The sequence below is a fragment of the Hemiscyllium ocellatum genome, chromosome 21 (assembly GCF_020745735.1).
Source record: "Hemiscyllium ocellatum isolate sHemOce1 chromosome 21, sHemOce1.pat.X.cur, whole genome shotgun sequence".
Classification (NCBI taxonomy): domain Eukaryota; kingdom Metazoa; phylum Chordata; class Chondrichthyes; order Orectolobiformes; family Hemiscylliidae; genus Hemiscyllium; species Hemiscyllium ocellatum.
In genome coordinates, this window is record NC_083421.1 from 40,265,902 (window position 1) to 40,410,080 (window position 144,179).

At 39.0% G+C, this 144,179-nt stretch overlaps 1 protein-coding gene across 4 annotated transcripts; it reads left to right on the forward strand.

The window, feature by feature from the left end:
* Positions 1-3,673: 3,673 nt before the first annotated feature.
* znf618 (zinc finger protein 618) lies at positions 3,674-120,564 on the forward strand. 4 transcript variants are annotated; one of them, XM_060841360.1, is made up of 14 exons: positions 3,674-4,297; positions 67,014-67,295; positions 77,702-77,788; positions 81,843-81,920; positions 82,440-82,484; positions 95,109-95,198; positions 95,770-95,850; positions 96,932-97,021; positions 101,706-101,789; positions 103,770-103,811; positions 103,932-104,015; positions 107,428-107,505; positions 111,460-111,618; positions 117,136-120,564. In XM_060841360.1, the coding sequence occupies exons 2-14, from the start codon at positions 67,082-67,084 to the stop codon at positions 118,650-118,652; spliced, it is 2,649 nt and encodes an 882-aa protein (XP_060697343.1). In that variant the 5' UTR covers positions 3,674-4,297; positions 67,014-67,081; the 3' UTR covers positions 118,653-120,564. The 4 variants fall into 4 exon arrangements, with proteins under 4 accessions (XP_060697343.1, XP_060697345.1, XP_060697344.1 ...); XM_060841362.1 differs by lacking the exon at positions 107,428-107,505; XM_060841361.1 differs by lacking the exon at positions 81,843-81,920.
* Positions 120,565-144,179: the final 23,615 nt, after the last annotated feature.

A 144,179-nucleotide genomic window follows, 5' to 3' on the forward strand; every position in this document is an offset into this window, starting at 1 on the left:
CACAATTTCTGTAAGCTCCTCTAGCATTATATTCTTTTACGTTTTAATCAAATCTAGCCTCTCATACATTGTTCATCCTTCATTTGACATCTATGACTAACTTGACCCTAATCTCCGTAACCTTAGTTTGCAACACTTGGACATTCCAGCCTTAAAAGAAGCATAAACATCACAAAAATGCCATATTTAACCAATCCACCTGCACTTCTCTTAATTTCTTCCTAAATGGTGAGGTTCACTATCTAAACGCTTTAGTTATGTAGTAGTTTTCATGTCCAAAGACACTCTACCTTAACTAATTAAAAAACATAAACGTGAATTGATAGCTGTTAGGCTGGCAAATTCTGTGCGCAAGTATCCATCAGCAGCTCTGAGATTAGGAGGTGTCAGTTGTGGTTCTGTTGAACCACTTTTCTTGGTGTCAGAACATTCTGGTTGAAGGTCCAGTAACTTGAGCACATGATTTAGTCAGTACTCACTGTTTATACAAAACGTCAAATTACATTCTATTGTCTTCAGATGAATGGTACCAGTTGAAGATGTATATAGCAAATTTCATTACGTTAGACATCTCTTGTAAGGTTAAGGTGCAGTTATTGTTATAACGTTGGAAAAGATTTGCACACAACAAATTCCCACAGAGGACAACATAGTAACAGCTGCATGGTTTTTTTTGAGATATTTATTGGGAAATTAATGTTTGTTCGAACATTGGGGAAACTACCTTACTCTTCTTTGAAATAATGCCACTGATACTTTTATATCAATCAGAAGGAAGTTGGGGCATTTGTCTAATGGTTCATTCAAAAGATGGCACCCACAACAACGCAAAACATCCTCCATCCATACTGGAGTGCCAGCCAAGATTTTTAAGTTTCAGTTGCTAGTGTATGATTTGAACCTATAATTTTCTGAATCAGGTGAGATTGTGACTATTTCAGTTGAGAGAACAGGCAGTTCTTAAATGCAAACATATGTGGTGGTGGAGGGTTGTTTTTCAGACTGGAGGCCTGTGACCAGTGAAGTGCCACAAGGATCGGTGCTGGGTCCTCCAATTTTTTGTCATTTCCATAAATTATTTGGATGCGAGCATAAGAGGTACAGTTAGTAAGTTTGCAGATGACACCAAAATTGGAGGTGTAGTGGACAGCAAAGAGGGTTATCTCAGATTACAACAGGATCTGGACCAGATGGGCCAATGGGCTGAGAAGTGGCAGATGGAGTTTAATTCAGATAAATGCAAGGTGCTGCATTTTGGGAAAGCAAATCTTAACAGGACTTATATACTTAATAGTAAGGTGCTAGGGAGTGTTGCTGAACAAAGAGACCTTGGAGTGCAGGTTCATAGCCCCTCGAAAGTGGAGTTGCAGGTAGATAGGATAGTGAAGGTGGTGTTTGGTATGCTTTCCTTCATTGGTCACAGTATTGAGTACAAGAGTTGGAAGGTCATGTTGCTGCTGTACAGGACATTGATTAGGCCACTGTTGGAATATTGTGAGCAATTCTGGTCTCCTTCCTATCAGAAAGATGTTGTGAAACTTGAAAGGGTTCAGAAAAGATTTACAAGGATCTTGGCAGGGTTGGAGAATTTGAGCTTTAAGGAGAGGCTGAACAGGCTGGGGCTGTTTTCCCTGGAGCGCAGAGGCTGAGAGGTAACCTTATAGAGGTTTAAAAAATTATGAGGGGCATGGATAGGATAAATCGACAAAGTCTCTTCCGTGGGATCGGGGAGTCCAGAATTAGAGCGCATAGGTTTAGGGTGAGAGGGGAAAGATATAAAAAGAGACCTAAGGGGCAACTTTTTCATGCAGAGGGTGGTACGTGTATGGAATGAGGTGCCAGAGGATGAGGTGGAGGCTGGTACCATTCCAACATTTAAGAGGCATTTAAATGGGTATATGAATAGGAAGGGTTTGGATGGATATGGGCCAGGTGCTGGCAGATGGGACTAGGTTGGGTTGGGATATCTGAACGGCGTGGACAGGTTGGTCCGAAAGGTCTGTTTCCATGCTGTACATCTCCATGACTCTATGTGACATAAACTTTGGAAGGCTAGGGAACTTTGTCCAGATGTATTTCTATAATGAATGGCTGTTGATAAAGTGTGGAGCTGGAAAAAGCACAGCAGGTCAGGTCGCATCTGAGGAGTAAGAGAGTCGACGTATCTGGCTTCGAGTTCTGATGAAGGGTTAAGCCCAAAAGATCAACTCTCATCCTCCTCAGATGCTGCCTGACCTGCTGTGCTTTTTCCAGCGCCACATTTTATCGACTCTGACTTCTCCAGCATCTGCCGTCCTCACTAACACCTATAATGAGTGGCTCCCTGTCCTGACAAATTACAACTTAGACTGGTTTGGACTATTTGCATTTTTTAGTCATTATACTGCTTTTGATGTGCACCACTTATTTCAGCTAGCTCTCACACTGACAAGAATTCTTCACAGATTTTCTGCAGCTATTTTGGTTCTGTTGTTTTGTGTGACCTCACTTCTTTCCCACAGCTCCTGCTGCTAATTAAGGAACAGCAACACAAACTTTGGAGCTGTGCCAGAATCATACGTATCAGATCAAGTTTTACATGCATTGGCTCAGCAAAATTATACTTGCATTTAAGGTATGTATTTTTTCAAAAAGGTATTGGTAAGCTTTTTTTAAAAAAAATCCTTATTTGCTGTGCTATTTTTCATTTTCTTTTGCACCATCATTCCTTTTCAAAAACCCCCTTCATTCCCTATTTTCTGCATTTGCTTACAAATTGTTAACTCTAACTTCTGCATGAATGAGTTCAATTCCTTTTGCAGAGATACTTCATATTTCAGCATTTTTTGTTTCTATTTCAGATTTCCAATATCTGAAATACGTTGTTTTTGAATGAGAAATCGAAGAATTATGTTGGTAGGTGCTGGAGATGATAGAAGGCTCCTGTGAAAGAGAAACGTTAGCACTGCCCCGTTGGACAGATGGGCCGAATTTGCTGCGTTAAATTCTACAAATATGATCTATATTGGGGTCTGTTCAACTAGTGAATGACAGCTGCTGTACAGGGGATACACACAAATAATTTCCCTTTTGTTGTGCACCAGGAAGACAACCGCTGTCAAACGTACCCAGTTGTTGGAACAAACAGAGGCGGCTTGAACAAATGACTGATAATTCCTACCTGAAGTTATCCTACCCTCACTTGCACTCAATTTCTCCCCCGCCCCCACAAACCCTTCAATGGAATAAAATGAATTCACTTTAACGAAGCCAATACACTGACTGCTTCCAGTAGTTTTGTTTCAGATTTGCCCAACTCCTATGGTCTTGTTGTACAACGCGATGGTGACCAAGAGAAAATAAATGCCAATGTGGAGTCGGCGGGGACCTCTCGCTTCCCCTTTGCATTACACGAAACCTATAATTTTGGTTACTTTTGCGGAGCGGGTGAAGGTAAGTCGATTTCAATCTCCACGTAAATGGAGAGGAAAACCTTAAGCTAACATTTACCATTAAGAACGGGACAAAGAACTCGAGGACGAAACGGTTTTTTAAAAAAACCGTTACTGGGACTCATTTCCAAGACCGCACAGCGCGAGCTACCCGAATACCCGCCGGCCGGTTCTCGAGATCATGTAGCACTGCCCGCGGATTGGTCAGATCCGTGCGTGACGCTCATAGCCGGCGGCGGGCGGTTGTGGCGGCCATTTTCCGTTTCCGGAGTGGGTTCGCCACCAAACTGTTTGTGTCGGCCATTTTCCCCTGAATGGTCAGCCTTCAACCTCGGGACCGTAAGAGCATGTCTAATTTCTGCAGTTGCCGCTGTTGTTTGTTGGGACATTTATATCTGACCAAGGAGCGTTCTCCGCTTTCGTGAGAGCGGTGTCTGCCACTTTGCTAATAGGGGCATTTGATTTGGAATCTCTGCGGTCTCATGGTTGGCCAGCGCCCCCCATGTCTCTGTATACCGTCTCCTCCTCATCCGCGCCATCCCCACCTTTGGTGGTGTAATTCTGGGATCGTTGCTAATTGAAGCAGCCCCCCAAATCTGGGACGACGATATACGTAGGGTAGGATGAAGGGAGCCAGCGCTTTTCCTGTACAGACTTTCACATAGCTGGACTCCGTGTCTTTATTTATCTGCACGGGAGGGTTCGTGAACTCGATGCAAGTATTGTCGATCTCGGGGAGAAAACCTGTGGCTCACTGTAATTCTACTACCACACCAGCTTCATCCTCAATACCCGGGAACATTGATTGCGTTCCAGCTGCCAAGAGTTCAAAGCCACAAGAACTACATCGCCTGCGTGCAGATGAGGTAATACGAGGGCTCACACTTATTTGCATTGTTTACTACAACAAAGGATCGGTATGTTGCATTCAATGTGCAGTATGATGTTGAGAACGTGGCCTAATTGCTACACATGCTACTCCGGGCTGTATGCATGTGATCTAATTTTGATATTCCCTAGAATGAATGTATGCTGATTATAAATGTATACCTGGATCGTTATGCTAAATATGAATTTATATGGTTAAATCTCATGAATAATTTTTAGAATGGTTAGTTAAGATGCCTTTTTGAATGGTTGGAAACCCAGACGTGAAGAGTAAGACCTTTTAATGGATCATTGTTTAGTATTTTATGTGTAATTGTCATGGACATTATCGTGTGGAGTATTGCAGGAATTGCCGAGTAGGAATTAGATCCAGTTACGTTTTTGGGAAGAGACTAAATATGAATTTGCTGTGTGTTCACTCTTATTGATATTTGTTTGGTTTTGAGGCTCCAGTCATTCGGTTTTACTAAATGCCTTGAAGGAAATATTTTCCTGTTTTTAATTAATAAGACATTGCAACATTAAAAAAACAAAACATTTGCCTTGATGCAGTATTGTAATAGTTGGTGCAAGTTTCAAATAGTAACCTTTTGCTCTGTTAATCTAGTTTGGTTTTCCCACAAATATACAAATAGTGATGAAAGTAATTTTTATATGACTTATTTATCTGTTGATTTTACTTTTACTTTCCTGCGGACTGTGGGTATTAGTAAACCCACTTCATACTGGTAATAATGAACCTTTCCAACTGCAGATGGCATCACTGTCAGCCCAAGTTTTGTGTGTGTAATTTCAGCATGAATCTTTAGGAAATGAACCAAAAAACCTAATGATTTATTCTATATTCTTCAGTTCAGGGACATTGAAGCCAATTATAGCACCAAAATTTGGATAGGTTGATTTCCATGGCCTCAGGATTTAACATGAAACCTTCTATTAGTGTGGCTGTGTTACATTTGACTAAATTTAGCTTAGTGAGTCAGAACATTACAATGATTGTATTGTAATACTGTTTTATTATACCTATATTGATTTGAATGACTGAATATCTGAAATTAGATATAATAGATAAAACTACAGAATTCTCAAATTACAAAATATTCACCAAACTACTAACAAAAATGGTAATAAATATCTGGTGAATTTGAAAATTATCGAGCAACTGTTTTGGAATGTTGGATATGTCATTTGTTCAGCTGGCATAACTGCAAAAGTTAGTCTGGTGAAGTAATAAAGAACAAGACTATTGGAATGGTCTTCATAGGTTCCAGTTTTCATGAGAAATCTGTGAAATTATGGAATATGATTTTTACTGACTTAAATAGCTTTTAATAAATGAGATTTTGACAGAAATTCAATGGCTCTCGTTGCAAATAGATTACACAAATTATTCCCTCTATCAATCTAACAGTGTGGGTACATCAGTCTGAATAATTGAAGTTGGAAACAGAAGGTGCTGGAAATACTCATTGGAGTTTGCAAGAATGAAGGGTGATTTCATTGAAACATGTAGGATTCTTAAGGGACTTAACAGGATAAAAGCTGAAGGGATGTTCCCCCTCATGGGAGAGTGTGGGACAAGAGTGCATAGTCTCAGAATAAAGAGGTGCCAATTTAAGAGAGAGATGAGGAATTTCTGATGTGGGTTGAGTGTTTTTAGAACTCCTTGCCGCTGAAAGTTGTAGGGGCACAGTCCTTTTGTATATTACTTTGACGTAGATTCTTCTTGCTCAGTAGGGGAATCAAGGGTGATGAGAAGAGGGCAGGAATATAGACATCAGAAATGGTGGAACAACCATGATGCTATTGAATGGCATGGTGGCTCAGTGGTTAGTGCTGCTGCCTCAGTGCCAGGTACCTACATTCGTTTCCAGTCTCAGGTCATTGTCTGCCTGGAGTATGCACATTATCCCCATGTCTGCATAGGTTTCCTCTGGATGCTCCACTTTCCTCCCACAGACCAAAGATGTGCAGTTAGGTGGATTGACCATGCTAAACTGTTTGTAGTATCTAGGGATGTGTAGATTAGCACTGGGAAATGCAGGATTTCATGGATAGGATAAGGTCTGGGTGGGATGCTCTTTGGACAGTCTGTGTAGACTTTTTGGGCTGAATGGCCTGTTTTCACACTGTGGGGATTCTGTTCTATTCACCCTATTAAAATTCCTCTGATTTAGATGATACAAATGCAGAGAAATATAGGGTAAGCTATCCATGAGAAGATTATTTCAGAAGATGGCTACATGTATGGTGTACAGCATCACAAGGAAAATCTGGCTTGATCTAAATATTAGAGAGGATACATGCTGCACAGTACTTATAAAATAATTTACATGTGACTCTACTGTTGTGGAATAAGTCATTTCTGATTTGCTTAGCATACAGTACATAAATTAACTGTTTGTAAAATAATGCTGGGCATTTACTAAAAGGTAATTTGAGAGTGAAAACATTTCAATGTTTCTCAAATTTGTGATTACAAGTCACATAGCAGCATCCCAGTTAAGTCTTATTCATTATTCTCATAACTTTTTCATTGGTTATTTCAATATTACTTAGAGAGTGTCTCTAGCACCAGTTTGCAGGAGTTTGTTTTCCCAATTAAATTGTTATGCTTTATCTATTTGCATCTTCGGTGCTATTCATTTTGTAATTTGAATTGTTCCAGCTTCCAATGCCACTCCTAACTTTGTATAATTTTCAAATTGGTCAATTGTATTGCAGTTCTGAATCCAAGTCAAAGTTGTCCATCTCCGATCCTTGGAGTACTCCAGGCAAAACTTGAGTCTTCCAGGTAAAAGTGTATCTGAAGAGCACTGTAATAATTATATTGAGACTCAAGTGATGAAGATTAAATAACTTGGGCACTATTCTGCAGAATTTAGAATCCTTTTTGGGATTGTTTATAAAAATAGATCAGAGACACATTTGCCTAATACAAAGCAACTATTTTTAAAGCATATTTTTAGGAAAAGCCACAAGCAGGACAGCATTTTTTCAAAACATCTGTTAAGTTTACAGAATGGCTCAGTTTGGAGCAGGTATGAACTTTCAAATTTACAGTAAGTTACTGTGTTTTGTTTGATTTGGGGATTCTGATGAACACTAAAATTGTCTCAAGTTAGTAACTTGTTCAAGAGGTTGTACGTATTTGTAAATGTAAGGAGATTTCTTTTTTTTTGACTCAAGTAATAGTGTGTAATGAAGAGATTCCAGGAGCTCTGGGCATGGGTTAATGTATGTAAGTTTCTTGTGCCATCATCCCTTTAAAATGATGCGTTTAATAAGCTGTATGAATCACTAGCATCGGGGCCACAGGTTAAAGAGATGATTGGCTAATCTTAAACTTCTGGGATCTTGGAACCATGCCAAGGGGAAAGAAAATACTTTGGAATATTCTGGAGTTCGTTTGCATTTGGAACAGGGTGAAACTGTAAAATTTTCCCTTAGGTGGGTGTATTTTTAAGGTGTACTGAGACATTGAGTTGTACTTGTAACCCACTGTTTTGAAAAAAGAATCAGGCATTGCAGAAACCGGTCATACATCTTCAAGGGCATTTTCCTATTATAATCTTTTGCTGACAAATGAGATTGTGTATGAAATTTGTTGAGCAATTGCAATATTAATGAATACCTCTTAGAAAGTAAACCACCCGATGAAGTTAATAACATTTCTAATTTGACTCATTTTCTATCCACCCCTCAAAAAGTTAATTTTAGAAATAAACACGAAAAATGCTGGAGAAGCTCAGTAAGTCAAGCAGCATCTGTAGAGAGAGAAGCATAGTTAAACTTTCAAGTCCAGTGACCCTTCATTAGAACACTCAAGATCTGCACACGTACATACAGACAGACACAAAACAACATGGTATTTTAGATGGCTAAAAATACTGGAAAGCAGTCAGTGGTCCCTCTCCACAGGGTTTACTGAGGTGATGCTTTTGCTGGTCAGAACGCTGGTTGAACTATCACTGTACTAAGACTTAGAACAGATCCTAGCAATTCCAAATTAGGCCTCCATAAGGTACGGTGGATCACCAGCAGCACCAGAATTGTGTTGAACTCGTAAAAGTGGTTAAAAATGATGGAAGCGATCGGAACTGATGGAGGGTTAAAAGAATGCTTGCAGCTTTGTGTTGAGAATTGACTGCTACAATTGACAATATTCAGTGAAATTGCATGTCATTTAACTGCGTACAGGGTGAAAGAGACCTTCATCATTGCTGAAAGGTGAGAAATGTATCAAAATAGGTCAGAAGGTGAAGCTAGTCAGATTTGCAGATGTAATCGCTGAACAGAAGATGGAGATATTAATAGAATGAATAAAGCGGTGAAAATTAGTGGAATTAAAATTAATATGATGACCAGTGTTTTGAAGAATGGTAGAAATGGGTCGTGAAAATACAGAGGTCACATTTCAAATATTTGAGAAACATCTTGTCAGCACATAGTTATTGTCATAAAGGAAACCAAACTAAAATTGAAGGTGGAAGACTGCATCTCCTAAAATTTAAGAATTACTCAACTATGAATGATTAAAAATCTTAAAGAATTGCTGTGATTAAGTTTTGGAGTGCTTTGTACATGATTACGAATCTAAATGTTAGGAGAAGCAGACACAAAGACTGGAAAGTTGCCTAGTGTGTTTTTGGAGAAGGATAAAGCCAGCCTATTAGAGAGAACAATGCAAAATTGCTCTGGATAGTAGAGGAGGAAAGGTAGTTACTGAATATAATCAAGAAAAGGTAACATGATTGGATTGGCTATATTTACAGGCATGAAAGTGTACTGAATGAGGTGATTGCAGGAAAGTTAGAGGGATGTAGACAAAGTGGAGAAGAGAGAATTGAGGGACCATGATTGGATGGTTGCTTGACCACACAGAGACGTATCGACAGGAGTAGACTGAAGTCAGGAAATACATGTCCGTAATATTTCATTCTGAATGAATCCGGTACAAGTTATCTTTCTTCCAAAACTAGCTCCCAGGAGTATAATGATGGAGACCAGGTGCCAAAATAAGAGTTAAGGCAGAGGACCAGGTATGATTTTAGAAACGATGGAGGAAACTCAAGGGCTCACATCATTCCTGCTATTCTTTTAAATGTTTTTATTGTCTGTCCTTGAAGAAGGTGTTTAAAAGTTGAGTTCTACGGTTTATGTATTTGCCTGAATTGAAAAGTGTGGCACTGGAAAAATGCAGCAGGTCAGGCATCATCTGAGGAGCAGGAGAATCGGCGTTTCGGGCATAAGCCCTTCAGGAATGATTTATTCCCGAAATGTTGACTCTTCTGCTCCTTGGATGCTGCCTGACTTGCTGTGCTTTTCCAGCACCACACTTTTTGACACATCTCCAGCATCTGCGTTTCTCACTTTCTCCTTGTCTAATTTAGCTACCTTTTTTGGTGTTTGTTGTAAAAAAAAGATGTATAAAACTTGCGGTATAAGTCGTCATATTGAGAAGCAGTTGGACAAGATAGTTTTGATGTAAGATGGGGAGCAGTGGAAGAACAGGATGGAAAACAAAATTTGGCATTTTTTAATAAAAAGAATAGGTGCATTCTGGGGTTAAGTTTAAAAGAATAATCCATGCTGCAATAAAGTTCAAAGTTTTTGCGAGAAAATCTTGATCTTTTATAAAGCTAATCGGGATTGGAAAAGGACAACAGGTTACGTTTCTGCCTGTGGAAAGAAAATATGGCTGTTCTTTCTGCATATGGAAAGTCCTCACTTGAAAGTTGTTTTATTGCTGAAAATCACAACTTTAAGTGCAATGACTCCAAGTGAAGCATTAATTCCAGTGATAATTAATATTAAAACTGGAGTTAGATTTCAGAGGGGTTTCATTAGTGAGCAAAAAATAACATAAAATATTATGCCTGTACCTTGTAAATTGACACACAGTACTTTAAATAGCTAAATTCCCTCATTGAAAGTTAAATAGCTATTAAAATAAATTCAGAAGTCGAAGAAAAATGTAATTTTCTATTTCTGGCACCTGCTGATGGATCCTGGGATACTGCTTCATGATGCCTGCTGGCAGCTTTTTACGGGGACATGGTTCTCCTCCTTCATGGACACTGGTCTGCTTGCACTGTTATTTGATAGTGCTGTACCTTTGGTTGTCTATATGGTTCTTGGTCTTACTCTTACCTCCTGGATGACCAGGTTTTGGTAGTGGTTTCAGCTACAGTTGTGGCATAAAACCAGTGTGGCAATCTGGAGAAGTTACTTGGTTCGTCTGTGCTAGAGGACGAGGTGAAAGTGAGGGCTGCAGATGCTGGCGATCAGAGTCGAAAAGTGTGGCACTGGAAAAGCACAGCAGATCAGGCAGCATCTGAGGAGCAGGAGATTCGCGTTTCGGCTTGTGTTCTTTGGATGATGCCTGACCTTGTGTGCATTTCCAGTGCCACGCATTCCGGCTGTGCTGGAGGACTAACTCATTCGGTTTGGTAGGGAAACTAATGTGCCTGGCAAGGTCTTGGTTGTTATGAAGGTCTGAGATGGGATGGCGAGGCAAATATTTGAGTTATGCTGTGAGTAGTTTTGGTCCCCTTTTTTATTTACGAAACTATATTACTTCATTGGAGGCAGTTCAGAGAAGGTTCACTAGAATGATCCCCAGTAGGAAGGGACTGCCTTATGAGCAAAGACTAAACAGATGGGACACTGTTCATTGGAATTTAGAAGAACGTTAGGAGACCTTGTTGAAAAATATAGGATTGTTAAGAGGCTTGATGGGATGAATGCTGAGAAAATGTTTCCCCTTAGTGGAGTTGTCTAGGACCAGAAGGCATAGTCTCAGAATTAAGCGGCGCCAATTTAAGACTGCGATGAGGAGGAATTTAATCTCTCAGATAATTGAGAGTATTTGGTACTCCTTGGTGCTGAGAGCTGTGGATTTACAGTCCTTTTGTTTAAGGCAAGGATACATTGAATCTTGGTCAGTAGGGGATTTGAGGGTTATGAGGAAAGAACAGGAAAGAGGACCTGTGGAGTATCCAAACAGACATGATCCTGTTGAATGGTAATCAGGCTTAAGGAGCCAAATGCCTTACTCCTGTTCTATTTCTTATGGTTATTGACCAGCAGCAGGCAATAAGGTTTATAGAAGCACGACTGCAGATAGGCATTAGTGTTGGAAAATAGAAAAAAAATAAAGTTTGTAGATGGGGGGCTTCATGCTGCAGAACTCTGGCATTGGTGTGGTACAGGCAGAGGCCACAAGTTGGAAGCCAGGCCGGGGGAGTGGTCTCAAGCCAGTGAGCCAGGTTTAGCCACAGTAGGTTGGGTATAGTAAAAGACATTAAAATAAATCCTGTGATGCTCAACAACGTATACCAGCATTTATGGGAGGCAATATCAAATGAGGACTTCTCAGTGTCTGCTGTTTAAAGATATCATGTATGTTTGAGCTTGGCTGAATACAAATAAACAAATTCATTGTAAATCATAAACTAATTTCAGAAAACCTACTGCATGATATTTGCCGAATTGCTTTTTAAGACCGTAAGACATAGGAGTGGAAGGAAGTTAAGGCCATTCGGCCCATTGAGACCTCTCTGCCATTCATTCGTGGCTGATGGGCATTTCAACGCCACTTATTCGCACTCTCCCCGTATCCTTTAATTCCTTGCAAGATTAAGAATTTATCCATCTCTGCCTTGAAGACGTTTTAACATCTCGGCCTCCTGTCAGACAGCCAATCCTCAATCCATACCAGTAGCTCACCTCGAACACAATTGGCCCTCACCTTACTCAGCAGCCTCCCATGAGGCACCTTATCAAAGGCCTTTTAGAAGTCTCGGTAGATAACATCTACTGGGTTTCCCTGGTCTATCTAACTTGTTACCTATTCAAAGAATTCTAACAGGTTTGTCAGACACAACCTCCCCTTATTAAATTCATTTTGTTCTGTTTCGTTGAAATTCAGAATCCAGTGGGTTTTATTTGTTTGAAAATTCAATGTACATCTTTGCCACAGCCCAGATAATTGCTGGAGATACTCAGTCATATAGAAACAGACCCTACAGTCCAAATTGTCCACACACGGCTGAAGTTTCCTCAACTAAACTAGTCCTGTTGTCTGCATTTGGCCCTTATCCCTTTAAAGCTTTTCTATTCATGTACCTGTCCAGATTACTTTTAAATTTTGTTACTGTACCTGCATCTACCACTTCCTTTGGCAGTTCATTTTGTTTACACACCACTTGGGTATACTCAGGCTACTTTTAAATCTTTCCCCTCTCTCCTTAAACCCATATCCTCTAGTTCTGAATTTCCCTATAGAAGGGCAAACATCTTTTGCTATTCACCTTCTCTATGCCCCTCTTGATTTTATAGATCTCCTCTGGTAGTATCTATGAGAGAAAAAACAAGAGTTAACATTCCAAATCTATAAACCCTTCAGAATTCCAGCATCTACAGTTTGTTTTATTTCATTCTTCCATATATTTATTTGTCTTTATGGGCAATTGCACTTTTGAAAAGGGCTGTTCTAAATTTTATGGGCCTGCACTTTTGACTGCCATTGATTTCCAAATTTAGTTTGAGAAATGAATCCCCGTGGTAGCATCAGCTGGCAGATAATGGTGTGGTTTTGCCATTACGAGTGACAAATTTCAGCTTACTTAATATGGTTGAACTTATTATTTTAAATGTTTCCTGCAAAGCATTTGCATCAAAGCTTTGAAACCCTGGAATAATAACTTTGCTCCTGAGAAGGCCTTTCAAAACTTTACTTCAATCTTCCTTAAGCCTGGAACTGAGACCAGCAGTATTGGGAAGAAGGGGGAGAAATATGCTTGCAGATCTTAATGTATATATTGCAGCAGAATACAAAATAATGTCATTTTTATTGCTTTTGCCCTTTCTTGGAACTTGCACAACTTCAGTTTGAGTGAAGCTATCCATCAAGCAGGGCAAAGGGGGCTGAAGGTTAACCTCTTTTTCTTATCCTTTGCCATTTGTGATGTGATAGAAGTGTGCAAGATGGTGGTTGTAAATTTAAATAATTTCACTCTCTGCTCCTACACTTCCTCAGTGTATGGTCAATGCATCTATGATATGACATACCATACTATAGTACATCAGTATGCAGTATATTATATACTCTAAAATAACATCATGCACAACTTACCCCAGAGAAACTGTATGTCTGGCTGTTGTCTCATACCCCCCTCAGTTGAAGCAAAATGCTCAGAGAGACAGTCTAGTTTTACCTCCTTAATCTTTATTCCAGACCCTGGAGGGAGAGAGAACGATCGCCCATATGCACAAGGACATGAGTTCGGTCTTCTCTGGAACAGCAGTTTCTCAAAGAATTAATATAGTCATTTTACAGGAAGAAGCATCCAGATAAGGCAGCGTACATATTGATTGGGTGACCGTTACAATCAGCCGAGTATCAATAGTCAAGATTAAGTCATCTGCTAAAAGAGACCTAAGGAGTGACTTTTTCATGCAGAGGGTGGTACATGTATGGAATGAGCTGCCAGAGGATGTGGTGGAGGCTGGTTCAATTGCAACATTTAAGAGGCATTTGGATGGGAATATGAATAGGAGGAGTTTGGAGGTATATGGGCCGAGTGCTGGCAGGTGGGACTAGATTGTGTTGGGATATCTGGTCGGCATGGATGGGTTGGACCGAAGGATCTGTTTCCATGCCTAACATCTCTATGACTCTATGCTGTTACATAATGAATAACTGACTTCACATAATTAATACTTTTCACCTTGTTAAACTGACCTCACATTTTGAATGCTTGAAATATTATTAAATGGCTCTACATAATTAATGCCTTTCCACCTTGTTAACCCATTACCCCTGCCTCCAGCACCCCATTGCTAAGTGTAAGTTCTGATCTGATCTGAGTCATGCTCAGCTGAACCTCCTTGTTTCACAAAACTGAAAACTTAACACTTTCCCTGCCCTGCCAATGGCATTATCAGCTTTCCTAAGACTGACAGCCAGTATTTCAGCAAGTTATTGATACACAACATGCAGTGATTGTAACAACAAAAATTACTAGTCCGTTAAAGTAATTAAGAGTCATCTGGTGTGGGGGGAAAAAAATTCACAAGGTAAGTTCTTACACTTACAGTCCTTAGTGACTATTCCATCCCCTCCAAGTCGAGTGGAAACAAGCTAGTTCTCCAAAATCTCTTTTAGTAAATTCCAACCTAAAAACAAAATTCAGTTTGGCCTTGCACACCACTCCACGGAGTACTCTGAATTCTTGGATAAGGCTTCTTCACAAAACTGACAAGACTTTTGACCTCAGATGGAGGATATCAGCGCATCTGAGTGTGCAGTGCTGCAACTGCAGGCAAGGTGCATGCAGCATTCTTTGCTGCTTCTGTTCCTGCTCTGCTGCTAAATGTAACATAGCCAACTGGCTGTTTTGCTGTTGGCTTGATCAGTGAACCTTCATAGCCCTTAAATGATCGAAAGACAAGGTAAAGCTCGCGTGGTTTAATGTCTATAGGAAGGCCACTGACAAAAATGTGTCCTGACCTCCTCTTCACTGTTGTTAACTACTTCACTTTTCATGACTGGGGAGCCGATTTGAATCGGTTGGATCGGGTTGTGGAGGGTTGCGTGGTGGTCCAAAGGCATGCTTTACCTGTGAATGGAGAAACTCTAGAGATGATGATAGCTGCTGAAAGTATCTTTGCATTTCTCCTCATTCCTTCCTTGCCAAGGTGGTTATCAGTATGAAGACAGTCACCCATTTAACTACACAATTGTCTGCCTGTTTCAACATTCTCAGTTGTCTTGAAGTTTGTTACTCTGTTCACTATTTATGACATTATCAAGTTTTATACAATCCACAAACTTTTAAATCGTACCATCTAAACAAATCAGTTAATTATAAACAACAATCAATGGTCCTAAAATCAGACCGAGTACCCCATTTGGGTTTTGAAAAAAATTATTTTCCTTTAACAAATTGAGACTTGGCTAATGTCAAAGCTGCCAGGAAAAGTATTTTAAAAGTCTGGACCAGCAAGAAAACAACAAAATGTTTTCTGGGCCTTTGCAATTGAAGAGGCAGTTTCAGTTCAGATTTAAATCTCAAATATTCATGGAAACGACTGCTGAATATTTTAAAATATTTTCTCCCAATGAAACTTCCCAAATAAAACAGTTGAAATTACAGTGGCAATTTTGGTAGAGATCAACCTTCTTTGAATTTGCGATATGAAGGGGACCAGTGAAGTCTTAACAATAATTAACAATATTTAAACAGCTCAACCTCCAGTTCTGATAATCTCTATAATCCTTTCAAAACATCAAACTCAAAATGCGCTTTTTGTTTGTGAACACTCTACATTAAAAACACAACAGCAAAGATATTTTAATACAGTACTGTCATTTGGCTAAAGCATGACCACTGATCCAACTTTTTTTTTAAAAACAGGCATTGGAGAATTTCAAACAAATCAGGGCTCAAGGCATTCAATCAATTTGATTTAAGGTTACAAGTTTGATAATTTTAAAAAGGACATAATGTTGTACAATTTCAGTGTAAGAACAAAATTTGCACCATTACATAACCCACAAAAGACATTGTATTGAGATCCTGATTCAAATAAGGCAAAACAGTTATTATAAGGATTTTCAGAACCAGTATTTTAACAACCAAAGTTTTTAACATCAAATACTCTCAGCATAGCACAATTTACATTGAAACTTTCCTTTTTCAACCCAAGTATTAGTACAATCTTAATTTCAACATTTCTATTTTTTTGCTTCCTCTCACTGAAATTACACTTCTAAGAAGAGAGAGTCATTGCAGCGGACAACGTGGCACTGCAATCCAAACCACTTTCTTCCTCCAGAAAAAAAGACTCCCATTTTGCCACTAGGGGACTTTAACTCCTTTCTCACTTTACTCCTCACAGGGCTTGAACCCCACTTAAAGATAGAACTCAATTCCCACTTAAACACAGAAAACCTGAATCCCAAATAAACACAGAGAGCTTGAACCTCAGCGCAGTGCGGAGGGCTTGAACCTCAAATCTAACCCCAGTATCGCGCAGAGGACCCGAATCTCAATTAAACCCATCCCAGGGGACTCGAACCTTAACGCTAACCCACCCCAGGGGATTTCAACTCCAGTGTCACACAGAGGACTCGAACCACAGTTAAACCCACCCCCAGGGGACTTGAACCCCAGTACTGCGCAGAGGACTCTAACCTTATACCCTATACACATTCTCACAGCATATGAAAGATACCACTGATATTACTTGAAAAATAGTCTTGCCACCAGGATTGCTTTATGGTGTTGCACTTTTTGTGGGAACTTCTGCATGGAAGTTTCGATCATGTTCATGAAAATATCTCATTATTTCTGGATAACTTAATATGTTTGTAATTATATACCTTGTATCTCTCAGACCTTTTTTATTTTGCACCCTTTTATGATTTAAATACTCATCAGTGGTACTCTTGTTGAATGTACAGTTTGAGTTGTCTCATCCTAGTTTAATTTAGCAAGACTGAAAGGCTCTTGTCTAAATCGTATTTGAAATAGAAGGTTCCAAAACACTCATCATTACTAAGGGTAAGATTGGTGTCTAGTTGGATTTGCTGTTCTCTGACTGTATCTTTATAAGCTTAACTTTGCTCCATTTTATGAACAATGATGAGAATAATTTTATCCACTCTGGATTGGGCCTTTCAATTAGTATGTTTTGTTATTCGACCTTAAGAGTTGGAGCTGTGACTGTAATGGGGACATTGATTGCAAGTGTACAGTCATCAGGGATTTTGTGTATCCCTGCCCTTCCAAATAGTATTTATTAATGTTAAAATACAAAAATATACTATTCTTCTTGAACAGTTGATATTTGTGTCAGTTTTCTCCCCAGTTGTTCTGTAGTAAAGCTGCTAGGTCCATGGATCCTTTTAATCACATGAATTTTGATAGTGTTGCTTCACTTTAGGTGAATATTTGCATCAAGGCTCGCTGGGATCAATTGGGAGTGTGAGCTCCCAGAGGCAGCTAAGGCTGTGGTCACAGCACATATACAGACAAATCTCGATTCTCCAAACAAGATGGGCTGGCACTATTTCATTCAGATAACTGATTAATCGGTTAATTGATTTCCTCTGGGGTTTGGAGTTCTCTGTGAAGTTTGCTCCCCGTTCAGGAGATGAGGCAGCAGCACACTGCGCATGAGCCTCCAACCACTGCTCGCCCCTGCCAGTCTCCCAACCTTGCCCACCTCCCAACCCCACCAACCCAAAACCCATCCGCCCTCAACCAGCCCCTCTGGCCACCCCCCGCTTGCTCCCAACCCTGCCCTCTGCATGCCCCCAATCCTGTCCACTCCCCTGCCTGGCCCCACCCAGCCATGACAGGTTCCACCTTAGCCCTGTACAGGACAATGTTGGACAGATTATCTGGGGAAGGGGGAGGGAGGAGTTAGGGTACACCCATGTGTAGAACTCCATGGAAAGTGTTGGGGCGGAGGAGAGAGAGAGGGCAGGAGGTCAGTCATTTAGAGACGGTGTCTGGACTGTCTAGGACTGTTCTCAGCAGCATTTCAGGAAGCTGAGTTCGTTCTTAATCATTGTACCTGTAAGCAAAAGACACAATCGGATTTGAAACAGCTCTTTGACGTAATGTTTCTATCGGGACCTCGAGGTCACCTTTGGATAACCTGATATTCGGATAATAGAGGTTCCTCTGTACTTAAAAAAAAGGCTATATTGTGCTGGGACTATGATAACTGACTGAACACTGGTTTAGTGTTGAATTTTGGATCTTTCTCCCGTCAGTGATCAGCAAGCTTTCACTTATAGTTTTCCCACCTTTTTTGTTCAACTTGATTTGCTAATTTTTAGTATTAAAATATCTTTGTCTATTGTGAACAGTGTCACTTGTGGTTACCCAATTCCCGTTCAAGCTGTCAGTGTTTTTAGTTGTTTTTACAAAAGGATCAGTTTTCACTCTGTTTGGCTCTTTGTGACGAAGGCAAACTATAAATGGCTATTTTTGACAATTTAAATTTGTGCCGCAGTGTAGAGTCCATGTCATCTTGCCAAGCACAAAGGCAGTACTGCATGAATTCGCATGTTCAGTATGTCACCTGCTGAAAGATTCATAATAATCAGGTTTATGATTGGGCGATTGCTTTCTAATTAAATAATTTAACTTCCATTTTTATTGCTTGGGATTCCAGTATCTTTAGGAATATTTTCTAATCAAACATCATGCTTTGGTTCACTTTTCATAAAAAATGCAAATCGCTAGCCATGACCATATTTTTTTGTAGCTTTGCGAGAATAAGCACTACTTCAGTTTTGTCAAATCTGAAATAGATTGTCTGGATGACTGCCATTTTAGATTGTTCCAATTGGGAAGTTGTTTAGAAATTTTGGTAGATAACTGTGCAGAATGTGAATGGCTTCGTGACTTGTGTTTTAATTGCATAGACTTCAAATTTATTGATTGGCAAGAAAACTTGTAAAAATTTAAAATTCCACCTGGGTGTATTGTGAAAACAAAGATTCACAATAATGAAGAAATTCTTCAATATTTATTTAGTCAGCAATGTTGTCACGAAGATTTCAGTAAATACTGATGACAGGCATTTGAAATACTGTATGAAAAGCAGTATGTTACATTTAGTTCATGAGTTTTCCCTTCGAAATTCGTGTCTGGTGGGTTTGAGCTAGAATGAAGAACTGACGGTGATTGATGTTTTACTGTTTGGACCAATTAAGATAATAAAGGAAGACTTATTAATTGGATTTTCTAAACTTGCTTTTCTCATTCAGTTGTTCTGTCGCTGAAAGATCTGACATCTGTATCCATTGCTTCTGGTCAATACTGAACTCTGGTTGCAGTGATTTGTTTGCTGAATTTTATGTAAGGTATCCAATCTATATTGAAAGTAATCTCTAACCTCTATCCCTTACATAGTGAAATATATTCTCCCTGAGCTGTGTTGGACTCCAGTAGTATTAGTTATCTTTAATAAACCTTTATTTTAGGCGGTTGGTCTAGCTTTTTCTGGAAATGTAATTTTAGTAAAGAGCACAGATGTGATACATTACTTGGGTGATTGTTTAATGTCTTACTTGTCTTAGAAAATAATGAATAATTGGCGCCCTTTTAAATGGAAGGTAGTAAGCTGCGTTATATTAACATTTTATATCAGTAAAGTTGATTCTATTTCAGATCCTTTATCTTAACCAATTCCTGATTAATATAATCTGTTTCTACTGGTTTCTATTGATAACATCCTGTTAATAAATCTAATACATATCTATATTTATGGAAATTCGATTATTATATTTTTATTAAAGTTGGTGAGTGTAGTTCACAACATTGACCTATTATAAATGCTAAGTTATGGTGTATACAGTTAAATTTTAATTACTGCAGCATAGGGAAGGAACAGTTGGCCATGATAGTTAGCAATATTGAGAACCTATTCCTTTTGAATACAGTCGATACTGCTATAGCAAGTGTTTCTTCAACGCAAATTGGCTATAACACAATTGAAGAATTTAGGCCATTATTTGTCGAATGCAAGCTGTCCTTACCTGTGTTGGCTATAATATAATTCTGGTCCCATTGGAACTATTTCATTATTAAAGGAACTGACTGTATATTCCTGATGATCTGAATAAGCTTTTCCTATGGAATTTTTGCTGATGATGTACCATCAAATTCCAGAATGCTTTCTGTTTGTCTGTGAAATAAACTTTTACTTGTCTACTAAACTGCTGCTGGATTGGTATCTGGAGGTGACAGCAAACCGAGCCCTTCATTGGGTGAAAGCTGTACTCTAGTAATAATTTTTTTGTTTTGTCTGTGGTCTTTAAATTATTCTTTACTTACTTACTTTTCCCTCTTGAAATTAAGTGGTGATGTTTATTATCCAACTTCTAAGTGTGAACTCTAATTTCAACATAATCCCCAGCAATCTCATAAAGCTTGGAAAGAAAGCAGGATTCTCTCACTCTCTCACCACTCCTGCATCTCTCCTCTTGTTGCTCCTCCCCCTCTCCTCTCAAGAAAGAAAGGGAAAGGAAATGAGTTAGGTATAAATTCCTTAAAAATCAAAAACATTGGTATTGTTCTTGTCTTTTGTGTATTTAACATCCAATGAGTTAGTGTCCCGTGACATTTTGCTGCTAGTGTGGTAGAATTCCTTTTCGGAGAAACTTGGGTGCAGGTGAATTGCGGTTAGGTACAGCTATATCATTCTCATAGGCTGGGAAATTCACTTTTCAGGTGGAATACAGAATTCTTTCCAGAAATGAGACTTCAAACGAGGTTGAGACTACAGGGAGATTATTTAGCTGAGTTTGCAACTGTTTTTCTGTTGACTACAGACGTGAAAATCAGACTGAGAAAAGAAGTCAAAGCTGTACAATTAAAGTTATTGTTTTGTAGCAGACAGCTGTGATAATGCCATCTCAGACAGTAGGGAAAGTTATTGAAACTCATTTTTCACTTACAACTAGCTTGCATTGACATCTCTTCTGCGGTGTATTGGCTTAATTGGAATGTCTATACAGTCCAAGGAGTTTAACATTCCTGAAGGATTGTGTAAGCTTTTGTTCTCTGGTTACTGCTGATCAGAATTTTCCAGAAATTATGGTCAGTTGACATCATGTGATCAGCCATATTGTGTCCAATGGAGTGTTCATTTTTTAAAAAAAGTTAGAATGTATTTGGGAAATTGACTTAGTATTTCTTCTTCCCTTCTGAGTATAATGCTTATTACTGTATTTTGTTTTGATAAACTATTGTATTTTCCACAGTAAATATGGTGAAACATCTAAAGCATAAGTCACAATTCAAGGTTGTGATGAGGGTTGTCGTCCATGTATATTTGTGGAACCTGAAAGCTGGGAAGCAGTCTGGAAGCCTTGGGCTTAGACGCCATCATAAGGCCAGAATGATACCACAAAATAAACATCCATTCCCACCACCATATTAAGGACTCTAAATGTTTTTGTCTTGAATATACATGTGGTTATTTGATAGCCCCTTGAGTTGATCAAAGCTCAGGATTCTCCAAATTCTTCCGACACCAAATAATAATACGGGTCACTTAAAGAGAATCTTACTATGCCAATCTATTATTTTGCTTTACTGTAATTCAAAATGCACTGCGTTTACAGAGTAAATGTATTTTAAAATTCAGGTATTGATCACCTCTTTTAAAATTGTTTCATAAGCTGAACTTTTCACGAAAGTAAAATGTATGAAATGTGCAATCTTATTTAGATTTCACCAAGGACTCTTCCTTTTGTGTTCAAGTGATCAGAATTCTTCATTGAGATTTCAATTTTTGGCCACAGTATAATTCAGAAAAATAAGGCAGATTCAACTTTGCCCATTACAAAGTGCACAAAATTATTTTGGGGAGGGGCCCAATGATGAACACTGAACAACTGTGATTATGGCAAAAATTATAGCTCTTTGGAGCATTGGTGCAAATTTGATGGGATAAATGGCCTCATCCTGTACTGTGGGGATTCTATGACTATTTCTTTTGATGAAGTTGAAATCATGAAGAATCATGATTGATATTAGGAACTTTTGAATGCTCAAACTTGGAAACTACTTTGCTTGAAAGAGTAGGGAATCTTAAACAGAGCATGGAAATAAACAAATGTGAAATATTGTTCAGGAAATAGTTTTCATATGTGTCACTGATGAAAAATAATATCAAATTGTGCATTTAAGTTGAACTGCATACTTTTGCATTTTTAAATATAAATTCATTAAAAATTAACTCGCGTAGTATTTCAGTCTCATTTCTGGTTCTAAAGCAGTAAAAGGTTGTTTTATCGTTTTCTTAGAAATTCTTCTGTTTCGAATGATGTCCAAAGTTCAATGGCTTTAGACGGTAACTGGCTTAATCATGTATTTGGAGGAGGCCTTAAATTCATTTCAAGTAGATGCCTTGAGCTCAGGTGGCAATAGTTATTATACTCAGTTTTTGGGTTAAACAGGAGGATTGTTTGCAATCCAGGATATGCATGTGTAATGATATTGTTAGATTCTTTTCCTGAGGTTTCACATATGAGACGCAATTCGCATGCACCAACGTCTGCAAACAGTTAAAGTTTGTTAAAGCCTGTCCAAGCTAGGTGACCCCCTTTGACCCTCCTCGCAGGCATGCGAAATTGAGTCAAAAGAGGCTCCGAAAAAAGGAAACCTAACCTTTATACGGGTCAGTTGATAATGCTCACAGGTACTCTGGCCACTCCCCCTCCATAACCACATGTTACCCCAGGTGCAATGGTAGGATTAGGTCATCCTTGGAGATAATGTGAATGCCCTAATCCTGGAGAATCATTATACAAACAATTTCCGGACCGTGATTCCCCAAGACTGTGGGTGTGATATGTTTCACTATAGGGGGATGATCACACAAGAACTTGATTGGCTGGGGGATGGCTATGAACGCATTTCTGAATGGAAGGGACTGAATGATGGTTTAATTTGATGATAGTAGTAGAATAGTAGTAATTGGCTGACCAAACAAAGTGAGAGTCATCCATATTCCATGCATGAATGCACCTCCACCGACTTGCAAAATGTTCAGCTTCTGGAGAAAGATAGTACGATTTAACCCTTTAACATTACATTAACGTCCAGAGAGAGAGTACTATTTTAATCTTTTAACATTACAATATCTTAAAAACACAATTGGGCTATTTGTGAAATTGAGTTTGAATCGTTTGCCAGTGCATATAGGCTATCAGGTAAGAAGCTTAATCACTTGTATATGATATAGGAAATTGCTAGGTAGTGGTGTCAAAAGGTCAGTGCCTATAAGAAAATGAGAGAGTGAAAATTGGGATAAAATGAAGGGAAGCCAAAAAATATAGGAACATAATCATTTCATCTTTTGATTTAGATTAGTTTACTTACAGTGTTGAAACAAGCCCTTCGGCCCAACAAGTCCACACCGACCCTCCGAAGAGCAATCCACCCAGACCCATTCCCCTACATTTACCCCTTCAGCTAACACTACGGGCAATTTAGCATGGACAATTCACCTAACTTGCACATTTTTGGACTGTGGGAGGAAACCCGTGCAGACACTGGGAGAAAGTTGCCTGAGGTGGGAATTGAACCCAGGTCTCAGCGCTGTGAGGCAGCAGTGCTAACCACTGTGCCACCATGCCACCCACCAAACATCTTATTGAAGCCTTCACTGTTAATTTTATAAATTTGTGTACACAGACAGAGGCTGTTCATTGTACGATTGAGTATGTATAGAGAGGCATTTATTGATTCTGTGGATGGGTTGTAGGTACATTTTGATTTGTTCACACAGTGAAACATTGCTAAAACTGAGTAAAGATTGCCTTTCCTGCGTCCTACTTTTTCAACTAGCTCTCGGAGAAGAGTGAATTGAATGATTGACTTTTTTCCCCTTTTTTATTCACTTTAAACTTTTTATGTCAGGAATATGGTTGGTTCTTTTTGGTATGCCTCAGCTGAGCTAGTACTTTACTAGGTATGTTTTAACAAAATGTCCGTTGTTAAAATAATTTTCAAGCTGCTAAACACAACTAGAATGCGTGCGCAGAAAGGTTTGTGTGCTTTGCTCCAAGAACTGGTATGTTGCTTAATGTGTATGCCATGTAATGAAATATTCTATGATGAGTTAGTCATTATAAATTGTTGCCAAAGTTTTCGCTATTAGCTACAATACCAGATTTTTTAAAAAATAGAAATTGTTAATTACAGTACGAATAGCATGTGATTGCACAGCATGGTTTGACAGACACATTAAAGCATCAACAGCTTAAAGGCTTTATGTGCTACAGTAAAGCAAGATAATTTCCCTGCATATTCCAAATCTCGCAGATAATTTTGGCAGACTACAAGGCCTTTCTGTAATTAACTTAGAATTAGTCTTGAGATATTAATAATTCTTGAAAATTCAATATCCTTGTCTGATAGCACCATAATATGAAATTATGGCATTTGGTAACCTTGAGCTTAAAATTGAACTTTCCTTCACAATTAGTTCATTTTCTATAATGCTTTGAGCTGTAAAAGTGAAATCATCCTCTATTTATTACTTTGTGTTGCCTTGAGCATTAAAGTTCAATTTCCTGCTTTATAGTCAAAGGAGATTTTCTTGCGATGAAGGGAGTGGACGAAAAACTTTGAAAAATTTGAAATCTAACTTGAATTGGAGAAAATTGAATGATTGTTTTTGCTGTTACACAATTTTAATTTCTGAAAGATAGCAGATTCTCAACATTGCAAATTAAACTATAATAGACATCAAAACTACCTGGTACAATTTGGTTTATTTGCATGTGATTAAGACATTTGGAAAATGGGATCCTCGAAGGTTTATTGTGCTCTATTTTATCATCATTTACCTGGACTTGGACCAAACATTACAACCTACTTTTCACAATGTGTGTTGCGAGATTTTGTGTTTTTAGGTGATCTTTGCTAACTCATTCACCGGCTCACTATATTAATTAATACCGGGTTCCCATTCATTCATTCATTCATTCATAACCCTTTATTATCCCATTGTTCACAAGAAAGTGGTTCCATTCATTCATTTACATATTTTGTTGTATGCTTCATTATTACAATGTAGACTAAAGTTAAAACATCCCTTTCAACGTATCAGGCCTATTTTTACACTGAAAAATACCTCTGAATAGGTGTCAATATCATAAACAATACCATCCCTATCTAATCTCCATGAAAGATTATAATAAGAATTAGCCCTTATTAACCATCTCCTGGACCTGAATAGCACCACAGAGCACCAAACAGGTTCCCTGATTATTTTATACTTGTTAAATACCTTTTAATTTGGACCCTAGATGACATGAGACTGGTCTGGGGAAAATCCAACTGATAGGAAAATAAAGTCAGTATTAAACGGTCTCTTGCATTAATGGGACAGATTTTCCAGAAAAATGAAGTCCTACCCCAATTAGCCCACAATTGTGAAGTAATCCAACTTAAAGAGCAATTAAAAGCAATGAATAAACAGCTGCAGAAAGAAAGATCCAAACAGGCAAAGCTCACTTTAAAAATCAGGAGTTTGCAAAGGAAAACAAGAAACTGAAGGATGAAATAACAGTCCTGTCAGTTTCTTCCCCGGTTCCTCAGCCCACACAGAATTTTATACCTGACCACTTGAGTTATGCAGGAAGTGATTTGGGAAAAAACGAGCTATTGCCCTTGAAAAATAGAGAGGTTCTCACAGTGAAAGCAATGAGGATTGTATATCCCTGGTCTCATTTTTATGACACCTTAAAACCAAGAAAGTAAAAATAGAAAAAATAGTGAGGCAGAGCTTAGAGGATGGCACTGAGGCGGATGTCCCGGTACTTTGGACTGAAATGCACACTGCGTGGACCTGTGACCCCTGAAAACATAGGTGATCTAAAGAAATGCCTCATCCAAAGAAGGGGCCAGTGAACACATGAGGAATGTCTAAACCAGTTAAGGAGAATATATATGCTCCATCCCTGGGACAAGGTACAAATTCTGAATGTGACTGTTACCAAAAGAGAAGGACACTTCCTCCATGAGGCAGTCAAAGGTGCTCTTGGAGAGTGGGAGTAGGAGCTGCAAGCTGGCTGGATAGCCATAAAAGTGGTTACAGGAGTATAGTTTGCATAAGACCCTTTGTACACAAGTCACCGCTTGCTGTCAAAAATCAACAGAAGAAATCATAGAATATGATGAAAGGTTTAGGACCACCTGGAAAGAATATGCAGGAGTTCCAAACCTGCAGGAAGACAGGCATTTTGAAGGTTGTGATTATGGTCCGCTGAAGTATGCTTTTGTGGCCAGACTTTAACCTGTGCTCACTAAAATGTTAAAGCTAACCAAACCAGACTGGGACGAGAGGGGGACTAATTAATATGAATTGGTGGACTGAGCCCACCATCTCAAGTAAGATATGGGTTGAGATATCTTAATTGAAATGTGAGCCCTTCAGGCAGGGCAAATGAAACAGATCCTTATGAACCTGAAAAGACCAAAGACAAATGTCCAGGAAAATGTTACATCTGTGGGAAGGAAGGCCACTGAACTAAGAGGTGCTGGCAATAGGGAAAGGGGAGAAGTCGCCTAATAAGCAATGAGAAAGAAGAGACCCTAGAAACTGGGAGTAAGACCAATCTCCGAACAGTTTAAAAACCTAACCACCGAGCAGCAGCAGAAGCTGCTAAAAATGACAAAAAAAAACTGGAAGAGCCCGATCCATACCACTCTTAAGCTCCTACTGGCTTTATTTCAGCAGATGGACTGTATGTGATCATGAGGGCAGGTGACCTGGACATAAAGTGCTTTTTGAACTCAGGAGCAGAATTGACATGCCTACCGCAGAGGTATGAGACAAAACTCCCGCTGGATGAGACAATGAGGACAACTATGGAGCAGGAGCTGACAGGAATGAAATCAAACGGACCAAACCCCCACACCTTGAATCTGGCCCCCACAAAAGGAGTTGGTTGTTGGTCAGTTCTACAATACAGAATCTCTTAGGTGATAACAACCCTTAATCAGTCTCAATATAATGTTACCTAGTATTATCCAAATTTTAAGGAATAAATTACTTTTTGTTACACAAGCACAGCTTCTGTCAGATAATTCTTCACAAGAATACTAGTAAGCCCCATAAGCTAGAATTAGGAGGAGGATTGGTGGCAACAAATTACCCAAAGAAGATCCTAACAGTTACGGACTGCTGTCTTAAAATTAAGTAACCACTAACAGTATAAAGAATCCACGACAGTCTGAATAAAAATGAAGCAAAGCTTATGTATAGGATGTAAATAGGGAGCTGCAAGCCAGCCAGCCAACCAACTGCAGTAGCAAAGACAGCAGCGATGGTTCTGTCTGGAAAAGCTCTATGGCTTCTGTGAAGCTGTAAATTGGAGGAGAATTGGAGATAAAAATACAGGAAAGTGGAGTGAAAACAAAAAAATGCTGGCGATCACAGTGGGTCAGGCAGTAGCCATCGAGAGAAGGAAAGCTAATATTTCGAGTCTAGATTATTTTTCAGAGTTGACATGAAGCGTGGGAGGGGTTGGATTGCTGGGCGAGAAAGGATATTGTCATTTCAGATTAAGCAAAGAAAGCGGAGTGCCTCACGAAAACAGAATCGATCTGCGTTGCAATCGGTCAAGATTTGGAGGTGCCGATGCTGGACTTGGGTGTACAAAGTTAAAAATCACACAACACCAGGTTATAGTCCAACAATGTTTATTTGGAGCTTCCAAAGCTAGTTCTTCCACATAAACCTTTTGGACTATAATCTGGTGTTGTATGATTTTTAATTTAGCAATCTGGCATACAAGCATTAGAAATTGAGCTCTGGAGATAAGTCTGAGAAGGAAGAGTGAGAAACTAACTTATATGGTACTATTCTGGTCTGGGAAACTGAGAAAAAGCAGAATTTGAGGGGTGGATTTAGAAAATTAAGATTAGCATTGCAAACATACTATTTCAGAGCAAATCTTCAATTCAGGGCCATTGTTTAAAATTTCTTCAAACTGGCTACGTTGTTAATGAGTTAATACCTAGATGTTGAAAGCTGATGATATAACTTTTAAGTAGGGGACTTGGAGGGGAATATTTTTTATTGAAAATAAAATTATTTAAGTGTGACAAGTGCAAGATAGACTTTCTTTGGTTTCTGAAATGCCCAAAGTGGTTGAGGAAACAGGAGGATCGGTGTAAATTCTTTATCAAGCCAAAAAAGGCAAGAAATGCACCGAAACAATGGGAAATTAATCCAAAACTGCATTGTGCATCTGAAAAGCAAAAATCATTTACGAAAATTTAAAAATCTCTCACTTCAAGCTCAGTTTAAATTTTCATTAAAGAAATATTATTGCAATAGAGATTTTGAATGAAGCTTTAAAATTTTAAAACTCTTTCAAAGATGATGTGAAGGAAACCTTTTTAGAACAGTAAACAAATTACAGTTAAAGCTTAAGATTCATCTTACTTTATCAGTAATTAAAATTTAATTACAATTTGGAAGAATTTTTTTAAAGCTGGAAATTGTCCAACTTTAGCTTTTTAGCAATTAAATTCAAACTTAAATAACTGATACAGCAGAATTTAAATAACTTGAAAAAGCCTTCAGAATTTAAAGTGAGCAGTTTAATCAAAGAAATGGGGAAAATGTCCCTGAGAGTCCAAGGACCATAAGACATAGGAGTGGAAGTAAGGCCATTTGGCCCATTAAGTCCACTCCGCCATTCAATCATGGCTGATGGGCTTTTCAACTCCACTTACCAGCATTCTCCCCATAGCCCTTAGATTCTTGATGTCACAAGGAATTATCATCTCTGCCTTGAAGACATTTAGCGTCCCGGCCTCCACTGCACTCCGCGGCAATGAATTCCACAGGCCCACCACTCTCTGGCTGAAGAAATGTCTCCGCATTTCTGTTCTGAATTGACCCCCTCTAATTTTAAGGCTGTGTCCACGGGTCCTAGTCTCCTCGCCTAATGGAAACAATTTCCTAGCATCCACCCTTTCCAAGCCATGTATTATCTTGTACGTCTCTATTAAGTCTCCCCTTAATCTTCTAAACTCCAATGAATACAATCCTAGGATCCTCAGCCGTTCCTCGTATGTTAGACCAAACATTCCAGGGATCATCCGTGTGAATCTCCGCTGGACAGGTTCCAGTGCCAGTATGTCCTTCCTGAGGTGTGGGGACCAAAACTGGACACAGTACTCCAAATGGGGCCTAACCAGAGCTTTATAAAGTCTCAGTAGCACAATAGTGCTTTTATATTCCAACCCTCTTGAGATAAGTGACAACATTGCATTCGCTTTCTTAATCACGGACTCAACATGCATGTTTACTTTTGGAGAATCCTTGACTAGCACTTCCAGATCCCTTTGTACTTTGGCCTACCTGAACTTTATGCAACACTGGACCATGCCAAAGTGCAAGACCTCGCATTTGCTCACGTTGAATTCCATCAGCCATTTCCTGGACCACTCTCCCAAACTGTCTAGATTCTTCTGTAGCCTCCCCACTTCCCCAGTACTACCTGCCTGTCCACCTAACTTCGTATCATCTGCAAACTTCGCTAGAATGCCCCCAGTCCCCTCATCCAGATCATTAATATATAATGCAAGCAGCTGTGGCCCCAACACTGAACCCTGCGGGACACCGCTTGTCACCGGCTATTACTGGTTAGCCTGCCTTCATATTTGATCCTCTCCTTTCTTATTGCTCTCTTTGTTATCCTCTGTTTGTTTTTGTAGCCTTCCCAATCTTCTGATTTCCCACTGCTCTTGGCCACTTTATAGGATCTCTCTTTTTCTTTAATACATTTCCTGACTTTCTTTGTCAGCCATGGTTGTCTAATCCCTCCCCGGATAATCTTTCTTTTCTTGGGGATGAAACTTAATTATACCCACAAACTCCTGCCATTTTTGCTCTACTGTCTTCCCCTCTAGGCTCTGCTTCCAGTCTATTTTTGTCAGTTCCCCTCTCATGCCCTCATAATTACCTTTATTTAACTGTAACACTATTACATCCGATTTTGCCTTCTCTCTTTCAAACTCCAGTCTGAACTCTACCATATTATGTTCGCTGCTTCCTAAGGGTTCCCTTACTTTAAGATCTTTTATAAAGTCTGATTCATTGCAAAGCACTAGGTCCAGAATAGCCTGCTCCATTGTGGGCTCCATGACAAGCTGTTCCAAAAAGCCATCCTGTAAGCATTCCATGAATTCCCTTTCTTTGGATCCACTGGCAACATTGTTTACTCAGTCCGCCTGCATATTGAAGTGTCCCATGATCAATGTGACCTTACCTTTCTGACATGCCTTCTCTATTTCCCAGTACATGTTGCGCCCCTAGTCCTGACCACTGTTAGGAGGTCTGTACACAACTCCAATTATGGTTTTTTTGCCTTTGTGGTTCCTCAATTCCACCCACACAGACTCCACATCATCTGACGCTTTGTCATTCAGTGCCATAGATTTAATTTTGTTCTTAACTAACAAGGCAACCCTACCCTCTCTGCCGACCTCCGTCAATTCGATAAGTTGAAAATCCTTGAAGGTTTAACTGCCAGTCCTGACCCCCTGTAACCATGTCACTGTGATGCTTACCACATCATAATCATTCACCATGATCTGTGCCATTGGCCATTTCTTTTTTTTTAAGCTCCTCCTGGGGCATTTGAGCACCAGGTCAGGTTCCTCCTACGCAATGGGCAGTGTGTATTGCACAGTAGTTTACCTCTTGCATTCAGAGCATCTCGGAAGAAATGCATTCTGTTCGGGCAGCAAAGATGTCGAGGCGGAGAGAGAAAAACTATGGGTTCTGAAACAATCGGAAAGGGGCACATTTTGCTTTGGCACAGTTTGCAAGTTTGCAGCTTTCATATAGTCCGCGAGATTGTTCAGGACCGTTGCGCCTACCTGAACTTTATGCAACACTGGACCTGATCTCATGTCAACCATGCCTCTTATCCAAGCAGGGCCATTCCTACACCAAACTTCACCCTCTGAAGTAAACTCTCTCTCGCTTAGCAGAGTCATGTGTCTGGCATTGGCATTTGTGATACTATTTCACATTTTATCTAAACCAACCTCCCCACCCCAAATCGGGAAGATCAGCTTTAATCTGGTGCAGAGTCTTCTCCCCATTAGCAACTTTGTTGGAACTATCTCTGTAGCTGCACGAGGAGTGGTCCTGTAATCAGACAGGAACAACATGGTACCTAGTGAAGCTTTAAGCTGTTTCTTTAAGCCTGCCTTCAAAGTTTGGGCTGCTCTTTCTTTCTGCATAGTTGATTGTTGATATGGAGCTGTCCTTGTGTCGAAAATCATTCCACTTTAGGAAATATTCAGTTACTTGCTGGTAAACGAATACTTCTGGGAGTCTATGTATTGCAAAACGTGCACGTAACTTTTCGACCGTCATCGCTGTGTTTGATGCATGAAGTGTATGCATGTCCAGCCACTTTGAATGGGCGTCCACAATGACGAAGAACACTAAACCTGCGAAAGGACATGCGTAGTGGCATGTAACCAAGTCCAGGGTTTACCTGACCATTCTCATGAATGTAGGAAAGTTTTGTTCTTTTGACACTCTGGGCATTGTCTCACTATCGTGGCTATGTCTGCATCCAATCTGAGCCACCAAACATCTTCATTTTGGAAACCCCTGGATTACCTTTGTGGAATTCAGCCAGTATCTGGTGGCAACCTTTGCTTCAGTCAATCACTCTTTCTCCCATAATGATATGCAGTTCCTTACTGTGATTTGGTCTCACTGGGTCCAGACAGATTTCAGTTCTGGACCACCCTTTGGGTTCCCTTATCACCACCAGATGTTGTAGTTTTGCCAGTACTGGATCTTTGTGTCCAAAATCTGATACTATCACCTGGAACTAGAAGTGTCCGGAAAATTTAATACCAATTCAGAGTCTTCAAGTAGCAGTACCTGCAGTGTTGTATTTGCCAATGGGAGGTAGCTCAGTGCATCCACATTTGCCACTTGGCCTCACTTGGGTGTTCCAACATGTAGTTGTCTGCACTTAGTATTAAAGCCCACTGCTGAATTTGGCCTGAAGCGATTGGGTTATACTGTCCTGTCCTCTTTTTAGTCAACCTAACAGTGGTTTGTGGTCCATTATTATTCCAAATTTACATCACTGAGGTATTGGTGGAACTTCCTGACTCCAAATACGACTGTCAAACCTACTTTCTCTATCTGGGCTTGTTTATGCTGTGCATTAGCCAAAGTCTTAGATGCATATGCTATTGGGCATTCCTCTCCATTGGCCTGCCTATGAGCTAATACTACCTTAATGTTGTATCTGATATGTCAGTACCTGATCTCGCTTGGGGCATAGTATGTCAACACCTTAGAGAAGGATAACTTTCAGGGAAGTGAAGAAACAGCTATAGCTTGGCTACAGACCATGTCCAAGATTGATGCTATTTTAAGAGTCAATGCAAAGGTGTTAGGGCAGAGGCCGTAAATGAATTTTCCAGCATAATTCACCAGCCCAATGAAAGACCTAAACTCCAGTACAAACATGGGAGGCAGGGCAGCTTGGATTGCCCTCAGTTTATTTTCCAACTGGTGTAACTTGGTCTTGTTATCTCTGTAGCCCAAGTAGGAACATTCATTTTTCCCTTCTAAGGTGTATACCCGCATGATAGAAACTTCTAAGGCCAATGTCTAAGTTCTCTGAGTGCTCCTTATTGGTCTCCCTATTGTTAGCATGTCATTGAGATAAATGGCAACCTGAGGTAAACCTTGTAAAATGTTCTCCATCGTCCGCTGAAAAATTGCATAGGGTGGTGATACCCTAAATAACGGACTTGTATATTCACACAAATCCTTATGGGTACTAGTTGTGGCATACCTCTAAGGATTCTCATCTAACTGCAATTGCAAAAACGAATGGCTCATGTTCAGCCTGTGAAGGACAGCCCTCATGCTAGCTTTGTGTACAAATCCTCTATAGGTATTTATCCAACTGCGAAAAGCAGTTTCAAATCCTCACAAAGGCAAACTGACCCATTTGGGGCTTCACATCATTATGACTCATGCTGTCTGTTCTGCAAACTGGACTGGTTTCATGATTCCTTTGCTTTCCAGCTCTCTGATTTCTGACTATACTTTGCCTGTAAGGCAAATGATACTGGGTGGGCCTTACAGAAGCGTGGAATTACTACTTGGTGTTATGAAGTTGAAGGTATGTACTGTACCTTTTAAGAGAGAGAATGCTGTTCTGAACTGAGATTACAAGAATCAGTGTATACAACTGGATGGCAGTCCCAGAGTGTACTGGAAAATTGAAAATATGTAACATTTGGATGTAAAATAGATACCTGAGTTTTGGTTGCTCTTTTTGACGACAATTCAAATTTAAGCAGTTTAAATTATGCTCCAGGATACTAAAACCCAATCTAGTTTGGTTCGATGTTGGCAAAATGATAAATTCAATGAGGTGTTATAATGTTGGGGAGATATAAGGAAGTGGACATTTTGAAATTTGACCAGAGACCAATTGCTCTAGACCCAGAGAGCTAACTGCCAATATATTATCTTGCTTTCAAAGAAATTAGAAAACACTTTTCTCTATCAAAGGTACCTTTTTCATGTGAAACGTATTCACAGTCAAAAGATAACCCAGGGAAATCATTCGCAGAAAAATTGAAGACAGCAGAGAAGACAAAGACTATGTATTTTGAGATTAAGTTATGGTAATTTTATTAAGTGATTTATTGAAACAGCATATTTTTATAGAATTGAGGTCCGATAGTAAGTAGAGAAGAGAAAAGGGGGCTTGGATTTGTGATTTTTTTTGTTTAATTGTCACTATTCGAGTTGAAAAAAAATCAATTTATTTTTCTTTTAAATAGTAGAATTTAGGATTTCTTTGTCACTCACATTTTAACAGATTGAGGTGAGTTTTTTTGGTGTTTGGTTTAGTTAACAGAGGGGATCAACTTTCCGTGTCATAACAGTTTAGGGATTCGTCATCTGAGGTTTGGACACGTTCAGGGTATGAAAGGTCCTAGCAGATTTAAACATTTGGCAATTAATGTCCTAGATCTTTAAATAAAACTTAGGGGAGAAAATTTATTTAATTTTGGTTACTTGTGGTTGGTTAGATTAAAAGTGAGGGAAATGGCTCTTAAGATTGCTAAAGAGGTTCTCTGGTTTGAAGATGCTTCCCAAATTTGCCAAGAAAGTGTAGAAAGACTGAGGAAGGATATACTTTTAGAATTAACAAATAGGTTAGAATTGGGTTTAACCAGAGACAAAAGGAAAACTGAAATTGTAATGGAGTTGGTTAAGCACTTCAGGTGTATCAGACAAGTGCAGTAGAGTTAGAAAAACTTAAATTGCAATTGAGGCAAATGGACTTAGAAAATAAAGAAAAGCAGGCAAGAGCCGTGTTAGAAGATAAAGAAAGGGAGAGAAGGTTCTTAGCTGAACAAAAAGAGAGAGAAGAAAGAGATAGGGAGAGAGAATTTGAACTTCAGAAGTTGCGAATTAGTCAGGAAAGTCAAGTTAACAGGATGGAGATGAAGGTAGTGATGTATACAAAATGTTAAAACATTGCCACCTTTTGATGAGAAAGATGTTGAACCATTCTTTATTTCATTTGAAAAATTAGTTAGGCAGATGGAGTGGCCAGAGAATTTGTGGGTAATGCTAGTTCAGGCAGAGTTGGTGAGATATTTGCAGCGCTGTCAGATGAGGGTTCAAGAGATTATGGAGATGTCAAAAACACCATTTTGAGTCCCTGTGAATTAGTAGCAGAAGCATATAGACAGCAGTTCAGAAACTTAAAGAAGGACCCAGGTCAGACTTGTGTTGAGTTTGAAAGAATTAAACATAGCAATTTTGATGGATGGGTGCAGGCTTTCAAAATAGACCAGACATTTGAGGCAGTAAGAGAAATTATTCTGCTATAGGAGTTTTAAAAACTCACTTCCAGAGATACTAAGAACAGAAATTTCAAGAAGTAGGAAGAGCGACAGACATGGCAGATGAATCACATTGCTGCTTGTTGAAGAAAGGCATTGGGAAAAGATGTGGTAAAAGAGGCTAAACCACTGGGATTAGTGAAAGTGGCAAAGCAAACCCTAAGAAAAATTGAGGAGCTGCAGGAGAATGCACAGCCTAGGCAGGGGTTGGGTATTGAGTTAGTACCCAATTTCTATAAAGACTTCACCTTTGTGGATAACGTTTACTCAGGAAGAACAGGGGGGAGAAGGGAAACAAATTACAGTTTTGAAAGATAAGGGAGCTAATCAGTATCTAATAGTAAGAGATGACAGGTTTACACTCTTTCTGACATGTTACATGAGAGAGTGGTAATTTGTGGAAAAGATGGATAGAAATTTAGCATTTCCCTGTGTAAGATCAGGTTGGAGAGCCAAATCAAGAACCGGAGAAGTAACAGTGGGAGTGATTGACAGAGTGTCACTTCCAGGAATAGACTTTGTTCTTGGGAACGACCTAGCAGAATCCTAAGTGGCGTGACACCCTTGTTGTGGAGAAGCCAGAGGAAACTGAGGAGTTAAACGAAAAATACTCTAGAATTTTTCCAGATTGTGTAGCAACAAGATTCCACTGTCATAAGTTACAGCAAGAAGTAAAAACTAAAGAGAAAGATGAAGGAGTTGAGGTTCAGTTAGCAGGCACCTTCTTTGATGTAATGGTGCAGAAAAAAACCTGAACAGGTGAGGCAGAGGTGCTTAGTCCTGAAAGGCTCATGAACTTGCAACAAAAAGATGAGATGATAAAAGATTTGTATAATAAAGCCTAAAAGGAACAGGAATCTGTGTGTATTCCTGAGTATTATTATCTTAAGGATGGAATCTTAAGATGAAAATGGAGACCATGGTAGGTTAGTGCAGAGGAGCAATAGGCAGTAGTGCACCAGGTTGTGTTGCTGGTAGCCGATAGACAGGAAGTATTACGTGTAGCACGTGAATTATCAGTAGTGAGAATGTGTATAGGGTATAAGCAAGTAGGGAAAGAGTTAAAGTCTGAGTTTTGTGAAACAAGATTCAGCTGAGCATGACTCAGATCAGTTAAGAACTTATACTTTACCCTTGCCTCCGGCACTCCATTGTTATGGGTTAACAAGGTGGAAATGCGTGAACCATTTAACAATATTGGAAGCATTCAGTATGTAAGGTCAGTTTAGCAAGGTGAAAAGTATTCATTATGTAAAGCCAGTTAAGATTAAGAACATTCATAACACCAGATGGCTTAATCTTTGTATTGACACTTGATTATAATGGTCAACGAAGCAATTAGAGGTGGTATGGTGGCACAGTGGCTAGCACTGCTGCCTCAAAGCGCCAGAGACTCTGGTTCAGTTCCCGCCTCAGACAACTGCATGTGTGGAGTTTGCACATTCTCCCCGTGTCTGTGTGGGTTTCCTCCAGGTGCTCTGGTTTCCTCCCACAGTCAGAAAGATGTCAGGTGAATTGTCCATGCTTAATTGCCCGTAGTGTTAGGTGAAAGGGTAAATGTAGGGGAATGGGTGGGTTGCGGTCGGTGTCGACTTGTTGGGCTGAAGGGCCTAGTTCCACACTAAGTCACCTAATCTAATTTAATCTCTGCAATCTCCTGCCTTCCCAGAGAATACTAGGGTAAATCTCATCCGGCCCAGGGTCTTACCTATTTTTGTACTTTTCAGAATTGTTAACACCTCCTCCGAGTGAACCTGAATCCTGTCTGGTCTAGTACAGGTTCATTTGTCTTTTTCTAGTGTAAAAACTGTCAAAAAATATTCATTTAGCGCTTCCCCTTAGAATGAAGCAGGTGGCAGACAAACACTCAAAGATTCAGGTGTTTTCCTATTGTGATGACATATCAGTATTGTTGCCAGTAGTAGGAGATCCCTTCAAAGCAAGGTTTCGTAGTCCCCATCAAATTGAGAGAAAGTTGAGTCAGGTAAACCATCTGGTAAAGAATTCACATAGAAAAAAAACTGAATCGGGTATGTCATATGAATATGTTGAAACCTTACCATAATAGAGACAAGGAACCAGTAAAACAGGTGTTAGTTACTGCCCCGTAGATTGAGAAATCAAATCCAGATGTCATGGATTTTGATGTGCCTCAAAGTATATTAAATAATGAGGGGTGGGATAGGGTAATGAGCTACCTGTCTCCGGAACATAGAACTGAGTTGAAAGGCTTGTTACAAGTGGGCGGCACGGTGGCACAGTGGTTAGCACTGCTGCCTCACAGCGCCTGAGACCCGGGTTCAATTCCCGACTCAGGCGACTGACTGTGTGGAGTTTGCACGTTCTCCCCGTGTCTGCGTGGGTTTCCTCCGGGTGTTCCGGTTTCCTCCCACAGTCCAAAGATGTGCGGGTCAGGTGAATTGGCCATGCTAAATTGCCCGTAGTGTTAGGTAAGGGGTAAATGTAGGGGTATGAGTGTGTTGCGCTTCGGCGGGTCGGTGTGGACTTGTTGGCCCAAAGGGCCTGTTTCCACACTGTAAGTAATCTAAACAGTGAGAGGACATATGCAGGAATGGAATGGGGACCACGAGTACTATTGTGCATGAGGTGGAAGTAGGGAATGCTGTTCTGATAAAATAGTACCTGTACAGACTTAATCCTCTCAAATCCACAGAGGTTCAGAAGGAAGTGGTTGCGAGCTCAACGAAGACACCATCGAACAGAGTCCAAGTGAGTGGAGTTTGCTGATCGTGTTAGTTCCCAAACCGATGGGACTCAACAGTGTTGTACTAAATCAGACTCCTATCCGATACCAGCATTGTATAGAGAAAGTTGGTCAAGCCACTTTCAGCACCAAGTTGGATTTACTGCATGGTTATTGGCAGTACCTTTGTCAGAGAAAGACAAAGAAGTTTCTGCATTTGCAGCCTCAAATAGGCTCTATCAACTCAAAGTGATGCCCTTTGGAATAAAGGACAAACCAGCCACATTCCAAATCGGACAGAGTTGTGGCCGGATTAACAAATTGTGCGGATGAGTAGTGATCTTTAGCGAGTCCTGGAAAGATCACATGATATAGTTGGCAGAGGTCTTTGAATGATTAAGAGAAGTAAAACTGGTAATAAACTTAAAGTAAACGGAATTCACAAAGGCCGAGGTAACATTCTTGGGGCACAGCATTGAACGTGGAAGGTCGACCCCAAGGAACGTGAAGACTAAGGCCATCAAGGAATTCCCACAACCATCCCCGAAGAAAGAGGTGCTTTGGTTTATGGGACAGATTGATTCTACCGGAAGTTTTTCCAAACTTCGGCGTGGTGGCACCGCTGACGGATTTACTAAAGACGAACACAAAATTTCGGTGGACAGAACAATGCCAGGAGGCATTTGAGAATTTAAAAGCCATATTAACCATTGCTCCAGTTTTAGCTACACCAAACCTTTTGAAACCCTTCAAAGTTGCAATCAGTGCTAGCGATATGGGAGTTGGAACCATATTCATGCAGGAAGATTATGATTGAATTTAATGGCCAATTGGCAAGTTTAAAAAATACTCTACCATTGAAAGAGAATTATTGTGGGCTTATCATCCCGTTTCTCTTCTCTTTCCTCCTTTCTTTCCCCCCCCCTTAGTCGAAGCGAAACGCTAGAGACACGGTGTAGTTTTATCTCCTTCATCTTTATTCCGGTCCTGGAGGGAGAGAGAACGATCGCCCATGTGCACAGGGGCATGAGTTCACGGTCTTCTCTGGAACAGCAGTTTCTCAATTAATTATATAGTCATTTTACGGGGAGGAGCATCCAGATCAGGCAACATACATATTGATTGAGCTACCATTACAATCAGCGAGCATCAACAGTCAAGATTAAGCTATCTGCTGTTATACAATAAATAACTGGAATCACATAATGAATACTTTTCACCTTGTTAGCTGATGTTACATACTGAATGCTACCTCATCTTGTTAAATGGCTGTATATAATTACTGCTTTTCCACCTTGTTGACCCATTACCTTTGCCTCCAGCACCCCATTGTTAAATGTAAGGTCTTATCTGATCTGAATCATGCTCAGCTGAACCTCTTGTTTCACAAAACTGAGAACTTAACTCTTTCCCTGTCTGCTGATATCGTATACACATTATCATTCCCTCCGTTTATCATTTCATGATAATCGCCTAGATGGCACTACCAGCTTTTATAAGATTCTGACAGCCAGTATTTAAGCAAGTTATTGACACACAGCATACAATGATTACAACAACAAGAATTACTAATCCGTTATGGTAATTAGAATTTGAAGAATGTGGGGAAAAAGAAATTCACCAGTAAAGTTCTTAAATCCACAGTCCTTAGTGACTACTCCATCTCCTCCAAGTCGAGTAGAAACAAACCAGTTCTCCAGAATATCCTTCAGTAAAGTTCAACCTGAAAATAAAATTTCAATCTGTCTTGTGCATCACTTCACAGAGAAATCTGAATTCTTGGATAATGGCAGTTTAATACTTGTCAGTTTTGCTAAGACTTCCATCCTTCTGAGATGCTTCAGATGGAGGATACCTACACAACAGAGTATGCAGTGTAGCAGTTGCAATTGCAGGCTAGGTTAATGCAGCATTCTTTGCTGCTTCTGCTCCCGTTCTGCTGTTAAATGTAACAAAGCCAACCAGCTGTTAAGATTTTAGCTTGATCAATGAACTTTCATATCCCTTAAATGATTGAAAGATGATTGTTGAGATGACACCGAAGAGTGGCAAATTTCATTATAGTGCTATGGCAAAGGGGCCTCTTGCCTGGCCACCAGGCCCATGGCGGAGCACTTAGCAGGAAGGACTATAAGAGTTGGACACTTTTTTTCAAGTCTTTATTTTTCTGCCTTTATATTCCATGATTTGGTTTATCTTTGTGTTTCAAGATGGTGCCGGAGATTGACAACATCATAGAAGACCTTCCACTATATTCTGTAACTAAGTACTCTTGACAATAAATAAATAAATTCAAAATTGGGTTTGATGGAGAAGATTATTGCAGGGGTAGAAAATATCTCCTTTTGACTTTTTATAACACTATTTTAGATGCCTCTTTTGCTGATAAACTTTTTATCGGGTCTGAGGAACAACTACAAAGTACGTGCAGTTTGTATCCACTGCTGCATTTTCCTTTCTTTCAGTAAGGTGTTTTTCTAACACTCTTGGAATAGTTTTTTTGCTTAGTTGAGTTGCTACAAACACATTCTTCTAATGGTATCTTGGGGACCCTGAAAAGATGCAGTTTCGTAGAAGCAAGCAAACTCATGATTGTCATTAAGCAGTTGATGAGTACAATATCTAACCATAGTTGATTATTTCTGTAAAGCTCACTTGCTCTATTAGGGAAAATTTATTTCACATTTCTGCAGTTGCCTTTTCAACCCTCATCTATAAAAGTAAACTTTAGACTTTAATTGTTGAGTTGCATGTTGTAGATGCACAATTTCTGTACCTATACCTGAAGGTATAGATTGCACATTATGTTCTGTAAGTGCTATTTTCGTCACGTTTATGCAAATTCCCTTATCTTTCACAATGACATTTCAGTACAACTTGCATAGAACGAACCAACGGATTTCTAATTACTGGGTTTGAAAGCTATTTTAAGATCCTCAAAATAATTGTGTTACTGACTACTATTAATTCATGGTTATACAGAGTTGACAGCAATGAAGCAGGTAATTTGGCATAACTAACAGATGCCACTGTTTATGTTCCATGTGAGTTTTAGCAGGTGCATGCCATCTTTAAGTTGCAAGTATAAAAGATCACAAGCCCTTCCCATACATCACTGTTTTAATCTTGAAGATTTGTATGATGATGCTATCACTTTAAGAGGTTGGTTTGTCCTTTGCACTGGTCTGGCTACTGATGACGACTTGAGTAGATAAGTTGGGAGGCCTTGAGTTTTTTTTCTAACAGCTTGAATGAGTGTGGTCAGCTCTCTCAGATTCAGATTTCTGGGTTTCAGTTTTTTTCAGTAAGATCAGAAGGTATTCAGGTTTCAAAAGAAGCTTCGGTGAATGTCTCTTGGCTGTTTCTCTGTGTAATCTTGTTTTTTTTCCCTCCTGGATTGAAGAACTGCATATGAGAAAGTGTCTGAATTTTCCTTTTTGCCGAGGGGTATATTTATAGGATGTTAGAACAGTTAATTACTTACAGTTACTGTATCTATTATTCTGTTAGTTTCCAATCTGTTACGTTGTTCTAAATTCTTCCTCCTTTCATTGTATTTTAACTAGTGTTAAAGTAAATTGTTTTGCTTAACACCAAATGGTTTGACCAGTTGTATTGAACAAAGAAAATTAACAGCCCAGGAACAGGCCCTTTGGCCCTCCAAGCCTGTACCAATCTAAATCGACTATCTAAATCTATCGTCCAATTCCTAAGGATCTGTATCCCTCTGCGCGCCACCTACTCAGCATCTGTCCCGATGCACCTTAAATGAATCTCCTGCGCCTGCCACTATTACCTCTGCTGGCAACGTGTTCGAGGCATCTGCCACCCTCTGTGTAAAGTACTTTCCATGTGTATCCTCCAAACCTTCTTTCCTCTCAGCTTGAATGCGTGACCTATTGTTATTGAATCCCTTACCCTGGGAAAAAGTTTATCTCTATCTACCCTGTCGTATACCCTTCATGATTTTGTAGACTTCAATCAGGTTCCACTCTCAATCTCCTTTTTTCTAATTGAAACGATCCTAATTTACTCAATCTTTCTTCATAGCTAGCACCTTCCATGCCAGGCAACATCTTCATAAACCTTCCCTGCACCCTCTCCAAAGCGTCCACATCCTTTTGGTAATGTGGTGCCCAGAACTGTACTCAGTGTTCTAAATGCAGCCGAACCAAAGTCTTGTACAAGTTTAACATGACATGCCAGCTGTTATACTCAATACCCCGTTCAATGAAGGCAAGCAGACCATATGCCACCTTGACCATTCTATCCACCTGTGTAGCCACCTTCAGGGTACAATGGACCTAAACTCCTAGATCTGTGCTCATCAACTTTTCCCAAGGCTATTCCTTTTACAGTATAGTTCGCTCTAGAATTTGATCTTCCAAAATGCATCACCTCACATTTGCTTGAATTTAACATCATCTGGCACTTCTCTGCCCAACTCTCCAGTTTGTCTATATTCTCCTGTATTCTTTGGCAGTCCCCTATACTTTCTGCTACTCTACCAATCTTTGTGTCATCTGCAAACTTACTGATTCGACCACCAATGCCCTCTTCCAAATTCATTTATGTATATTGCAAGCAACAGTGGACCCAGCACTGATCGCTGTGGAACACCAGGAGTCACCTTTCTCCATTTCGAGAAACTCCCTTCAACTACTACTGTTTCCTGTTGCTCAACCAGTTCTTTATCTACCTAGTTAGAACACACTGCACACCATGTGACTTCACTTTCTCCATCAGTTTACCACGGGGAGCCTTATCAAACGCCTTATGAAAGTCCATGTATACGACATCTACAGCCCTTTCTTCGTCTATCAACTTCCTCAAAGAACTTTATTAAGTTGGCAAGGCACGATCCCCCTGCACAAAATCATGTTGCCTATTTACTGATAAGCCTATTCTCTTCCAAATATAAATAGATCCTATCCCTCAGTACCTTCTCCAGCATGTTTCCCCACACTGAAGTCAGGTTCACTGGTCTGTAGTTACCTGGAACATCCCTACTACCCTTGAGCAACGTGAGCAACCGTCCAGTCCTCTGGCACGTCAACTGTGTTTAAGGATGCTACAAAGATATCTGACAGGGCCCCAGCTATTTCCTACCTCACCTCCCTTAGCAACTTGGGATAGATCCTACCTTGTGCTGGGGATTTGTCTACCTTAATATCCTTTAGCCTACCAAACACATGCTCCCTCCTTATGTCAACATGATCCAGAGTAAACAAACTTCTATCTCTAATCTCAATATTCATCATGACTGTCTCCACCACCAAACAGCTACCACCCGACGCCTGGTAGAGGGACACCTCATATTCCACCTTGGGACCCTGCAACCACATGGAATAAATGTTGATTTCAACAGCTTCCTCATTCTCCTCTCTCTCTTTCCCCCCCCCCCAAACATTATCCCAGTCCCAAGCCTCCAACTTGGCCCCGCCACCAGGACCTATCACCTTCTCCCTCACCTTTATCAACCTATCGCTTCCTCATCTACCTCCTCCCATTTATCTCTCGATCCCGACCCACAAGCCTCATTTCTGATGAAGGGCTTATGCCAGAAATGTCGATTCTCTCGCTCTTCAGATGCTGCCTGACCAGTTGTGCTTTCCCAGCACCACATTCTTGACCCTCTCCTCCAAGAACACTGCAAAGTAATCATTGAGAATCTCACCCATTTTCTCAGGTTCAAAACACAACCTTCCTTTCTTATCCTTTAGTGGACCAATCCTTTCTCTAGTTACCCTCTTTCTTCTTATATAAGGCCTTGGGCTTCTCCTTAATTCTGTTCACTAAATTTATTTCATGATCCCTTTTAGCCCGCTTAATTCCTTAGGAATATCTCTCGATATTCCTTCAAAGCGTGTCCTTTTCTTAGCTGCCTGGACATTATGCATGCTTCCCTTTTTTTTCTTGGCTAGTTACACGATTTCTCCTGTTATCCGTGGTTCACAAATCTTACCTTTTCTATCCCTTGTTTTCAAAGTGACATGCCTATTGAAAGACTCCCACATATCAAATGTGGACTTCCCTTCAAATAGCTGCCCCCAATCCACATTTCCCAGCTTCTGCCAAATTTTGATATAATTGGCCTTGGCCAGTTTAGTAGTCTTCTCTTAGGACCACTCTCTTCTTTGTCTACGAGTATTCTAAAATTCACAGAATTGTGGTCACTATTCCCAAGGAAATCCCCCACTGTAACTTCTACCACCTGTCCTGGCTCATTCTCCAATACCAGGTCCAATATGGCCCCTTCCCTCCTTGGATTATTGGTATACTGCTCTAGAAAACTTTCCTAGATGTTCCTTACAAATTCTGCTCCATCCAGACCTCTGATACTGTGTTTCCCAGTCCATGTTGGGAAAATTAAAATCTCCCATCACCACTACTCTGTTGCCTCTACATTTTTCCATAATTTGTTTACGTATTTATTCTTCTATCTCATGCTTACTGTTGGAAGGCATGTGGTACAGCCCCAACAATGTAACTGCACCCTTCTTATTTCTCAGCTCTACCCATAATACCTCACTGCTCAAGCCCCCATAGTGTCTTCCTTCACCACACATGCGATATCATCCATGACCAGAAATGCAACTCCTCCCCTCATCTTTACTTCCCTTCCTATCCTGTCTGATGAATCTATATTCTGGAACATTTAGTTGCCAATCATGCCCTTCCTTCAACAAAGTTTCTGTGATCGCAATAACATCAAACTCCCAGGCACTAATCCAAGCCCTAAGTTCATCTGCCTTATCCACTATATTCTTTGCGTTAAAGCATATGCACTTCAGACCAGCAGTTCCTTTGCGTTCGACTGCTCTCTACCTACTCTTCGCCTAAGTGATGCTAACTTCATGATCCTCTTCCTTACAGCCTCCAGTTTCCACTTCACTGTCTGCTAGTCTTCTCTTCCAGTTCACAGCCCCCTGTCATATTAGTTTAAATCCTCCCCAACTGAAGTAGCAAAAACTCCCCAAAGAGATTAGTTCTAGTCTGGTTCAGATGTAGACCATCCAACTTCTAATTGTCCCACCTTGCCCAGAACCGGTCCCAGTGTCCACAAATCTGAACCTCTCCCTCCAACATGATCCCTCAAGCCACGTGTTCATCCTGCCCTATTCTTTCTTTTCTACCTGGGTTAGCATGTGGCACTGGTAGCAATCCTGAGATCACCATCTTTTGAGGTCCTCCTCTTTAACTTCTCTCCTCACTCCCTGAATTCTGCTTTCAGAACCTCCATTGTGTTTTTTACTTATATCATTGATACCTATATACACCATGACAACTGACTATTCACCCTCTCCTTTCATAATGTTCTGCACCCAATTGGTGACATACCTGACCTGAGCACCTGGGAGGCAACATATCATCCGGGAGTGTCTCGTTTTCGGCCACAGAAACGTCTACCTACTCCCCTTACAATAGAATCCCTGATGACTATGGCCCTATGAGTCTTTTTCCCACTCTTCTGTACAGCAGAGCTCACCTTGGTGCCATGATCCTGACAACTGCTGCCCCCCGCCACCGGTGAACCATCTTCCCAACAGTATCCAAAACTATATACTTATTTTGGAGTGAGATGACCGCAGGGGACACCTGCATCGCCTCCTTACTCTTTCTCTGCCTTTTGGTCACCCAATTCACTGTCTCCTCAGCAATTCTAATCTACGGTGTGACCAATTCACTAAACGTGCTATCCACGACCTCAGCATCGCGGATCCTATACAGTGAGTCCATTCGCAGCTCCAGAGTCGTCATTTTGACAAATGAACTGCAGCTGGGCACACTTCTTGCAAGCATAAGAGTCAGGGACATCAGCCACGTTCCTGAGCTCCCACATCCAGCAAGAAGCATATGCCACAAGTCTGAGCTCCCCTGCCATTGTAAGCCTTAGCTTTCACTCAATAATACCAAACAATGCACTTAAATATATAAAAGAAAAGAAAAATTCTTACTTTACAGAGTTCTTTTCTTCAGGTTAGAGGAGATGAGCAGGACGGAGCTACTATACGTGTAATATCTTGGGTTTAGCCACTGCCCAAATACTGTATATACTAAGTCCTTACCTTCCCAGCAACCTCCTGGCCCCAACGTCACATCTGCTCTGTCTGCCACTGCTCCTGGGCAGGAAAAAGGCCACGGGCTTTGAGGTACTATTGCCTTTGAGACATTTTACATTTGCCTTTAAAGTAAGAAAAAGTTAGGGTCTAGCCGATCTTAAAATATTTTTGAGGGGGTCTGATCTGGTCCATAACAATTGGAGTGAATTTAGTGCACTTCCCAATTAATGAGTATTCATTGTATGCAAGTGAATAGTAAATAGGTTTCTGTCCATTGGTGCTATGATTTTGCTGCTCTGTGCCTCTCAAACTCAAACTCCAGCATTAGTAAACTGAGATTATCTTAGAATCCCTACAGTGTGGAAACAGATCATTTGAACCATAGAGTCCACATCAATGCTCCGAATAGCATTCCACCCAGACCTATCCCCCTCCCTATTCCTATAACCCTGAATTTCCAAAGGCCAATCCATCAAGCCTGCACATCCCTGGACAGTATGGATAATTTCCCCATGTCCAATCCACCTAATCTGCACATCTTTGCACTGTGGGAGGAAATCAAAGCTCCTGGAGGAATCCACAAAGATATGGGAGAATGGATGCTTCTCTGTCTGGAGTTTGCACAAGGATGGAATTGATTAGGGCTTCTGCTCAACTACTTCCTCCTGCCTGTTATATTCTCCCACTATTAACCTATCTCTTTACAGTTTGTTTAGAAAAATATTATTACGCACCTCTGGAGCAGGTGGAACTTCAACTCCAGTCTCCCTGGTCCAGTGCAGGGATGCTACCACTGCATCGTAAGAGGCTCCCATTGTTTCAGACTCCCAATCTTACATACTCCATTAAATAAACCCCACATATAAGTGACAAATGAGAGGTTACAAAACAGGCAGTTTTAGATAATTTGTTTAATGGCCACATTACCAAAAGGATGCGGATGCTTTAGAGAGCGTGCAGAGGATGTTCACCAGGATGTTGCCTAGTATGCAGGGTGAGAGCTATGAAGAGAGGTTAAGTAGATTAGGATTATTTTCATTAGAGACAGAAGTTGAGGGGTGACCTGATCGAGGTCTACAAAATCATGAGAGCCATTGACAGGGTGGATAGCAAGAAGCTTTTTCCCCAGAATGCAGGACTCATTTACTAGGGTTTACAAGTTCAAGGTGAGAGGGGAAAGTTTAAGGGAGGTAAACATGAAAAGTTATTTATGCAGAGGGTGGTAGAGGTGGGCACAATAGTGTCATGTAAGATGTATCTAGACATATACATAAATGGGCAGGGAGCAGAGGGAAAGAGATTCTTAGAGATTAAACGACAGGTTTAGACAGAGGATCTGGATCGGCACAGGCTTGCAGGGCCGAAGGGCCTGTTCCTGTTCTGTAACTTTCTTTGTTAGCATGATAATGTAGGCATAAGCAACCTATATTTCTTTGTGTCTTTGTATGCTTCAGTAGGTTTGCTTTTCTGTGGGACTGCTTGTGGTCTCCCATCTCCCTGTACCTTCAAGTTTGTTTTACGCAAATGTTGACCATTTTATCCCTAAAGATTTAAATCAAAAATTAATTCATATTTTTTCTCAAAAACTTGATCTTCTACTCTAGAGTGTGGAATTTATTTTGCTTAAGAACGGTAAAACTGATTAAATTGGCTCAGGTCAGTAATTTAAGGGAGATAAACATGAAAAGTTGTTTATGCAGAACCTGTTGTGTTGGGGAACTTTTGGCCTGATGATCTGGCAGGGTGAGAGACAGGAACATTTTATTAAAAAGAAACAAAACAACTGTCAGGACTAACAAATGTTGCTCTGTTAATCAAGATTTTGAAGCTGAAAATTTTGAAGTAGTTGCAGTCACAAAGGCAAAGAACACTAACTATTTTGTTTATCATCATTTGTACTGTTAGATGTGATATGCTTATTATTGTATTATGCAAAGACAATGGAACCAATGGAAATGGTTGGTTCTGAATGCAATTGTTCTGTCTGTTCATTTGTTGTGAAATAAGAGTTTAATTTTTTCTGGCCTCATCTTGCTATGATCCCTTTATTCAACTTTGAAAGGATTTCAAGTAAAAATACACTGTTCTGCGTCAGAAACCAAAATCTTTGAACAGGATTCAGATGTGGAACAAAGGTTTTTTTATCGCTATCCTCGGGAACTCTTTTAAAAAGTAGTCTTCATTTGAGTATTTTTCATGAGCACAAAAACCAAGTTTTTCAATTGTTTTGCAAATTTATTTTGCTAATGTTAATACAAAACTCTGCTTTTCCCCATGAGAAAATCCTGTTTTTTTTTTAAAACTTCAAATTGCTTCTCTGTATAAATGATTAGGTTAATGAGACACCAAAATATTGGTGTGATTGCCAGGGACTGCATATTTTTTTCTACCCAATTTCTGTTTGAGCAATCTGAAGTTATCTGTTTACTCACTGGAAAATAGTACATTGCTGCAGTGTTAGTTACAATTAAAATGACATCCAGACCAACTCGCTGATCTGTGTAAAATCTGTTGTAGCAATTGGATATTTTTGTTACAAAATTGCAACAGGTGGAATTGAATGGCTTTATAATCAATTGTAATCAATATATAATGATTTTAAGATTGTAAAATCATTTGCATTGAAGAAAAGAATTTAATTTGGAAATGTGACAACAGTTTGCAAAATGAAAGTCATGCTGGAGATTATAAATGAAATACGAATTTTATCCATGCTGTTTTGAATGTGGAAGATCATAAAAAGGGGCAAGACTAATAAACTTACAAATGCAGAGACAGAAGACAAATGGAATTAACAGAGGCTGAATTAAAGCTAAGTTGAAAATGGAAAGAATTAAAGCATAGAATGGAAAAGCTAATTACAGGAATAATATTGAACCTGCAGCATAAATATCATATGGCTTTCAGTGATCCAAAGTTAAGGACTTATGGATAGAAATGATGGAAAGACTGGATGGACCATCTTATCTGCTAAGTACCACAATGATACTCCTATGTAACACACCCCAACAGTGTCAGTTATATAATCTACTGGGAGAATTCTTGTAGTGCAGTGATGATGACCCTTTCTCGATATCTGGAGGTCAAAGTTGAAATCCTACCTAATGCAGTTGAGTTATGTTATATGTTATGATATATTATAACATAACTGAACAGATTGAAAACCTCCATAATCCAAAAAGAAACGAAGCCCATTTTCAATAAGAGGAAGGAGCTCTCTGAACTCCAGGCTGATTGAAGCCATTCCAGAAGTCCACATGCTGAGTTCCTTATAAGGATACTTTACTTTCCATATGCACTACTGTTATTGAGAATTTCAAGAAGTTTCGTGTCAGAGATTACCTCGAAAATATTGTAATGGGAGCACAGGTAGAGTTGAACAGCTGTTGATGGCTGTATAGTTGAGATTTGCAGAATGTATGTTGTGTGCCAACTTTCCCTAGCGACTGATCATGCATTTAAAGAGGTAAATTTCCCAGCAATGAACAGAATTGACTGAAAGACAAAATATTATATTTTGAGGTTTTATTGTAACAAAGAATTTAAAGTTAACATTGTCTAAAGAAAAGATATATTCACGTTAACTAACCGACATAACTGCCTTCCAAGCAGTTGACCTGAGTTCGTTTCCCGGCCGTCGCATGCTGCAGCTTTTTGTTTTTTTTTGTGTGGGTGGCACGGTGGCACAGTGGTTAGCACTGCTGTCTCACAGCGCCTGAGACCCGGGTTCAGTTCCCGACTCAGGCGACTGACTGTGTGTAGCTTGTACGTTCTCCCCGTGTCTGCGTGGGTTTCCTCCGGGTGTTCCGGTTTCCTCCCACAGTCCAAAGATGTGCAGGTTAGGTGAATTGGCCATACTAAATTGCCCGTAGTGTTAGGTAAAGGGGTAAATGTAGGGGGAAATGGGTCTGGGTGGGTTGCGCTTCGGCAGGTCGGTGTGGACTTGTTGGGCCGAAGGGCCTGTTTCCACACTGTAAGTAATCTAATCTAATCAAAACACAGTTTCTGCCAGATATAAAGTGACATGGGATTAAGTGCCAATTTTTCAGTAGGCTGTCTTTTTCCCCCCTGCAGTATCAGGTTCAATTTCCAACGTCCTTTGAAAATCATTCCACTCTGCATGAGGATTCGGAATTGACTTTGACCAACAAAATTCTCTTCATGACTTCTTCAAATTTCCAAAAGCTTTAAATTTCCAAATTCATTTTGAACATCAAAGCAGCTCACACCACGATCCTGCTTGGTTGCTAATACCCAAACATTATTTTCCTTTTGCTCCTTGCAGCAGTAGCTGCTGTTTCACTCACATAGTAGTAATTCTTTTGTCTTTGTGTTTATAAAAACAGCCATCTCGTGTGTCACGATTTGAAAGCTGTCACTTGATTTTCAATAGCTTTGGATTTCTTTCCCCGTGACCAACTTGCAGGGGCTGTCTGGATTTAGCATGATCACCATTTCCCCCTCCCAAGAACATTCTCTTTCACTTGAAATCAGAGGAGATATTTGAAACCTGAAGTGCCTTGTCATGTTGAACACTTGAAACAGTGAGTTAAGTATGCTAGGTATTAATGACACCAGTGCAAATTGTTAACTGTTTTGCAGTAATAGGTTTAGGCAGGAAGTTTCTCAAACCCAATACTTTTTATGGGAGACTGAAGTAACCACCTGAAAGCATTACTGATTGTACAGTTTAATACATATTTTTAAAAAAATTGATCTTGCTGTTTTATGATGCAAAGCATTTTTTCTTTGTCATGTGTTAACTGTGTTAACATGGTTTGCTTATGTTTGAAAATTTTCCTTTTTTGTGCAGAGATTTTTCTTTTAATTCCAGACTTCTTTGTTCTATTTTATGAACAGAAAAAAAAATGCCATATGCATCGATCAGTGTATGCAATTAGTAACCCATGCCCTCTTCAGTTCCATTTTGGTGAGCTAGTTAAAATATTGCTTCTCCTTAGTGCTATAAAGTGAAAGTATTAAGTATGCTGAGTTTCAGGCCATTTAAAACTTTGGTGAGTGAACTTTGCACCCTGGAATGGAGTTCTGAGTTCTAGTCCCATTACAGGACTTCAGCAGAACAATCTATACTCATACTTTGTTCACTGCTGCAAAGTTGGTGGTGCCCCATTAGTTGAGATTTTGGCCAAGAAAAGCAGACTTGATGATTGGGAGTAGTTTAGATTTCAGCAAAGGGATTCATTATGAGGGAAACAAAAGATGATCTTGTAGGGATGATCCAAACCAGTTGTTAATGCTTATATAGGCACGTGGAGCAAAAATGATTAGTAACAATAAATGTAAATCCCTTACATTCAGAAGCAGGAGAAGTTGTAATGGGGAATGAAAATGCCAGACCAAGTAAATACATATTTGGTTTTGCCGTTATAAAGGGGGACACAAATAGTATCCCAAAAATGTGGTGGACTGAAGTAAATCAGTATCAGAAGGGAAATGACATTGGAGAAATCCTCATGGCTCGATTAAACCTACTTCTGAGTACTTAAGAATGTGGTTGTAGAAATATCAGATGCATTGGTATCTCAGAATTGGTTCCAGCAGAACTGAAAGATAACACGTACAAGCAGATGACAGTTATTGAGTGGTAACTGAGGCCTCTGAATAGATTATCAGGGCAGAACTAGAATTGAAATTGGTACTTTGAGCTTTGTTTTCTGGGGCAAAAAGTGAGCTTGGCTGCTGATAACACAGTATGAATTTCCCTGCCTAATACTAGTTTACAGAAGCCCAAAAAGTAGGGAGCTTTGCCTGAGTCAACTGAAACGGTTACCCTGATGACCAAAGAGTCCATGATTTTGTCTATAAAACAATACATTTGTATAAGCTATTTAAGTAATCTGGCAAGTTTTAATATTTTATTTATCCCTTAACTGTTTGTCTTTTGTGTGAATGAGGGCTGAAAACAAATGTTATGGGTTTAAAGCATAGTCATTAAGCAGCTTACCTTGTTTGATTTTTCCTTTTGCTAAAGTTATTGTGTATTTAATAAGTAGTTATGAATTTTGTTTGGAATACAAAATCAGTATCTGGAATTAATTAATTCATATCTGAGATTCGTTATTCAAAAGTCTGGTTAGGAATCATGAGAGTAATTATTGGTGTCTTTGGTTTAATTTTATGGTTATGAATACAGAGATAGAAAAACTGATTTGATTCCGCTGTCTGTCTCTGTGTCATAACATTATTAAAACCTAAAGCTGTGATGAATGAATTCGCAAGGACAAAGTTTGGCAGAGGTAGTCAGCAGAACTGGAGAGACAACATAAAGGAAAGAAAAGTGGATAGAACAAAGATAATTTTGGAGACTGCAGAAGAAAAGTCTAAAGAGTATACAAATGGCAAATTGTACAGAGGAAATGAATTAAAAATAACACTTGGCACAGAAGGGAAAATCATATAAAAAGCAATAGGACATGCAGACCTGGATGATTTCTTGCCACAGCACCACCTAATGTTGAGAGAATTGATCACAACAAAAATTTGCATGATATGCACATTTGCAGGGTGTACATTCAGTTGTCTTTCATAAACTGTACTGCAGATTTTATTTGATAACATTTTTGTTTTTGGCCTCAAGGACAAAGTTTGTTGCTATTTTGATTGCCAGTTGTTTATAGTACAGTTTTAAAAATGTTGAAGTAAGTACTTGTCTTTTGTTCCTCTTTGATGTTTTATTTGCTTTGATTCTATTACTTGGTGTCTTAATATGCCTCCAACTTTCTCAGATTTTATGTTCTCAAATAATTAGTGTTGTATCGTTGCTCCTGGCTGCAGTTTCAAATTTTGAAAGTCTTATGGAGTCGTATTGTTGTACACTTCTTGTGACTGTCATTTTGGGGTCCTAGTTAGTTTTCTGCTCTTGAAAAATGTTATTGTCTTGTGCTGGTTATCAAAATAGTGTAATATAAAAAGGTAATTAAAGAAAAAGCTGTTTTATATATCTGTTGTAGCTACAGCAGTATTTTTTTAAAAAAACTGCCTGGAGAATGAGTGTCAGAAAGATCTCAAGGGTCGTTGAAAGACTGAGATTATGGTAATCATAAATTCCTTCACTTATGGATATTTTTTCATCATAAATTCCTTTGTTCACTTTGTCATGATTTCTGCTGATGTGAAATTGTCAGCCTGTAATTGCATTTCCTTTCCATGTTGATATTCGTGTCTCTTAGCTTCCAGCTCCACCATTTGTGCTTCGGGAAAAAAAGCCTTTGTTCCAATCAACTCTATTTCTGAAGATTGCATTTAATTTTAATTCCTTGTTCAACGCCATTCTGTACAAGTTAATATGTATCTAAAATGTGTGCACTGAGTAGCTCCTGTCAGTCACATAGAGTCATAGAGATGTACAGCATGGAAACAGACCCTTCGGTCCAACTCGTCCATGCCAACCAGATATACCAACCCAATCTAGTCCCATCTGCCAGCACCCGGCCCATATCCCTCGAAACCCTTCCTATTCATATACCCATTCAAATGCCTCTTAAATGTTGCAATTGTACTAGCCTCCTCCACTTCCTCTGGCAGCTCATTCCATTCACATACCACCCTCTGCATGAAAAAGTTGCTCCTTAGGTCTCTTATATATTTTCCCCTCTCACCCTAAACCTATGCCCTCTAGTTCTGGGCTCCCTGATCCCAGGGCAAAGACTTTGTCTATTTATCCTATGCATGCTCCGCATAATTTTGTAAACCTCTATCAGGTCACCTCTCAACCTCCGAAGCTCCAGGGAAAACAGCCCCAGCCTGTTCAGCCTCTCCCTATTGCTCAAATCCTCCAACCCTGGCAACATCCTTGTAAATCTAAATTCAAATATCACAATCAATTGTTACATGTTAAAAATGATTTGAACCCACAAAGATTATATAAAAGAACTACAGTGAAAGAAATTACTGTATTCAATGTGTATAGCTTGTTAAATATTGTCACACCTTTTTTAAAAAAAACTTTGTTCTGAAGTGCCGTTTGATTGGAATTAAATCCAGAATGAACTTACGTAACTTTTACTTTGCAGTAGTTTTTGAGGGACACATCTTTTATTCTGCCTGAAGATAAAGATGCAACATATCTGGCATAAACATCAACCGACCTGTCCTAAACCACTGTCATAACTGCTTCCTGCTATTAACACTAAAGAAGCATATTGAAGGGCATTGGTATCATGCCTTGTTAGAATTAGATTGTCTTGCTGAACTTTGGAGGAATATGGGCCGGGTGCTGGCAGATGGAACTAGATTGGGTTGGGATATCTGGTCGGCATGGATGGATTGGACCGAAGGGTCTGTTCCATGCTGTACATCTCTCTGACTGTGTGACTGACAGTTAAATTCAGTGGCCTCAGGCTGACTTTCATGGAAGCATTTGGTCATATGTGTAGCTGTTCATTGGTAGAATATTTCATAGTAAATGACATGTTGTTTAAAGGAGGAAGTGGAACTTCATGTCACAACTGACAGGTCTGCCTGTGTGGTCAGTGAACTGTAGATTAATATAGCTCATGTAGCTCCTTTTAAAATTTGCAATGATTCAGTTAAAGCAGATCAGCAGTGAGTACGTAGTTTGGGGAATTTAGAGGCAGCATGGGAATTTAGTGCAGAAGGAAAGAGGTCTTTGTGCTTGCTGTTTCTTTTTTGGCTTGTAGCTTGTAACAGGATATTTTAAAGCTCAGGATCAGGGACCCAGCATAACAGTGCCATTGTAAGTTCATTGTTTAGGGATAACTACTAATTTGCTTATCTATTATAGGTTACTTTCAGATTGAAGGTAAGTTGGGAAAGTATTTGCAGGTTACAAACTGAAAGACCAGTAGGAAATTTGTTAAGAACTAAGTAAATAAAATAGAGATGCAGGTCCAGGCAATGTGTTATACTTGCATGATGTGAGAGCTGGTGGATCCCATTATGGTTCATAATGACCACATCTGTAGCAAGTGTTGGTTGCTTGAGGAACTCTGGCTCAGAATTGATGAGCTGAAGTCTGAGCTTTGAAAGCTATGACACATCTGAGAGTGGGACAGTTACATCAACACTATTTCAGAGGGCTGTCACCTGCTCACCTTAGATTAAGTACCTTGAATTTGGTCAGGGACAGGAGGGTGTGACTAAGAGTGAGGCAAGTAGAGAAGACTGAGCTTATCAAACGGGTTTGAGATTCTTGTTCCTTGAGTGGAAGAGAGCAGGGGTTGCAGAAAGGATGAGCAAATCTCCCATAGTACCATGCTACAAGGAGCCATTCAAAAGTGGGGGAAATAAAGAAATATGGTTTTAATGGGGAATAGTATTGTCTTGGGAATAGACATTATTCTGTATGGATAGGATCAAGAGTCCACAAGGCTTTCTTCAGGATATCTAATCTGGACTGCAAAAGAACTTGGACCGGAAGGAAAAGATTTCAGTTGTTGTCGTCCATGTGGCTAATTATGTAAGTAGAAAAAGGCTCTGCTGAGGGAATATGAGCAGCTAGGAGTCAAATTAAAAAGTGGAATCCCAAAGGTATTCTCCAGATTACAATCTGAGTCATGAGCAAATTGGCAGAGTCAACATGGCTTAAAGATTGGTGTGGGAGAAATAGACTTGAATCTGAGAGATATTGGCACCTGTACTGGGGAAGTAAGGAGTTGTTCTAATGGAGCAGGCTCCATACGAATCATGCTGGGACCAGAATCCTGTCGGAATTTCGTAACTAGGGCTCTGGATTGGGCTTTAAATTAATTAGTGTGGAAGGTGGGTTCAGTTGCATGGAAAATTATGGAAAATGTTAAAGATGGGGAGGGCTCAGCAGAGGATATTTAAGTTTGCAGAACAACTAGTAGGACAGAGACATGGAAAAGCTCGCGAATCTAACTTCAGGCACAGCAGAAAAGAGGCAGTCAATGCAGGACTGAGATGTTTATACTTAAATGCATGCATTATACGAAACAAGGTAAGTTACTTGCAGCCCAGATTGAAATTGGCATGTATAATGCTGTGGGCATCAAAGTGATGTGGATGCAAGGGATAGGGCTGGGACCTAAATATCTAAGGATATGTGTCCTATCAAAAGGACAGTCAGATTGGCAGTGTGTGTGGAGTTGCCCTTTAGTAAGAAATGAAATTTTATCAATAGCAAGAAATTAAATCAACACCAGTAGCCGGAAGGCATAGAATCTGTGGGTAGAGTTGAGCAACCACAAAGGAGAAAACTCCTATCAGGGTCCTATGTACAGGCCTCCTAGCAATAGTCAGGAAGTCATAGATTCGTAGAGATGTTCATTCGATCTAACTCTGCCATGCTGGCCAGATATCCTAAATTAATCTAGTCCCATTTGGCCCATATCTGTCCAAACCCTTCCTATTCCTATTTCCATCCAAATACCGTTTTAAATGTTATAATTGTACTAGCCTCCACTACTTTTCTGGCAGCTCATTCCATATATGCACCATCCTCTGCATGAAAACGTTGTCCCTTAGGTCCCTTTTATATCTTTCCCCTCTCATCTTCAACCTATGCTGTCTAGTTTTGGACCTTCCCCCCCCCCCCATGAGGAAAAGACCTTGCCCATTTATCCTATTTATGCCCCTCATGATTATATAAACGTTTATAAGGTCATCCCTTAGCCTCCAACTCTCCAGGGAAAATAGCCCCAGCCTATTCAGCCCCTCCCAATAGCTCAAATCTTCCAACCCTAGCAACATCCTTGTAAACCTTTTCTGAACTCTTTCAAGTTTCACCACATCCTTCCGATCGGAGGGAGACCAGAATTACACACAGTATTCCAACAGTGGTCGAACCAATGTCCTGTACAGCTGCAACATGACATCTCTCCCCTTCCAGCCCCCCCCCATATTCCATGCACTCAACAATAAAGGAAAGCATGCCAAACATCATCTTCCCAATCTTGTCTTCCTGCAACTTCACTTTCACGAAACTATGAATCTGTACTCTCAGGTCTCTTTGTTCAGCAACACTCCCCAGAACCTTACCATTTAAGTGTATAAGTTGAAAAGAGTCTTCGTCCAAGCGAGAGCCAAATAGTTGGACTCCAGAGGTGAGGTGAGAGCAAAATAGTGGGTGGAGAATAAGAAAGCATGGAACGCAGACATTAGCAAGTTTTGAGAAGACTTGTAGATTAGGTTGAGTTTCTCGATGTAAATTTGCTCACTGAGCTGGAAGGTTCATTTTTGGACGTTTTGTCACCATACTAGGTAATATCAGTGAGCCTCTGGTGAAGTGCTGGTGTTATGTCTCTCTTTCTATGTGTGTTTGGTTTCCTTGGGCTGTTGATACCATTTCCTGTTATTTTTCTCAGGTGGGTAGATGGGACCCAAGTCAGTATGTTTGTTGATAGTGTTCCAGGTGGAGTGCCATACTTCTAGTAATTCTCGTGTGTGTCTCTGTTTGGTTAGTCCTAGGATAGATGTGTTGTCCCAGTCAAAGTGGTGGCCTTCCTTATCTGTATGTAAGGATACAAGTGAGAGTGGGTCATTTCTTTTGTGGATAGTTGATGTTCATGTATCCTGGTGGCTTTTGTTTTTGCCTGTTTGTCCAATGTAGTGTTTGTTACAGTTCTTGCAAGGTATTTTGTAAGTGACATTTGTTCTGCTTGTTGTCTGCATTGGGTCTTTTCTTTAGCTGCGGTTTTAGTGTGTTGGTGGATTTGTGGGCTACCATAATGCCAAGAGGTCTGAGTAGTTTGACAGTCATTTCAGAGATGTCTTTTTCTGTAGGGGAGAGTAGATAGGGTTTCTGGGCACATTGTGTCTGCTTGGGTTTGTTCTGGAGCAATTGGTGGACTGTGTTCATTGGGTACCTGTTCTTTTGAATATGCTGTATAGGTGATTTTCCTTTGCTCTTGGTAGTTCCTCTGTGCTGCAGTGTGTGGTGGCTCATTGAAACAATGTTTTAATGCAGCTTTGTTTGTGGGTGTTGGGATGATTGCTTCTGTAGTTCAGTATTTGGTCTGTACATATTGTTTTCTTCAAACTGATTTGAAGTTTTCCATTGACTGTTTGCTCTACCATGACAAGTTGGAATGGCAGTTTCTTGTTTTCTATTCAGACAAATAGATGAGAGATGTAGAAGGTTAATGAGATTCATAAAAAGATTGTTAAACAAAGGAAGGGACTTGCCTTGAACCATGTCACAACTATCTATTTGTAAATGTGAAAAACTAGGCAACACATTGAGATGTGTGCGGCTGTATTTTCTGCTTTTGTTTCTTGCGTTAAGTGAGTGCATGCTTTATTTCTGCCCACAATTGAGCAAAATTGTCAGTTTCATTCAGCAGTTGGATGGATATCTCTTTTGTTTTCTATGATGGCATATAATAATTATGTGAAGTGCTTTCTTTGTGTCTGAGCTTTTATGTAACTATTACCATCATAAGGTAAATTATAAAGTGGGATACTATATTATTACACAATTGATAGTTTAATTCCTTGGATGTGTTTTACACAAGTGATCCAATAAAGTATAATTCAATACTTAAGAAATTGTTAATTTACCTGCACCTGAAATGTAGGTGGGTTCTGTAAACCAGCTTCTGACTCTCCTTGGATCCTTCTGCATCTTTGCATACTTAACAGAAGTAAATTGAATCTATTACAAAATCAGTCCTTGTACCATGGTGAAGTTAGATATTTATTTTTCAGTGAAGTCTAGAAAAACTAGTAATAGTACAGTAATTTATATGGTTTTTACCCATTTTACGTTTTATGTGCCTGTCAACTTGATTACATCAACAAAAATCTGTAAGACTAAGGACCACTGTTTTCCAACCTGTGGTTAATAATATGATTCTGCATTCCTAGCTACCTTGTTTAGTGAATTGGAATTTTGTGCTGTCTAACACTACTAAATATCATTTTATATCTATTTAAGGTACAACATGATAGGAAATACTTTCAGTACATTTAAGCCCAAAAATGCTTCAGAATTTTATGTGTAGAACGCATAACATGAATGAAAATACTTTCAGACTTGATTACTAAAGTCAAATATGTGACCAACGATAATTCCTATTTTCATCAATTTCATGAAGTTGAAAGGGTAGCAAAGCAGATTATCACACGAGCTGATCTGCAGTGAAGGAACACTAACTTGTATTGGGGCATGCTTGATGAACCTGATGATCACTTTCCTCTTGCTTAAGTATGAAGCTATGGTCATTAATTTATTTCTTTGAAACCTGGTGCTGAAACCGATGCTTAGAATTTTTTTAAATTTGTAAGGAGTGATATATTAGACCTGGCATTTTATTTAATTGCTTATAAAATATGAAAAATTATTTTCAAAAGCATCCACAGTTATGTGGAAATTGTTTTCTGATTATACATCAAGATTTTCTTAATATCAGGTAAATTGGATAGATTCGGATAAGCAACTTCAACACTTTTGCCACCAGTATCTAAAACATCAGCACCCTCCACATATTTTATACTTTTTTTTCAGACTATTGTACACTCATTATTTTAAACATTTTTTTTATTCTGTGCCCATTGCAGTACTAGGCAAGCAGCTTGTGCTACAAGATCTTACTGCTGCTTTCAGCTAGTGGCAGCATTCTGCCTCGTTTGACTTTTGTTTTCTGAAAAGGGCAATATTAAGCATTACCTCGTGCTGTTTAGGAGCCCTGATCTGGCATTGCAGGGTCTGCTATATTTGCTGCAGAAGTCAATAAGTTATAAAGGTGCACAATTCTCTTAGACTTTGTTTTCTCTAGGACTTCTCCTTGGCCAGCTGAACATTTTTTCACTTCTGTTCACACAGTGCAACAGCAAAACTGCAAGGTCACAGTTATCAGTGACACTTCCATAGTTTTTACTGCTAATAGCTGCCATCTTCAAATCTCACAGGTATCCTTGCAGCAGGTGTATGGATGCCTAGGAGGTCATGCCAACTTCATTCACATAGTCACAGTTGCCAAAATCAGGTTAACTGGAGTACTTCCAGTTCCAAACTGATTGGGGTTTGGGGTTCGTTTGTTCAGTAAAGACCAGGAATCTAACTAGGAGAACACTGACCTTGTTTTCCACAATACTGAGCAGTTAGCTTCATTGGAAGTTGTTGGAATCACTGCAGTCATCCTTCCAAGATCATAGTCTTAGCAACAAATGCGTCTTGAGACACTACCTAATCCCTCCTACAGAGTCGAAACGATTTATGCAGATGCTGTAAGCATGCCATTTTCACGTGCAGCCCACCACCTGAAACTTTGCATATGACAAGGGAGTTTTGGGTAGTTTGATCAGGTTCCTGTGACAGGCAGGGCTTTTCATGATGCCTGGAGCTTTCTAGGTAACAACTCATAATTGTGTTCCACTCAATTTCAGCAACTATTCATTGCATTTGGTGATTCCCTCTGTTTCCATGGACCTGTTGTGTTTTTGATCCTCTCACCCCTGCGCCTGACTTCGTCTGTCAAAGAACATCTGGATGTTCTGGCAGAGTTGTAACCAGTAGTCATAAAGTCCTAATACATGTTATCTAGGATTTATTTATTCTTAAAGCAATTTGTTTCTTGAACAAACAAACATTTTTTTTAAGTTGATGTTTCTTTCTGCATTTCATGCAAATTGGGAGGGGGGAGTTAACTCCCTTAACTCTGAGCAAAATTGAGACTGCTTATTATGTGCTATATAACGTAGTTTAACTGAATAGTGTGGATGCATATCATTTCTATTGGAAATTGTATGTTAAACTTCTCACTGTCAGATGGTGAAGAGGAGGTTAGAATCAATTAAATGCACCGTTTTAGATTTATTGACAATGTGAAACGTTACAAGTCTGCTGCTCTTAACTCTATGTCTCACTGCTGGTGTCCCTAATTGTTTCTCTAATTTTTTTTGCCTGTTTTGCTGTGTTATGAGACACTTCCATAGACATTGGTTCATTTGATGAGACTTCAGCCCATTTCTTCTGGACTCGAGGTATAGGAACATGACCACTGCACCACATGATCCTCTGCTTTTACTCTGCTATGATGAAATATCCTTTTTTAAAAAGAAGTGGAGACCGCTTCTAAAGGGCACACTACAACAAAAAATTTTTAAAGGAAACTTAGTATATTTAAATTTAAAATATTGTTTTGGGTGGTGGTGATGCATTCCATCCCCTGCAGTGCCCACTGGTCATGGAAGACCTGAAGCATTCTCTGAGGCTGCGTGCTGTCTGTAAGGATACTCTGACATGGACATAACAGTGAACTAGAGACAGATGGCTGGATGTAGTGACACCTTCCATGACTGTCTCCCTGTGGATGGCCACCATGGCTAGGCCCTGGAGCAGATCAATGAGGCCTTCTGAGTAGTCTACTGTGCTCTGCACCAGGTCAGAGCTTGAGCGGAATTGCACCCAAACATTTTAGCAACAGACTGTTCTGTAGAACTAAAATAGACTGAAGCCTCCTGCAATCAGAGTGTACTGTATATGGTCCAATGGCGACTCAAGGCTGAATGAGAACTCCTATGCTGCAAGTAAATGATTCTATGATTGTGCAGGGCTGTTGCTTGCAATATTCTTCACCCCAGATTCCAGATGGAAAAGTGCGGATTCTATGTCTGGATGTAGATGTAAGACATATCTGGATCTAGATGTAAGGAAGTGAAAGCAATCCACAAACTGGGACAAAGTGTCATAATTGAGTCAAAACAAATACATAATCAGGACACTCATTTAGGAGGGGATTCAACATAAAGGATTGTAGCAGATCTGAAGGCAAAAAAATTGATGCAGAGGCACACCAGCATCAAAGCACCATTCCTAATCGAGAGACTCAGAACTTCCACTACAGCCCAAAACTGCCTTTTATCCAAGAAGAGGTCTGTGCGTATCTTCTGTATGTTTGATCCTTCCAAAAAGTTTGTAACAAAGTGACCAACCAATGTCATAACATAGCAGTGATCATTTGGCTTACTCTTAGCATATGATTCCTGGGGGATAACACTATGAGCAGTCTTGTCCAGCAGCCAAGGCGAGAGATGACTTTGACCTGCAGCTATTGACCGATTGCCAGCTAGGATTCCTCATCAGGTATAAGATAAACTCCCAAGCCCAGGAATAGTGCTGCTTGTGAGGGATCTGAGTTGCTTTGGCAGGAAGTCTACCTGCTACTGACTGACCAGGAATCTGGAATATTTTTCACAGTTGACCACTTCAGAGGATGCTGCGGGGCTATCTCATGGCAGACTTAAATCTAAGACAAACCTGACGATCTTCTCCATTGGAGGCACGGGATTAGCTCAACCCAAATTGAATTGAGCTAAGTAAAGTACTGTAAAAGGATGTCATCAAGGACATTTTGTGACATCAGCTAGTAGCCTGATCTGGATGACAATCTGCACCCTGAAGCAGAATACTCGCAGAATCCTAATAAATATTCATGATCCATCCTGTCACTCCCACTCTTGATCAAGAGATAGGAAGGCAGTTGAAAGATGGATCAGGTCCAGGGCCATGTTGTGAAAAGTTTGCATTCTGCTATCTAAAGAATGATCCCTCCAGTCTACACACTCTCTCCCTTACCAGAATAATTTTTAGTCACCCTGTGCACATATGTTGTGAGACATTTCCAGGACAGGTAGGATTGGAGCCCACACTTTCTGGGTCAGGAATATGAACCCACTGCCTTGCTGCAAGACTGTTCAAGTGTCTGTTTACATGTGCTCAAGCAATTATAACCCAACTGTTTACATTTTGTTGTTGGCAATCATTTGTTAACGAGTATGATTCTGTCGACGAAATTCTGTGTCATTGGTCATGGTTCTGAGAGGTCTTGAGTGACTGCTGAGCCTGATTTTAGAACCACTTCTCTGCCCAGACATTTGGCGGATGGTTTTGGGAGATGGGATTGGTCTTTGGCCTTGAAATCATGGCAGTCCTTTCTCCAGTTCCTTTTCCATATTTCCTCTTACTGCCAGTTATCCCTTGGCAGTTTCCTCAATCATTTTGTTTCTGAACAAGTGTCGTCTTTTTGTTGTCATATTTATTGCATTTCTTGAGGGAAACATGATTGAGGGAGTCTTTGAAACATGATTTTTGTCCTCCTCTTGTTCAAGTGCCTTCCTAGCAAGATGAAGATGATTTGCTTTGGTAGTCAGAACTTGGGTGTTCTAAACATGTGGCCAGTGGAGTTGGTTTTGGAATATCATAGCAGCTAACACCAGCATTGAAGCTTCAAGGCTGCTGATGTTAACATGCCTGCCCTCCCAATAGATTCTCATCTCAAACAACATTTGGTATTTCTAGAGGTGGTGTTTACATATAGTCCAACTTTTGGAGCCATATCGAAGAGTCAGAAAGATGACTGCCTTATACAGAAGGATTATCTCCATATTCATTGCCACCATTCTTCATTTTGTATGTATTTGACTTTAAGTTATACAATTAACGCAAAATTTTATGCAGCATGTCTTGTAATTATGACTTGCTCATATGAGTACCCAACCCTTGCTTTCAAGACTCCAATTTTAGAGCAAAGTAAGAGAATTTGGAAGTTGATTACTCATCTATCATCTTGAATTGAAATGAGTCATAATCATACTCAGCAATTGTAAGTACTGTGAAACATGGTTACGAAAGGGCAAACTTTGTATAAATTCAAATATAGTTTTGATTCAGTTACCTAAGAATGTATAATTGCAGTTACATCAACTCATCATGAAATGATGCTGTACTGGTTGTACAGTGTCAGGAATGAGTCTTTACTGGACTATGGGATGTCACATGTCAGGGCCAGCATGGGAGTTTTTAAGTATTTAGATGGAAAACACTTATTTTTAGAGAATATTGATTTTTTTTTATAGGTTGTCAGCATAATTCCAGAAAACAAGAAGCCCTTAGGTTCTTCAGAAAACCAAGTGTGCTACAGGGATCATGGCAACAGGACATGCTAATCCACAGAATTAGAATTGGTGAATTCGAGATATAACCTGTACTTCATTTAATATATTTAGGTTGTATTTTCAATTATTAGAATTATTATTGCTATCCAGAAAGCATTCTATTCCCATAGCATCTAGAAATTATTCAACTTCAAACATTCTAATGAGCTGGATAACGTTTAGAAGCAGTTTTCAATGCTCACTGAAAAATAACCAATGTTGACGATTTTGGATCAGTAATCTTAAAGGGACATCACAAATTGACTACTAAGCATTATAGTCATGGTGTACACCTTCCACGATTTGTGAACAATGCCTTAGGGCACTTTCTTGGAGATAATTGTCAATGTTTATCTTCAGCAGCAGCCAGAATAAAAAGGAATTGTTGCCTGATATAAGACTATTCTATGGAGGAGCAATTGTCACTTTAAATCACAGCCTCGATGTTGTGAAGAAATGTATGAAATAACCCTCTCTTGGAAGCAAGTATGATAGGTCTTGTTTGTAGTTCAATATTGGCTGAAAAATTATTCTGTGACTTCAACTGATGCATTGTGAATGGTTGTGATGCCAGTAGGAATGGATCTCTTGGCAATGGGGTGTCATTTTCTTTATTCGTTCCCAAAGTATGTGTATTGTTACTTAGACCTCGAAAGTGGTAGTGATCCACTTTCATGAACTATTGAAATGGTGTAACTGTACTTGTAGTATTGGAAGGGGTTCCAGGATTTTGACCCAGTAATAGTGGAGAAACAGTGAAGGTCAGGATAGTGTGTGCCTTGAAGGGAAACTTACAGGTGATGGTATCTGCCTGACTCTGTTGCCCTTGCTCTTCTCGATGTTAGAGGTTCCAGCTTTGGGAGGTGCTATCAAAGGACTTTTGGTGAATTACCATACAACATCTTGAAAGTGGTACATAGACACTGCTGTTGCTGTGTTGGTGATGAAGGGAGTGAATGTTTATGGTGGTGCATGTGGATGACTGCAGGTTAAATTCTGTCTCATCTGTTCTAAATGATTGAAAATGGCCCAGATTTTTTGTGAAATGTTGAAACTTGGTCGTTTTCAGGTTGCAGTTAGTGGAGTTTGCAAACAACCTGTAGGTGTAGTATAAGAGGCCGGGTTTGTCATTAGTCTAAGGTAATGGATGTAATCTGTGGGGGTTTTGAAATTTCAGATAGGTGCTTGGACTTTTTTTTTAATAAAATCTTGTGTCGGTGCAAGTTAACTTTTGAGGATTGCGAGTTTTGAGAAGATTTGTAGCTCAGGTTGAGGATGTTTCCTTGCAGGCATTCAGGAGGTTCAGTGCATCTTAGCACAGAAAGTTTTGTTGATGTCATTGTTCCAAAAATGATCCTTGTGACTCTTTGGAGGAGGATATTTACCACAATTATGTTGTGCTTTGTGAATGATCAACAATCTGCTAATAAAGTCTTTTTAACTCCAAAATCCTGCAAATTAATGGTGACTAAACCCAGACCTCCAGGCACCTGGCCTAAGCAGTAAGTGATGTGTGAAAAGTTAAATAGTTTCATAAGTTTTCATGAGCTTTTATTGAGAATTTTCCCAAGAGAAATACAACTCATTTAAAGTTGGATTTGACTAATTTTACAAGAAAAAAATCATGATTAAATTTGAATTAAATGAAGACTTCAACGATAATGTGCTTTGAAGCTTTGTTCTTTCAAAAAGCGCAAACAACACCAGCCGAACGTTTACATGCTTATATGTTCATATTGAAGATATAGTTATGAAAGATTTACTATCAGGATAATTTAATTGCTATCCAACAAAAATTGCTAGTTTCATAACTGTAGGAAGGAAAGTACCATTTGTGGATCTGATGGTATGGATGTTTCATATTTTATTTGATGAGAAAATTGACCCTATTTAATGCATTGACTTTGTTAAAATAAATGGTCTGCCAAATGTGCAAAATAAACTCTCTGAAACCTCTAAATGTACCTCCAGCAGGGCTTTGTTGCTTTTCCTCCATGGACTTATGGTGTCAGCTGTGAACTTTGATTTGAAAAAATTAGAATATTTTCTTGGGAAACACATGAAAATTTGTTGTCTTGAGCAGGCAGCTCAAGCTGATGAGTGTTGTACTATTCTAAACTGCCCTCTACTGTAAGTTGAACAGCAATTTTTGTGCATTTTTTTTTTGCAGCTCAACATAGTTGTGCATTAACTGAATGGGTTACTTGCTACACCTTTGAACATATGAAAATTTGCCTACAAGCACTTTGTTTTCACTAAACCTGAATAGATCAACGAAGGCTAAAGCTCAACTAATGTTCTGTCCATGTGGATTCAAATAGATTATTTCTTCAAAATATTAATTTGCTTATAAAGGTGAGACTAATAATCAGGATATTAAAATTAAGGCACTTTGTGCCTTAAATCAGAGGTACAATTTGCATCTCCCATATTAGATGACCATGGAGTCAAACCTCTTGCCTGACACTTGGGTGAAATAATGAGACAGTGCTTTCAGAAGTATTGACTTTTGAGACACCCAGTTGAAACTCAACCTAATCTCAGATGGATATAAAACATCCCTTGGCACTTGAAGCGCAGAAGATTTCTACTGATATCCTGGCTAACATTTACCCTTATCACTAAAATTATATCATCCTTTTAATAAATAACTGTTGTAGTGCATAAACTAGCTATAGCAATGACTGCTTTGAAATATCCTGTGGAAAAACATTTCCTACTCCAGCATAGTGTAACAACATCTCAGAACAGATTGTTTAAAAAATATCTGTAAAAGTAAACCCCTTTTCCTTATGCTCTATTTATGAATACCTAGATATAATCAAATAAGCAAATGTTTGCGTCTGGTGTTTGAAGGAGTGGCGCACACAAATGAAGGTTGAAAGTAAATGCAACCTCTTTCATTAGAGACTTTTTGTTACTTCAAGCTATTCTGAAGCATTTTATATACAAAAATATTCCTTTTAAGCTGTGGTCATCCTTATCTTCCCTACATTATAACAATTACTTTGCACCTGAATGGCTAACATAAATAGTAATTGGAAGATTGCCTGATTTAGCAACGTAGACTGAGGTATAATTTAGACAAGGTATGAAGGTAAGCCTCCCAGCTTTCTTCTAATATAATGTTTGGGATTTTGCACACCTACCCAAAAGGATGGAGGGTGGCTCTTTTTAATGCCATAACCAAAAGAAGGTATCTCCCATAAGGCAGGACTGCAGTAAATTTCAGTCTACATTTTGTACTCTAGCCCCTAAAGTAGAGTATTAGGTACCTTGATGCAATTCTATTCACCTTACATGTGAGGAAAGTATACTGAAATGATTCTTAAAAAGTCATCAATGGTGGCTAGTAACTATCACTGCAATCCGTAGAACAGACAGACAACAATAATATTGCTAAAGGAAATGCACTGTTTCCCTCAAAATGAAAATGAAAAACAACCCAACTAGACCAAAACACTTCTAACAATTTTTAAAGGATTACTATAGTTATCTATTCTTCTCACTAAAACATAAAATTAGTCAGAAAGGTAAATATAGACATTAATATATATTTTTCCCCTAACAGAAATTGAACAGTACAAAGGATTGTTGCAGTGACTCCGCCTGATTGTCCAAAATTTTAAGAAGTACTGGATGAAGGCCAACACAATGAGTTCCCTTCATGCAGCAATAAAGACTGAAAATAGAAATGATGAGAGTGAAGTGCATGCTGAGTTGTGGCAAGATGAACCCAAAGATCACAAGATCAACAGTAACGCCCGTGAGGTAGCGGAAATCTGTGTTGTGATTGGTGAGGATGGGGCTCAACGGTGTTCTGAACGGGATCAACCCAATAATCAATCCAGTGGTAAATATTAACATTTTGAGTCTACCTATGTATTTATTTTAAAATAAAATTATATTGTATTCACTTCAAAACCACTAATTGGATTAAATTTGCCTTTTTATACCATAGGTTTAGTATGGGATTCCATAAAACCTATTTCCTGTGTTATATTTTATAATTGGAGACCTATTTGGCAACAATTTAAATAGAAAACTCAATGTAAATAGTTGATAATAGGAAAATCAAAATAAGTACTTTGCAGTAAATAATTTACCTGGTTAACGTTTCAAATTTTACAATGACACTACTACAAGAGTAAGGAAAAGAGATGTTGTGGTTCTGTTCGCCGAGCTGGAAGTTTTTGTTGCAAACGTTTCGTCCCCTGGCTAGACGACATCATCAGTGCTTTGGAGCCTCCTGCGAAGCGCTTCTTTGATGTTTCTTCCGGTATTTATAGTGGTCTGTCCTTGCCGTTTCCGGTTGTCAGTTTCAGCTATCCGCTGTAGTGGTTGGTATATTGGGTCCAGGTCGATGTGTTTGTTGATGGAGTTTGTGGATGAATGCCATGCCTCTAGGAATTCCCTGGCCACGAAACGACACGACCAGCTATCCCTAGTAGCCACACACGCAGACAACAAGCAACATGAATTCGATTGGGACAACACTACTATCATAGGGCAAGCCAGACAGAAAACAGCCAAGGAATTCCTAGAGGCATGGCATTCATCCACAAACTCCATCAACAAACACATCGACCTGGACCCAATATACCAACCACTACAGCGGACAGCTGAAACTGACAGCCGGAAACGGCAAGGACAGACCACTATAAATACCGGAAGAAACATCAAAGAAGCGCTTCGCAGGAGGCTCCAAAGCACTGATGATGTCGCCTAGCCAGGGGACGAAACGTTTGCAACAAAAACTTCCAGCTCGGCGAACAGAACCACAACAACGAGCACCCGAGCTACAAATCTTCGCACAAACTTTGAAGGAAAAGAGATAGTAAGATGGTGCAAATTCGTAATGCTCATCTGGAGAGCTGGTGTGGACACATGGCTAATTGACCTCTTTCTGTGCTGATTCTGAGATTCACCATTGATGCTGATTCACCATTGATGCTGATTCACCATTGTTTTTTGCCTTTGAATTCAATCTTTTACTTGGAAGTGTTAGCTTCTTCCCAAATGGATGTGCCCTGAAGTTTGTTTTTCCTCTCTCTCACCCAAGCAAGCTGGTTATTTGAATAAAAGAACCCCTCTAATTCTGGTCAAATGTTCTGTGAAAAGATTCTTGGGCATCAGTAGGATTTAAACTGGATTATATTTATAATGGAGTGCATTTTTTTAGTCATTTACGAAGACTATTCAGTTATTTGCCAAATCTGGAGAAGAATGTTTGGAATACACATTTCAAAAGCTGCATGTGTGTTTGCATTATATACCTCTTTGTAACTATCCTTTGAACTAAGTTCTGTGTTCAGTAAACATATCTCCATAAGTTGGAGCAGGTTTTCATTTGAATTTTTTAAAAATGGCTGTGTGACAGAGGGAATGAATGGGATACAGAGGTAGTGTCTTTCCTCATCTGAAGTCATTTTAATTTGAAAACAGTTAAGTGTGTTGAACTTTTGAAGATGGAATTTAAATAAAATCATGTATGTTAGTGACCCTGATGTTACAGTATAAGTATCCTTGGTATTGTAACGTGATATAACCGCCGGCTCACAAATTGCAGTACGATGATATCTGGTGCATTAACTAGAAGAGGGAGTTCATACTGGTTTCATTATGCGCAGTATGGCCATCATTGATTACAATTGGGTATGTTTGTTAGTTTATTTGGAAGCCTGTTGGACAAGAAACATTCTACACATTCCTTCCATTATTTTTCTTCCAAATAATGTACTGCTCAAGGTACTTAATCTATTGGTTGTAAGTGTTTTTAATTTTTACATAATGAGAACAATTAAATATCAAAGCATCTATTATTTCTCATGCATTTTTATAGTCCTGTTTTCAGACTTTTTTTCTTCCCATAACAAGGAAGAGAAACTAGAGTTAATTTTTTGACAACTTCTAATTAAAGAGATGATGCTGTGGTTTGACTTGCAGAGTCACTGAGGAGATCAGAGAATTTTCAATGTTGTTAGCTGAAATCAGATTGAAGTTTTACCTCCTATTCTGCTTTCTCCAAAAGTATATTCTACCTGACAATGTAACCCCCTAATTTATTTTTAATTAACATGCTCATACATGTTATGGCAGGCATGTCTTGAACCTCAACATTCTAGACTAGAGGTAGAGGCACAAACATTGAGCAAGAGTCCTAAGTTATCAACAAGGCTGGGATTTGAATCAATGCCTGCAGGGTATAACGGATTACCAGTCCATCACCATAACCTCTTCACCACTTCAGATCTAGCTCCAAAGTGGAGATCTAACAAGAACCCATTCGCACATTCATCACTTGATCTTTACATTTGCTCTGTCTAGGCATTCCTCTGTTGTGCAGAGGAAGTCAGCTGACTGTTATCCAGAGGGTGTGAACTAGCGGAGCTGTTGTTTTTAAAAAAAGTTAATTTAATTTGCTTTTTATGTTGTCATATAACAGTGCCTGCCCCTTGTGCATCCTTTGCGCTGGATGCAAGACATAATGCCGACTTCTTGGGTGCTGCAGTATTTTATTGCCGATCCTGAAACATCTTAAATTAATGGATAATACTGTTAAGAAACAAAGTTGGACTGGATCAAGTGTCAGCATTAATGTCCTCATTATTCTGAGCAAATGAATCGGGAAGTGCCATGATCAATGGTGATTGCAGATGACATTGAGCTACATAGTGAGTATGATGAGGACATGACTAAGTCTCTCTAGAAAATTGGAGACCAAACACTGGCAGATAAGGTTATGAAGATCAGTAGATCAAAGACTCAGTTTATGGACTGTTACTTTGAGCATAAGGAAGAGGATCAGAGTGAAGGTGTAAAGAATATGTGTGAAGACCTTGAGAAAATTTAGAAGTACCTTGAGAATTTGGTGCAGACTATGGAGGAATATAAACAATGGATTAGTTTCAGTTGGAGTAATTGGAAGAAATACAATATATCGTAGAATTGTGTATTTACAAGAAAGCTGTGAGACCAGATGTTTTTTAGGGTGTTTAAATTGGAGCAACATCAAAGCTAGAGGCATAACAGCTAGATACTAGAGATGGGAATGCTCAGTTGATTGTGTGGAGTACCAAGAAATGGCCATATCGGGAATCAACACATCAGGTGAAAATTGTCAAGAAAGTAGATGAGAAGCGACTGAAATTGCATAGGCGTATATTGCAGAGAGAGAACATGTGTTCAGATGAATGGTAGAGACAGCAGGAAGAAGCAGAAAGTGGCATAAAATGGAATGGAAGGGTGTAGCGGTGAGATACTTACACTCAGTGGGATTGCAAAATGGATAGGCATATGGGGGTCTTTGGAACTCCTTTCCACTGAGAGTTGTAGGGGCATAGTCCTTTTGTATATTAGACTTTGAAATAGATTCTCTTGCTCAGTAAGGTAATCAAGGGTGATGGGAAGAGGGCAGGAATGTAGACATGAGAAATGGTGGAACGGCCATGATTCCATTGAATGGCATGGTGGCTCAGTGGTTGGTATGCTGCCTCAGTGCCAGGGACCCACATTCGTTTCCAGCATCGGGCCCCTGTCTGTGTGGAGTATGCACATTACCCCTATGTCTGCATAGGTTTCCTCCGGATGCTCCGGTTTCCTCCCACAGACCAAAGTTGTGCAGGTTAGGTGGATTGACCATGCTAAATGGCCTGTAGTGTCCAGGGATGTGTAGGTTAGCAATGGGAAATGCAGCATTTCAGTGATAGGATAAGGTCTGGGTGGGATGCTCTTTGGACAGTCTATGTGGACTTGTTGGGCTGAATGGCCTGTTTTCCACACTGTAGATTCTGTTCTGTTCTAATTGATTGAAGGAGCTGAGAAGGGCGACCAACCAGTATTTTGGTGACCCCAAGCAAAATGAGAAAGGCTGGAAGTAGTATTTGTTGTGATGGAAGGTAATTTAACAGAATTAGCAGCTCCTGAAGAAAGGAGAATGTTATGCACCAGATTTTTAGTCTCGACTGTATCATAGCTTTACTTTAATATTGCTTCCATAATGTAAAACATGATTGTTTCAATTATTTGCTAAAATGTCTGTAGTTCTAACTTGTGATGATATTTAACTCTACCATTGAGGGGTGTGGGGAGAAAAGTTTTAATTTCACCTTTTTTTTAAGCTTAAACTTGCAATCTCTGGCTCACAGAAGAATCTGAATGGGAACATCGTATTAACGTATCAATTTTCCACATTACTTTGAACACTATATGCCCTTTCAATAGTACAGAGGAACCTCGATTATCTGAACAACACGAACAGGGAGTCTTTGGATAATCAAATGTCGGATATCGCAGTTTAGCCAAGCATCAGGACTTTGCAATCTTGTTCGAATAATCGAATGCTGGATAATCGAGGTTCCACTGTATTTGTAATGATAACAAATAGAATTTGATGCTTTTAAGTGTAAGTTTAAGGAGCATTGCCGTAACCATAAATTACTGTCGATTTTGAACCATATATTTTGTAGTTGGTCAGGTATGCGTTTTAATGAAAATGAATGTTTTTTGTGATATTTTGGTGTCATGGATGCAACTAATCACTCCTAGCATTTGTTAACTAGATTCTTAGCAGCTGTTGGAGAAAGCAAATCAAAAGATAGTAAAAAGAAAAATTGCGTTCCACTCCATTTATATGTGAAATTATTATTAGTGTAATGTGAGGTAACTGCAAGCCAAATCTAGGAATATTGAAGACTTCAGTTTCAAAAATCAAATACCGCCACCAGTAAATAAACAACTCATAGTCATAAAAGATATACAGCACAGAAACAGACCCCTTCATCCAACTCGTCCGTGCCGACCAGATATCCTAAATAAATCTAGACCCATTTGCTAGCATTTGGCCCATATCGTTCTAAACCCTTCCTACTCATTTATCCATTCAGATGCCTTTTAAATATTGTAAATGTACTTCCCATGGCAGCTCATTCCATACACAAACCACTCTGTGTGAAAGGGTTGTCCCTTCAGTCCCTTTTCCCCTCTCATCTTCAACTTATGGTGTCCAGTTTTGGACTCCCCACCATGGGGAAAAGATCTTGTCTATTTACCCTATCCATGCCCCTGAAGATCTTCTAAATCTCTATAAGGTCACCCCTCAGCCTCTGACACTTCAAGGAAAATAGCCCCAGTTTATGTAGCTCAAATCCTCCAAACCTGACCAACATCCTTGTAAACCTTTGCTGAACCCTTTTAAGTTTTGCAACATCCTTTCAGTAGAAGGGAGACCAGAATTGCACGCAATATTCCAAAAGTGGCCTAACCAATGTCCTGCACAGCTGCAACATGACATCCCATATTCAATGCACTGACCAATAAAGGAAAGCATACCAAACATCTCCTCCTTTACTCTCCTACCTACCTGCGACTCCACTTTCAAGGAGCTATGAATCTAGACTCCAAGGTCTCTTTTGTTCAGCAACACTCTCCAGGGCCTTACCATTAAGTGTAAAAGTCCTGCCCTGATTTATCTTTCCAAAATGTAACACCTTACAGTTGTCCAGATTAAACTCCATCTGCCACTCCTCATCCCATTGGCGTCCTGATCAAGATCCTGTTGTACTCTGAGGTCACCTTCATCGCTGTCTACGACACCTCTAATTATGGTGTCATCTGCAAACTTAGTAACTGTGACCCCTATGTTCACATCCAAATCATGTTTATAAATGATGAAAAGCAGTGAACCCAGCACCTAGCCTTGTGGCACATTGCTAATCGCATGTCTCCAGTCTGAAAAGCAACCCTCCACCACCATCCTCTGTCTCCTACCTCAAGCCAGTTCTGTATCCAAATGGTTCGTTCTCACTGCGTGTGATCTAACCTTGCTAATCAGTCTACTATGATGAACCATATCAAAATGCCTTACTGAAATCAACATCGATCATCTCCAATGCTCTGCCCTCATAAATCTTCTTTTGTGACTACTTCAAAAAATTCAATCAAGTTCAATGGTTAACACTGCTGCCTCACAGCACCAGGGTCCCAGGTTCAATTCCAGCCATGGGCGACTGTCTGTCTGTGTGGAGTTTGCACATTCTTCCAGTGTCTGCGTGGGTTTCCTCCGGGTGCTCTGGTTTCCTCCCACAGTCCAAAGGTGCGCAAGTCAGGTGAATTGGCCATGCTAAATTCCCCATAGTGTTAGATGCGTTAGGGGAAATGGGCCTGGGTGGATTACTCTTTGGAGGGTCGGTGTGGACTGGTTGGACCGAAGGGCCTGCTTCCACATTGTAGGGAATCTAATCTAATCTTAAAAAAAGTTATTGACTCACTAATTCCCATGCACAAAGCCATGTTGACAACCCTAATCGGTCCTTGCCTTTCCAAGTGCACACACATCCCGTATCATTTCAGTTCATTGTAGGTAGAAGAGAGGAAAATCAGCAAATTAAAAATTTGTTAAAAGGAAAATGTCCCACATTGAGGCTCTACAATATGATCAGAAGTGGAAATCTGTGTCATTTAATTTTCTTTTTCCAGTTTTAGCAGGGCAAGTGTTTAAATAATCTGAATTCAGCCAAAAAAAACTTTGGTGTTAGAAGTTGGAAAATGGTCAAAATTAGAGTGGTGCTGGAAAAGCACAGCATGTCAGGCAGCATCCGAGGAGCAGGAAAATCAACGTTTTGAGCAAAAGCCCTTCATCAGGAAGGTCCCTGATAAAGGGCTTTTGCTCGAAACTTCGATTTTCTTGCTTCTCGGATGCTGCCTGATATGCTGTGCTTTTCCAGCACCACTCTAATCTTGACTCTAATCTCCAGCATCTGCAGTCCTCATTTTCGCCTAGTTGGAAAATTGTCTACTGTATATTATTGATGTATTTTGTAATTGTTTGCATTGTTCTAAAGTATGAAAATATTATAAGTGGTCTCAATTCTCAAGTGCTATTTAATTTTGGTAAGTTAGTTGTATACAAAAACCACCAAGATCCTAGGTACCTAAAAAAGAAATTTGGAGAGGTGTAAATGTTTGACCAGACTTTAGAGCATGCTGTAATAGATTTTTTTCATAATTTATGTTGAACCTTGACAAACTGATTGCAAGCTTTCATATTTAGAATTTGAAGAAGGATAGGTGATGTTTATCAGAGGCATAATGTGAGATCACAAGCACCTGTACCTAGTCTCAGTCACAACTTTGTTTAGGTTATGGTGGATTTATCAGTAACTCGAATAGGAGATTTTTAGGTATGTGGGATTTTCATGTCTGTCAATTACTGGGCGACCAAAGAAACTTGGATTTTATTGCTTCAGCATAACCAGTCCCATCCTCGTGACTGACTTTCAATTATTTTGAACAAGAAGTTATCCATGAAATTACATTCTTTTCCTTTCATCAACCAAGTGATATTTTCCATGTGCTACAAAATGTTTTATTTTAAAATACATGGTATTGAGAATTTTATCATTTCTCTGTTTAAAATAAATTGTTTGTGTAATAATAATAGTTTATAATGCAGAAGGACCCAGACATCACCTACTTTGGCCACAGTTGTCCTTGTGTGATAAACATCTCATAAGAATGTAAGAACCGTTGCATAATAATAGCGATTACATGCCTTTTTTTTGAGGCATTGAACAGAAGGCAGAATACACAAATAATGTTTTAAAAAATTTGTTTCTGGTGTATCATGATTGAAGTCCATGGCTATAAAATTCAGGAGGTTTATTATGGGTGATTAATTCAATAGTCTCAACTTTCTACTATTTTTTTCCCTCTTCCATTTTATCTCCTCGTTTAAATAATTTGACACAGGTAATAAATAGCTAAGATCCCTTGTGACAGTCCACTTAAGTTATACCCAGCTGTGAGAGTGGCGTGTTTATTCCTACTATTGGTTAACTGATCCCTAATCCATAATATTTGTTTTCCAGTCCCATGAGCACAAATTGTGCACATTGTCCGTTGCGGGATATCTTAAAGCAAGCTTTCTGAAAATCTAAATGTTTTCACTGGTTCCCCTTTATACCTCAAAATTCCCAAATAGATATGTCAGATGCTAAAATCTGCATTGAATATGCCTAATCCAGGTGCAGTGGTAGCACACTGCCTCACAGTGCCACAAACCTGCGTTCAATTCCAGCCTGATGTCCTCTGGAATTTATTTGTGCAAATTCCAACAGAACCAATCTCCCTGTGTCTACATGGGTTTCCTCTGGGTGCTCCAGATTTCTTGCAAAGTCCAAAGGTGTGCAGCTTGGGTAGATTGCTGCTGGAAAAGCACAGCAGGTCAGGCAGCATTTGAGGGAGTGAATTGGCCATGCTAAATTGTCCTTAGTGCCCAGGGATGTGCAGGCTAGGTGGATTAGCCATAGGAAATGCAGGGTTACCGGCTTGAGGTGAGCGTGCACGGGATGTCTTTAGAGGGTTGGTGTGGACTCGATAGACTGAATAGCATGCTCCCACATTGTGGCGATTCTATGATTCTGTGAAGTTGATTCTTTTTATTCAACTGTTGTCACCAGCTGCTTAACAGTGGATTTTGTTTTCTCTATTTTGAATTGATTTATTATTGTCACATATACCTGTGCAGTGGAATGTTCTGTTTTGCGTTTTATTATAGGCAGGTCATACAACACACTTAATTAGGGTAAGCACAGAGCGAAGAATGCAATGTTATGGCTGCAGAAGAGGTGCACAAAGAGTAAGATTTTAACATTTGAGTATTTTTCATTTGACTGGCCTATATTCTCTCATTTGTCATGGATGTCGGTACATTCATCGAGCTAGGAAGTTGACTTGCAGATGTTTTGTCCCCTCTCTAGGCAACATCGTCAGTGCTTTGGAGCCTCCTGTGAAAGACCGCTATACTGTGTCTTCTGGAATTTATTTGGTTCAGTTTCTGTTGCATCTGGTCGCTGGTTGCAGTTATTGATTGTAGTGGCCAGTATATTGGGTCAAGGTCAGTGTGCTTGTTGATGGAGTCTGTGGCTGAGTGCCAAACTTCTAGAAATTCTCTTGGTGTCCGATGTTTAGTTGTGTTGTCCCAGTCGAATTTGTGGTTCTTGTCACCTGTGTGCATAGCTACTCGGGACAGCTGGTCATGACGTTAAATGGCTAGCTGGTGTTCGTGAATGCAGATTGGTAGTTGTCTGCCTGTTTGCCCTATATAGTGTTTCATAGAGTCTTTGCATAGAATCCTGTAAATTACATTAGTCTTGCACAAGATGGGTATTGGGGTCTTTTGTCCTGGTGAGTTGCTGGCTGAGCATGGTGGTCGATTTATGGGCTGTCATGAATCCCAGTAGTCAAGAGAAGAGTGGCAATCAGTACTAAGCCATTTTTTATGTAAGCTGGCTTGGCTAATGAGTTCGGTCGTGGCATTTTCTCATTGCATTGTTTGTTCAGCATCTGCAGATGATGTTGCGGGGATAACTTGGCGAATACAGAGGTCTTCTTCCCTTCATAAGTCGAGAGTGTTGTAGCCCTTTTGAACAGGGTCTTAAAGCAGCTGTTTTTATGTGTATTTGGATGGTTGCTTATTCCCTCATTTCTTGTACCTTCGTCACTTGAACAGTGAAATTGCACGTAGTACTTTACAATTTACAGGAACTGTTCTAGCATGTAGGGAAAGGCAAAAATAATATTTGCAGCGATAATGGAGACACTTTATTTCAACCCATGGAGTGCAGACCTCAAGGAAATATATATTTCAGGATTATGCCTTTTTATATCTTGTCATACAATCTCAAACAATCAAGCTCAACCAAGTTGGTCTTCTCTCTTTGTAATGTTAGCTTAACTTTGGAAACTTAATTTTGGACTTAGCTATATTACACTTAGAATTAACATAAAGATTTTAGCATTATTTCATTCTCTTCCAAAGGTTCCTTTACTATAAGAGTGAATTCACCGTGTCTCCTTACATACCAGATCTAAAATTTATTTCTGTTAATTCCTTCTATTTATCTTTTGGGAAATGACTTAATATGATGTGTAAATATCAAGGAGCGTGAGAATTTTAAGGACAGTTTAGAAAATGGTCACAAAGGAAAACAAAGGCAAACATATGATTTGTTTTCTCTATAGTTGCCAAGGTGGGGCTTTCCCTTCGATGAGGAAATGTTGTCCTTTGCCATCCCTGACCCCATTCCCTGGCTGTACGCATTCAGATTTTAGCAGGGATGATTATATAGTGAACAAACATAAGTCCTTGTTGATTATTTGCATTAGTTCTCTTATCATTTTAGTTTTGGAATTATTTCAGAACACACTACAATATTCAACCAAATCTCATACACTAATTTCTTTATTACTTCCCAACAGACTTTGATGGGCTGCCTGGCACACCAATCCAAATGAATGACAGAGAAGAGAATATGGAGTGGAAACCACAACAGCAGGCTTCACTAAGTGAGTGAAAATAATTACAAATTTATAATTGTTGCCAAAAGAAACATACTGCTCATTGTTTAACTTTGTTGGGATGTGTGAAAGTAAAGGAATTTGGGGGGAAAATGTCCACAGAATTCACATTGTTTAGCATTAATCTTTTTGATTTTTCCACATTTGGTGCCCAGTTTACTCTGCAATTTTAAAAACTTTATGAAGCAATCATTTTGTATTTCCTTTGGTGGGCCCCATATAACAGAGGACTGTAAGAATGGTCCTGATATTATACTGTTTTCTTGGTGAGATTTTTATTGTGTAGGGAGTAGTCTTAATTGTCAGTTCCATAGCACGTACTGAGTAACTATGTAGCCTATTGATTCTATGAATAAGTAGAAAAATGATGTAGAGCAGAAACATTGTCAAAGTATAGTAGCTGTTGCTTTTCATCACAGTATTTTACTGAAACTTATGTTTTTCAAGTATAAGCATGATAGAATTGCAGTTCGTAGCGATAATTCACATTAATAGTTCCCTTAAGTGAGTACTCTTGGCATGAATAATATTGAGCTTTGCCTCTTTTTTAAACTGACAAGGATTTGCTTTTATACATCACTTTCTTTTGCAGAGAAATGTTTCCTGTAATTGGTTAATTTTGAAGTGCATTTGATTGTAGCAAGATCCCATAACCAGCCCTAATCCAGATAACAAAACAAATCCTCCCTCCCTTCCTTCCTTCCTTTTCTTCGCAACATCCCCCGCCTCCCCACAATTTAGTGAATTGATTTCAACTGCCTGGGCCATTATTGCAATTTATGATCAATGTATTATTTTCTGATATTGGTTTCATGTGAGGGTTGCACAATACAGCCATACTTAGGAATTTATTTACTGCTTATGCTTGAAATTAAGTATGTCTCCATGTAAAGTTGTGCGTAACCTTGGGAAATAATGAATAAACTACCTGCACAAAATAGTGCATGTTCACTAAGCACAGAGCAAAATTGATTATTGAGATTTTAGAAGAGTCTGTTGCACTGTCAGTCATTCTAGACAAGGAATGCAGCTCAAAGGTGAGATCTCAAAGAGAACATATTTTAGGTATGTTTCAAAAATTAGTTGGATTGATCAATTGCTGCTTATACTGAAAGTAATACATAAGATTTTTTAAAGCCGCAAGTTGCTTCTGAACAGCATGCTTTGACGTATTCAAGCCCTGAATTATTGCAGAAATATCTTATTCATACCTACATTATGAAATATCTTTGCTGCATCTTGACTATTCCAAAGGTAACAAGCAGCATGGATCATATCATGTCATTTTGACAGTTTTTTTGTTATTCTTTTCTTTGAAAGAAATTGATAAAATAATGCAGTAACTGTGTTGTGAAGAATCATTTGAATTTTGTCTGTTTCAGGCAAAGATTTTTGGTGCTATTATTCTCCAGCACAGTATTTTGGTCTGAAAGAATTTTACTACAGTATGATGATGAATAGTTAACCCTCTGAGTACTGAGTATCCTTTGTCACTTTCTAAACATCTTTGCTCCAAAATTGTATATTTATCCAATTGCTGAAAAATCTTTATTAGAAACAATGTTGAAGCATAAAACACTTCAGAATAAAGAACTAATAATATGTTTTTATATTTGGTGCAGAAATGCTGGTATATTCCTCATAGGTCAGACATACCTATTCTTGAGAAATGAACAGCTGCAACAGGGGTTGCTTTGATCCAGTGACCACTAATTCACAATTAGGAGCACATCACAATAGAGAAATTCAAGTCCTCGCTACAGGCTTTTAATGATTTGTTTAGTAACAAGGAAGGATTGAACAATACCTGACATTTTAGGAAGGAGTTCAGTTTTAATAATTGTCACTTTGTGCACTAATTAGTTTTATAATTTATTATATTATAATTAAGGATCAGTTTGTCTGAGGCATAGCACTAAACCAAGGGTTTTAACTAAATTGTTGCAATTTGTTTATCTGATCCTATGTTCATAGTTACTGTGATAATAAAATCATCTTTGGAGAAAGTTAAGATGTGGTTTAGCGTAAAACTCATTATCCTCTTACAAAAGAAGGAAACTAACTTAAATAGATCCTAGGAGAGCAGAAGAAAGAGTAAAACCATGAGGAAAATATTATGTAATGTGCCTAAAAACAAAGCATAATGATGTGATCATTACAACAGATGATGGAATGAAGCTTATTAGGAGAAATGTAAACTAAATGAGAGAGCCCAAAGTAGGTCCATTCTGAAATAGAAGCTAGACAAACCAGGTGAGATTTAACAGCACAAATCATGGTCCAGCACCAAATATGCAAATTGCATTGTCAATAATATGCTAAGACAAAAGGTCCAAATTCTCTCTTTCCCAATCTTATTTGATCTCCCCACTGTGGAGGAACCTGCATTTGGAAATTTATGTACTACATTTGAGACCGTATTTGAATTAGAAGATATACTTTCAATCTTAGTACACTTTTCTTGCCGTTTATTGTGCAGTGACCTGCTCACTTGAGAAGACTGAGTATCAATTTAAGTAATCATTTACCAAGTGCTTCCATTTGACCTGCACATTTAATCCTGAGCTGTCAGCTCCTTGTCACTTGAATTCTCAGCCTTGCTCCTATTCTGACCTTTGTATTTTTGACCTACTGCACTGTTCAGTGCAAGCTCAAGGAACTTTATAACCCTCTGAACTTAACATCAATTTTAATAATTTCAAACATTATCCGTACCCGATATAGCTAGCTGCCTCCACATAAACTTTGTAACTTGGGTATGTTGAGGAAGATGAGAAATACTGGAGCTTGAATTCCATTTCTTCTTTTTGAGTTGTTCAATCTTGCTATTTTGACAGCTTTCCTTCCAGTCATTTTTCTTCCTCTCTAATATCTCCTATTGCTGTAGCTAGTCATATGCTATTTGTCTTTGCTACTAATTCCTTTTATTGCACTTCATGTCATTATCCATTGTGAGAACTATCTTAGGCATCCAAATGTCTGATGGTTAATCCACCTATGTTTCTCGATTTTCTTATATTTTGTCCATTTCCAGCATTTGTTTTTGCTACTGCTTTATACTGCAGTGAAGACCTATTTCTTTTTTGGTATGAGATGCCAATTTTATCCAATGCATTTTAGTGAAATTAAAAAGGGCTTTTAAAACTCTCTAATGACAGGATCATGTATAAATAGTTTTATGTTTTAAAAAACCAAATGGTTGAGGTTGAAAAAGAAACTATCTCCCCGATCCTCGTTGTGCAAAACAGCATTTGGCAGTGAATTGCACTGCTCACATCTACTGATCTGGCGTGCATTTTTACTGCAGCATTGTGCTGTGTCTGCACAATATGTAATACATATTTTGTTTTAGCGAGTTTTGAGATTTGTAGCTCAGGTTTGCTCGCTGAGCTGGGAGGTTCATTTCCAGGCGTTTCGTCACCCTACTAGGTAACATCTTCATTGGACCACAGGCAAAACCGTGTACATGATTCCTGCTTTCTGTTATATATTTGAGTTTCTTTGGGTTTGGTGATGTAATTTCCTGTTCTTCTTCTCACGGGGTGGTAGGTGTGGTGGATGACCATCTACCACCCCCTGAGAAAAAAACAGGAAATGGCATCACCACAGGAAATGACATCATCAACCCAAAGAAACCCAAACATATAAATAGAAAGCAAGAATCATGTACACTGCTTCGCCAGAGGCCCACTGAAGGTGTTACCTAGTAGGGTGACAAAACGTCTGGAAATGAACCTCCCAGCTCAGCGAGCAAACCTACATCCAGAACATATTTCGTTTTTCTCTTCTTCACTTTGGTACTGTTGAATTTGTTTATAATGGAAAAGGAAAAATTGTACTCTGAGCTCTAGAGAGCCACTGGTATGTTGTTTAAGACTCACATAAGGTAATTCATGAAATTAGTGGCTGGTATTTTTCAAATTAAATGAAAGTCTTACTACTTGGCCTTTTTTTATTAAGGGAAATATTTTAAAAATCATATCTTTCTGCACCTGAATAGTGAACAGCCACTGCATATATTCTGACTCCTTCTTTGTTTCAGGGGCCTATATATGCGGTGCCTGTGGGAAGAAGTACAAGTACTACAGCTGTTTCCGGGCACATGTGAGAGCACACCTAGGTACATGTTTATTTTTTTTCAAGCATTTATTGATTTTAACCCTTTGAGTAGTGACATGTTTCCTTACAACCTTCCAAATGTGCACATCCAGTACTTTGTCATCTAACATCTCAAGCTTTGGCATTCAAATCCTAAATGCTTTATACTAGAATTAGATGAATCTATGGAACCTGACAGCATTTCTTCATTTGCACTGTTTATTAAATAAAATTAAAATGTTAAATCTATTGCTCATTTTGAAGCAAAACTGCTCCTCTCGTACTCAAAGGGTTAACTACGGTAATAGTGTAGCTTTAATGTCCATCAGACTATGTCAACATGGCATACTGCAAGACATTTAGACATTTAGTGTTCTGTTGTAAATGTACTGTATATAAGTACCTGTTTCTCAGTACATGCATTATCTTTCACATGTTTGTGAATATTGTTTGATATAATAAATAATTGAGCATATTACTTATAGACAGTTTGAATTCTAGATTTTCAAATATTTCCTCTTCTAAAATTTCCTTTTCACAGAAAATGAAACTTCCTCTGCATCTGCTGAGAGCTCCCCACAAGCAAGTAAGTACTCAAAGAACCATATCTTCCTTGCTTATGGACTGAAGAGTCTATTTCCATGTTATATGACTCTTATGTTGATTTTTCTTGACCGTTTAAACATGAATAGCTGATTATATGGGAGGGTGGAAATAACTGTATTGTCGGCTCCAGTAGTATAGAGGAAGCTTGATTATCCGAACAAGATGGACCATTCGTATTTCGTTCGGATAATTGATTATTCAGTTAATTGAATCAAGGACTCTCCTATGGGGCTTGGTTTTCTGAAGGTTCCTTTTCCCTCACTCTGCCTGCCTTGCTCCCTCTCTCTGTCTTAGGTTTGTGAGCAGACACACACTTGTATGTACGAGATCTGCAGCATTGCTAAGGCCTCTTTTTCCCCCCCATTCCCCCTCCTCTGGGGCAGCCAGACTGGACACCAAACGCAAACCTGCTGCTGGCCTTTTGGGTGGGGATCTCAAAATAGCACACACACACACATGCAGCCGCACTCACAACTTTTTACTGCAACTTTTTGACAAGTTCCACCTTTCCCCTGTACAGACAGTGTTGGAGAAATAACTGGGGAAGCAGAGTTTAGGGTATACCCCTGTGTAGAACTCCAGGGAAAGTGTTGGGGGAGGGGGTTGTGGGTAGAGGGTCAGTCATTTTGGATTGAGTGGTTGGCCTCTCATCGATGTTCAGGACTCTTCGCAGCATTTCAGTAAGCCGAGTTCATTTTTCACCATTGTAAACAAAAGACGTAATCAGTGTTGAAAACACCTCTTTGATGTAATGTTTCTATGGGGACCTTGAGATCTTCTTCGGATAATCCAAAATTCGGATGGTTGAGGTTCCTCTGTATATAAGGTCAGCTCAGTAGGGTGTTAGGCTTAAGCATTGGATTTGAGCTTAAAATAGAACTTAATCGACCAGATATTAATATAGCTCCAGTAAGCTTTGAAGGATATCAGGAAAGTGGAAGATAGCACAAAGGACAAACCATTTCAGCAAATAACAGGAGTGAAAGCAAGGAAAAGCCATGTATTTCTCAAAAGAAATATGTACGTAAAGCAGCAGCATGTGTGAGGTCATTCAACCAAAATGGTTTGTGTTGGGTTAACCCTCCACAAACAAATAGTTCTAATTACACTTGCCAACTCTGCTCTTATATCCTTTCAGCTGTTTTTTCTCAATCCATCTATCCAATTCAATGATAAATCACATGGTTTCAAATTCAACCACTAAGGCTGGAAATGAAGTCCTCTTTCTCCTTTGAAATCTCTAATTTTAATCTTGTCAGGCCTCGTATTTTAGAGCCTTAAGTTACTGAAAACAGTCTGCTTCAGCCTACTATGTAATCCTTTAGATTTAAACACCTTTACATCACGCTAATTTAGATGTAAATTTCGGAGGTAACTTTGCAGGTGACACCAAAATAGGTGGCACAGTGGACAGCGAAGAAGGCTACCTCAGTACAAAGGGGGGCCTTGATCAGATGGGCCAATGCGCTCAGGAGCTTAATTAAGATAAATGTGAAGTGCTACATTTTGGTACGGCAAATCAGGTCAGGAATTATACACTTAATGGTAAGTTCATAGGGAATGTTGCTGAACAGAGACTTTGGAGTGTAAGTTCATTGAAAGTGGAGTTGCAGGTGGACAGGATAGTGCAGAAGGCATTTTGTATGCTTGCCTTAATTGGTCAGTGCATTGAGTGTAGGAGTTGGGATTCATGTTGCGGTTGTACAGAATATTAGTTAGGCCACTTTTGGAATAATGTTCAATTCTGGTCTCCCTGCTTGAGGAAAAATCCTGGTCTTTTTCCAGGGTAGGGGAGTCCAAAACCAGTGGGCATAGTTTTAATGTAAGAAGGGAAAGATTTAAAAGGAATTTAAGGGGGAACTTTTTCACGCAGAGGGTGGCGCGTGTATGGAATGAGCTGCCGGGGGAGGTGGTGGAAGCTGGTACAATTACAACATGTGAAATGCATCTGGATGGGTATATGAATAGGAAGGATTTAGAGGGATATGGGCCAAATGCTGACAAATGGGACTTGATTAATTTAGGATATCTGGTTGGCATAGACAAGTTGGACCAAAGGGTGTGTTTTGAGCTGTACATTTCTATGGCTTTCAATTTGCAATGTTCAAATGATTTAGTCCTAATTTTCAAAAGATTAGTTTTGAATTTGTATTTCCTCTTACCAGTCAATATCTTGGTGAATGTGTGGTGTGTCCTCAATATTTTTCTACCATGTGAATCACATGCTGCATTTAGAGCTTCTTATGACTCCATATATCTAGCTTTGGTGATGAAAGTGTTAAACTCGTGTTACTTTCTTTAAACACTTTACTAACCCTATGTGCTGCCATTATTGTCTAGTGGATCTTTATCCCCAAAGCATCAAATTTATCTTTATTTATTATTATTATTTTTCCAAAACTTATCACATGGTACTTGTACATTTGAAATGTACTCTCAGCCTCTTCACCATTTGCTCCATGCCCTCGGCTTATTATTCCTTTTCTAAAGAATGAATTATGCCTTCTATTTGCTATCATCTACAGATTTTGCCAAAACTCCCTGTACATAAAATTTGATAGCCACAGTGAACTGAACTTAATCCTGTGGGATGCTGGTTTCCACTTCAACCACAATGGAAAAACTACTTTTGAGTCCGGAATCTGTTTTCTCCCATTTTTAGCCAATTTTTAACATTGTTTACTATCTATGTCACTTCGCATATCGCAGGACGTGAAAATGGAAGGCCTGTTCGAGTAAATCAGCAGTAAAATTAAAAGAAGAAATTGGTCCTATGAAAACTCCGAGGGCATTAAAATCTGCAAGCTAAAAATAAACATTTCTTCCCCCAGTTGTTTTCTGAGCAGAAGTACGTTTGGCTGATTTCACTTCACTTAAAGATTTCTGTTTTTCTTTACACTTACTCAATCTCCAGTGAGCTTGCACACTGGGTTGGTCAGAACCGAATGGATTCTCCGAGTGAAGGAGTTTTAAGTGTTCCAGATGTTTGGATCACAATGTATCAATGTGATTTTTGTCTCTGTTTTGATATGTAACAGTTTTATCTTAAATTATAATCTATTATAAATTCCTTTCTGTTACTACACTCGCTCATTTAATGGTGACGCGGTTATAGGATGGAAGACTTACATACAGAAGACAAATTTAAATTTACTGTTTTCATTATCAACACCAACATAGGAAGTTAAAATGCAAAACACTGGCTGCAAGGGAGAGTGGACGGGAGGGGAGGGAAAGAGGCTGCTAGGTGTGTTGAGTGGGGAGAAAGAGACTGTAAAGGAGTGCTCAGACACTCCCAAACCAGGAAAACTTAAAATCATGTAGTGCATTATTCTATTGTAATGAACACTGCAATTATTAAATGTAAATCTTGGAATTAAGATCCGGGATGTAGTAAAGAGGGTAGTGACTGCTTGGTTAAAATGTTCCGACTTTGTGCATGTATGATGGCAATGCATTGTGACTGTACCAATCTATGGAAGGTACATTTAATATGTTGGCTTTTTGTACGTATGTCAGTTACCATGGGAAATACATCTTTGCTTGTTTAATCTTGCTCTTATTTAAATACTATGGTACCTAGGATATTAATGCTTTCCTTGTATGTTGTTCATTTAGGTTGATGGAGGTTTGGTAATTCCTGAGGATATTGATGAATTCTTTGAATTCTACTCCTGTATGAGTAGGAGTGGACAGGGGATAGAATTGATTTGTGCAAGGATTTTTTGAATTCACAGAATAAACTATATTCTCTGGATGTAGGTTTGCTCGCTGAGCTGGAAGATTCATTTTCACGTTTCGTCACTATATTAGGGTAACGTCTTCAGTAGCCTCTGGACGAAGCACTGCTGTGTTTCCTGCTTTCTATTTATATGTTTGGGTTTCCTTGGCTTGGTGATGTCATTTCCTGTGGTGATGTCATTGCCAGTTATTTTTCTCGGGGTGGTAAATGGGATCCAAGTCATTGTGTTTGTTGATAGGGTTCCGATTGGAATACCGTGCTTCTAGGAATTCTCATGCATGTCTCTGTTCGGCTTATCCTGGGATGGATGTGTTGTCCCAGTTGAAGTGGTGTCCTTCCTTATCTGTATGTAACGATACTAGTGAGAGAGGGTCATATCGTTTTGTGGCTAGTTGATGTTCATGTATTCTGGACATCCAGGGAAACAACACATACAGACCAAATATTGAACTATAAGACCATAAGACATAGGAGTGGAAGTAAGGCCATTCGGCCCATCGAGTCCACTCCGTCATTCAATCATGGCTGATGGGCATTTCAACTCCACTTACTCACATTCTCCCCATAGCCCTTAATTTCTTGTGACATCAAGAATTTATCAATCTCTGCCTTGAAGACATTTAGCGTCCCGGCCTCCACTACACTCTGTGGCAACGAATTCCACAGGCCCACCATTCTCTGGCTGAAGAAATGTCTCCGCATTTCCATTCTGAATTGACCCCATCTAATTCTAAGGCTGTGTCCACGGGTCCTAGTCTCCTCGCCTAACGGAAACAATTTCCAAGCCATGTATTATCTTGTAAGTTTCTATTAAATCTCCCCATAATCTTCTGAACTCCAATGAATACAATCCCAGGATTCTCAGCCGTTCCTCGTATGTTAGACCTACCATTTCAGGGATCATCCGGGTGAATCTCTGCTGGACATGCTCCAGTGCCAGTATGTTGTGGTTCTGTTCGCTGAGCTGGTAGTTTTTGTTGCAAACGTTTTGTCCCTTTTCTAGGTGACATCCTCAGTGCTTGGGAGCCTCCTGTGAAGCGCTTCTGTCATGTTTCCTTCGGCATTTATAGTGTCTTGTCTCTGCCGCTTCTGGTTGTCAGTTGCTGTCCGCTGCAGTGGCCGGTATATTGGGTCTAGGTCGATGTGTTTGTTGATAGAATCTGTGGATGAGTGCTATGCCTCTAGGAATTCCCTAGCTGTTTTCTGTTTGACTTGTGCTATAATAGTAGTGTTGTCCCAGTCGAATTCTTGTTGTTTGTCATCTGCGTGTGTGGCTACTAAGGATAGCTGGTCGTGTCGTTTCGTGGCTAGTTGGTGTTCGTGGATGCGGGTTGTTAGCTGTCTTCCTGTTTGTCCTATGTAGTGTTTTGTGCAGTCCTTGCATGGGATTTTGTACACTATGTTGGGTTTTCTCATGCTGGGTATCAGGTCCTTTGTCCTGGTGAGTTGTTGTCTGAGAGTGGCTGTTGGTTTGTGTGCTGTTATGAGTCCTAGTGGTCACAGCAGTCTGGCTGTCAGTTCGGAAATGCTCTTGATGTATGGTTGTGTGACTAGTCCTTTGGGTTGTGGCATGTCCTCGTTCCATTGTCTTTCCCTTAGGAAATTGTGTGGGTATCCGTTTTTGGTGAATACCTTGTGTAGGTGTTTTTCTTCTTTTTGCAGTTCTGGTGTACTGCAGTGTGTTGTGGCCCTTTTGAATAGTGTCCTGATGCAACTTCGTTTGTGTGTGTTGGGGTGGTTGCTTTCATAGTTCAGAACTTGGTCTGTGTGTGTGGCTTTTCCTGTATAGCTTCGTGCCGAATTCTCCGTTCGGTGTTCTCTGTACCATCACGTCTAGGAATGGGAGCTGGTTGTCCTTTTCTTCCTCTCTCGTGAATCAGATTCCTGTGAGTATGGCGGTGATGATCCGGTGTGTGTTCTCTATTTCTGTATTTTTAATTATTACAAAGGTGTCGTCCACATATCTGACCCAAAGTTTGGATTGTATTTGCGGTAAGACTGTTTGTTCTAACCTTTGCATGATTGCTTCTGCTATGAGTCCAGAGATCGGTGAGCCCATGGGTGATCCGTTGATTTGTTCGTATATCTGGTTGTTGAATGTGAAGTGTGTTGTGAGGTACAGGTCCAGTAGTTTAAGTATGCCATCTTTGTTAATCAGTTCAACGTCCTGTTGTCTGTTCTGTATGTCCAGCAGGTTGGATATTGTTTCTCTGGCTAGGGTTTTGTCAACAGAAGTGAACAGTGCCGTTACATCGAATGAGACCATGGTTTCTTCCTTGTCTATGTGTATATTTCTGATGATGTCCAAGAATTCTTGTGTTGACTGTATAGAGTGCCTGGATCCGCTGATCAAGTGTTTCAGTTTCTGCTGTAGCTCTTTAGCCAGTTTGTGTGATAGTGATACTATGGGTCTGAGTGGGATGTCTGGTTTGTGCACTTTAGGTAGCCCATAGAATCTGGGGTGTTGTTGCTTTCAGGTTTCATTCGTTGTAGGTCAGACCTGGTTATCTGTCCGTTGTTTGTAGATTCCTCAGCTATCCTTAGTAGCCACACACATAGACGACAAACAACATGAATTCGACTGGGACAATGCTACTATTATAGCGCAAGCCAAACAGAGAACAGCCAGGGAATTCCTAGAGGCATGGCACTCATCCACTGATTCTATCAACAAACGCATCGACCTGGACCCAATATGCTGGTCACTGCAGCGGACAGCAACTGACAACCGGAAGCAGCAGAGACAAGCCACTATAAATGCCGAAGGAAACGTGACAGAAGCACTTCACAGGAGGCTCCCAAGCACTGAGGATGTCACCTAGAAAGGGGACAAAACGTTTGCAACAAAAACTACCAGCTCGGCAAACAGAACCACAACAACGAGCACCCGAGCTACAAATCTTCTCCCAAACTTTGAGCCAGTATGTCCTTCCTGAGGTGTGGGGACCAAAACTGGACACAGTACTCCAAATGTGGCCTAACCAGAGCTTTATAAAGTCTCAGTAGCACAGTAGTGTTTTTATAACTCGAGAAACAATCGCCCCAACTTCCACAAACAAAGCTACATCACAACATTATTCCTACGGGCCACCACATACTGCAGCACAGAGGAACTACGCAGAGCAGAGGAAAATCACCTATACAGTATATTCAAAAAGAATGGGTACCCAATGAATACAGTCTGCCGATTTCTCAACAACAAACTCAAACGAACAGACAAAAACGTGTCCCGGAAATTCTAGCCACTCTCCCCTACATCAAAGACATTTCAGAAATGACTGCAGGCTACTCAGACCCATTGGCATTATGATAGCTAAAACCCATGAACACACTAGAACAACAGCTAATAAACTTGAAAGACCCTATACAGGCAACGAGCAAAACTGATGTCATTTACAAAATACAGTGCAGGGACTGTAACAAACACTACATTGGTCAAACAGGCAGAAAACTAACCACCAGGATATATGGACCATCAACTAACCACAAAACGACATGACCCTCTCTCTCAATAGTATCCTCACATACAGATAAGGAAGGACACCACTTCAACTGGGACAACACATCCATCCTAAGACAAGCCGAACAGAGACATGCACGAGAATTCCTAGAAGCATGGCATTCCAACCAGAACACACTGACTTGGATCCCATTTACCACCCTCAAGAAAAAGAACAGGAAATGACATCAAGCCAAGGAAACCCAAACATATAAATAGAAAGAAGGAAATACCAGCAGTGCTTCGTCCTGAGGTTCACTGAAGATGTCACCAAGTAGCTCAGCGAGCAAACCTACATCCAGAACCACAACCGAGATACAAATCTTCTCAAAACTTGCTAAAACTATATTCTGAATGGACACTGCCCAATAATCAACAGTCAGGGAACACTTCAGTGGTCCAGGATATTTTACCTTGGACCTTTGGGTGACTGTCCTCCAGGGCAGACTTTGGGACGGGCAACGACGAAAAGTTGCTGAGCAGAGGCTGATAGCCAAGTTTGGTATCCATGGGGAAGGCCTCAATCAGGACCTTGGGTTCATGTCACACTACAGGTGACCCCATTGCAACAGACACACGCGCGCACATGCACACACTCTCCTACAGACCCACACTCATGCAGACCCTCTCATATGCTCACACATAAACTCCCATACTTTCACATGCACCTTCTAACAGACTTATACCCCTTTACACTTGCACATATACACACTCTCACAGACACTCATAACCCCTGCACCCCCCCCCCACCCACACACACACACACACACACACACACACACACACACACGTGCGCGCGCGCACACAACCACATGCACACATACATACATACACACAAGTTTGTGGGGTGAATTTGTACTTGCAGAATTACATGTTGTCAAAAATTGCATGAATCCACGTAAGATTCTGTAAATCCATTTTTCAGGTTAGAATCAGTCTGACCATTGTGGCACAGACAGTCTCTCACAGGACAGCTCACACCTTAAATACATTATCTAGGTCGACATGACACCGATTGTTAAAGTTCACTTGAGATTGGAACTTTTAAATGTTGTGTGATTTACATATGAAAGAACTGAAACCAACATGTTTATTTTAAAAGATGAGAGACTTAGCAGACAATCCTGGTCTTTTTCAATATATAATTTCAGTTACATCACGCTGTAAACTTTTGTGATAAATTCTGGGTCTTACGATCTTATACTCCACAACCACCTGATGAAGGAGCAGCGCTCCGAAAGCTAGTGCTTACAAATAAACCTGTTGGACGATAACCTGTGTGATTTTTAACTTTGTACATCCTTGTCCAACATCAGCATCTCCAAGTCGTAAACTATTCGTGATATTATTGCTCTTCTCCAGTTCTATATCATGTCCTATCTGTAATAGCTCCTTGTCATATTTGTGCTTTTTTATTCCTTTTCCTGTATCTGGTTTCAAACTGTGGGGGCAGGTGGAAGAATATTGTCTTGTTTTGAAATGTACGGTCTTTCTAGCTAATTGTGATTTAATAATCCTGCATGTTGCTCACATGACATTATTAATTTAAAAATTGACAATTCTGCATTGATGTGGAAATGCTAAGCATTTGCAAATATATTGAAACTGCAGATCATCTGATTTGTGCTTTTGTGCATGTGGTGATTAAACATTCGGTCTTGGATTTATAATTGAGGGATACATGCCACATTAGTAACGTTTCTGACAGCAGTAATTAAGCACAGTATGGAAGAGAACGGAGTTTAATTCTTGAAAGGAGGACGGAGTTTACTTTCTTCTTGTTACTGAACCAGATGACAAGAAGAAAATAAACCAGATTCAGGTATCTTCATTTGAAAGCCATGATGTGGAGGTGCCGGTGCTAGATTGGGGTGTGCAAAGTTTAAAAATCTCAGAGAGCAGGGTACAGTCCAACTGGTTACCTGATGAAGGAGCAGCGCTCTGAAAGCTAGTACTTCAAAATAACCTTGTTGGGCTATAATCTGGTGTTGTGTGATTATTAACTTCACTTGAAAGAGAATAGTTTTATTAACATACTTCGGCAACAATAAACAGGTGTTATTTTAAGTCCTTGCTTGTAAACTGAGTTTCCCCAAGTAGAAAATTCTTGATAGTAAATTTAATCTCTCGTTTTTTTAAAGAAGTCAAATATATGATTTTGTAATGGAGCCGAGTGGAATTTATCCTTCTTCCCTTCTCTGCGTTATTCGCAAACAACGTATTCTGTACCATGGCAAACTTTCTATTGCGTAAGGAAAAATAAAAATGTCATCACCGAGAATTAATGCAAATGAAATCAAATGCTGAAGTGTGAATGATAACTCAAGTAATTTTGGATAAGATCTAACTCAGGAGTTCTTGTTAAATAACAGGACTGTCATGTTAGTAACATTCAAAATGCACTGTTCATTTCTTGTTCAATTAAAATGCTGCAGTTCTATTTTTTTTATAATCCTGCTGATTCATTTTGTCTATTTCTTGATGTCTATTATTGGCAATTTCTTAATCATTTATTTCACAGTTAGAAAGATTACCTTTCCATTTGGAAATCATAACAGGATTGTGCCTTTTAAGGCGCCCAGACAAGCTGTTTCATCTTTTCCAGCCCACTTTTCCATCATTTTTGAATCTCTTTTCTCCTTTCCCCTTGAAATGCTGACTCTTCAGTTGCTGCTTCTGCTCCTGTAAATTCCATCTGGAAGCAAATCTTGAACATTTTAATTTTAATATAAAAGCAAAATACTACAGAAGCTGGAAAAAAGAAGTAAAATCAGAAGAGACTGGAGACACTCGTCATCTATAAAGAGGGAAACAATGACGCAAGGTCGTCAAGCTAATATATTATGTTTGATTTGTTACTTGCAGAATTACATTTTATTTTTGCTCAAAAACAGCATGAATCCATGTAAGATTCCGTAAATCCCTCTTTTACATTAGAATCTGTCTGAACATTGGGGCACAGGCAGCCTCACACAGGGCACCCCCTCACACCTTCAATGCATTATTTAGGCCAACATGGCACCTATTGTTAAAGATCACTTGAGAATGTAAGAAAACTCTGGCATTTACATCTGAAAGAACTGAAACCAACATGCCCATTCTAAAAGATGAAAGACTTAACAAAACAGTCCAAGCCTTTTTCGATATATAATTTCAGTTGCCTCACGCTGTAAACCTTTGCTCTAAATCCTATAGTCATATACTCCTCAACTACCTGATGAAGGAACAGCACTCCGAAAGCTAGTGCTTCCAAATAAACCTGTTGGACTACAACCTGGTGTTGTGATTTTTGACTTTGTCAAAGGCCTTTGTAAGGTCAAAGATGGATAGATGATTTTCTCTGCATTTCCTCTGTATCTGTTGTGCAGTGAAAACTTAGAGAACCAGCGGGAAATTATTCAACCTCCACTGCCTTCAAGCTAAAAAGAAAGTCACCCAAACTAGTGTAATCGAGCTGCAGTATGCAGATGATGCCTGTGTATGTGCAATTTTGGAATGTACTCCAGATCATCGTCATCACCTGTTAGGGAGGCATATGAGAGTGTGGGTCTCGCACTGATCACCCACAAGATGAAGGTCCTCCACCAATCTGGCCTGGCATTGTGGATTGAACCCCTGATCATCAACGTCCACAAGAGGCCTTAGAGAACATTGACTGACTGCTTCCAAATACTTCAGGAGAGTCCTGTTGGCCAATGTAGCTATTGATAAAGAGATCTAGTGTGCCAGTGCAACCTTTGGCTGCCTGAGGGAAAGAGTGTCTGGGAACAACAACATCAGGCCCGACACCAATATCGTGGCTTACGAAGATGTGGTGGTTTCTGCCCTCCTATACAGTTCTGAGATGTGGATTATCTACATGATGGACTAGTATACCAACGTTGCCTGCGCAAAATCCTGCGAATCTGTTGGGGAGAAAGATGCACCAATATCAGCGTCCACAGCCAGGCCAACATCCCCAACATCGAGGCACTGACCACCCTTAATTGGCTACAGTGGGCTGGGCATACCCTCCCATGACCAGCACAAGATTCCCCAAGCAGGTACTGTACTACCAGCTTTGAAACAGCAGGCAAGGCCTACTGGACAGAAGAAGTGCTCCAGTGATCCCCTCAAGGCCTCACTAGCGAAGGGTAGCATTCCCAACAGACTCTTGGCAATCACTAGCCCAAAACTAATGGAAGAAGAGCATCCAGGAAGATGTTGAGCATCTTGAGACTTGTTGAGGGGAAGAAGCAGTTGCCAAGCAAAAGGAGCGCGCTGCCACACCAATGTCCCACCCACCCTTCCTGCGGCCATTGTCTGTCCCAAGTATAACAACCTGTGGAAGCTGCACCAGTCTGTACCGTCAGCTACGGACTCCCCTGAGAATGGAAGCAAATCATCCTCATCTGCAAGTGCCCGTGAGGATGATTATATCTTCTGGAATGGAAGATTAATTTTCTGTGTGCTGTCACTTGCAAACCAAGAGCTAACTACGTCATTTGCTTAGTTTTCCTTACACACACATTTTATATCGTGCGTACTAAGTTGGATTGAGTTTGCATTTTTTTTGCAGGTTACCCAGCAAACAAAATGAAATTACTCTATAGGATAAAGGTATGAAGTAGACAGGGTTTTTCGTTCAGCATGTGATTTGAACTGTGTGCATTCCAATTACTGTCTGGCTTTTTAGGCATTGATTGAAGTTCAGTTTATGCAATTTCACTTCAGATGAACTGGAAGTAACAAAATAAGTTTTCAGGCTGTTTCAGAGCTGCTTTTAGTTATTTTCACATTCTGCCATCATAAATGTTTTGTGTTTGTGAGTATAATTTCTTAAATTTGAGATCTCTGGGTAATATCAGTTGAATGAGGGATTTTCATTGTTGACTGGTTCAATAAAATTGCAAATTATGTACTGTCTGCTTCTGTATAGTCGAGCAAGTTGAATTTGGGCACTGTTGCTCATAACCGAGAAGAGAATTAGCATTCATGATTTCTATCTGAGTTCCCGTTTATGTATTTTCTTCATCTGTTAATGGATGATTTGTCAATTTTCTGCAATGACAAACACTCATTATGCATGCAACTAAGTCTACGTAATGAGGATGTAATAACATTATCAAATCTTGATTAATATGATCAGGTCTCCACCAATAATCCAATAAGATTAGTACCCCTGACCCTGTAAAGCCAAGAATAAATGTTCAAGCAAATGTAAACAGGAAAGAGACATGCAAGTATTGCAGCAGTAGTTTCAAAGCTGCTTTGTGCAGTGTATTTTGAAGTATAAGAATTCCCTAATGTTTTAGCAAAGCTTTTGGGACAGAAAATGGAAAGCAAGCCACCTTATTGACTTGTTTTCTCCTTTTGATTTACAGAGAATTTTAGATATATGTGTGACATCTGTGGCAAGAAATACAAATATTATAGCTGTTTCCAAGAACACAGGGATTTACACGCAGTAGATGGTATGTATTTGCAAAGTAGTTGTTTCACTTTGTTTTGGATTAGCACAAATGCATGTAGCTGATGGTTGATGTGAAAATAAATATCAATTTCAAATTTATAGGAGATTTGCCAATTTCTAAATGCCACTGAATGTTAATGTCAAAATATTTGACACTCAAAAGAAAAATGAAACAATACTGGAAATCATAGATAACAGCTAAAAGCTTTTCATTTATAATTACTCGCGAAGGACTTCTGTGGATGTGGAGTAGAATGAGTTATGCACAAACTATTTTTAACTCCAGGATGCAAGGGACAACAGTGTCATATCTCTTCTGATTCTTAAGATAATTCTTATGATTTGTAATGTGTATTAACCTGCAGCATGAAATGTGTTTGTAAATTTGCAGTAAGTTATGGATATTTTACTCTAATGTATATATTAGAAGGGCACATCCAGCAATGACATTCAAGCACACTTTCTCAGGAGAAACTAATTCTTATGGGGTAAGAAGGTTATTGTATGAATTCATGCTATTCAATTGGCACTGTGATGTTATAAAATTAATTAAACATCTTTCTTAATTATAGATCCTTATGATCAGGCAGTTGAGACGCCAGCAGAAGTGAAAACTGAACAGGTGGAGGAAACTGTCCGCAGCCCTGGGTCAAGTATGAATTGTTACATGGAGAAAGTATATGCATAGTGAAAACTTGCATTGTTCATGTGTCACAGTCCCTTCAATTTTACTAGTGCCACGTAATATCAGAACCAATTTGGGCAGAAAAATGTGTTTATATGTGCTGCTGGGAAAACAACAGGCTCATCAAAATACTAATGTGGCAGGAATTTTTGAAATTATTTTCCAAAACATCTGTTAAAGCATTGTTTTGGCCAATTTTTGCAACTTCACTGTCCATGTTTTAGACTTGATTATTGAACGCAGTTTTATTTTGCTGAAAGCTTAATTATAAAAGGTATTTTAAAATTTGAAACACACAAGGAATGAGCAGCTATCTAATGTTGAGCACCAAACTGGAACCTGGAGTATGATATAAGTAAAATGATTCAGTTGAAAAATTACAAGGGCATGTAAAACAAGGGAAAGTAAACTAATAAATCTCCCCAATTGTGCATGGATACAGTGAAAATGTAAAATTGAATTGAAAATTAGGCCCCAAATGTATTTTATTTGATCAGTTGTTACTTGCAAACTTTTATGGTTTTCAAAGGTTTCCAATGTTGGGAAATTGAACATTTTTAATAATTGCTGATGCATAACCAGGTGCTGTAATTGCAGCTATTATGATTATGAATGTAACATATTAAGTATGCAAATGTTTGTGCTAGAGCATTTTCATATTTGTATCAATGAATTGCAAGAGGAAAGACTGCAGTGCCATGTGCTTGCAGTCTGTCGTCCCTCTTCACCTGTTTTCAGTTCCATTATTATTTGATAAAGAAGCGCAGCATCTTTAGTCATAAATCTTTACTAAGCCCGATGTAGTTTATTAACCCAACTGCTCCAGGAAAAGTGGTTCTTAACTGTTTTTCCCCCTCCAATGAGAAAGTGATGCATTTTTAATTTGCCATCCAGAGTTGTTAAATTAAAATGTCCACTAAATCATTATTACAACTCTTGTTATAGCTGAATTGTAATATTTTTCTTTTGTTTATCATTCTTGAATTTCCTGCTAAAACGAGAACTGAGAGTTGGCTGTCAATTCTCATTTATTTTATTTAACTGTCCAGAAACAGGTAGCTACATCTGTGAATACTGTGGCAAACGATACAAGTATTACACTCCTTACCAGGAACACGTGGCTTTGCATGCATCTTCTGGTATGTATTACATTCAAAATCTAAATTTGTTCTTGCAATAAGTAACAGACTGTAGGATCATAAATCGGACTGAAGAATTCAGTGAACTAACATTAATGAATTTACATGTACATTTTATTCATTCATGCAACATGGGTATTACAAGTAAGCCCAGCATTTATTACCCAACCTTAATTGCCTTTATGAAATTGGTGATTTTTCAGTTTGGACCATGAGAGTTTGTGTGGTCAGGGTATTCTTTAAAGAGTGTATTTTTATTTTTGTGGACTGAAAGAAGAGAACTATTTCAAGATTTTTAAGGGTTTTTTTGCTACATGTTTTGAAAAGCAAATAGTCTAATTCGTGTGACAAGATCATAAAAGCCTGTTTGAGCCAGCAGTAATTAAAGTTATAAGTTGTAAGTGAAGCAGAGCTGAGAGATTCTGTATTCAGAGGCAGTCAGGTGATACCAATAAGTTGATTGGCTTCTGGACTAGTGACCAGTTAACGATGACAAAGATCTTTTTGCTTTCTGGCAAGAGATTAGTTCTCAGATTGAGTGACGTGAGCTGGAAACAAGCTGCAGAAACAGAGAAAGAAAAGAATATGCAGATCTTCTTCCAGCCTGGAAGCTGCCTGTTCTCTGCCATCAAAAGTTCTGTTCAAACCTGAAGAAAACCAGGTGTGACTTTTGAATTCATCAATTTTCCAAGTGCAAGCATCCCAAGATATCTGAGCAATAGGATGTCTGGCCAGCCAAGGAAGAATCATCTCAACATCTGAATCCAAAAGCAAAGATCACCTAAACTGACTTTCTATCTCTGCCAATAATCTATTTTCCCTATTTCTCTGTTGATGGATGTCAAGTTTTGGTTATTATTGTTATATGCCAGTAGTTTATATCTGTTTTCCTGTAGCTATAGTCTAATTACCTGTAATAAATAATTCTTGTTTAGTACAGAAACCTGGTCAGTGCTTTCTATCAACCTTGGTCTGAAAGTCAGGTATATTGGAATGCTGTGCATACTTTTATGATTTGTTACAACTCTGGGAGTGTTAAGGCTTGATTTACAGCAGACTATCTCCAGTATCAGTTCTCATAGTGATGTTAGAGAAGCCATTTTGACACCATGAAGAATGGAAAGTCTGTGTCTAAGTGGTGTTCCCACATGCCTGCTGCTCTTGCCTATCTATTTGATGGAGATGGTGGATTGGAAGATGTTATCAAGTAAATGTTTGACAGGTTGCTGCAATCTGTATTATAAATGGTGCGTAATTCACTTTGGTACTGCTGTTGTAATCATAGTACTAATGTGGCTAGTTCCATTTTAAATTTAAGGTCCGTGGAGACCCTCAGCTGTTAAGTGAAAGATTCAGTGATATTAAATGTCAAGGGGAAATGGTTAAACTCTCTTGTTGGAGATGGTAACTGCCCACTTATTACATAAATGTTACTTGCTGCTTGTTAGCCCTAGCCTGAATATTGTCCAGGCTTTACTGCATTCAGGCACAGACTGAAGCTGAACACCTCAATAATCAGGGAACAAAACTATTCTGGTCTAATGGTGGAGAGAAGATAATTTTTTAAAAAACCTGTTGGACAAGATTCACGTTTTATAACTTACTGTCATAATAAAACCAATATCATATTAATATAGTTTCTACTAAATTAAACCTGAAAGTTACATTTCAAATGGCTAATACAACAAACTGGCAATCCCCTTCATACATAGGGCAGCACATTCGACTATTAAGTCTTTGAAACGTGTGACTTCTTCAAGCAGAGCTCAGCTTCTATGAGTACAAAGACTTTAACTGCCTGACCATTTCTCCAGCAGCCACTCCCAATAACCCCTTATCCCATTGTCACAGTCTTCACCAAAATGGCTGGTCCCTTCAAAATAATTGAAACACCGGAATAACTTCACTTTTCTCATTTCTAATCCCAGATTCAGCCTTTAGGTTTCCTTATTTAAACTTCCTACAATCAAGTCTGAGCCATCTACCTATAATGAACTGTTACTGAAATGTGGACTTTAACAGTACTGTTTTCCTCTTGGTTAAAGATTGTAAACGCTTTTGTCTTTTGTATGCACATGCTGGGCTTCAGTTATGATTAAGGATGAGAGTTTTTGGAACCACCTCGGAGCATTAATTATTTAACTGTCACTGCTATTCGCAACTTGATATGGCAGAGCTTTGATCTGGTTCATTGGTAGTGGAATTGCCTAATCCTGCCTAAACTTGTTGCTTTCACTGTTTAGCAACAGGTTTCAAAATCAGTTTTGATCAATTTTGGGCAGGAAGGCTCTTTCTCCATGAGTATTACGGCAATTTATTAAGCAGCTCAACAAAAAAAGGTAGTCATGAAATCATGCAGCACGGAAACAGACCCTTTGGTCCATGTTATCTATGCTAATCAAACATCCCAATCTGACCTGATCCCATTTGCCAGCATTTGGCCCATATCTCTCTAACCCCTTCCTTTGCATACCCATGCCTTTTAAATGTTGTAATTGTACCAGCCGCTACCACTTCCTCTGGCAGTTTATTCCACACACACATCCAACTCTGCGTGTTGAAATTACCCCTCAGCTCCTTCTTAAATGTTCCTCCTCTCACCTTAAATCTATGTCCTCTAGTTTTGAACTCCTCGATCCTAGGAAAAGACCTTGACTATTAATCATTTTCCTAGAGTTTAAATGATTCATGTTTCCCACTGACTAGACCTAACTCCAGTGGTTACAAGATAGCTTCTAATGTTCTATTCCTCTTTCTTCAAATCTTTACCGTGAATCTCTTCAAGTGAGTTCCTTTTATCCTGTGTGGCCAGGAGTCTTGCTGTGTTCTGATGTTACTTTAATATTATTAATTGATTCAGCACGCAAATATCTCATGGTTACAATGCAAACAGGATATCCTTGACAGCTAAACATTGTTAACTTTTCCTTGTGCAACTGTTTGCACTTTATAAATCCTGTAATTGTTCAGTTATAACTCCAAAGTTTAGTGATCCAAGCAGTTAAAATATATTCTTTGATTACAGTTGATAACATAATTTGGACATGGTCCCAACTGATGAAGTAGTAAAAAATGAGGTCTGCAGATGCTGGAGATCACAGCTGAAAATGTGTTGCTGGTTAAAGCACAGCAGGTTAAACACTTTAACTCTCCCTCCCACTCCACCGAGGACATGCAGGTCCTTGGACTCCTCCACCGGCAGAACATAACAACACGACGGCTGGAGGAGGAGCGCCTCATCTTCCGCCTGGGAACCCTCCAACCACAAGGTATGAATTCAGATTTCTCCAGTTTCCTCATTTCCCCTCCCACCACCTTGTCTCAGTCGGTTCCCTCAACTCAGCACCGCCCTCCTAACCTGCAATCTCCTTACTGACCTCTCCGCCCCCACCCCACTCCGGCCTATCACCCTCACCTTGACCTCTGTCCACCTATCCCACCTCCATCGCCCCTCCCCCAAGTCCCTCCTCCCTACCTTTTATCTTAGCCTGCTTGGCTACTCTCTCTCATTCCTGATGAAGGGCTTATGCTCGAAACGTCGAATTCCCTATTCCTGAGATGCTGCCTAACCTGCTGTGCTTTAACCAGCAACACATTTTCAACCCAACTGATGAAGGAGCAGTGGTCTGAAAATTAGTGCTTCCAAATAAACCTGTTGGACTTTAACCTGGTGATATGTGATTTTTAATTTTATATTATTTGAGGGAGTGTTATGGATATGCATTTGATCTGTACCTATTAAGAAGTAATACTAACAGTTTGGAGAAATTTCAAATTAAACTTATGCCATGTTTTCTTGAAAATATTAGTCCTAGAACTAAGTGAAAAATCTGTTTTCCTATTTCATAATTTGATACATTTGTTTTGATTTTGTGGTGTAATTATACCACAATGGCTTGCTGTGACAAATGATAATGAGTAATGTGTGTTCAAATGGATTAAATCTAGAGGCACCTTTTTTTTCTCATCAAATTGAATTCTCATAAGTCCATTCAAAAGAGAGATCCTGTAACAGTTACTACATGACTTTAGAAGCATGTTTGATAAAATTCATCTTCAGTAAGATCCTGATGTGAATGAAGTAAATTGCTCTGACAACTGGCCAGAATGTGTTTGAATCATTAAATTGCCCACTTCTTCAGTCTTATGGAGATCTCTCATTTGAACTCCACATTTGCACTTGGGTATTATTTGATTGGCATCTATAAATTTCTTTGATGATTACACAAAGCATGTTGTGGGTCTTTCATATTGGATTGGATCAATATGTAGTCCAATTGGAAAGCATCCACCCTAGAAAACATTAGCATTGGGAACCATATTATCCATTTCCCAGATTTCTAGATCAGAATCTAGATGGTTGCCTGCTAAGGTAAAAAAATAACTTACTCCAATTCATAGAAGATTTAAAATAGCAGGAACTATGTTTTTGAAAATTGGACACGTTTTTTCCAGTGTGACCATTGAGCTTGACTGTCTTAGAAGATGTACAACATTCTTCTACCTCAGTATGTGCTTGCCAAGATTAATAAGGTATTTTGTTGCTAATATAAGAAATTAAATGTAACAAAGCATCTTCAATTTCAGCATTTAAAATCAAAGAAACGATCTGGAAATCATTTATTCAGCGCATAATGTGCTTTTTGAAAAATAAATCTTATAATATTACTTTTAAATTGGACAGATGCAGAGAGCTCTCTCGGCAAAAGAAGTGAAACTAAACTATCAAATACATGTGAAGAAAATAACAGCTCTCAGAATTCTAGTGGTATGTATGATGCATGAAGTAAATCTATAGCATAATCATTTAAATGTATTGTTTAAGGCTGGAGATCTGTACAGTAACTTAGTTATTATATTTATAACAATCTGCATTTATATCTGCCTTCTAAAAAGGTAGATGATTTTAATCTATTTTAAATGCTACTTTAAGTTTGTTTAGAAAATGGTGGATGTAAGATCATAAATTTCAGTTTATGTACATATTCATATTGGGAGAAGTGCTTGTAGAAGGTATAGTAGTATTTCCAATGGGCCAGTTAACCAGAGGCTGAAAAAGGCTGGTGAAATTTGAATCCAGCCAAAGAGTTTGGAATATAAAGCTAGTTTCTGCAAAGGTGACCATTGTAGTAAAAATCATCTGGTTCACTGATGTCCTTTAGGGGATGAAATCTGTTATTCCTGTCTGGTCGTGACTATGTGACTCCAGATCTATAGCAGTGTGGTTAACTTTTTACTGAACTTTGAAAAAGCCTACCAAAGTATGTAGTTGAAGTCCCATTAGGAATGAGATGCAAATGATGGCAAGGTCTGCTATGACCACCTCCTTTGAGAGGGTAAAGAAACAGATGTTAGAAAATCGCAACTACTTCAATACTGTCTTTTTCTTAATATCACCATCCTTGTGAATGAAATCCTGTCCCTGGTTGTCCGTTGTAAAAGGAACCAAAGATGCAAAACTGTTGCAGCAAAGTAGAAGTTTTCATCATCCAGGAATTTTGAAGCCTGAAATCCCTCCCCACGTTACAGCCAAAAAGACACCTATTTAATAAAAACTAAAATATTCAAATAGGAGTGCTCTTATGCAGTTATTAGACAAGATAGGTTGTAGTATGAGCAGGAATTCACAAATTTTACAGGTACAAATTTCTAAAGTTGCACACGCTCTCGCTGTCTTGGGCGCTCACTCTCACTATCTCGGGTGCTCACTTGTTTGCCCTCTTGCACTCTTTCTTTCACTCCCTAATCACCAATCATACCATAACTAGTAATAGAGGGATAATAAAGCAAAGAAATGCGGATACTGGACATCTGAAAGAAAAAACATATTGCTGGAGAGACTCAGCAGATTAGGCAGCATCTGTGGGACAAAAGCAGAGTTAACATTTCAAGTCAGGTGATTCTTCATCAGAAAGTTAACTCTGTTTTCTTCCCACAGATGCTACCAGACCTGCAGAGTTTCTGGTTTTGTAAGTAATGGGGGATTTAAATCAGTACTAATTTAGTGATACTTTAGTCATTTAATACTAATTTGTAACTTCCACTATGGCATGTCCAGTGTTGTTCAAGTTAAGGGTTCTCAAAGGATTAACATTGGAGATTGCTTGGAGCTTAATAAAGGCTTTGAGGGGGCTAAAGACAGAGTATTTTAGATACTCGCTCTACAAGATCCTTTATCCATATGTTGCCCAATACTCTAATTAACAATATCAAACTTCTGTAACTTTACCTGACTGCTATAAATTATACATTATTCAAGATACAGATTTCTTATTTAGACTCACTAGTGCATTTCCTCTATTGTTCTAAAGTATGTAGGCCCTTAGACCCTGTCAAAGAAACAACAAACTGATGATGGTTGGCATTGTAACACATGCAGTATCTCCAGTATGAGCACCTGCATGAAAACTGTTACACTGTTGTTCAAAGAGTATAAAATTTATAGACCCATGACTCCTTAAATGGTTCCAGTAATTTTTCTTCTATTTAGAGTTACTAGTTTGCGCTTTGTTCAGTAAGTTATTCAAGAGGAACAGTATTGCAGCAATATTCACATTTTTTTATTTTTAAATAAGTATAGAAAGTACAATATAACTGTGAAAAGAAGTTTATACTTAAAAGGAACAATCTGGATTCTTGCACATGCAGCATTACTACAAACTTAACTTGCATTTGGATTCTGTCTGCCTTTTGCATCATAAATGTCTCTCTAAAGTGATTGCACTTATCTTTATAAATTGTTTTCCAGGAGGTACCAGCGTACAGAAGTCGGGTCCATCTTCTGCCAAAAGTAAGTCAAAATTGATCTATGTCACAGGCAGTCTTTGCTTTAACTTTTGTTGCAGGCTTGTGACACTTAACACAACAAAATCTTTACTTAAATGAGATATGGTTTGTTTAATATTTACAGATGGAGCTACATGTCCGAGCTGTGGAAGTGAACATAAACATTGTACCTGTTTAAGACAGCAGGCACATAATAGCAGAGCGAGAGGTAATTTATAAAATATTGTATATGCAAATTAAAATGCTGAACATACAATTATCTAGCAGTTAAACTCTATTCTTTATGCATCAGTTCTTCTATGCGTAAATATACAATGCAAATAATGATACTAAATCATTATCTTATCGAATTGTCTTGACCCAGATATTATTTAGATGCTACAAAGCTAAACTCCAAGATGTGAAATTTATAGTTTGCTGGCATTAGTGAATTATCAGAAATTAGTATAACTCAGTGTAGTATAAAGCCAATTGTAATATGTTAATTGTTGCAATTATATCATTGCTGATTCCTTTTAAAAAAAAAAAAAAATTTTTGAGTGTGTAATTGTATCCAAGTTACTGGATGTGAAAAGATAGATTAATGTTTCAAGAGGAGATCTTTTATTCTGACAGCTTCCACCCCACCAAAAATATTTAAGCTATTTTTCACATTTATAAGGATCTACTATAATATGAACATTTTCCTATTGAAGTAAATAAGGACCTCATGGAATTTGACAAAGTGGATTCTGAGAAGGTGTTTCTCTTTATAGAAGAGACTAGAATTAGAAGACACAGTTTGAAGTTTCACTTTTAATATAAAAGTGAAGGGGTAAACAAATTGTCCGAGAGTCTTTAGTCTGTTGAAATTGCTTCCCAGAAAACAGACTGGACTTGTTTTGTGAGTTTATTCAAGGCTGTCTCTGAAACACCTTTGGTACATAAGAAAGTCAAAGGTTATGGAGGACAGAAAGGAAAATGAAGTTGAGACCACAATAAGATCAGCTATGATCTTATTGAATGGCAGAGTAGGCTTTAATAGCCAGAATGCACACTTCTGTTTGAGTTCTTACTTTATTTTTGCTTTCAACTATCTGAAGATGCAACTACATATCAAATTTTACATTCATTTATGTTTTGAAGGTATTTGCTTAGATTTTATTTCCTTCAAGTGTAAATTTAATATTCTCACACCTAGTAGCTTTCATAAAACATTTGTGAATTAGCTGCAGAAGTGCTTCTTAACCTGAAGTGAAGTTCTTAACTCATTTTGCTACATAATGCCAGAAAAGGGCAAATCCAATTTGTTTTGTAGGTATAGTTAAAATAAAAGTTTAGAATTAACAAGTCTGACTTTATTTGACCTAAGCCAGAAAATGTACTTTTTAAGTATTTTTAACATTATTTCAGCTCCAGAAACAGCTTTTGCAAGTTGGTTCATTTACAGATGCTTAGTGTGAGTATGCGGGATAACTATCTTTTAAGTGTCACTCGTGCCAAACAGAAGCAGGAAGGTGCAAGATGCTCCAAACTTCAAAGCCTTTAACCGACGTAAAATTAAACTATAAATATAGTGACCTGTCAGAGAGAGCAGCTGAGTGGTCCCATCCATTCAGTGAAGCCCCACCCAACATGAATAGATTTTGCTAGTTGTTGCCTTTCAGGTCTTCCATATTTGTGATATTCCTGCAAACCCTTTGTGGGTGGTCTTCCGGTCAGCAGTATTGCCAAAAAGGTGATTGAAGGTATTATGACATCACTCCCAGCACAATCCTTTAAGTAACAAGCAAGGCATGTTACATGGAAGTGCCATGGGGACTACACTAAATTTCCATCCTTGTACCTCGCAAGAAGAATTCAATCCAGAATTCAGTCCTTCCAGAACACTAGGCAGGACAGTTGCTTTACGCAAGTTTAAAAATAGCCAGATTGCACATATCCTCTAACTGAATTGTTCTTGTTAATCTATCCTGACCAAATCTACACCATATAACATTATGTTAATTAGAAGTTGTCATCATTTGTACTGACTCAATTACAGTTCCAACTTTTTTATTTTTAGCTCATAAAAACATTTTGTTCAAAATACAATGCTTCCAACAATGTTAAATAATCATATATATATAGCTCCAAAATAAACTTTACGCAAAGATATTTTTTAACAGGGCAAAAACAAGGACTGCAGATACTGGAAGCCAGAGACTAGATCAGAGTGGTGCTGGAAAAGCACAGCAGGTCAGGCAGTATCCAAGGAGCAGGAGAATTGACGTTTCGGGCATAAGTCCTTCAGGAATTCTTGATGAAGGGCCTATGCCCAAAACATTGAATCTCCTACTCGTTGGATGCTGCCTGACCTGCTGTGCTTTTTCAGTACCGCACACTCAAGTCATTTAATACTTCCCCTATCATCAACATAATTCTATTAAGTGCTAGTAAAACTGTAGGTGATAAGTCTCACGTAATCTTGATATTCTGTATTGAATTTATGTTAATGCCATATAATTGTGTGTCAAACAAAGCAAAACTCCACAGTACTCAATCATAGCATGATTTCTCTTTTTGTTCAGTTGTGACACAAGCTGTTGATTGCCAATCTTTTTAGATTAGACTTACAGTGTGGAAACAGGCCCTTCGGCCCAACAAGTCCACACCGACCCGCCGAAGCGCAACCCATCCATATCCCTACATTTACCCCTTACCTAACACTATGGGCAATTTAGCATGGCCAATTCACCTAACCCGCACATCTTTGTGACTGTGGGAGGAAACCGGAGCACCCGGAGGAAACCCACGCAGACACGGGGAGAACGTGCAAACTCCACACAGTCAGTCGCCTGAGTCGGGAATTGAACCCGGGTCTACAGGCGCTGTGAGGCAGCAGTGCTAACCACTGTGCCACCGTGCCGCCCACTTGCCACCGTGCCGCCCACAGACACATTAGGAAAAAGTTACAAAAATTGAATTCGATCATCTGAGCTGGATACCAATTATATTATCTGAGCCGGATACTAATTATATTAACATGTTGAATATTAGTTGAGTAATTTATAATATTTTCTTGTGAAATTGGAGAATCGTTAATTTGATTTAAATGATTGCATTTGTTTTGTGTTAAAATGTCAGCTGCAGCTTAGTATTTTAACTAATTGGTACCTATCTTTGAGAGAATCACCAACTTGCTCCAGCCAAATGGTGTAATAGTTATTGAATAATTCTATAATATGCATTGGAATGTAATTTCTCAATAGGAAATATGGTTTGTCACTGTGGGCAATTTTATTAAAGATTTTTCCCGTCTGGTTTTCATATTTCAGTTTTTAATTTTATGTTGTGTTTTTTTCTTTCCTCACCATCTATAAGAATTCCTGCATCCATGCTGCCTTTGGTTTGGGGTGGTGGAAGGGGGGCGGATTTCTCCTGGATATGCAATGTCATTATTTACAAGGGCTTATGAACATTATTTCACATTACTGCCCTGTAGAATCTACTTAAGACTGTTAAACGTTACCCCTCAGAAAAGCCAATGTGATGGTCACAATTGAAATTTGAATTTGGTATATTTTGTATTGGAGTACAGTACTCCATTGTTACATTGACTTCATCGTTTCTGATTTTTACTTTTTTCTGTTCCATTTAAGAGCAATACACCTGTGGGGCATGTGGGATTCAGTTCCAGTTTTATAACAATCTAATAGAGCACATGCATTCCCACACAGGTAAGGGCTTTTTCTTCCCCCTAATGATTGTTGGTTCATTTACATATTAAACCCACTTCATAACATGCAAGTTCCATTTATTGTACTTCTATAAGGAATCATATTATATGCTGAAATTCCAAAGCTTTGCAAAAGATTCAACCAGATCTTGAGCAAGGTTGCCCACTTTATTATAATTCCAGACTAGATACTCCAAACTGTTAAACTCCCAGGTGGGAGGAATGATTTGGTTCTCCTTTGTTCAATAGTACCTTTGGTTATTTGCAACAAGGTTGATTGGAAAAGACTCCTTTTGTGGATGCATATCTCTCAGATCCAAATGAAGTAGTGTTTTAACCAGGTTTAATATAATCAGATGCTCTTGAATGAACAAAAAGTGAGTTTAATAATTACTACACTAAAGAAGTAACACTAACACACTGCACATACAAATAGATTAGAAACGAGGTGGGTCCAAAAAGATAAAAGTTTCAAAAAAAGGTAAGCATTAATCTTTGAATTGAGCAACACAGGGTTGGATAATGAAAGGTTCTTGACTCTGACCTTCACAGTATGCCAACACTCAAATCCAGCCTTATTCCATACAAAAGCATTCAATCTCTCTAGCACACTTCAGTAGAGTTGAAACTGGCTTTTTAATCTCTGACCTTGTGAATGCTTCAAAGGGAAAAACAAAATGTTTCCAATTTGGGACATCATCCACAGGGCATGGCTTGTTGTTGAGCTAATGACCATCAGCCCACCTTTGTAGTCACAATAGATCACAGTCCAGCCTGTTTAAAGTTTCTTTGATATCTTTAAATGTTACATCCTATTGGTCCCCCACAGAATTTTTACCAGTTAGGCACTGAATTTATGCCTTCAATTATTTTGTCTCTGTAGCAGTCCTTTTTTTAAAAAAAAAAGACACGTTTTGGGCTTAAATTGTTGTATAACAAAAAAAGGTGTCTTTTTAACCTTTTTTTTACAAGCAATATAAAAAATTCTGCCTCTTTTTTTATTTGCCATATAAATGCTACGCAAAATAAAGACCTGCACTGAAATTTAGAAAGATTCTTGTTGTGGAGAGTGTATAGTTTGTTATTTTGATAATGTTTTGAAAGCAGCAGTCCTATTTCAACAATTCATAGTAGTTTACAAATGAAGTTAACAAGCATTCTGAAAACACAATCATTGTTGCTGTTGGATCTTTTCATCTTACATTTATATGGATGGATGCAACAGTTATACATTTGAAAGGGATCAACAACTTAAATTGCAGAAAAAAAGGTGCTAATTAGTTAGCAAGTCAGCTGTGATTTGTAGAGGTATTGCCATGGAGAATACACCAATAAATTACTGTCCCAAAAAAGCACAGAAAATGCTAGAGAAATGCAGCAGGTTTGGCAGCCTCTGTGGAGAGAGAAAGAGTTAATGTTTTGAGCCTGATGTGACTTGCCAGGAAAGAAGTGATGATCTTGAATTGCATATTAATAGAAAAATTAGCATACTCTCACTTGTTCTGCAAATATTCTCCAAAATTGAAAGACTTTTACTATTGAGGGTGATGTTCTGAGTTTTTCAAACACAGGCTGATTGAGTATGATCAGTAGGGTACCTACTGTGGACAGCTGGAGGAATATGTTCTTTGATACCACTATTGATCATTGAAACGTACAGCCTGCGTACTTGTGCTGCACTAATACTAATTTAAGGTTGATCAGTCAGACAACCAATATGCTAGCTGTAAGTTACATATGTTGAAAAACATGGGCCTTCGACAGCAAGAAAAAGGAACATGTATGGGCATTCTGCCAGTTTCATATTAAAGGGAAGTATGACAGATTTTGATGTTTCTCCATGGAAGTGCCTCAATTAATCAGGGTTAACTTGTCAACTGATCAGCACCCTTTTCTCGGAGTATTAATTATTGTTCCCTTCACTTTTAGCATGCTTGCATCTGTCTTTATAAACACAAGACAAAACATTTCAACATCATGTCTGTTTTCAGCAATATTCAATTCACTACCAAATAACTATTTAAGATCAAATTTTAAATTCTATCATTTGAAACACATCAAGCCTTGATGTTTATTAATTGCAGGTGAATCATATGGTATAATTAGCTATTTCCAATCATATTTAAAATATGTGGAAGTGCAACGTTTTTAAAGTTAACAGATGAATAATATTTGCTGAGCTAGTCCAGACTATATGGAGATTTAGAACAGAGACACTTGCCTGTTTTGCTACAAGAAGTGCTTCTTTTAGTCTAAATTCTTTAACATTTGTGATCAACTTCGTGGGAAGCCATAATTAGCCTTTCATTCAGAAAGTGAGGCTGGAGAGATCCGGTATGATTTGCCGATAAATTTTTCCTTCCTTGTAATTCTGATCATGTGATGCTTGTGAACATTTGGTTCCTGTTCCAAGTTCTATCCAGGAAATCATACAATATCGTTTTCCTATCTACGTCTTTAAGAATTGGGTCACCTTTAGAGCAGCAGTCTTTTTCTTAAAATGCATGATTTCTCTGCGGATCCTAGCTATTGACCAAGCCTACAACCAGTTTGACCCTGATCAATTTGGCCCTCAAAACCGAGACAAATTAGAACTAATCATACTTACATCCTCAATCGGATATCAAATTGTGTTAAGGTTAATAACATGAGAGAAATGGAGACTTTTGTGAACACTCATTTAAGCTGTGTGGTCCCTAAGGTTTAAAGCAACACATATATCCAGCATGTTGATACTTCAGCTCCAATGTATACCTAAGGGACCTGTTAAATAATGCCCAAAAAAGCAACTCCCAATAGGTCTGTTGAATATATATTAGTGTTACCATCAGGAAGTCTAAACGCTTAATGAACATTCTGAAAAAGTTGTCCATAGGGACACATGCTTTGCAGCTAGAAAGAGGCATCTTACTGATCTTCAAAAATATAGTTGCAGGTGTGTCTTATTTTCATGAAATTCCTCCCTCTACTCCTTGTGTGTCTCTCTAGAAAGAAGTTTATCCCATTTTTGGATCTGTTGGTAGGATATGAGTGTCACAACAAGACTTAACCTTGAGAACATTGTGCTTTAGTCTGACAAAAAATACAGAAGAACTGTGGATTCTGGAAATCTGAAGCTAAACAGAAATTGCAGGGAAAATCTCAGCAGATCAGATAGCACCTCAGGAGAGAAAACAGTACCGTTTTGAGTCTAGTGACACTTCTTCAGAACCTCAGTCATGGACCTGGAATGTTAACTCTGATTTCTCTCCACAGATGTTGTCAGACCTGCTGAGATTTTCCAGTGGTTGACTTTGAGGTGTCTTTGTTCTCTTAAAGCACATTTTCCACATAATTTAATTTGATTCACTACAGTGTGGAAACAGGCCCTTCGGCCCAACAAGTCTACACTGACCCTCCAAAGAGCAACCCACCCAGAGCCATTCCCCTACATTCACCCCTGACTAATGCACCTAATACTGCGGGCAATTTAACTTGGGCAATTCACCTAACCTGCATATCTTTCGACTGTGGGAGGAAACTAGAGCACCCGGAGGAAACCCATGCAGACACTGGGGGAATGTGCAAACTCCACACACAGTTGCCCAAGATGGGAATTCAACCCGGGTCCCTGGCGCTGTGAGGCAGCAGTGCTAACCACTGAACCACCTGCCACCCTAAATGCATGCAAAGACAGATTATTTAAATGAACTATGTGCAACCGGAAATACCTAGATGTGTGTTGACACCAGAGTACAGCGTGACAATATATCAAGATAAAAACTAATTCATTTGCAACTGTCTTTTTGCCTCGCCTTCTGAACCTACCACCCCTCCCACCCAACCAAAATGGCTGTTATGATCACACTCTAATGAAGTCACGAGTTTGTTCCAGACAACTTAAATTCCTACAAAGTTGTTAATCCTCTCTTTGTTCTCTGTAGCCTTGTAATCCATTTGATTTATTTTATTCTAGCTGATAATGAAAACAGCTTAGCAATTAAACAGGTGCAGCCACCTCGCACCGCTGCTGCAACTACATCTACTTCTACTGCTACTACTACCACCACAGCTGTTGCTGCTCCTTCCCCAGAAAAGAAGAATGCTCTTCCCCAGAGCAATTGTACAAATGATGGTATGTACCATAAAAGCACTGAGTAGATGGGAGGAAAAAACTGTTTTCAATGTCTAACCTGAATACATTGGTGTCACCTGAGCTTGAATCTGGATTTCATTTTCTAACTAATTCTGATCAAACCAAAATGTTAAGCATACTGAATAACACCACACTTCAGAATGGTAGAAAATGAATTTGTTGTAGAATTCAGTTTCACAAACTGACATGTTCAGGAGTGAAGCAAGTGGCAGTTTGGCAAATAATACAGCAACACAAATATTAGGAAGGTAAATAACTCTCATTTCAAGTTCACAAATGCTTGCCTCAGCATGTGAAGACTAAATGATAAATGAAGTGGGAATAGGTGGAATAATATGTCTAAGCAAAAAAGCAAATTTGAGGGCAGTTCAACCCCTTTTTTTGAAGAGTCTGCTTAATAAGTAAAGGTGCAATGAACTGGAAGTAACATAACTGTCATGTGTTTTCTATTTGTCCAAATTGGGTCCTTGATTTAACTTGTTCATTTTCTTTACATCTGGCCCAAAATAAAAGTATTCACCAAATAGGCACAGAAGAAAATTGTATTTTTAGTCAAAACATTTGAATGCATTGGAATGTCCTGCATCTGAGAATGCAAAGTGAAAAAAAAGGGTAATGCTTTACTGAAGCATACCAAACTTTCACTTTGTCAAATTTTAGTGACGACATTGATTTTCAAGAATCATGTAATGCGCCAGGTAATTTAATAGATTTAGTGATCAAGGCAGTGTGAGTGGGTTAAGAGAATAACTGGATGCATAATTACAAGTGATATGGCAAAACATTTGTATAATTTGAACACTTACTTTTTAAAAATGCAAGACCTCCATTAACTATCAGACTCTATGACTTAAATAACTTCCTAACTAGACAAGAATATACAATAATGAAGCTAATATTTTTAGCACTAGTTAAGAATGATGACTGGTACCAAAGCACAAATAAATAACCAAACACACAGAATACTACTATGATTCAGCTTTGCACAACTTCTTGTGCCTAATCCAGAGAAATTAATGTTAAGTGACTTTGGAAGGATAGCTATCTGTACTCAGCTTTTACTTCTTGAAGGCTTGAGGAATTTCATCAGGAATTAATAATTCTTGAAAGTTTTGAAATAGTCGGCCTGACTGTGTGACTTCACAGCTTTTTGTAAGATCTGTTTGATGAAATCTCAATTACTTTAAACATTAAATTGGATGCTTCAGGCTGATTCCAAATTTTGTGAGATATAAGGGACCACCTACTGATCACGGTTGCTGTTGGATCCCGTTCAATCCTTTTCAGTTTTAACTTGTGCATTTCTATTTTGCTGCTGGTATTTATGGTTAATGGAATTCTCTTCTTCAAACATTATTTGAATGTAAAGTCATTCTACCTCTCCCCATCTCTCTTGCTACACATCTCTCTCTTGCACATGCACCCCAAACCTACTGCCAGTAGACTATTAATCTGGAGACCCAGATAATGTTCTGGGGACCCAGATTCAAATCCCTGCATGACAGATGGTAGAATTTGAATTTAATTTTAAAGATTCTGGAATTGAGAATCTACTGATGATCATGAAACCATTGTCAATTGTTGGGAAAAACACATCTGGTTCACTAATGTCCTTCAGGTAAGGAAATCTCACCTGGTCTGACCTACATGTGACTCCAGACCCACAGCAATGTGGTTGACTTTCAGTTGCCCTCTGAAAGTCTCAAAGAAGTGAAACTGAATGGTTCACTCAGCACCAACCTAAGTACTGGAAAAGACAATGGCAGAAACAGCCCTGTTGACATTACAAAGTCCTCCTTACGAGCTTCTGGAGGGCTCGTGCCAAAATTGATTAGATTAGTGTGGAAACAGGCCCTTCGGCCCAACCAGTCCACACCGACCCGCCGAAGCGCAACCCACCCATTCCCCTACATTTACCCCTTTACCTAACACTACAGACAATTTAGCATGGCCAACCCACCTGACCTGCACATCTTTGGACTGTGGGAGGAAACCGGAGCACCCGGAGGAAACCCACGCAGACACGGGGAGAATGTGCAAACTCCACACAGTCAGTTGCCTGAGTCGGGAATTGAACCCAGGTCGCTGGCGCTGTGAGGCAGCAGTGCTAACCACTGTGCCACCGTGCCGCCCAGAAGAGTAGTTTCATAAACTAGTCAAGCAACAGCCTAATGTTGTCTGTCAGATATGATTGTGAATATGACTATGTCCCAGACATCACAACCACCATCCCTGGATATGTCCTGTTCCCTTCAGCAGTATAGATCCAGCAGAGGTGGCATTACAGTGATATACAGAATTGCTGTGCGAGTCCTCAACTTTGACTCCAGACACTATGAAGTTTCATGGCTTCAGATTAAACATGAACAAGGATAACGTTGCTGATTACCACGTACCATTCTCCCTCAGCTGATGAATCAGTACTCCTCCATGTTGAACAGCACTTGGAGGAAGCACTAAGGGTGGCAAGGGCACAAAATGTATTCTGGGTGCGGAATTTCAAAGTCCACCACCAAGAGTGACTTGGCAGCAGTACTACTGATCAACCTGGTCGGGTCCTAAAAGGCATAGCTGCTAGACTGGCGTCTGCTGCAGGTGGTGAGGTAACCAACAAAAGAGAAAAATATTCTTAACCTCCATCCATACCAATCTTCCAGGTGCAGACGCATTTGTCTGTAACCATATCCATAAGAGCGGCCACTGCACAGTCCTTGCAGCGATGAATTCCTGCCTTCACATTTAAGAATAATCTCCATCGTGTTGTGTGCCACTATCATTGTGCTAAGAGGCACAGAATTCGAACAGATCTAGCAATTCAAGCCTGGGCATCCCTGAGGTACTGTGGGCTATCAACAGCAGCAACATTGTACCTCAGCACAATCTGTAACGTCATGATCCAGCATATTCCCCCATTTAACCATTACCATCAACCCTGGCTCAGTGGAGAATGCAGGAGGGCATGTCAGGAGCAGCACATGGCATATCTGAAAATGACATGACAACCTGGTGAAGCCACCAAATGGGACTACATGCATGAGCAGCAAGTGATAGAGCTGAGTGATCCCACAACCAGCAGATCAGATCTAAGCTGTGCAGTCCTGCTGCATCCAGTTGTGGACAATTAACTCATTAGAGGAGAAGGCTCCACAAATATCCTCATCCTCAATGATGGAAGAGCCCAACACACCAGTGCAAAAGATAAGGCTGAAACTTTTGCAGCAATTTTCAGCTAGAAGTGCAGAGTGGATGATCTATTTTGGCCGCCTCTTGTGGTCCCCAGCATTGCAGATACCAGTCTTTAGCCGATTTGATTCATTCCACATATTATCAAGAAAAGTTTGGAGGCACTGGATACTGCAAAGGCTATAGGTCCTGACAACATTCCAGCAAGAGTCCTCATGATGTGTGTTCCAGAATTTGCTGCTCCCCTAGCCAAGTTGTTCCAGTACAGTCACAACTCCGGCATCTACCTGACAATGTGGAAAATTGCCCAAGTATGTCCTGTACATAAAAAGCAAGACCCATCCAACCTGGCCAATTAACACCCTATCAACCTATTGTCGATCAACAGTAAAGTGATGGAAGGTGTCGTCAACTATCAAGCAGCACCTGCTCAGTAATAACACGCACAGTTATAACCAGTTTGTGTTTCACCAGAGCCACTCAGCTCCTGACCTCATTACAGCCTTTGTTCAAATATGGACAAAAAGAGCTGAATTTCAGAGGTGAGTGTGACAGCCCTTGACATTAAGGCCATGTTCAACTGAGTGTGGCATCAGGGAGCCTTAGCAAAACTGGAATCCTTGGTTATCATGAGAGCAAACTTTGCAGTGGTTAGAGTCATACCAGGGACATAGAAAAATAGTTGTAGTTGTTGGTCAACCATCTCATCTCCAGGACATCTCTGCAGATGTTCCTCAGTGTAGTGTCCTAGGCCCAACCATCTTCAACTGCTTCATCAAAGACGTTCCCTCCATCATCAGGTCAAAAGTGGGGATGTTCATTGTGCAAAACTCAATGTTCACCATTCACGACGACTCAGACACTGAAGCTGCGTCCAAATGCAACAAGATCTGAACAATATCCAGGCTTGGGCTGACAAGTGGCAAGTAATATTCATGCCACACAAATGCCAGGCTATGACTATCACCAATAAGAGACGATCTAACCACCACCCCTTAAAATTTAATATCATCACTAATTCCCCCACTAACAACATCTTGGAAGTTATCATTCATCAGAAACTCAACTGGACTCACCACATAAACACAGTGGCTACAAGAGCAGTCAGATGCTAGGAATACTACAGCAAGTAACTCACCTCCTGTCTCCCCATAGCCTGTCCACCATCTACAAGGCACAAGTGAGGTGTGTGATGAAGTACTCTCTGCTTGCTTGGATGAGTGCACCCCCAAGAACATTCTTAAGCTCGACCCCATCCAGGACAAAGCAGCCCGCTTGCTTGGCACTACATCTGCAAGCATCCACTCCCTCCACCACTACTGCTACTCAGTAGCAGTAGTGTGTATTATCTACAAGATGCACTGCAAGAATTCATCAAAAATCCTTAGAAAGCATCTTCCAAAGCCATTACCATCTCCATCTAGAAGTACCACCACCTTCAAGTTCCCCTGCATGCCTCTCACCATCCTGACTTAGAAATATATATTGCTGTTCCTTCACTGTCATTGGGTCAAAATCCTGGAATTTCCTCCCTAATGGCATTGTGGGTCAACCCACAGCAGATAGACAGCAGTGGTTCAAGAAAGCAGCTCACCACCAGCTTTTCAAGGACAATTAGGATCAGGTAATAAATGCTGGCCAGCCAGCGACACCCACATCCCACAAAGTGAATACATTTTAAAACATAAATAACTGAGTATGTTATATCCAAGTAAGCATAATAACAATTTTGTTAACCTGATGAAATTACTACGGTCAACAATTAAACAATCTCTGATTGTAAGTATAGGGGCCTCGTGTAGCTATCAGAAAGTTCAAAGAGTTGAAAAGGCATCTAGAGCAGCTGTGAAATAAGAACAAAACCGATCTGATCTGAAGGAAGTTCTGGAGTATTTACCATAAATTGCACTAGATGTTTTTATTTATAAAATCTGTAGGCCTAATCGGTATCCACTTCAATACGATTCCTGAATCAGTACTAATATTGTCTTGCAACTGTATAATTCAGTGTCGTTTTATTTCACCCTCAGAATGAACTTGATCAGAGTCTGAGGTTTTGTAGCTGTTGTTGGCGATGGCTGTTAAAGTATACAGTACAATGCACATGGAAAGTATTTTGCCACAGCATCTGGCTTCTGCACGCTAAACTTTTGAGAGTGGGTCTTTTCAGTTGATAATGGAAATTCACCCATTCAGATGGTGAAACTTACAAATGAGACTGTTACAGCAGTAATTTCCAGTTTGTAAAGTTTGATGGGAAAATTTCTATCAATTCGAATTTCTGTTTGTGTAATGATTTATTTTCATTTGCAGTGAATAGCTCAGTCCTTGAAAAAGAACGCCAACTCATTGCTGAGAAGTTGCTCAAAGTAATGTGTTCTGATCTGAACGCACTGACTGTGGTAAACGGAAAAGACTTTGTCAAACTTGCTCAGACACTTGTTGATGTTGGTGCACGTTATGGATCCTTTCCTGTGGCTGATATCCTTGGGGATATGAATACACTTGCTCTGAAACATCTGCCCAGAATGTACAACCAGGTGAAAGTAAAAGTCACATGTGCACTTGGAAGCAATGCGTGCTGGGGAATAGGTGTCACCTGTCATTGTCAGAATGTTGGCCCGGAGTCGTACTACATTCTGACAGCACATCAAGTAGAGGGATTGCAAATGAAAAGATACGTGCTTGGCATTAAAGAAGTGGATGGCAAAGAAACTGGTGAGCAGGTTCACCAATGGGTATTAAATGTACTTTCAGAATTTGTCATGTCAGAGATGCGGATAATTTACGTCACGGATAGCAAAGTCAGTTCAGCTACACTCTTGAAAGCTGGAATGTGCCTGCGATGTTCAGCTTGTGCATTAAACTCAACAGTAAGGAGTGTGCTTAATGAAAGGACATTACAAGCACAAAACATGCCAGAAGTTACTGAACTTGTGAGCAACTGCATACAGTTAATGAGCTCACTTGAACAAGATACAGTCAGTCCAGAGTTATCCAGCCTTCTTGAAGGGCAACAGGTTCCCTGTTGCTGGAATTCTGTTGCAGATTCTCTCCTCCTTGTACACGAGAAGTACGAACAGCTACGAGAATTAATCAGTGGAAGGAAAGAACTCAAGCACCTCCAAAATTGTAATAAGGGTTTGTTGAGCAACCTCACAGCCATTTTGGCTCCAGTAAAGCAGGCTGTAATTGAGCTGAGTTGTGAAAATAGACCAACATTACAGCTTGTGCTCCCAACCTATATAAAATTAGAGAAACTTTTCACTTCCAAAGCTAATGATGCTGGCACTGTAAGTAAACTCTGTCATCTTTTTCTGGAGTCTTTAAAAGAGAACTTTAAAGTGGAAACTGCTCATAAAGTTGCAATGGTCCTTGACCCACATCTGAAGCATTTACGGTCCGTGCCACATTACCAACAAGAGGAAGTAATCAATCGAGTTTGTGAAATGATTTCAGATATTGGACAGTCATGTGAAGATGCCATTGAATTTCAACCTGCAAGAAAAAAAGTGTGTGGAATTAATGAAAACCTGAAAACACCACCAAAGAAAGAGGTGAGCCAAGATGAGCGAAAAGATGAAGTCTTTCAATATTTAAAGGAACCTGTGCCCAATAAAACTGTGGATCTGTTCAGTTACTGGTCAAATGCCACTCAAAAGCATCCTAAGTTAGCCAAACTTGCCTTTTGGCTTTTGGCTGTGCCAGCTGTTGGTGCAAGAAGTGACTGTATGCAGAATTTTGGTGAGACATTTTCAGGAAAGCAAAGAGGGCAGCTGACACCTGAGGTTGTGAACAAACTAATGTTTTTGAGATCAAACTTGCAGTAGCTGCCTCTCTGACCTATTGGTGCTCTCAAGCAGAACTAAACCCAGGTGGTGAAGTCAGTTTTATTACATAACTTTTTCTTACTGTGATAATTTTTGTCTTCTTTCTGTGGTTGGGCCACTCTGTATTTGTTAAAATGTTCTGGATGAGCTGCCCTAATGACTTGCTGAGTTTATTCAGTGAGTGGCTGGACCATGCAGACCAGGAATGGCCCAGATTTGATCCCTTGTCTGTGCTGAGATAATGAGAGAAGAGCTGCAACTGCTTTTTTGGCCATGTTACTATTAATCTAAATAAGTAGTTAGAAGCATACTGATCATAGAACATGTGTTCCTGAACTAAGGATTTAAGTTGTATTGGTTGCACAGTTTGCAACAAATTGATTAATCTTACATTTTAATTGAAGCCATCCTGCCAAGATTGGAGCATGCATTAAGCTACAGGAAAGCTGTGGCTTGTCCATTTTGTGCTTCCAGCAACCACCAGGGTCAAATCTGTGTGATCTCTGTCTTTGTTACTGTTGTCTCTGGCTATACCATATTTATGTGTACCAAATGCACAAAGAAGAAAATAGTTCTTAATTGTTAAAAATAGTTTGGTTAATGAGAAATGAAAAAATTGATTTTCAGCCAAAGCTAGAATCCTTCATGGTACTACACTCAGCCTGTGCTCTCCCGGTTTGTTTTGATGGCCATCTTTAATATAGGCAATTGTCTAAAACTACAATGTAAACAGATGGTGCTGTTGTATATTACTTGTCAAAATCAATGGAGCAGTTATCTTCTACATTGAGATATGTCTATTGTTTCAGAAGTGGTTATCTGACAGTCATTTATATAGTTAAAATGTTATGTTCTCTGAATAGGAAGTTCCCAGGCTATAAAATTTGATGTCCAAGTTAGTGGAACTTGAGAATTGAATATTAAATATTTATCTAGCTGAAAATCTGACTTTCAGATATCTGCTGAATGTATTGAAGAAAAGGATTTCACCAAAGTAGCTCCTTTTGAAATATACGAGGGACATTGGAAAATACTGAACACTTGTTTGATTTTAACTGGTCTTATCTTCAACTCGCAAAGCCATATACTAAAAACCAAATATTAACATACAACAATCCAAAAATACATAGCGTGACAGTACTGTAACAAAAGTGACTTAAGACCTTAAACATGAAATACAACAAACGACCAAAAACAAAACACTGTATAAGCAGCTCCCTTTCCCAGAACTATTTTTGTGCAATGTAATTAACTCTTGATCCTCGGTAGAAGGTAGTATCAAAACAAATGGAAACTCATAGAAGGGCCACTATACATAAAGTATTTATTGGTATTTCCCTGCAAAATTCTACATGAAAGAAACAAAGTGCACTTGCGTTTACAAGGTGGTTATCTGCTCCCAGGAGCTACTTGTTATTCCAAGGCTTTTCATCCTGTGCAAGTTAATGCTTTTCTTAAAAAAAGGTTCTTTCAATATTACCCAGCAGGAGTATGTCATTGCACATAGAAGTATCCATTTAACAATGTCTGTATTATTCAAGCATACTTACTAAAATATTTTGAACCTCAGACATCCTACCAAATACAGGAGAGTACCCATGGGCTAATTGCATTCATGATTAAAGTATTAGGTCATTGAACCAGGTGTTCAAAGTCTGAATGGTGTCCAATAGATTCTGAGAGTAATTTTGAATGGTTTTCTTAATATATGGATTTTTTTCCAACACAGAAATATACAGTCTGCCATTTAATGTATTCCTCAGATGAAAGTTGTACAACAAAATTCTTTTTTCCAAGTTGTTCCATGACCTTTTGCTGTTGTGCAGATTGTGTCAAACTTTTTGAAAGCAAAGAAAGACACAAATACTATACTATTTGATAATGTTTCAAGCTAGAAGATATGTAAAATTTTGATTTTAATACAAGGACACTGTAGTTGTATTAGAACTCTATGAATAGGAAGTTATATTTAAAATTGATTTGTTCAAAAGAGTACCAATTACTAAAGTAAATTGTTATTAATCCTGTGCAGCCAATCTTTAAAACAATCAAGCTGCTGTTCATCTGTATATACGAATTAAACTAAAATGACAACATGTTGAACTGAAATTAATTGTGTTGTTTAAGTGTGTTTACAAAATGAGAGATTTTCCACTTTTCCCTTAGAATTAAATCCACTAGATGTTATGTCAAAGAATATGCCCATTTGGCCTGTTGAGGTCATACAGATTCCATGTAGAGTATAGAGCCATAGTTACATTCTCTTATTATCTTCATGGTGCTCTGCATGTTTGTTTTTCTACAGTGTGTATCTAGTTTATTTTTAAGATTATTGATCATCTCACCTACCACTTTCATCAGCAGTCAGCTCCAGATCAATAGCACTCACTGCATAAAATAATTCTTCATCACTCCCTCCTGCTCTTGTTCAAATCCTTAAATCTGTCATACCTCATTATTGTACAAAAAGCTAGTGGAAGCTGCTTTTCCTACCTTATCCAAATCTGTTGTCATTTTGCCCATCTCTGTTGAGTCTCCCTTCAGTCTCCTGTGTTCCAAAAAGAGCTGCAGCTTTTCAAAGGCAGCCTAATCCCTCATCTCTGAATTACCTCTACTTTCAGGTTAAGTATAGAGTGCAGTTTCAAAATTTCAAACAAATTCTATTTAATTAAGACCTTTCAGGAAATTAATTGGAGACACAAACCATCTACTTCAGGGGAAATAATATATTCAAACCTGCAACCTTCTGCCACCACATACAAAGTCTCTGGATAATACAATTTTCATACTTAAGCAGAATCCACCTGTCTACATGTCTATACATTCTAAAAATTAAAAAAACAGAGTTGATGAAAATTTAAAAGATATATCAACGTAGTAACTTAAGCAGTTTAAATGCTTTCTACTCCACCTCTATCATATTAAAATTACAAAATATTTGTGTTAAGAATCCAGAGTAGGTATTCCAAATAGCCTTCATTTTCTTGACCATTGACATTTGTCTAGCTGTGGTGCTGTCCAGAAACCTGGCTAGTGTTTCCTCTGCTGTTCAAATGTATTTTTTTTCTTTAAAATGGAACAATCTATTTCGACAGTAGCTTGCGGAGGTATTATATGAAATGAATAGCATACATTATGACCATTTAAATAATCTTACTTCAATAAAAGTCCTCTGATTAAAAGTAAATTGCCCCAGAGCTTGACATATGTGGAGAGCCACTTTTATTGTAATGGGTGAATATTGTGTAAGCTCAAAAGTTTGGTCAGCAACTTTCATTCTGACTTGGATTGATCTAGTGGGTCTAGCACTAATGCAGAGAGACCCTACATGTGCTTGCGGTATTGGTTTATCAGAATTGTGGCTCTCACAACTGGGTCTTTTTCAGTTCCAGCCCTAAACTGCTCTTAATCCCTAGCTTCATGCCTGTTATAGAGTCATAGAGGTGCACAGCACGGAATATTTTATTTCCTTTATTAGTGAATATAGTAGGAGAATTTACCAGTTGCTGAATTAAAACCCATTTTTATTCTGCTTATTAATACAATTTTAGCAACTATAGTTCTACAGCCCTTAGCCCTCCAGAATATGTTGCAAAAGCTAGCAATTCCGCTAAGTATTTAGCTAGTCCTTATGCAAACTTCAACAGCTAAAACAACATCTTTCTCCTTCAGGAATCATCAGATATTCAGTGTTGTGATGGATAAATCCATTTATTTTCACTGAACACTTCTTCATTCAGGACTCTTGCCAATATGAAAAAAAAGTCACCAACAACGTTTCTAGTTTCTAAAGTTCATCGTCACATGGTATCCATACAAATACTCCCTCTCTCGGCTTTCATTTCTGGGTATATTCCGTATTCTGTACATCGTAATGACAACCACAGCTACTTTGACTGCACTTTCCCACGTTATGTTCCTTGTCTGGACTTTCCTCCATTTTCCACTTTCTTTCATTCTCCTATGATCTCCATCTTTACTGCATCTATTCTGACAATGCAACCTTACATAATAATTAATATGCCTTTGTTCTGCCTCAACTGAGAATCCCACCCACTTTTATGATGCTCAACTGTATCTGTTTCATTTCATGCACCATTTCTAATGACAAAACCCTACAATGTGGAAACAGGCCTTTCTGCCCAACAAGTCCACACCATCCCTCCAAAGAGTAACCCACCCAGACCCATTCCCTTAACCTTGACCTGTATTTACCCTTGACCAATGGGCAATTTAGCACATCTTTTGTGTGAGGAAGCAGGAACACCTGGAGGAAATCCACGCAGACACTGGGTGAATGTGCAAACTCCACACAGGCAATCGACCGAGGCTGGAATCAAACCCCAGGTCCCTGGAGCTGTGAGGCAGCATTGCTAAACACTAAGCCACTGTGTCTGTTCCATTCCACTGTCCCCCAGTACTATGACAGGGTTGGCCTTGTTGTTGTCTTTCCACCCACAACAGCCTCTATTCAGTGGATCATACTTTGGCATTTTTGTCATGACCAGGATGGTGCTACTGCCAAGCACCATTCCCCTTTTATCACCTTCATCCACTCCTTATTCCCTCCCTTTCCCACAGTATTTTCCATTTAAATTTTGAAGTTACAGCATCTGTTCTTTCACCATTTATGTTTCTCAGTATTCAAGGTCCTGAGCACTTCATCCAGATTAAAAGTGAATTAGTTGAATTTTTAATCTAGTCTACTGTATTCACTGCTGTCAGTGCAGCCTTCTCTACATGGGGGAGTCAAAAGGTAGATTGGTAACTACTTTGTGGAGCACTTGCTTAGTCCATAGGTGTGGCCACAAAAATTTGAGTTAACGATCTTTTAATTATTGACCTTGCCCCTATTCTGAGCTCTTTGTCTTTGGCCTCCAGAGTGTACTGTTGAAACATATGGTAAGCTTGAGGACTGGCATTGTTACAGTCTCCCAAACAAAGAATGAAGCTGAACAGTTCCAGATCATCCCATGCCCTGATTTTTGTTTTCTTTTTCTCTGCTGGTTTTGTTTTTTTCTCTCTGTGAAGAGAAATCAAATACTTGAGTCTGTGGTTACCCTTCCTTAGAACCAGAGTTCTGAGAACAGGTCATCGGAACTGAAACATTAACTTTGAGTTCTCGTCACAGATGCTGCCAGACTTGCTGAGTTTTTCCAGCAACTTCTGTTTTTGTCTCCTTACTATTGTATTCCCTCCTCCTCACGATAAACAATGATATTTTAACTTGATACGTTAATTAGCTGCACACTAGTCTTTACAATTAACGTCTGAGAATGTCGAGAACCAACTGCATCTTAGCTCTGCATTTAATGTGCTTTTACATCCTTTCATCTAAGTAGTTTATACAATTTATAAACAGTTGAGGTCCCATCACTGATCACTATGGCACACCCAAAAAAGACTCATTTCTGCCTACTTTGTTATTCCAGATGGCCAATCTTCTATCCATATCAATATTTTACTCCCCAAACCATGAGCTTTTATTTTCTATGATGTATTTTTGTTCATGTTCAAATGACAATTGTGACAAGTAGCTGAGGGTCAGACTGTCTGCTGTGCTCATGTCCCTGAGAATGCAACAGGTATCTTCTCTAGTGAAGATAGTGTAAAATACCTGCAATTCATATGTTTTTTTGGTTTTCATGATGACTTCTCCAAACCCAAATCTATTTAGCAGTGTTCTCTTTATTAACTCAAAATTTTCAGGTTTTTCTAGAAATTCTCACTAACTTTCTTTTGTATTCCTCACTATTTTTAGTATTCTGTCCAATCTTCTAGCATGCCACCTGTCTTTGTGTCATTATATAAATTTTTCTTTTAGGTGGATACGATAACCTTTCTAGTTAATCACAGGTGGTGAGTTTGTCCCTTAGAATTTTCTTATTTTTTGAAATGTATCAAATATGTATTCTACATTATCCCTTCAAATATATACTGATGCATCTTTATTCACCCATCCTTTTAAGCTAACTTGACAGTTCACTCATGTCCTCATTATTGCCCTTATTTAAGTTTTAGAAAATGATCTTGAACCCATTCCTCCCCCTCTCAAATTGAATATAAAATTTGATCATATTATGGTCACTGGTGACTTAGTGACAACTTTACGATGAGGTCATTCATTAATCTTGTCTCGTTGCACAATGCCATGTCTATTATAGCCTGCTGTCTATTCCAGGGTATTCTGTTCTATGAAATAATCTTAAAAACATTCTATGCCTTCCTCATGTAGGCTATCTTTTCCCATCTGACTTTTCTGGTCTAAATGTAAATTAAGATCTCCATGATTATCTCTGTGCCTTTCTGGCAAGCTCCCATTATTTCTTCATTTATTCTTCACCTAACCTGTGGTTAATGTTGGGAAGTCTGTATTCTCCTCCCACAAATGACTTCTTGCCTCCTTCAATGCTCATCTCCACCCAAACTGTTTCCACAGCCTGGTTTTGTGAATTTGGGAAATCCCTCTCTATCATACTAATATTGTCATTAACTACTGGGGCTACCCTTTACCTTTTTCTGTCATCTTAAATATCCTGTGTCCTTTAATTCAAGTACCAATCCATACCATCCTGCAGCCATATGTTTCGAATGGTGACCAGACTGTATTTCTTAAAATTTCCATTTCCACTGTTTGTCTGTTTTGTTTCAAATACTTTGTGTTCAAGTACCATGTCTTTATTTTGATAATGTTATTGTTTTTAATTTCTATTGTTTTCTATGGATTTTAATTCCAGATCTGTACCCTTTCTCCCTTCCTGTCGCAGTCTGTTGATCATTTCCAATAATAAAACCTTTCCCTTCAGTCATTACTTTACTCTTTGATCTAATTCACTTGCAAAAATTTGGTCCCTTGCCCAATTTAATTTAAAATCTTCTGTACTTTCTTAGTTAAGTGACTTAGACGTACATGAGCCCCAGCATGGCTCCAGTGAAGTATTACAGATTCTGCTTTACCCAGTATTGATCTTTGACCTTGCTTATTGAGCATCTTTATTATTTAACCACTCCTGCTTCTCTTCTGTCACCTTTTCTTTGGTTCTTCCTCCTCACTTTGCATTTGTTTCATTTGCTTAAAACTATCATATCTCTTCTCAGTTCTGAATAAAACTATCATGACTTGATATGTTAACTCTGAGTTTCTCGAGGGCAACAGATAGATACAATCTATCTATGTAACTAAAGTCCCTCATCCCTGAAACCATTCCTCTATCTTTTCTGCACTTTTTTGACGAGAGTTGAGACCATTCATTCAAGCGTATCAATAGAATGCTTTATAAGACCATAAGACATAGGAGTGGAATTAAGGCCCATTGAGTCCACTCCGCCATTCAATCATGGCTGATGGGCATTTCAACTCCACTTACCAGCGTTCTCCCCGTAGCCCTTAATTCCTCGAGACAACAAGAATCTATCAATCTCGGCCTTGAAGAAATTTAGCGTCCCGGCCTCCACTGCACTCCGTGGCAATGAATTCCACAGGCCCACCACCCTCTGGCTGAAGAAATGTCTCCGCATTTCTGTTCTGAATTGACCCCCTCTAATTCTAAGGCTGTGTCCACAGGTCCTAGTCTCCTCGCCTAATGGAAACAATTTCCTAGCATCCACCCTTTCCAAGCCATGTATTATCTTGTACATCTCTATTAAGTCTCCCCTTAATCTTCTAAACTCCAATGAATACAATCCCAGGATCCTCAGCCGTTCCTCATATGTTAGACCTGCCATTCCAGGGATCATCCGTGTGAATCTCCGCTGGACACGTTCCAGTGCCAGTATGTCCTTCCTGAGGTGTGGGGACCTAAACTGGACACAGTACTCCAAATGGGGCCTAACCAGAGCTTTATAGGGTCTCAGTAGCCCATCGCTGCTTTTATATTCCAACCCTCTTGAGATAAGTGACAACATTGCATTCGCTTTCTTAATCACGGACTCAACCTGCATGTTTACCTTTAGAGAATCCTCAACTAGCACTCCCAGATCCCCTGGTACTTTGGCTTTACTAATTTTCTCACCATTTAGAAAGTAGTCTATGCTTTTATTCTTTTTGCCAAGTGCAAGACCTCGCACTTCCTCACGTTAAATTCTATCAGCTATTTCCTGGACCACTCTCCTAACCAGTCTAGATCCTTCTGTAGCCTCCCCACTTCCTCAGTACTACCTGCCTGTCCACCTAACTTCGTATCATCGGCAAACTTCGCTAGAATGCCCTCAGTCCCCTCATCCAAATCATTAATATATAATGCGAATAGCAGTGGCCCCAACACTGAACCCTGTGGGACACCGCTTGTCACCGGCTGCCATTCTGAAAGAGAACCTTTTTTTCCCAACTCTCTGCCTTCTGTTAGACAGCCAATCCTCAATCCATCCCAGCAGCTCACCTCGAACACCATGGGCCCTCACCTTGCTCAGCAGCCTCCTGTATGGCACCTTTCTCAAAGGCCTTTTGAAAGTCTAGATAGACCACATCCACTGGGTTTCCCTGGTCTAACCTACTTGTCACCTCTTCAAAGAATTCCAACAGGTTTGTCAGGCATGACCTCCCCTTACTAAATCCATGTTGACGTGTTCTAATCAGACTCTGCTCTTCCAAGAATTTAGAAACCTCATCCTTAATGATGGATTCTAGAATTTTACCAACAACCGAGGTTAAGCTAATTGGCCTATAATTTTCCATCTTTTGTCTTGATCCTTTCTTGAACAAGGGGATTACAACAGCCATCTTCCAATCATCCGGGACCTTCACTGACTCCAGTGACTCTCGAAAGATCTCAACCAATGCTTCCGCTATTTCCTCAGCCACCTCTCTCAGAACTCTAGGGTGTATCCCATTGGGGCCAGGAAATTTATCAATTTTAAGACTTTTTAACTTTTCTAGCACTATCTCTTTCGTAACGGCAACCATACTCAACTCAACCCCGTGACTCCCTTTAATTGTTGGGATATTACTCCTGTCTTCCACTGTGAAAACTGCCGCAAAGTACTTGTTAAGTTCTCCTCTATTTCCTTATCTCCCATCACTAGGCTTCCTGCATCAGTTTGAAGTGGCCCAAGGTCTACTTTTGCCTGTCGTTTGTTTCTTATGTACTGAAAGAAACTTTTACTATCATTTCTAATATTACTGGCTAGCCTACCTTCATATTTGATCCTCTCATTTCTTATTTCTCTCTTTGTTATCCTCTGTTTGTTTTTGTATCCTTCCCAATCTTCTGATTTCCCACTGTTCTTAGCCACTTTATAGGATATCTCTTTTTCTTTAATATATTTCCTGACTTCCTTTGTCAGCCATGGTTGTCTAATCCCTCCCCGGATAATCTTTCTTTTCTTGGGGATGAACCTCTGTACAGTGTCCTCAATTATACCCACAAACTCCTGCCATTTTTGCTCTACTGTCTTCCTGGTTAGCCTCTGCTTCCACTCTATTTTTGTCAGTTCATGGAATGGATTACACAACTAATTCCTTTAGTTCCTGTCCTCAACACTAACTGCAAAGATTATGATTACTTTGAGGTGAAGGAGAATATTTAGAGTTATTCACTCCTGAAGACTATAAGATACAGAAGCAGATTTAGGCCACTCTGCCCATTGGGTCCATTTGATCGTGGCTGATGTATTTCTCAGCCCTGTTCTGCCTTCTCCAATAAGTCTTGATCCCCCTACTATTCAAGAATCTCTCTAGTTCTGTCTTAAAGACACTCAATAACTTGGCTTCTTTGGCCATCAGTAATGAGTTTCACAAGTTTTGCATGGCACGGTGGCTCAGTAGTTAGCACTCCTGCCTCACAGTGCCAGAGAAACAGGTTAGATTCTGGCTTTGAGCAACTGCATGTGGAGTTTGCATGTTCTCCCCAAGGCTGTGTGGGTTTCCTCCCACAGTCTAGAAATATGCAAGTAAGGTGGATTAGTCATACTAAATTGTCCAAAGCATCCAGACATGTGCAGGCTGGGTAGATTAGCCATGGGGAAATGTGGGGTTAGGGAGTTCTTACAGGGCTTGGTCCTGGGTAGGATGCTCTTTGGAAGGTTGTTATGGACTTGATGGGCCAAATGGCCTGCTACTACACTGTAGGGGTTCTGTGATCTAAATTCACCACCCTTTGAAGAAATTCCTCCTCCATTCTAAAGGATTATCCCTTCATTCTGAGACACTCTGTCCTCTGGTCCTGATCTCTCCTATTAGTGGAAGCACCATCTCAGTCTTCTCTAAGTTTCAATGAGATGTCCACCTCAGTGAGTAATCTGCCTTTCCTCTCTTTCAGTTCTCATGTAAAAAATCATTTTATTTAAAATGCGCTTGTTAAGAAACAGGAGAGAATAAGTTATCGACTTCACTGATTTGAGTACTGTTATTGAGGGAGAATCGTTTAGCCAAATTATGGATTTCCAGTGAAGAATTGGCCAATGTAATGCTTAGTGAATATCTAAACAATTCAAAGTATTTGGAACTAAAGGTGACTGATGAAGTCTATTTAAGTTAAACGCTTACACGTCCTGTTACATTTCAGCATTAAACTTAGTTAAGGATCCATATTTAAGTCAGACTCCAGTTGAAGGCTATCAGCTTTCAGTTATTACACACGATGCTGAATTAAACTTTTCATGCACTTTGCCCTGGCCTTTAATTTGGATTCAGAATCAAATGGAAAACCCCAGAAATTCCATGCATTAAATGTGTAATTCATTATCCCTTCCCTTCCGATTTTTGGAAATCAGAAGTTTTTATACAACAAAAGTGAGCAGCCCTAAGCTTTTTAAATTTACCTATTATAGCCAATCTCATTAGAAGAACATTTTTTCCTCTGACAAAGATGCCAGTTGAAGTAATATCTTCACAGATAATCTAATTTCCCTTCTCAGCAGCAAAGAGGAAACAAAATGCCTCAGCCTTCTCTTCAGTTACAGTGTGAACCTTCACAGTCCTACATCAGCAAGAGTATTCCACTATTTCTGATTTCATATATCTGAATGTACAATATCTGTTTAGATGATTTAATTCCTCCTCCTGTTGGAGAGCATCTATGAATTGTTGGAGGGTTTTGATGTATTTACATTTCTATTTACGTATTCTATTTCTGTCTTTTTTTGACGTCAGTCCTGCAAATGACATTATATTTTTGCAAATGATTGGGTTATAAACCAACCTCTTACGAGGTTTTTTTTCATGTGTACTTTTTCATGATTTTCATGTCTGTTTGGCATGGACTGCTGCAGTTCAAGACGTAGGTCTCCACTATGTTCTCAAGGGCAATTAGAGATAGCCAGTGGAGATAAGCCCTGCAGACGCTTTTTCTTTAAAGCCTCAATTGTATCTGCCTCTACCACAATTTCCAGCAGCATTTGCTGGATTCTAACCACTCTTCTTTCTCCAAATGAGTCTTCCTATTACTGCATTATTCACCTAGGTTATTTATGGCCTTTTTGTGGATTCCTAGGCGTTTGAAGCGGAAGTGATTGGTTCATTGGGTGATGCTGGTTCTGCTTTCGACTGTTTACAGTCAGTTTTCCCTGATCTTTTTAGTTTTATGTATTTAAAGTTGAAACTGATTGCTTGTGATAATACGCATTACAATATCATGCAGGAAAATATGTAAAAAGCTTTATTTGTAGAAGCTTGTATATTAAATACCTTAAGGCATTTATCATGCTAGATGTATGTCAGTGAGTCTTCAAACCGTGTATTTTAAATGAATCACATAACACTTCAGTTCAAAGTATTTCACCAGTGGTTATGCTTTTAAAGTAGCCATAAAATCAGTCTATTCAAACAGGGTCAGTATAATGCCACTATTTCTTGAAATATTCAAGACTCCACAACCTTAAATTCTTCATGAGCTGGAAGCCTTTCTGATATCATAAGGATGAGAGTTCCTGGAGCAACAGCTCATATTACGTTTTGGTTAGATGGCTGCTGATTTTATTCAGCCTTTTTTAAAAAAGTTTGGCAGCAACCAGAGTAGCACCCCACTCAACAAAGGAAATTTACTCAGCCCTGTTAAGGGGTCGCCTAAGGAGGATCATGTCTTTAATGGTCAAATATTGTGGGATCCTTTTGGAGAAAGATATGCTGTTGATTTGAAGTCTTGGTGTCAGTTGCAATCTTGTACAGTAGTAATGTCTCAAAATAATCAAATACTTAATATGATAAATATGGATATGCAAAAACTGAGTTGATTTCTGCGCTGTGACCCTGTTAAAGAACATGTTCGTGCATGTGTGTGTTATTGCACATACTTATTACACACAGGAGGCAACAGTTAATTGAAAGGAATGACAAGAGCTGTCCTTCTTTAAAATTTTCCTTATTACAATGTTATCACAGTAAATCAGTTCAGAAAGATGCATTTTGGTCAAGAAAGTATTTTTCGGTACATGTCTGTAAATATTGCCCGTACGCTGAAAATTGATTTTTGGGAGTCTTGAACTGTAAACTATTCATTAGCATCTGCTTTGTGCATTTGCTGTGTATTAAAAATTAACTGAGTTGAAGTGGTAGAATAAATTCTGGAAATGCAGCAGTGAGAGTCGAGGAACAGAGCTCTGCCATTACAATGATGTATATACAAGTTTCTCCATTACAAGTTAAAAATAAAAATAATTTTGAGGTTATTCCAAGATAAATTCTTAAAGATATGTGTGAAAATTGTTCCATTATAATACTGAATGAGTTATATTAGCAGAGACCTGAAATGGTAGTTACTATAGTAAACAACAGATAGAAACTTTCTGGTGATACAGTACATGAAAGCCTGCTGAATATTAATTTTTTTAAGCACTAACGTTCCAGAAACCTACTGTTAACCATGTTGTTAAATTTCAAGTTTCTAAACTGAACTCAAGACTTATCTCCTTTGTGCCATTCAGTTAAAGGTACCATGTTTCCTGTACTTTAAAGAAAATAGTATGCAATTCAATTTTAACATATTTAAATATTTAAACTATTGTTACATAGACATCATATTTAAAACTTAGGCATCATTGAAGTACACCTACTTTAGAGATAGCACCCAGATTTGTATATAGAATGCAAAATGGTCAGAATGTACTGCAAGACTATATGGGGTCTTTTATCGTGTTTATTTTTAACCAATGCATTTCATACAATTCATCTTCAAATATAAAAATCTGTTTTACGAGAACAGCATGCACAAAATCAGTCATTTCTGCATTTGAAAAAGATTCTGGTTATGTGTGTTATTTGTTGCTGTAACAAATTTAATTTTAAAAATGCAGCAGACATTCCGTATCAAAAATGAAGATCTGAAACAATATAAATCATAAGGCTACTTTGCCAAACATGGCACTTGATTTGTGCATATCTAGTAGAAATTGAAGCAATTTGTTTGTTTAATGTTCTTTCACCAGATCTCTAGGTCTTTGCGTTAAGACCATCAACAATTCCTCATTTTTAAAAATACATGATTGCTTAAACATCTCCAGATGAAAATTTCTAATCATATGGCTGTATTTACAAACTGTATTCAAACAACCAGGTTCAGTAACTGATATGTTGTGAAATTGGAGACCAGCACTCCAATTTTTCAAATGAAAGCAGGTGTTATCTTGTTGGCAGATCTCATCATTCATATCTGATGGTTATTGCCTTATTTCTACTACTTTATCTGTATGTTTTGTGTAATAAAAACTTGTAAAAACAGTTTTTACAGAATCTTATATCCTCTTTTCTGAGACATACAATCCAGTTTTGTGCAGTTGTAAACATTACCACATCCATTGTTATCAGTTTGATTGTCTTCATTTGTTTGTTTTTTAAATTAAATTAATATTAATCGATAATAAAGTTTAAGCTTTACCTTTTACTGATCTCTTTGCTACTTAGATCTGCACTTAAATACAAATTAGTTTGTTGAAATTAATTTAAATGCAGCATTCATTATTAAGAGCATACACCATTTTTAATTCGAAGGTTACTTTAAAGCAATTTGAAAAACTAAACTTTGTCCATGATTTATTGCTTACAATGAGCAACAGTATAGTTTATAATACAAAATATTACAAAATCACCTTATGGAGTGTAAAGCTTTTAGTGTCTTGGTTTTGCCACCAAGCTAATCAAATGTTGATGGTCAAATTGCTTGTTGAATCTTTTTTTAAAGTTCTGAAAAAGAGTCGTATTGGACTCAAAGTATTAAGTTTCTCTCTCAACAAATGGTATGAGTTTCTCCAGTTTGTTTTTATTTCAGATTTCCAGAATTTTGCTTTTAGTTAAATATTTTAAACATACTTTTGCTTTTTAGGTGGGCACTTGAACTGGAATTGAGAACTTCATCTTCTGTCTCAATTTCACTCAGGATTTTGAAAACAATGCAAATAAAATGGAATCCTGACATAGTGCAAGATTTTTTCCAGTAAAGCTGATGTGATTGGCATAGTTTATATTACATTATCATTTGACACTGCAAATCATGTATCCAATTTTAAAAAGGTCAAATTAAAAATAATTATCAGAAGTATTTTACCTTTTTGACAGCTTCTTGAAACTTGACTCTTTACACATTGACTTTGTTTTACTTAATAGGTCAAAGATCCTTGAAGTTGAAATTTATGGGGATTAAAGTGATAAGGTTTGCCACAGTAATGTGATCTGTACAAGAATGATAACAGTTCCCACCGCCTCTGTCATACACAACAAAAATAAACTGAACAGTTACTAGTACATTTATCTATTCAGATATTCAATCAAGGGGGTTTGAAATAAGAGCTACCAGTTTATGACTCCATGTTCAGGTTATTTTAATTACTTGTGGCTGAAGAGAAAAGTCTGCTACACCTGCTAATCGAAGATGCCTCTGAATTTTGTGGCTACCAGATCCTGGACCTCTTAGTTGTCCGAAACAATAGACAGAAAATCCGAAGTTTTCAATATCATTGGTGGAATAAAAAGATTACCTACATCCTTTATCTCATTCACTGAGTCCCTGATGTTTGGTGTATTCGTGAAACACGAAGACTCCAACAGGTTGGTACATCAAAGACAAGGTGTTCATATGAAATTAATTCAAATCTCTGTTAGGAGATGCCTTGCCTAACTCCTACCATCCAAGCAGGTAAAGGCAACAGAAAACCAATTGATTTATGCTTAGTTTTGTGTTCACTGGATGCAAGATAGTCTCTAGATTTCTTCTTTCTTTATTTGCCAAATCTTGTAAGTATTCTGTTCACTTGATTTCAAATACGTTTAATTGAAATACAGCAAGACTTTAAAACTGATGCCTGATCTTGTAATTTACAATCAAATATATTAAAATTAATCACAGCCACAAAACGTTGAGAATTTCAGCTCCAGTAATCCTATATCACCCCACTAAATGCAGGTACCAGGCCAGGTTTTTGAATGTAAGTACATTTAGTATCTTAGAACACATACAGCCTAATGCCAAACCATAAACACAGGAAATTTGTTAACTCAACACTGCACTTTATCTCTGCATCATTGGTAAAATGGCAGCTCTATTTCAATAAAAATGAATTGGATTACACAGTTTTCTTTCATCATACTTTTCCTTGTGTTACTACTTTCAACTTGTAATGTAAAATTGACTTGTAGATGTAATTTTATATCCTGTTTTGTTACTTGCATCGTTTTGCTGATGAGTTAGAGGATGGGTCATGTTCATTTCCAAAATACTATATATTTCCCTATTGTGAAACAGTGTTGTGCACCATTATCTTCCACAGTTTGCACCACGCAGTGATCAGATTTTGTACTGGAATTCTGGTGTATTGCAACAACCCAATAAAGCTATTTTTGTGGTATTATTAATCATAGATTGCTCCGACGTTAACATTGTCATTCTCTGAAGCTAGAGTTCAGATGCATCAATTTTATTTCTTCATGAGGTTCCACTCCATTTTTGCAACACTATGAATGTAATCAGTCTCGCTTTCCTAATTGCTCATAGTTTGTAAAATGCTTCAATTATGTGCACAATTTGTGGGTGTTTTCTTTCACAGGTGATTTTAGGACTGTATGTACATAACATGATCTAAAAGATGCATTAAGTTTTCTTGGTTATTAAAATGAACTACTGATTTAAAACGGAAAACATTTTGAACATGACTAAAATAGGATATCTAATTAAATGGAGCTTGACGATCTAAGTGCTGTTCTATTTCACCTGTTACATTAGGTTTCGAACTAGAATTAATTTTTTAAATTACCATTTCATATAGAATGTAAAAAAGAATATTTGACAGATTAAAAATCACAAAACAGTACTTATTTTGTTTAAAAAATCTATCTTAGTAATAATGAAGTAAATCAGCATACTGTTGTGAGAAAGGGACTAGAGGGAGATGCATGCTAGGTACAGACTTTTTTAAACTGATGCTCACTACAGAATACTATACTAAAACAGTGACTGCAATTGATAACAGTAAAAATGTTTCAAAATAAATTAATTTGACTATGAAATACTTGGGCATGCCCTGAGAACACAGGATATAAAGACAAGAATTTTTCATTTTTTTTATTTAAGTAAAACTTTAACCAAAAAGAAACTAGCATTAAAACATCACTTTTCATCTTTTTAATAAAACTACAACTATTAAAATTTGAAAGGAAAACAAAATGCCAGAAATCGATCCATTATCATCTGTAAAGCAAAAGAACAAAAGTACGTTTCAGGTAAGTTTGCTTCTCAAAATGCACATGAGAGAAAACTTTTACTGATCTGCACAAAATATAACTGGAGAGGTAAAGAATAGGTAAGAGTCAACAAACAACTTTGAAACAATTTTACCTCCGATATTTTAGTCCTTTTGCTCATTTATATGTTTTCTAAGCAGTATTCAGGTATAAGAAAAAGACCAGACTTTGTTCCTAATAGTATACAGTACCTTTTAGGTTTCCTTTGGATTTAAACACAAAATGCCTTTCAATTTAAAAATGTAATAAATCATACATTTTATCTAACAATTTAACCTTCTAAATATTGAAATAATCTTCAGATGTCCATCCTTCCCTCTTTACAGGTAGTAACTTTATAGTCTTAAGCCAGAGATTATTTCTTTGAAAAATTTGACTTGTTACTTCTCCACGTTTGCCATGCTGCGCAATATGGATTGTCAGCATAACCTTTACTGCCTGTCTACAACCATGAACAAGGTTAACAGTGTGGTGAGCTGTTGCATATCTATGAGCATATAAAAAAGGAACCACTATTCTTCCATTAGTAATTACATAATGGATATTAAAAGACTTTAACATAAACATGGTCAGTTTTAAGAGTTTGGTATTCTAATCACATGAATTGAAATATTCTGCTGCAAAGCTGTTACTTAGATATTGAAATATTATTTTGCACAAGTTAATGAATGATGAAAAGTAGCAATGGGTATAATTATCATTTCAAAGCATTTGTGTACTTTAATTCAGAAACAAAGCCAAGCTAATAGCTTCAACAAGAGCTTGTATTTATATAGTGCCTTTATCATAGTAACATGTCCAAAAGTACTTTACATGTATGGTTTCTTCAGTGAAGCATATAAAGGTGACCAAAAGCTTGGACAATGAGGTAGGTTTTAAGGAGGAGTGAGGCAGACATGCGTACGGAAGAGATTCCAGAGCTGAGGACGAGACAACTAGAAGCGTGACCACCAAAGGTGGAGCAACAAAAATGGAAAATACAAGACACAAATACTTGTGGAACACATGTCAGAGGATGTTCATTTAATTATCACAAAAACTACACAATGTAAAGAATTGCAGCACAAAACCTCCAGATTACGTATAAACTATAGACAGTGCAGCTCCAATGGGATTCTAACATCTGTGTTCCCTCTAAAATAGGCCCCTGTCCTCAGTAATTATTCCCCCCTCATTTCTCACTGAGGAACCTTCACTGTTTTCAAATCTCTGTGTGGTCACAGCTGGAGAACACTTGGAAAGCACCTTCCTTCACTCCTAACAGAAGATTCTGGAAAAAATTATTTGGATTTTCAGAAGGCTTTGATAAGGTCCTTCAAGAGGTTAGTGAGAAAAGTTAAAGGGATATAGGCTAATATATAGACATGTCTAAGATACATGCCACATTGAGAATAAATGGATCTTTTTCCAAATGGTAACCAGTGACTCGTGGTATTGCAAAGATCAATGATTTAGCCCCACCTGTCTACAAATGACCTGGACAAATACCAAATGTAACATTTTCCAAGTTTGCTGTCAACACAAAAATGGGTGGGGTTGTGAGGAGGCTTCAAGATAGTCTATATAAATTGTGTGCATGCGCAAACATAGCAGATGCAATAAACTGGATAAATGTGAAGTTTACACACACCGCAACAAAGTATTATTTAACTACTGATATATTGGCGAGTGTAGATGCACAAAGAGATCGAAATGTCGTTGTACACCAGTCAATTAAAGTAGACTGGTTGATGCAGCAACTAGGAGAAAATGAGGACTACAGCTGCTGAAGAATTAGAGTCGAAAAGGGGTTCAAGCATAAGCCCTTTATTCTTGATGAATGGCTTATGCCTGAAATGTCAACTCCTGCTCATCCGATGCTGCCTGACCCGCTGTGTTTTTCAGGTGTCAAATTTTTTGACGAGCAAGATGCAGCAAACAGTTAGGAAGGTAAATTGTATGTTGGCTTTTATTTGAGTTCAGAAGTAGTGTTATCTTAAAGGGTCTTGGTAAGACCACACTTGGAGTATTGTGTACAGTTTTGGGCACCCTAGCTAAGGAATGCCATATAGGAGTATAGTGGAGGCTCGCCAAAATGATGCTGGGAATAGAAAGACTTGTACAGGAGAAATTGGTTCACTAGAGTTTAGAAGAATTAGCGAGGATCTGATGAAGTGCATGAAAATTCTAAAAGAGCTAAACAGTCTCAATGAAGGGAAAATGTTTTCCCTGGTTGGTGAAAAGGCATGTAAGAAGGGTCTTACTACAATAAGCATGCAGTCTTCAATGTGCATGGGAAAACCAAGTTGTTAGAGGATTTCAAGAAAAGGAATTTGTGGAACATGTACAAGGTTTTTTGGGAAAGGTTGTGGTAGAGTCCAATAGACAACAGGCAATCCTGGATTTGGTGGTGTAATTAGGAAAACTTGATAAAAGGAGCTCAAGATGAAGGATCTCCTAGGGAGCAGTGACCTTAATATGATAGAATTCACCCTACTGTTGGAGAGGGAGAAGCTGGAATCAGGTGCAACATTAGAACTGAATAAAGATGACTACAAAGACATCAAGGAGGAGCTGACCAGAGTTGATTAGAAAGGAAGACAATGAAGCAGCAAAAGCAGGAATTTTCTGGGTGTAAATTGGAAAGCACAGCAGAAGTCTATCCCAAGAAGGAAGAAATGCATTAAGGGGAGAATTAGGCTGCCATAGCTGACGACAAGTCAGGTACAGCATAAAAGCAATAGAAAAAGCATAAACTGTGGTAAAGATTAGTGGGAAGCTGCCTTTTTAAAAAAAAAAGTACGGGATAACAACAAATATTCTTGCCATCTTATTTTATATTACTGGCTAGCTTATTCTCATAGTTCATCTTCTCCCCCAACCCCATTGACTTTTTTTAAAGGTATCAACAGGTAAGAGAGAGGCTAGACTGGCCATTAGACCGATGGAAAACAAGGCTGCAGAAATAGTAATGGACAGCTAAGAAATGGTGGAGGAACTCCAATAGGTACTTTACATCAATTTTTACAGTGGAAGACACCAGCAGCATACCAGAACTTCAAGGGAGCTGGGGTCAGAATGAAGTGTAGTGTCCATCACCGAAGGAGGTGGTGTTGTGGAAGCTGAAAGATCTGACAACAGATAAATCAGACCGGATGCACCTGACCCCAGAGTTATGAAGGAGATAGTAGAGGCTTTGGTGGTGATCTTTCAGGAATCGCTGTAGTCAGGGAGGGTCCCAGAAGATTGGAAAATGGCTAATATAACTGATTGAGAAGGGAGGAAGGCAGAAGATGGGAAATTGTAGATCAGTTACCCTTACATCTAACATTGGGAAGCTTTTAGAGTCCATTGTTAAGGATGATTGCAGAGTACTTGGAAGTACATGATAAAATTGATCAGAATTGGCATGGCTTCATCAAGGGGAGATCATGCCTGACTAATTTGTTAAAATTATTTTGAGGAATTGAGCAAGTTAGACAAAGGAGAGTTAGTGGGTGTGAACTATTTAGATTTCTGGAAGGCCTTGACAAGGTGCTGCACAGGAGACTGCTAAATAAGAGTCCATGTTATTAGAGGCAAGGTACTGACACCAATAGACTACTGGATGAATTACAAAAGGCAAACAGTAGCAAAAAAAGCTACTTTTGGAGTAGTTGGTGACTAGTAGAATTCACAGGAGTTAGTGTTGCAACCATAACTATTCATGTTTTATGTTAATGATCTGGACAAAGGAACTAAAGGCATTGCTGCTGCATTTGCACATGACAGAGGGAGAGGGGCCGGTAAAGTTGAGAAAGCTGCAGAAGGGCTTAGACAGGCTAGGAGAGTGGGCAAAGTAGCAGCAAATGGAATATAATGTGAGAAACTGAGGTAGTTTGGTAGGAAGAATAGAGTTGTAGAGTATTCTGTAAACGTGGAAAGGTTTTGGTAATCTGAAGCACAAAAGGGACTTGGGAATCATTGTTCATTCTTAAGGATAACATGCAGGTTCATTTGGCAATTAGGAAGACAAGTGTAATGTATGCATTTGTTTCAAGAGGGCTAGAATACAGAGCAGAAATGTACTGCAGACCATGTTTGGAATACTGTATATCGAAGAAACGATAGGTTGGAGCGAATTCAGAGGAGGTTTACAAGAATGAGCCTGGGGATGGAGGGCTTGTCACCATGAGGAACAGCTGAGGACTCTGGGTCTACACTCGGAGTTCAGAAGGATGAGGGGCATCTGACTGCAACTTAGAAAACTGAGGGGCCTGGGTAGAGTGGACATGGAGAAGATATTACCATCAGTAGGAGAGACTAGAACCTGAGGGCACAGCATCAGAATGATGCAATGGCCCTTTAGAACAGATATGGAAGAATCTATTCAGCCAAAGAGTGGTTAATCTGTACAATTCATTGCCACAGAAGGCTGTAGAGGCCAAAATATTGAGTGTATTTAAGACAGTACTTGATTAGTAAGGGGATCAAGTGTTTCAAGAAAAACACAGTAGATTGGAGGTTGAGAAACATGATCAAATGGCAGAGCAGACTCTGGGCCGTATGGCCTAATTCTGTTCCTATATCCTGAGTCTAGACACCTTCTCAGGACACAGTAGACTATTTAGGACTGAAGGGAGGAAACTTTTCTTCACTCAGAGGGTGGTAATCCTGTGGAATTCTCTGCCACACAAGGCAGTGAAGGCCAAGTAACTGAATAAGTTCAACAAACAGACATTGATTGTTTTAGATTTTAAATGCATGTCAAAGCAGGAATATGGCAACTGATCAGCCATGAAACACTGAATAGCAGAGCAAGTTTGAAGGGCCAAAAGGTCTACTTGTGTGTTCTATGTTTTTATAAGATGTACAGTTACATCTGACCTTGGAGGAAGCTGTGTGGGAGAGATCATAGCACAGGAAAACGCTAAAATAGCAAGTTGCACAGGTTTTTTTTGATTACATGTTTTATTGAAATCTGTCTCTTGATTAAATTTTAAAAATATAAAACACAGGAATAAGCTAACCTAGAACAGTAAGACGGTGCTATTTTCTGGGGTTGTAGACTAAGGAGCAAAGATGGCCTTAAGTATAGTGATGTGCTCTTCCCTGTCAGATGTGGGGGATTAGGGAGAGTTTCCATGTTACTGATGATCATGTCTGCAGAAAGTGTCTTTGGTTGCAAATGCAATTATATTGCATGGATTGGTTGCAGTGGCTGTGAGGAATTTACATGAGCTAGGGGGTGTGACGGCAGTTATAGGAAAAGAGAAAAACCACAGTCAGTTAGAAGGAGGAGGAAGGTAGTGCAGGAGTGTCCAGTGAGTATCCCCGTCTCAAATGAGGATGTTGTTTTGGAAACTGTAGGGGGTGATGGACTCTCGGGAATGTAGCATGAACTGGCAAGTTTCTGGTACCAAGACAGGCACTAATGTAACAAGGGGTATGTCAGGTTCCAGGCAATTGATTGATTGTGATCAGGGACCCTCTATTCAAAGGCACAGACATTTCTGCAGCCGGCAGCTAGAAATCTGAATTGGTATGCAGCTGCTTAGTGCCAGGATCAAGAATAACTCCGAGACAGTGCAGAACGTTCTCAAAAGAGAAAGGAACCAACAGGTGGTCATTGTGGACATTAGAACTAACAACATAGGAAGGAAAAAGAATGTGATTCTGAAGGGAGAATATAGAAGATCAGGCAGAGATTTAAAAAGGAGGTTCTCAAGGGTAGTAATGGGGGGCAGGGGAGTTGGGACCTAGGGAGATAATGAAGAAAGTGTTATGAAGATGTGGGTATACCTTTAAGATAGTGTAGGACTTGGCAAATACACCGAGTGATGGAGAATTTACAAAGTAACATTTTGATTAAGAACAAACACCGCTCACTGAGTTGCTATGCGGCAACACAAATTTTAATTCAGCTAATCAGTTTAAATTCTACCACCCCTACCCCCCAAAAAAAACTCCAGTCCAATTTGAATTTAGTATATTGACAATCTTAAAAGTGATTTTGATAAGGGATATATACATACACACATAGGTATATGGAGAAAAGCTAAGGTGAACCTATATTAAAAAGTTATGTTAGAGTAATGTGTTTTAAAAGATTTTAAAAAGCCACTTCTTCATTATGATGGTTCATTTTTTTCCTAAGGGAGGAGGTGTTATGTGGGTGTACGTTTAAGAGAGTGTAGGACTTGGCAAGTACACAGAGTGCTGGAGAATGTACAAGATTAAGAACAAACAACACTCACTGAATAGCTGTGATAACAACACAAATTTGAATTTGGCCAATCAGTTTAAATTATTAGCACCTCCCCCCCCCCCCAAAAAAATTAAACTCCAATCCAATTTGAATTGAATATATTGACAATCTTAAAAGCCAATGACACAATCCGATACTCTGAGGTATAAGTCAGGGGGAAATTGAACAGTTGGGAGGAGAACTGCCAAACCCAACATGTACCAGACTGCTTAAAAAATAGCTCTCTCAAAAGTACCTTTTCAATCAGTAACCTGTGACGCAGAAATTCCTAGCAAGGAGAAAAGACCCAGGAGATAAGTGTTGTTTTGTAAATCTTAATTGGGTGTTTTATTGGACTAGTGCTATAGAAGGGAAGGTAAAAGATAGGTTAGAGAAAGAAATTGTAAATAGTGGCTAGTTAATTATTCTCTGTTATATTTTAAGAAATAAAGTTGTTAATTTTTACTTTACATAATTCTTGGCCACTCGAATGTTTACAGATTACAGATAAATCTTTTCTGTGTTGCTGGTTTAAAATTAAGCAGGAGAGTCATAACAAAAGAGATCAGTCTGAGCTATTCGGGAAATGGAGCAAGTCAAACATCATGGCAGGCAGAGCAAAGCAGAGAAAGGTAAGATTTATAAACTGCATTTATTTCAATACAAGAGGTCTAAAAGGGAAGGCAGATGAACTCAGGACATGGTTAGGAACATGGAACTGGGATATTCATAGCAATTAGAGCTTAATGTTCCACGGTTTAGGTACTATACAAAGGATAGAAAGTGGGGCGCGAGAGAGTGGGGGGACTAATGATTTTGATAAGGGATAACAATATGGCTGTAGTTAAGGAGGATATTTGTGGGAATATGTCCAGTGAAGTTATTTGGATGGAACTAAAAAATAAAAGGATGATAATCTTATTCAGATTGTATTGTAGACCCCCCCCCTCCCCCAATTAGTGAGTGAGCAATTGAGCAACAAATTTGTAAGGAGATCTGTTATCTGTAAGAATAATAGGGTGGTTATGGTAAGAGATTTTAACTTTCCAAACATAGACTTGGACTGCCATAATGTTAAGGGCTTGGATGGGCAGGTGTATACAAGAAAATTTTCTGATTCAGTATGTGGATGTACCTACGAGAGAAGGTGCAAAACTTGACGTCTGCTTGGGAAATAAGGCAGGGCAGGTGACTGAGGGGTCAGTGGGGGAGCCAACAACCATAATTCTATTAGTTTTAAAGTAGTGATGGAAAAAGAAAGATGAAAAGTTAAGTTCCACATTGGAGGAAGGCCAATTTTGGCAGTATTAGTCAAGAGCTTTCAAAAGTTGATTAGGGGGCGGATGTTCACAGGTAAAGAGATGGCTAAAAACTGGGAAGCCTTCAAAAATGAGATCACGAGAATCCAGAGATAGTATATTTCTGTTAGGGTGAAAGGAAAGGCTGGTAGGTGCAGAGAATCTGGGATGATGAGATAAATTGAAATGTTGGTCAAGAGATAGGAAGCATTTGTCAGGTATAAACAAGAGAATCCTTAGAGTATAAAGACAGTAGAAGTATACTTAAGAGGGAAATCAGGAGGTCAAAAAATGGAACATAAGATGGCTTTAGCAAATAGGGTTAAGGAGAATTAAAAGGGATTTTATAAATACATTAAGAACAATAGGGTGATTTGGAAGAGAATAGACCTCTCAAAGATCAGGAAGGCAGCCTATATGTGGAACCACAGGAGATGCTAAACAAGTATTTTGCATCATTGTTTACTGTGGAGAAGAACATGAAAGATGTAGAAAGTGAGGAAATAGATGGTGACATCTTGAAAAATGTCCATATTACAGAGGTGGCGGCGCCGGATGTCTTAAAATGCAGACATAGATACTATCATTACACGTGGGGACACCTCCCTTCTTGTACATGGCAGGTACTCATGTGACTCAGCCAACACTGTCTATCTTATACGTTGCAGGCAAGGATGCCCTGAGGCATGATACATTGGGGAAACCGAGCAAAGGCTATGACATCAGATGAATGGGCAACGCATAACAATCAACAGACAGGAGGGTTCCCCCCCAGTTGGGGAACACTTCAGTGGTCCAGGACATTCGACCTCGGACCTTCGGGTGAGCATCCTCCAAGGCGGACTTTGGGACAGGCAGCAGCGAAAAGTGGCTGAGCAGACGCTGATAGCTAAGTTCAGTACCCATAGGGAGGTCCTCAACCAGGACCTTGGGTTCATGTCACATTACAGGTGACCACCATTGCACTATACACACAGACACTCCTACACACACAGATACACATATACACAGATGCGCACACAGACACACACACACCCTTACAGACACACACACACACTCCCACATGCACCCCCTCACAGACTTAAGACACTACACTCACTACACATACAATTTCTCACACTCACAACCCCCAACCCAGACAGACACACAAAGACCCACATACACACACATTTTTTGTGGGGAGAATCTCTACTTGCAGTTATACTGTACTTTGCTCAAAAACTGCATGAATTCATGTAAAACTCTGATTCTAATCTAAAAAGTGAAATAACAATCTAAACATCATGGCATAGACAGAGAACACAGGGGGCCAACATCTTCAACATATTGTCTAGCTATCACCATTGTTAACAGCTAACCCA

What these genes read in the sequence shown, in the direction of transcription:
- znf618 (XM_060841360.1), top strand. Translation starts at nt 67,082, where the DNA reads ATGAAGGCCAACACAATGAGTTCCCTTCATGCAGCAATAAAGACTGAA. An exon ending in ACAACAGCAGGCTTCACTAA is followed by an intron (nt 77,789 to 81,842) that starts GTGAGTGAAAAT and finishes TCTTTGTTTCAG; the next exon opens with GGGCCTATATATGCGGTGCC. An exon ending in GGGTCCATCTTCTGCCAAAA is followed by an intron (nt 103,812 to 103,931) that starts GTAAGTCAAAAT and finishes TAATATTTACAG; the next exon opens with ATGGAGCTACATGTCCGAGC.